Here is a 144,179-nt window from a genome sequence, read left to right on the forward strand (position 1 = left end):
TTATCAGTGACATTGAACTCACCAGATTAATTACTGCGATCTGGGAAAGCTATTACAGAAAATGGCTAAATAATACAAATGTTCACTTTCTAATACCCCTTTCACACCGAGGGCTCAACCAGCGCTGCAGGCAGCAGGCTGTCTGACTTATTTTTAGTAATGTTCCCAGATTTCAGCCTTTACTTATTATTTACCATCTCCAAAGTCATAGGAATGGACTCTTTTTTTTTTTTATTTGTTATATTTCTTTTTCTTTCTTTTTTTAAGATTATTTTTTGGCCATTTTTAGGCCTTCATTGACAGGACAGCTGAAGAAATGAAAGGGCAGAGAGAGAGGGGGGGATGACATGCAGCAAAGGGCCGCAGGTCTGAGTGGAACCCGGGCCCGCATCGAGGAGTTAACCTCTGTATATGGGTGCCCGCTCTACCAACTGAGCTATCCGGGCACCCAATTTGTTCTATTTCTTAATTATGTGTTCATTATTGTATCATGAAACAGCTTTTTTTCTGATTTACTGTTACCCTCTCAATATAGGTTAATATCAAAGTTTTATATTGATCAATGCAATGTAATTTTATAATAATAATGTTTGTTTGAAAAAAGGGCTTGAGTTGTGTCATTGCACGTCTCCACTGTGCATATTATAGATCCAAAAAGGAATAATTGTGTTTGAGCTACTTGAATATAGTTTTCTGAATATCTGACTTTGCACATTTGTGAAAACAGAAAAACTTGAATGAACATGTTTTCTTCTTAATTGCACGGCTTGAAATTAGGGTCTGTGCAAGAAAACAACTTTGGTTTATATATTTACACAACCAAAGTCAAACTGGATTGATGGATTTTTTTACGTGCTGGGATTAAACAGGGTTTTCCACTGACAGCAGTAGAAACAATAATGTTTTTTGTTTTCTTAAAGGTCCCATATTGTAAAAAGGGAGATTTCAATGTCTTTTTTTATTCATTAAAAAGCAGGCCAAGGTGCTATATAAATACTGTGACAATATCAAAACGCTCAATCAGAGAAATGCATACAGTCTGTATTCAGAAACTGTTCTTTAAACAAGCCGTTGGGACTTTCGTATGGTTGTGATGTCACAACCATCCTGTACATAGGTAGAAAGTACAGCTACAGTCAATCCCCGGCTGCAATGACGGCGCAGAGACTCTTGAGAGGCAGATGTAGAAGACCCGGAAACATTGATCAATCGGAGCAGACTGAACTTTTTCGGAGGAAACAAAGTAAAAATATTTCACTGCTGTGAATTCAGTGGTATTTGAATTTCAACATAAAGTTTCGCAATTAGGTATTCAGTTGCTTATGTATGTGTATGTGTGTGTGTATATATATATATATATATATATATATATATATATATATATATATATATATATATATACACATACATTTTTACAGTATTTTCTACTGCAAATGGAGCAATCTACAACATAAGAGGTATTTCAGGTGTTAAGGTGTTGTATAGACATTGTGCACCAGATGGAGCCAATTCTCTGTGTGATTTTTGATATCAAGTAACCAGCGGAGCATCCTCCCACTTTTAGATCACATTTAAGGCAAACTGTTAGCAAAATTTTATCTTGGAAGACAAAGGCAGAGTGATTATTTTTTTTAAGTCAGTAACAAGAAGAAAGAGAACAGATCAGGGACTTAATTAAACAAAATGCCAATAATTAGTTTATTCTAAATCTATTTAAAACCTTTGCTTTGAAATTGTACTATGAACGTATCACATACGAATGAAAATAGCCAAGATAATCATGTTATAACTAAAAGGTCATGACGTTCTTGTAGAACATGAGCAATAAAAGCACCTAATTGAAGACCCTGATACCCTATAAAATATGAATGCTCTGTGCAGGATGTACACTGGATTAATGAGATGCATGCATATTAAATTGTGGTGTCTGTTGGTCTTAGCTATAAGGTTATTTACTCAATATTAGCTTATACAAGCTGTATTGTTTAATACTTTAATGCCTCATGTTATTTTGTCTCATGTAGCAGACTAAGCTTACTACTGCTCTCGCGATCAACATAAATACTACCTTTACCTGAGTAAATGTAATTAGTTACTTTCAACCACTGAATACAATACTGCTTATTTGGGACCCTTTTGCATCTTGCAACTAAAGAGTGGTTTCTGAGCATCCCCCTCCTTCCTCCTAACATTAGGCATTGCGACAACAGCGACGGCCACATCCTGCACATGTTAACTTCCTGCAGCAAAATGCAAAACACACCTGCAAAAAAAAAGATGTAAGAGTAAAAACATACAGTCATTGGTAAAACCACATCAAGACTTTTACTTGAAGAGTAGCGATCCCTTCTAAAAAAAAAAAAAAACCTGTACCAACCTAAATGAAGATCCTAATCTTACCACAAAATATTCAAATCATACATTGAAAGCAGGACTGCAAACTACAGAGTGTGGGTCTAAAGTGGATGATGTTGCCATTACAGACATGTGGAGGAAGGTCTGGCAAAGCGAGACTATTACAGACACAAGAAATTCAAGATACACTCATACGCTGCAACAACAAATCATTTCCTGAACGGATTCTTTAGATTTCTGATCATACTATTTATTCCTCTTTGATGATCAAACTGTCACTTTAAATTTACCAGCAGTGGGTAAATTATTGCAATGTGAAATTAGAATATACAACCATAGAACTACTGAGCATAGGCACAAGAGGGTTACAAGTCACTAATTACAAGCAAGCAACACCATTGTGCACGTGGAGGGTTAGAATACAAAGGGAATCCACTGAGAGCTGATGGGGAAATCAACATGTAAAGTTGTTTTTGACCAGTAACTTCCTGTTGTCGCTGCTGTTTGCTGTCAACTAGTCCAAACCTGGTCCAAACCAAGAAATTCAGCACATAAACCCCCACTACAACAACAACAACAACAACAACAGCTTTTCACACTACAGTTTTGTAAGGATTAAACAAACAACATATAACAAGGTCATCAGTGTGCTTTAGAGGCGCTGTAGGCAGGTTTTGTGACCTTTGGACAAGGCTAAGCTAGCCATTTCCCCCCATTTCCAGTTTTGTGTGACGTTAAAGGGATAGTTTGGATCTTTTGAAGTGGGGTTGTACGAGGTACTTATCAATAGTCAGTGTATTAGCTACAGTAGATGGCGGCAGACTGGCCGAGAATATCAGTTTAAGTAAAGTAAACACTATATTTAGAATATTTTCACCAGTTCAACTTGTCGTCAGACAACTCTTTTAAACGGGCAACTGAAGCTGTTCAATCCATCTATGCTCTCTTCAAAGCCACCAGCAGGACTAAGTACCCAGGGCCCTCGTGTAAGGAGGGCCTAAAAAGATGCTAGAATGAATAGCTGTGGATGCGGGGAGGGACCCATAGAGAATGCCTTTCTACAGGGCCCAGAATTCTGTGCTATGCCTCTGCCGGTTCCCCGTCGTAAAGGGCTGTTTGAAAGCAAGGTAAAGCAGTGGAAATATTCTAAATATAGCGTACACTTAAACTGATATTGATTTGTTTAGGTGGCTAACATACGTTTTACTTTGTGCCCCCATCCACAGCAGAACATTGCTTAGCTTTTGTGCCGGGACTCCTGTCTGCTTCTCCAAACCCTGGGTGTGCTGACCACCATCTACTGTATGTACCTTATACAATCCCACTTCAAAAGATCCGAACTATCCCTTAAGTTAGCTGGGTGCTGACGGTAGCTCCATATTGAGCGTACAGACATGCCTATTTAACTCTCTGCAAGAAAGCAAATGAGCTTATATCCCATCATATTTAACTTCTCCTTTAATGAGAGTATTATATCTATACTGGCTGTTATATTGAAAATGTACAGCTAATGCTTAAAACTGTGTGGTGGCAGAACGTTAGTACAGTAGGCTGTAAAAGTCTTGCAGGGTCTCTGCAGTTGAATCAATACAGGAGCAACACTGTCTGCATCTTCATCCATCTCCTGCTCCCTTCATTTACATGCAGTTAATGGCATCTGTATCCATCGCTGAGGGGCATATTATTAATTCAAGCCCTCCCTTATATCATAACATCATGGAAATGTGCTCCACAAATATGAAAATGGCCCTTCTGAAGCAAGGAGAATATAGCAAAGACATTTTGTCCCTGCAGCTCTTTATTTTGATGCAAATGTGATTCAGCCTTGCAGGTTCGAATGAGGGGGGGAAGGGGGACCACGGGAAATGCAATTGAGGGATTTCTTTGTGAGGCCCTACGCAAATCCCAAATGTTCTCAGGGCTGAAAACAAAAACCGCATGGGTGCTGCACTGGACACATAGGCCCCTTCAATAGAAGCACCTTCTGCCACAGCACTGAGGGCTGAATATGTCTCTCCTCATGTTGCTGAGAATTTACACTGACAACAACTTCAGCCGTCATAAATCCAGTGCTGATGAAGCCACTAGTTGTATTATTAGACTTTTTGGTGACTATTTGAGGGATGAAGGGAGTCACCCTGAAGTGACGCCCTGTGAGAGCTCTCTGGCTGGCTCCTCTGTCTGTATGAAGCCAGTGTATACGGTGGCATGTGGCTGGGCTTAGGAAATTTCACTGTGGATTAAAATCTTTCTAACGCCTCCATGGCCACTCGCTAAAAGAAAGGAGTCTGAAGTTCCAGCGGAGATCCAGTGAGCACTCTGGGCCCATGGTCTCACTTAGCAGGTACGTTGAAACTAAACTTTTGAAACTCTCTTTACATAATTGAGGGTGAATGAATTATTTACATATTAGACTAGTGTCAGGAGTTTTAAGACATCTTTCAAGTACTCTTTCTCTAACAAGCCAAATGAGTGTATAGCCAAAACACACAGTGTTGTTTTTGCTTAAGGATTAAGAGGAAAGTTACTTTAACATTTTTATAACATAGAGATTGTCTACGAGTGTAAACTTTTTGTAGTTTTCTCACTGTGGTCTGTAGCAGAATATACAATAGTGGCTTTGCCAATTTTGTAAAACAAAGAACTAAAGGAATCCGATGCTAACGGTACTTCTTTACTAAGGGTTTAAGGCTTAATAACAACAACAATAGCTCAAGCAGTTTTCCTAGTTTGTCCAACACCAAAATGATGTAACAATAATGAAATATGTATGTAATGAGAAGTTAATGAGGCTGTTGATTATAATAATACTTTTGTGTAATCACAAACTGTTAGACAGCTGCTAACAAATACATCAAAATAGGTTTTAACAGGATTATTTTGGATTGGATTGTCTAGAAACATTTTATTCAAAACATAGATGTTTTTTTAAGTTTTAGTGCCATTTTTGTCAAAACAAACAAGTTTCTTGAATGTAAAGTCTGTTATGTAAGGCTTAAAGTGGACCACGTTTTTCATCATGCACAGTACAAACATGTAACATAACTACCACTTGTAGGTTTGTACTAAACAGACATACTTCCTATCTAATGATGAATAAGGGAAATTAGATGTCATTAATTCAGTGCCTGTTTATTTGCATATTATAACTGACAATGGAATGGCTGCTATTGAAGCCATGCCACCCATCAATCACTTCCATTTGCCTGAAAACAAGTCTATCAGAGACATTGATTGACATTGAGTTAACTTGTTACAGCTAAAGTTGGGTTCAGGTTAAATAATAAAGGCTGGGAATATTATAATTTTTTTTTTCATTGTAAACAAATCCCATGAAAAGACCAAAGCCAAGTTGTAGTTCTGCCATATTTAATGTTACTCAAACAGGATTTAATAGTGCATTTGTTACTATTTTCAGCGGAGGATTAATCCACATTTGGTGCTCTTGTGAGAATTTACAGCAGCATGATTGTAAATGTGTTTGGAACTCTATGGCAGGGAGGAAAAAGATATATCAGGCTTTGGATACACTCACAATACATGTTAGTAGGATCATTTAATTGTAGATAGATAGACATTTATTGATCCTTTCGGAAATTCATCTTGCACCCCACAGCTCATCTGATAGACAGACAGACAACAGACCATAGACAACAGACAGGACCGCTAAACACCCCCCCCCCCTCCTCCCAGCACAACAACAATACATATTTATGTTTATGCTGGTAGGAATAAATGATTATGATTAATTAATTAATGATTACCCTATATCTTCTGCCTGATGGCAGCACCTCATACACCTGGAATAAGGGATGTAGCCCGTCATCGCAAATTGCTTGTCCTTTCCTCACCACCCTGGATTCGCAGATCGTGGTCAGAGAATTTAACTGATGTCCAGCAATCTTGCTGACCATGGCCTGGTCTTGTTGGTTTTGTTATTCTCATTGTGTGGACAGTAAGAAAAATATAGAATATCACAGATTTATGCTTCACAGTAAGCGAAAACACAAATTGTCCACAGCTGTGGTCGTTAAAGTGTATTGAATAATCGAATATGTGGAAATATTCAACATGTTTTTTTACATAGCCTGTTTAAGGCTCAACTAGCTGTGCTGTTGGTCTCTTCCTTTTTTCCCAGTCAAAGTATTTTTTTTCTAGGGATGCACCGATCCAATACTGATATCGGATATCCGGCCATTACTGACTCTAATAGCTGGAATGGGTATCGTGGACAATCAGGCCGATCTATTCGATTCTATTATATTATATATATGTTATACTTGAAATTGAATTCCTGTTGAAGTTTTCACCAATTTGTTGCTGCCTTTAAAAAAGGTTTACACCTGAATTGCAATTCCTGTTAATTTTGACGATTGCTGGTGCACAATTTAGTATTTTAATATTAAATAACAAATCAGTAAATTTATATCCATGTATGTATTTGTTACATTTTGTTTTACAAAGTTAGGAAAGTTTAAGTCAGGCCTGATGTTGCCTTACACATAAAAAAAAGTGATCCCAGTCACTTCCACACAGTGAGGCACACAGCTTATTGATTAAACATTGGTACCGGATCGGTACTTGGTATCGTCCAGTACCAAGTACCGATCCGATGATTGTCCACGATTTTGGTATCAGGACTGAAAAAGTCGGATCGATGCATCCCTAGTTTTTCCTTATTAAACATAAACCTAAATTTACCTAAGTCTAACTTAGTTTCAGGATAATGGGTGTCGTAAGATGTACAGATGAAGCCTTTCAACATTGACCTGACTTTGACTAGTATTTGGTACGTTCCTGCTCTGAAATATGTGTATTAATCCTGCCCTCTCCAGCTCAAGGATGCTCCAGGTGCTCCAGGGTCACATCCAGCCAGCTGGACACAGAAGCTGCAAATCTCGCCTGGTCACCAAAGACGGGCACTGCAACATTGAGTTCGGCAACATTGAATACAGCAACCACTTTGCGTTCCTGGTGGACTTCTGGACCACGTTTATGGAGATCCGCTGGCGTTTCATTCTCCTTCTGTTTGTGGCCTCGTTCACAGGCAGCTGGTTCATTTTCAGCCTGCTGTGGTACTGGGTCGCAAGGAGCAACGGGGATCTGATGGGGCAGAACCGCACAGATGGACATATCCAGTGTATAGACAATGTCAATGGCCTGACAACAGCGTTCCTCTACTCCCTGGAGACCCAGACGACCATTGGGTACGGTGGCAGGGCGCTAACTGGGCACTGTGCCGGCACTGTGGCTCTAATTATCATCCAATCTCTAGTTGGCGTCTTCATCAATTGTTTCATGTGTGGCATCATCTTGGCAAAAATCTCCTTACCAAAAAAAAGGGCAAAGACTGTCACCTTCAGCGACACAGCTGTCATCTGCTTGAAGAAAGGAAGTCTGTGTCTCCTGATCAGAGTGGCAAACCTTCGAAAGACCTTATTAATCGGCAGCCAGATCTACGGAAAGCTGCTTAAAACAACAACCACATCAGAAGGAGACACCATCATTTTGGACCAGGTGGACATTGACTTTATGGTCGATGCTGGCAAGGATAACTTGTTTTTTGTTTGCCCTATGACCCTTTACCACGTGATCAACAGATCAAGCCCATTCTATGAGCTGTCAGCCGACTCTCTTCCCCACCAGGACTTTGAGTTGGTGGTCTTTTTGGACGGGACAGCCGAGTCCACCAGCTCCTCCTGTCAGGTCCGAACCTCCTACATCCCTCAGGAGATCCAGTGGGGATACAGTTTCCTGCCCATCATCTCCCGCACCACGACGGGAAAGTACCACGTGGACTTCTCAAACTTTTCCAAAAGCGTCCGGGTCACCACGCCACACTGCATCCAATGCTTTGAGACAGACGCAGACCATAAAAACCACAACGGCCACAACCAAGAAAATCACAACAACCAGCAGAAGTTGGGGATTGACAACTTGGGGTTTCAAGTGATAGACATTCACGATTCTGTAGACATCACCAAAATGTGAGCGGTTCGGAGAGGAGTTTCAGGATGTGGGTTTTAAAGTGTAAAAAGTCACTTCCTTTGATGCAAAGTTTCACTTTAAGTCAGACTTCCTTGACGAGGAGTAAACTGGTAAAGAAATATATGCTTCCTCCAGTGAAGATTTGAATTAATTGTCGACTCTTTTTTTGCCTCTAGGCTGAAACATTCAACGCGTGGATTAACACTCAGACATGAGTGCGCGTTAAGCACTTTGCTCAGCAGCTCATTACAATCAAAGCATCTTTGGGACTTGTGACTTTGTCTAGGTAATGTGTGGAAGAGGGGAACAAAGTAGGATTGAAGTTTTGACGCATGGAAAATGAAAGGGGTAAAATACTGGATGGCACAGTGGGTACTTCTAGAGGGGATTAGGGCCTGAGTCTGTTATAATGAAAAACTGTGTGCTATAACAGGCTGTGAAAGGAAATAAAAAGTAGGACAGGCCTTTTGAGTTTTCTCATTATTTCTACTAAAACACTAATTTAATTAAATAAACAAAAACTTGTATGCATTGATAATTAGGAAACTGTGGACATAGCAGCTAAATGAGTTGATTTATTTGTGAGCAGTCTACATTTTAAAAAATAATATTGTGTAACACTGAAACATCTTCTCAGGGGAAATAACAACCTTAGTAGGAATAAACCTTTTTTTCTACAATTCATTGACTTTTTGTTTATTCTTTACATTGTATATGTCAACATTTGCAACAACACCAGAATTATGATTGACAGTGGTGGAATATGAAAGTACATTTGCGCAAGTTCTGTACTTACAGTACGTGCAAATTTGAGGTACTCCTACTTTACTTGAGTACGGTATTTCCATTTTATGCTGTTCAATATTGCTACTGCACTACATTAAAATAAAAATTAGAATGTTTTCTGGTTTCCTTTAGAGTTTTATTTATATTGTAAACTGAATATTTTTGGGTCACTTTGGGCTTTAAAATATTCTGATTTCGGACATTTTATATACCAAACAAATAATTAATTAAATGAGAAAGCAATGTACAGAATAATCGATTATAAAAATGATCGTCTGTTGCCGTTTTAATGTAAAGTAGTTAAAATAAGCTCAACCTTGACCAACAACAATACAATTGTTTATAATCTAATATACAATAACCCTGACAACAGCTGCAAGTACTTTTACTTTTGATACTTTAAGTACTTTGTACGTTTCGCTGATAATTTTACTTGAGTAGGAGTTTGAATGCAGGACTTTTACTTGTAAAGGAGTCAGTATCCAGTGCCGTACTGAAGTACAACTTTCAAGTACTTGTACTTTACTAGGGTATTTTCATTTTATACTTCTACTATTTCACATTTTTGAGGCAAATATTGTACTTTTTACTCCACTACATTTGTTTGACTTTGCAGATTCAGATTATTAATCCAAAATATAAATAAACATTTTTATGATGTATTGTTATGATTAAGATACCCAGCAGTAGCCATATAAAGTGGCTGAAATTAGCTCCATATTTACCATTATCCATCTTCTATTCTTAACTGCTTGACTACTATCAAACAGTGGTTATGTGACAACTTTTTGCTTCTGAACTCAGATAAAACAGAAACACTAATTGTCGCTCCAGAAAGTAGAATCCTTCAGATAAAGCAGCATATTGGTGTCTGTCCAGTCGAGCCTCAGGAGCTTAGATGTTGTTTTTGATTCAGCCATGTCCTTGGAGCACCACTCTAAACAATTAGTCAGAAACTGTTTCTTCCAACTGAGGAATATTTCCAAATTAAGAACACTAGTGTCAAAGGGTGAGTTGGAGATGATCATTCATGCTTTCATTTCCTCTCGCTTAGATTACTCTTAACAGTCTTTTTACCTGTTTGAGTAAGAAGGAGCTTTACCGTCTCCAGGCTGTTCAGAACTCTGCTGCAAGGCTTTTAACTCACATTAACAAAAGAGCACACATCACACCTGTTTTAGCAGCACTTCACTGGTTACCAGTCCAGTATAGAATTCAATTTAAAATCCTGGTCCTTACTTTTAGAGCCCTGCATGGTCAAGTTCTTCCCTACATCTCTGACTTGATACAGCTTCACACTCCCACCCGTAGTCTGAGGTTATTAGGTCAGAGGCTATTAGTGGTTCCCCGCACTCAGTTTAAAACTAGAGGGGATCGACCATTCCAAGTAGTGGCTCCTAGGCTGTGGAATGTCTTGCCTCCCTCTCTACGTTGTGTGAATTCTGTCAAATCTTTTAAAAAGCAATTAAAGACTGCTATTCAAGCAGGCTTTTAGTTAGTCGAGGTGTTTTTATGGTTGTTTGTTTTCTATTTGTATTTAAATGTTCTTGTATTTTAATTTGTTGTATAGTATTACATTTTACTGTGAAGCACTTTGCGATTTTTATCTGTGAAAGGTGCTATACAAATAAACTTTACTTACTTACTTACTATTAGTTTGTATATTCAATGCTAATACTTATTGCTAATACTTACTTATTTTAAGATTTTAAAAGAATTTATACTTGTAACAGAGTACTTCCAGATTGTTGTATTTCTATTTTTACTTGAGTAAAAGATCTGAATACTTCTACCACCACTACTGGTTATTATTTTCAGCATTAAAGGGGATTAAAGTATACAAGGCAGTGAGGACTCATCCTGACGACTTCGCAGTATAAGATGTGTATAATGTAAACACAACATCCGTGCTTTTGTCTTATCTCTTTATGAGTAATCCGTCTTTCTTCACTATTGTATATGTTATACATACAAAAAATCTAGCAGAAACTGACAGCCAGCATTCCCACTAGAGAGCATCAGAGAGCTGCTATGATTTAGCATGATTAGCATAAAAAAAGTATTATAAACAATTAATGCTGCGATACAAATATATACAGTATATTTTTATTTTCAAACTGTCCCAGTTCTGCCAGCAGACTCTCTTTCATATGCTCAGTGATGTTTGACACAAACATTTGATGCTCACACTTTTCCCCAACGCCCTGCGGTTGTGCATCACTGATACAGTCACCTACTGCTTCATGCTGGAGTGATGGACCTTGTTATGGCAGCAGTGTGTCTCTGCAGGTGATCCAGCAGTGGAGTTTAAGACTGGCTCCGACATTTTCTGTCAGTGAGGCAGATTCTTCTGAAATAGCTTTCATCCTGCTCGGATTTACAGAGGCGAGTTAACTGGGCTTCATCTGCATAACAATGAAAAGAAAACTGGATTGGCACAGTGAGTCTGAAGCAGCTGAGAAGAAGAAGAAGAAAAAGAGGGGAAAAAGCCAGACAGAGATGAGAGGGCTGAGCGAAAACACACAGCAGTGTATTTTAATCTGACAGAGCCACTGATAGCAGTCACATTTTATACCCCTATGTGATGAGAAAGTAAGTCCTCACATCTATTAAATCAACCACTGACCTTAAATGTAGAATATGGTAATTATTAAATAACAGCAGCAACCAAGGTTTTTTTTTAAGTCATGTATTAATCCAAAATTATATTAATTATAATTACATCAACCATGTTTCATTTCTGGGATTGTTCAGGTGCCGCCTGAAATTCCGCCGCATGTCCCTCATTTGGCCGGAGGTCCATCACCTTCCACTTTCTTTGTGTTGGAATTTCAAACTCCAGCTAGACTATCTGTCCAATCTGAGTTTTCTGTTGCACGACTAAAACAACCTTTAGACGTACATGTTTCACCAAAACAAGTTCCTTCCGGAGGCTATTTGGCAGAGGCACCGTAGCTACGTCTGGCGCTTAGCGCTGCCGGTGACGATTGTGATTGGTTTAAAGAAATGCCAATAAACCAGAGCACGTTGTTCTCCCATCCCGGAATGCTGTGTGGACCTTCCTCCGCAGCGCTGTGGAGGAAGGTCTGGCAATGCGAGACTATTTTCTAAATAACTCAGTACTACTAAAACCACCATTTTTTCTGCTTGCCCATTGTAGGCAAGTAGGTAGTGAGCTAGCTAGTTAGCCGGATATGCTAACGCCAAAGCAGACAAGCACAATCTTAACTCCAGTCCTTACACTTTAGCTCTTGTATTTTTGATTCTAAGGAATAAATAAATTAATAAATAAACCACCATCCAAACTCTTAATATAAAGGTTATCGTTCTAACGGAGGAACTATATACAGTATATACCATTACGGTTGCTTGTATATATATATATATATATATATATATATATATATATATATATATATATATCTATGACGGTTATGAAAAATCGCTGTTCGGGGGCGAGGTTTAGCTAACAGTCAAATTTACGGAATCGTTTTTTTGTGAAAATTTGCTCTGAGGGAATATGTTGTTCTGTAAGACAGTTATAGGGCCACGGTTTGACTGACTTTTGATAATAAAGTCAAAATATTTGTATTATGTTTTAATTTTAAAGTCGTAATTATGATTACCGGACATTTCAGTCCAAACACTAGTCTTTTGCGAAGAAAAATACTGGGGATCAACTACTTGACTTAAGCTCATGACAAACAGGAGGAAAAAATTCAAATCAGAATGGCAAATTTATTTTATTGACAACTCCTGGATCCACATGGGAAGCAAAATGGAAATCATTTCACATGTAAACATGTTGTTTAAGGTCACTTGAATGTTTTGAATGTTGGCAGGACACACACACACACACACACACACACACACACACACACACACACACACACATACACTGCATGAAGAGATGTTATCCCACTTAAGTCTTCAATAATATGTCAACATGATCGTATAGATTGCTTATGTAAAGCTGAGCATGCAGAAGAACTTTCCCAGCAGCCTTCATTTATACACCAAAATGATTGTTAAATTATTTATTTAATTCATGAATTCATTAGAGTATATTTTTACAGTAAATTTTCCATGACATCGTTTAGATCGATCATGTTGAACACACCAGAGGCCTTGTAGATTACAGTGTTAATGTCCTAAAGAATGATACCAGATGATTTGGTATTCATACTGCTTACAGCCCATTAATGACCATTATTAAAGGACCATTAAAGACTAAATATCTATAGTTATAAAATGTTGTTTTTAATGCTGAAATGAAACGATGAATCACTAACAATTTTGATAGTTGAGTCATTTATCAAGCAACAATGCAAGACTGCAATCCAAACATGGTCTGGTTCCAGCTTCTCAAACAGGAGGGTTTGCTGCTTTCCTTGGTTTTATATCATTATACATCGAATATATTTGTTTGTTTTAGACTGTTGATCAGACAACAAACTATTTGAAGACGACAGTTATCATTAGTTGCAACCCCAGTTTTTTATATTTTATTATTTACCCTTTGTTTTTATGTAAAGTTCAAATGTTACTACAGTGTTGTTAATTAATTCAAAAGCACGTCATCCTGACAACCAAACGCAGGCATGTTGTAAAAGTTGTGTTTTCCTTTGTGGAAATACATGTTCATCAGTCATATTCTTAACTAAAATGCCAGGTTCCTGATTTGGAAGGTGCAATTTTATCTTAGTTTCCTAAGCAGCGAGTATAAAATTACATCTTCTGACTTATAATTAGATGTACAATAGCTCACAAAAAGTGATTTACACCTGCAGGCAATTTAAAATCTGTAAATCACCTTTTATTTTTGGACTGAGGGAGAAAACGTAACTTTCACTCAGAAAGGAGTGTTAATAAGGCCTGCTGGCTGTGAGATAACTGTGCTAACCACTGAGCAACTGTTCTTGCTTTTAATTAACTATTAAATGATTAATTAATTAGTGGAGCTAATGGAGCTACCTTTAATTGAGGACCTATTTCTGGTGTGTAATTACCGCTGTGCTTTCATTTTACCAACACTCACACCACCTTCAGTTCCCAATAAGACTGAAGTGGTGTCTGCCCGTTTAAAGCAGCAATTTTTTGGGGCTTTTCCACCTTTAATTTTGACAGGACAGCTAGGTGAGAAAGGACAGAGAGAGGGGGAAGACATGCAGGAAATCGCCACAGGTCGGATTCGAACCCTGGACCTCTGCGTCGAGGCATAAACCTCTCAGTACATGTGCGCCTGCTATACCCACTGAACCAATCCGGCCACGACAGCAGCAATTTCTGACTTTTTTTTTTTTAAATTTTGTACTCCAGCAAAGATGACTTCAGTTTCCCCCATGTAAATTTTAGCTGTCTGACGAAGTTTTACAGACAACTTTATAGAATATGATCCATTGTTACAGAGTAAACTACCAAAAGTATATGAAGTAGTTTAAATTAGCTCCACCTTGAGCAATGGCAACATTAAAGTACCGCTTACATATTAATACAGCAATAAGAATGATCCAAAAATATAACACTGACAGAAGCCACTCTGCATTATGAGTACCTTTAATTTTGATACTTTTAGTACATTTTGTTGGTAATACAGTACTTTTACTTAAGTCAAATTTTGAAGCAGGACAGGAGTATTTTTTATACTGTGGTATTGCTATTTTTACTTAAGTGGAAAAGATTGAAGTGAGTGATGCAGCTGTTTCTGCTTTAGTGGTTGTGAGTGAAGAAAATGTTGCACAATCTGTTTAAACTATTGTTCTAGAAATAATGTTTTCACTGAACAGATTCAATGCAAAAATGTTCAGACGGTCGACCAGCTGGTCCGCTGCTGCCAGCAAAAATATTCATCACATTTACGGATTAGAAGCTTCTTAGCCATACAGAGAAAAGCAGGACTAATGTACTTGATATAAATATTTAAGCATGATTGTGGCTCAGCTGCTTCATACTGTACATAAATACCGGTTTCAAAATGTGCCGTAGGAATAACCCAGGGCTGTATGTAATTAACGTTGACAAATTATCTTCTTAAATCATCAATCATAATTTTGTCCAAAAACTATGGTTTATTGAGCCCTATCAATTAAAAAAAATTCTGTATGAAGCACTTTAATTGTCTTTTGCCCACTTTAGAGGGCAGATGAGGTTTTCATGCTGAGCATCATCTCACAGACAGTTAATGGTCATGATTTTCTCTCCCAGCATGACCAGTTATATAAACCAGTGACCTTCCGGTCACACACCTGCTGGCATTAAGTTAAGTGCTTTTATTATTTTTCCTATCAAACATTTATTGCCTCTGTAAATCTGAACTAATACGACACTGAGTCTGCAGCTTTATAGTTTGCCTTTGTTTAAAAGGAATTAATGGTTTAAATTGATTTCTTCTTCTCCGTCATTAGTCTTCTATACGAGTGGTTCCCCTTAAAATGAAGCGATGTCTACTACACGTCTACAAAGTCTGACCAGTTTGACCAAAGACAGTTTTTCACCCCTCTATGTTTTATTTGAATCGTTTTTAACTGCTCTTTTTTGGCCACTTGGGGTGCAGCAGAAACAAGCTGTGAAGACAACACTGACATATTATCCTTATAAAGTTGATATGGTGAACATGTAAGCAAACAGTTACTTATTTAGAAATCTAGCAGACATTAAGTAACATTAGATGTCATTTGGAGATGCGTTTCTGCCACTGAGCCCAACATTCACTTTGTTTTTAGCTCTAAGAATACGTTTAATGGGTGCCTGGTTAGCTCACCTGGTAGAGCAGGCGCCCATATATAGAGGTTTACTCCTCGACGCAGCGGCCGTGGGCTCGACTCTGCCCTGTGGCCCTTTGCTGCATGTCATTTCCCCCCCTCTCTCTCTCTCCCCTTTCATGTCTTCAGCTGTCATATATAAATAAAGGCCTAAAATGCCCCAAAAAATAATCTTTAAAAAAAAAAAAAGAATACGTTTAATTTAGTTACTCACAAAGGTTACGTTTTTTTAACGACACGGTGGTGGATAGTAACTAAGTACATTTACTCAAATACTGTACTTAAGTACGATTTTGAGGTACTTGTACTTTACTTGAGAATTTCCATTTTCTGCTACTTTATACTTCTACTCCACTACATCTCAGATGAAAGTATTGTACTTTTGAACTCCACTGCATTTATTTGATAACTTTAGCTATTTTGCAAATAAAGATTTATACAAAACATAATCAACAAATAAATTATGATGTATTATTATTATTGATAAGATAAAACTTTGATTGATCCCTGGGGGTACAATAACAAACTGCCCAGCAGATAAAGTTTAGAAAGTAATAAAAAATGAGCTCCCGCTTTACCAGCTGCAACATTATGAGAGATGAACACATGACTGCATCACTAATTATAATACAAGAAAATGTTGCATTTGATTGCATTGTTAAAGCATGCTGTTATTTAGCGGATGGCTTTTCCTCTCTTTGTGTAATGAGGTCAAAGATCAGAAATTACTACAAGATGACGTTTCCTTTCCGCCAGCCACATGTGTACAATCACACATACCATACTAAGGCTGCTGAACACATGAGATGATGGAAATGACTTGGATATTATTAGTGTGTCTTCACTCACTGCAGCGCTGATCGGCTTTGACATCGCCTTAAAATCATCTGGTATGAAAGCCTGCAGCCACGGCTCCTTCATCTCAGATACTGCAGATGCAAATCATCCGAGATGTTTGAGGGTTGTTTGGCTCAGTGAGTGGTAGCACACACATTATTTTAAAATTTAAATTCTAAAGCAACATTTATTCATCCACTTCATTACTGCTTGCTTTTTTTTTCCTGAAAGAAGGCTGCTGGGATTAATCCCGAGATTAGGAAAAAGGGACACACGATATAATAAGACCAGACAAACAAGAACACAGTCGCAGAAACAAGCACTTTACATTTTGAGGATATTTCATAACACATAAGCGTCCAATCTGACATGTATCATCTGACTTGAATTCAATCCCAATGAGTTTGCTTCGACGGTGAATTCTTCAGACAACACTAAGGACTCAAGCAATAATGGTTACAACCTTCGTTCGGTCAAATCTCACTGCAACAAAGGAATGAGGTGATTTGGTGGCACCTGGTTATGGTTAGAGGGGGGCAACATGAGATCCATGGTTACGGATTCATTTTTTTCCTGAGTGGACACGGAAGTGCATGTTTGGTTGGAGCCAGTGCCCAGTTACATTAAAAGTTTATGTCCTTAAGATGTTAATTTTTCCTTACACGTATTTTTTTTCTTGCCGTTAGATGAGAAGATTGATATCGCTCTCATCCCATATCATTATTATTATTTAACTATTATAATAACATTGTAATCAAATTAAGATCTGTGAATGTGGCAACATTGCACATCACGTTCAACAGACAGGTTGTTAACAAGCCAACAGTAAAGGGACAGTTGACATGATTTTACTATTCACCTTCATTTTTTTCACCCAAATAAATTTGATTAATCTGGAGCTTTGTTTACAACCTGTCTGATGGTCTGACTGCTTTTTTTTGTTCTGGAATACAATCCCCACACACACACACACACACACACACACACACACACACACACACACACACACACACACACACACACACAATAAATAAGACAAAAAGCAAAGCAAAACAAACAAAAAACCCTCATTAACTCATCATAATGTCATATAAAAGCTGCATTTCTGTATCAGAAAGTACAGGGTTTGCTGGATGAATTTATTTTTCAGGTAATGTGTAAAGCGTTTGTTTTTTTTATATATGTTGCATCTCTTGGCACTTCCACTTCTTTTTAGCTGTGTAGCTTCATTCACAGATCTCAGCAAACAGTTTTCAGAGATTTATTAGATATGAATGATGGCCAAAACTCTACAAATATGACCCAAGTTGTAAAAAATGTATCATCAAAGCCTTGAAATGCATTTACAACTCTTGCTTATTTAATAATTGTTCCTATTAAGAACAACTCTCATTACAATGTAAATCTTAAAAGATACGTATAAGGTACTGCGACTGGGCACTGGCCTGCGAAAGGCATTTTCATGTACTTTGTCAAGCTGTAGTAATCATGCACTTATGAGTTATAAATGAGAAAAAGGTTTGTTTAAGAGCAGAACCATCAAATAACTACAATTGAAAGCTTTTCTCTTTAAATGCTGAAGGATGAATAATGAGAAAATAGGAGAGCAAAATGATAAGGAAACCTCCTAAACCTCCTTATCCTCCACTGTGTGCTTGCAGAGTGCCGAAATTCTCATAGAGATTAAATTCCCCTCACTCTGCATCTCAGTTCAGGGTGGGGGGGGGGAATAAAAACACTGGCTGCCTTGAAAGAGAGAAGCAGCTCTTCATTTAGCACGGTAAACAAGAAGCTTTGAAGTCAGCCATTTAAAATAGGATTTACATGAATAAATAAATCGTGTGAGCTCCAACACTGCTCATGAAATCACACAAGAAGGCAGACGGCTTTGGGGAATCATCTGTGATGCCAACACACATGGCACTGCAAATAATATTGACGTGTCATAGTCTGGGAATTATTAATAAATACCACAATACACCTGCTCTGTTTTTGTTTTAACTCTGCAGCAATCTAATATATGAGCATTCATGATCTTGGGAATGTTTCCAAGTATGAATGTTATTATTTGATAAGATGAAAAACAATGAGAGTTTATATTAAACACCACTTTATTGATGCCATCATTCACGTTGATGACTCTTCTCAAAGCCTCTCTCTGTCCTAAAGTTGTATGAATGAACAATGAGATTCCTTTTTTCTTTTCAGCGTTGAAGATGTGCTTCACAACCCTGTGCTTCACATCCCTATGTGTACAGTATAAAATAATAATAATAATAATAATAAAATCAAAAATCTCTAGGGATGGGGTCGATAGCATTTTATCGAGTCTGAATCCTTTTAAATCCCTTATCGCATCTCAGGTTTAGCTGTAAACATTTGCAAGTAATTAAAGGTTTAAATAAGATATGTAATCACCTTTTGTTGGCGGAGGAGGCAGAAACACTACAATATTTAATGGCAGCCTAGTTTATGTTCACAACCTTTACACATCCGGACTGTGGAGGTCGGACAGAAGCGGTACGTTAATGTTTTTTTTTTTTTTTCTTTCTCAAATCTGTGTCATAATTAATTTCAGACTGGTGGTTTGAGACTGAATAACTTGACAGAAGGGAAGCAACTGCTGACCCTGATTAAGCCGAACATCTCTGCTTCCACTCTGTGTAAATGTGTTCCACTGGTGAAGGCGCCGGTTTGTCTCAATGTTTTCCATTGTAAATGAAAAACTAAATGAGAGATAAAAGGTTTCATAAGAGATTCTTTAACGTCGGAGCTTAACAGATCTGGCTATCGGAGCCCATCCCTAGTCCTCCCTCCTGGTCCTAGTCACCTGTCGCCTACCTGACTGCTCTGGTTACATGTGTGTGTCATGGATGGAGAACAGAAATGGACGTCTGCAGTGCTGCCTGTCTCTGGATCAGTCTTTGCTTACATGATTGTGACAGCCACTGTTTGGTTCCATGTCTTGGAAGACCTCTCAAACCGGCTTTTCATCTTCCTCCTCCCTCCTGAAACTTATCGGTATGGCGGTTCGGGCTGTTGAGGGTTCGGTCTGTAAAGCTGCTGCACTCTCACCGGCCGCCCGTTTGCCGGCCAGCCACCTGGTAACTGTCCGATGACTCTGAGGCCAACTGGCTGACCGTGTACTGGAAGAGGAGTGCTGGGGCTGAGGATGTGGGTCTGTCCCAGTTGGGGTTCAGATGGGGGGATGCTACTTTGATAGCTTGGAGCTGAGGCAGGTGGAGAAACGGGGTAATGAGGGAGGAGGATGGCTGGCGTGAGGCCGTAGCGTACCTGGAACACTCTAAGGGGTCCCTGTGCTACGAAGCCGTTGGGCCGCTGAGGCTCCTGAGGCTGCTCCGAGTCCTTCTTAACCTCTTTGCTCTCCTCCGCTCTCTTGGTTTTACTCGACTGCCGCTTGGCCTGCGCGACCTCCTGCATCTTCTCCGCTTGAGCCCGGCGGATATGATATGTTTTCCTGGAGCTTTGGAAGGAGTCCAGGAACTCATCCAGGATTACGTTTCCCTCCATGAATTTCTCCAGCAGCTCCTGTGAAGCAGGGTAGATAAATAAACCGACATCAGCGGACAGGACAACACACAAAGGGAGGTCCGACCGCGGGGAAGCGTTCAAACAAACTCCTCTAAGTATAAAGAGGATTTAATTAGCTCGGGGATGTTTCCCCATGAACTTTGGCATAGTTTGGCCGCTACACAATTTCACTGTGAGTACATTTGACTCAGCTAACAAAAGGTCCATGTGTCCATGTGCTGCAACTGTTACTTTTGGCAACGCTTGAAAGTCGTGTGATCTGTCTCTGTATGTGTTCCCAGGATGTGAGAAGCTTTGTCTGGTTGAGCGGAACATTGAGGACAGAAGTTATATTTGTGAAGTAATCACTGCATAAACCACAATGATTGTTTAAAAGCCAATTGTGATTTAGTTTTACAGGCCTGGGACTAAAAAGAAGCGGGTTTATTCACATTTTCGTCATTTAATTACATTCTCAGAAAGAGTGGGACGCTTGTAGCCAAAATATAGTGCTTTATGTGAGTTTACGTGCAGTGAGGGAGTAAAGATACTGTTGGCTTTCTAAAGTAGCCTGATCATGTAAATGGAGGGATCCACAATAGAGGTAAGGGATTAGACAAACATTTCGGCTAGTGGAACCTAATTTCATTGTCATGTATAAACAACATAAACAGGTCTCAAACAGGGTTTTACAAAAACAAATTTGCATGACAAAGATTTTGTTCAGGTAAGGTATCATATATGTGAGATCAGAGTGGTGCGATGAAAGGAAACGCTCAGCTGTATTTCTGATAATTTCATGCAAAGTCAGACTAAAAGTGAAACTGACACAAAGCTCTAGAAGTCTAAATGTATCGGTTTCCAGCTTACTGTAAAAACCATACATTTATACTCTGAGGAAACACTGTATATTCATCTGAGTGTGCTTTAATCTGGTAAAGAAACCAGGTTGTTTCTAGTTTCTATTATGAGTCAAAGATCGAGTTACTGTGAATAAAGAGTTCGAGAATGAGAAACTGTGTGGAGAAGGTGAATTATAAACAAATAATTGGTAAGCAGACATTTTTTTGACATAAATTACATTTCTTTTTAATTTAAAAACATATTTATGCAATAACTAAATAAAAATGCTACTTTGGGACCAAACTATGACCAGGTTTATGAATAAAAACAAAATGACAACTTAGAAAACTGATTAACATGGTATTTTGTTCATCTGATATAGTTAGATCTAGGAGGTGCAACAAATGATTATTTTTATTAGAGATTGTTTGGTCAATAAAATGTCAGAATATTGTCAAAAAGGCCAAAAGCAGCAAATACTCAAATTTAAGAAGCTGGAACCAGCAATGTGTCCTGCCTTTTTGCTCAAATATATATAGTTTGATCTAGGGCTGCAACTTACAACTAATCTGGTGAAAATGTTCTCAATTAAATCAAATATTTGGTCCACAAATTGTCAGGGAAAATGCCCATCACAATGTCACATTTTCAGTTTATCACGCAGAAAAGCCGAAAAACCTGCATTTGAGGAGCTGGAATCATCAATTTTTTGGCATTTTTGCTTGAAAAAAATCGTTTCTCTTATTAAACCTCATGAAAAGACAAAAACCAACAATGTGTTAGTCTGTCTCTTTATACTATCCGACGTCCCTACCCTGTCTGAAGCCCATTCAGTCTACTGACGACATAAAAAAAAAAAAACTCTTTTAAAAAAGGCACAGTATTTGCTAAAACTGCCGGCCACTGTCGTTTTAAGCAAATCAAACAGTAGTAAATACTGCATTTTTTGGGTACTATTTTTAGCTGCATATTAATAAACATTTACGGCAGCAGGATGGTGTATGTGAGATGAAATCAAAGTAAACTAATGTAATGAAGGACATGTCACTAGTGCAACACTGTGGCTCATTGATGGGTTTTAAGTTTTTGAACAATGGAGCTCCTTGACATAAGTTATATCGGGCTTTGGCTATACAAACAATTAAGGAAAGATTTGTTGACAATGCAAAAAATATAGAACATCAATATTTTTATTACGTGGTACCTGCTCGCCTCTACTCTACTCTACTCTTTTGGTTTTCCATTACGAAAAAAAAGTACCTGGTACCTGCCAACAGGTACTTTTTTAGTATCACCTCCGTCGAGGTTCCAAGCGAGCTGAGGCGATACCAAAAGGTGACGTGAAAACCTGCAGACTACTGATTGGTCGGAGAGAATCGCCACTAATCACTGCGTCATCATTGCTAGCGACAGACGGGGGTGTCCTGAACAAACCAGCCATTTTTAAATTGTTTAGCCAGCGTTTTTTTTTTTTTTTTTTTGCTGTCTCCAGCTTCATTTGAAACAAAATTTGTCTTCTGGCTGTGGCCACGCTCAAGGCTCAGGCATGAGCCGGTACTAAATCTGCAATGGAAAATGGAGGACGGGGCACAGCGAGCTGAGCTAGTACTTGCAGTGGGTAAGCGCCATAAATGTTAATTCTCACGTTGTTCAATGTCCTTCCATTAACAGTCACTTGCCACTGGCCAACCCTGTCGTGTGATTGGTGGAGTTTGTGGTTTATTACATCTCCTCCCACTGTGTCATCCCCCACTGTGAAGGGGGAGTTTCTCCATCTGGTGTGGACGCCGTTAAACAACCTTAGGTCGCAGTGAACATCTGTTACAGGCAAAGCTCATTTATTTTTAATGTAATCGATTATTAAAAAATTAGTCAGAAAATGAATTGATCAATTATTAATCGTTTGAGTAATATTCTCTGATGTCAGCTTCTCAAATCTGAGTTTTTGGTGCTTTTGTTTGTCTTCTATGACAGTAAGCTGAATATTTTGAGGTTTTTCCACAATATTCAGATGTATTTTACTGACAAAACGATTCATCCACAAATTATCCTGAAGATTGATTTATCAATTAATCTAATGCGACCCTAGATACAAGTATACAGATGAACAAATACCACATTGATCAGTCGTCCAAGTTGTTTGTCTCTGATTTTTTATATTTTGTTTTGATTCATAAATAAAAAATGCCCTTAAACTTGGCCATTTGAATTAGTTATTGCAGAGAATCTTTCATTAGTTCATGCCAACAAAATATATCCTTATCAACAGCTAATTACTATTTAATTATATTTCAGCTTCTCCACACAGTTTCTCACTGTTTACAATCTCTGTATTCTCAGTAACTTGATCTTTGACACATAATAAAAACTAAAAACTTGATTTCCTTTATCAGATTAGGGAATTAAAAGAAACATGGTGGATGTATCAAGATTTCTGCTGGAGAATACTTCATTATTAAAAAGGTGCTCTAAGTGATGTTGGGTGACGTTACTTCTTGTTGACGTTCGAAGTATTGTCAAACAAAACGGAGGCTAGCTCTCCCCTCCCTCCTCCTCATCCTATCCCCTCCCCCTCCCTTCTGTGCTTCTTGAAATTAACGCGCATTGTGGAAGTAGCCTACGCGCTAACGCTGCTGCGGTGATGGCTCAACCAACTCCTTCTTGTCGGTTATTGGCTGGAACACTGTTTGTTATGTTTGGTGGTGCAGGTTGGCGGTTTGCTTTTGTTGCCGTTTGTGGAGCCTGGGCTATCTACAGAGACCGTGTTTTTTTTACAGTGTGTTCAGGGGACAGGCAGCTAGCGGATAGTGAGGAGATGTTTGCTGTATGTGACAAAAAATGTAGCCTAAAAAACGTGTGACATCGCTTAGAGCACCTTTAAGCCACAAAGGTATAGTATATTATATGAATATCATGCTAATCCAATACACTTTTTGTCAAATTCATGGAATATCTCCTCATGATCACCTAGCTCTCTATTTTCTGTGTGCACTGAAAAAAGAAATTGGTCCTACACAGCCCTGGCTGTGTAAATGCAAAACACACAGAAAGGTGCGCACGAGCCACAAAACACTATTCCAGCTGATGCGTGCAAGCAAGTGATGGGGGTGGGGGGGGGAGAGGGAAGCAGCGGCAATGGGGTTATCAACAAGAAGAGTTGGCAGAAATACATTAAAAAAAGGAAAAGGACTATAAAATACAAATTAAAAAAGAACTTGTATGACCGTAACCATAACCTCGTCTGTTTGCTATTGTTTGTGATGGCTGCTCCCAACTTGTTGGCTTTACAGCAGTAGCAACAGTTTGCTAATCCACAACCTAATGTGAGCTAATATCAACTTTGCCATATATCTTTTAGTCAGCAGAGACACTTACAGAAGTGGTCGCTATGGCAATGCACGTCCATGAATCTGGGGGTGCTGAGATTCTGAAGGGGGGGGGGGGGCTGTTGTTGTTTGGCAGCTGGGTTCAAATAAACAATCTCGGCGCAGCATTGCTTACCGCACCTTTAACCAGTTTTTTTTTTAAGGTTTTTTTTGTACCTGTGTGTGCATGACAAAAACAACAACAAAACATCACTATGGCAGCAGTGCAGTCCCTAAGAACATCAGTCCCCTCTTGGCAGCAATCTGACAGCTTTAACACATAACCATCAGATAAAATGAAGCTGTGAACTCGAGTTAAAACCCAAATCGCTCTGTGTGCCCTCACATATCTGTGAAAATAAAGGCAAAACAACCTTACTTTAAATGCTGAGGTGTGATTTAAACCACTGCAGCCCTCTTAGGAGTGACTTATACGAGCACAGAGGACAACAAGAAGTTTTGTTTCCTCCATCAGTTTTCATGTTGGTACCTGACGAGGAATCTTCCTAATAAGGAAGCTTGTTTGACTTTAGGCAACAGAAGAATAAACGGTTGGCCAGAGCCTTTAAAGGCAGGGATTTTTGTCTGACACTGAGGCCAAGGGAAAACATGCTTTTCCCGAATTTCACGTTCACAGTGGCACGGTTGTGATTACTTCCGAATAGGGATGCACCAAATCCACTGGTTAACAGAATACCGAATCCTACTCCCATCCTCAGTCCATTAACACACACATTAATGAGGTAAACAACGTCTAAACTACATTTAAATACTAAAATATTTAAATGTAACAACTTAATGTTGAATTCACACGTTCTTTTCACATCGTAGGAAAGCACATCGCTATCGCCAGATGAGTGACAATTTTGTTTGGCAAATTTTTGCTAACCAGTCTATGATGAAGGTATGTTGGGTGGGTGAAATTAGAAAGCTAACGAGCAGTAGAAAGGCTGACAGCCCATGAGAGGCACTGTCTGGTTAACACACGTTTTTAGCTGTGACTGTCCTTCCTTTGCCGTACCTGGGGTTGCTGCGTTTAGGCTGCTGTCTGTAGATTCCTTCATGTGCGGCTAATATTCTTTCAGATGTTTCATACGCAAATGTTTGAACAGCGGCGATGTTGTGTGTTGTTTGGGGTCCTTGCCACCGCAGGACAGGTCAGCATTGCGGGTTGGGCGTGTGGCTCGACTTGGGTCGCCTTCTTTTGGCTGGGGGTGCTGCTGGGCAGCGCTTTTTCTGCTAGCGAGTTCCATTTTCACTTTCTCACAGCCTACTGCAATAAACGGTCCACCTACGTAAACACCTTCCCGTAATCAACGCCGGCGCCATTACGTCGACCAGCGTAGCACGCGCAGTGCAAGCGTAGGGTTCGTTAGAAAAAAATTCTAAGGTTTCGGCAGAAACCGAACCCAGTCAAAAAGCCCAATATTCGGCCGAATCCAAACCCGAATCCTGGATTCGGTGCATTCCTACTTCCGAATTCTGAAAGAGGTTTTGGAAACCGCTGCATTTCTTGTCACGAAAATCAAGATGGTTTTTCACTGAAGGACCGACCCTCCGAGGGCTGAATCTCAAACAACTTAGATCAGAAGAGATAGTCACAGAAGAGACAAAGACACATCTATGTATTGATTCAGGTCTACTAAAACACAGAGCTAGGGTTAGATGCACATATATTTTAAACTGCTACGAGTGTATTTATCGAGATAATCGAAGGTATAAAATAATAGACCTGTACCAAACATTTACTGATACGTCCGTGTCATATACAAATGTACTGAGGCTGAGCGAGGCGGTTTGGCATGTTCTGGGTGTTGCTTAATCAATCAGTGGGACAGCCTTTCTAATGACTGAGTCATGGAGGTATTGATTGCAGCCGTGCGAGGTGGGGGAGGTGTGCTGAGCGAATCAATTCAAGCCTGGAGCAGCAGTGTGGGTTTCATCTGTGAATAACTCTTCCTCGCTGTCCTGATTGATGCCAAAAGAACATGCAAGATTTAAACAGGACCACTTGTTAATGCATCATTTGAGCAGAAGCGATTGTTATTAATTATTTTAATCCTGCAGCTCGAGCTTTTTGTATGTGATGCATAATCAGGACAGAGATCAATCATGCAGACTGTCCAAATATAATTGTTTTTATTCCAACAAGATAGTATATGCATAAGCCAACACATGATTTGATCTTGGAAGTCTAACTGGAAGCACAAAAAACATCCATTTTGCAGTCCATTTAAAATAAATCTATCATTGTTTTTTTTTATGTAACTGTATGCAATAAAAGATCTTTGGAGAAACATCAAAAATGCTCCTTTAGCCCTTTCTTTACAGGGGCACTTGCTGAAATAATGCTGCTTCATTCCCAAGATTAAATAGAATAGAAAGATATACAGTATATATATAAATCCTTAAAACTGTAAAATCTGAATACAGCATTGAACAGTATGTGCAGGGGTTTCTGCAGAGACTGCCATGGTGGGAGTGGGTTTAGTTGCTCTCAGATGTTGTACTGCTCCCTGAATGTATATGCCTCATGTCTTTAGAGATCAGATTGCACAGTGAGTGGGCTGTCAGCTAGACTGCAGGCTGTTCAAGAATCATCCACTGTTCTGCCAAAGTGATGAAATACTGTTTGATTCTCACCAAGAACAGAGAAAAAGAGATCAATTTTAGGAGCTTTTTGTTTGTTTGCTTTACCTCTGACTGCTCCTCAGCATGTGCCACCTCTTCCTGCAGGAGGTTCTGCGCCGTCTGCAGGCTGTGCTTCTGGACACGAGCCTCTGCAAAGACAAAGACACATCACTGATGCACGTGTAGAGAGGAAGATGAGGTATTACGTCACTGGAGTTGGAAGAAAAATCCAGTGACCAAGAAACCGCAGCAGAGAAAATTATTTTCCAAATCACAAAAGAGCCTTGAGGGTATGTGCTGACGAGGAGATGGTGGTGATGGGGTGGACGGCTATTGGCCTGTAAATATTACATTTTGAGCTATTTTGGGAAGCTGGTTTTAGTTTGGTTCGACCACGAGACAGAAACCCATTTTGGAGTCTCAGTTTTGCCATCTACTCATTACTTTCTCAAATACAACATTTAGATGTTTTCCTCTTCTTTTAAATCTATAAAACTTGCAATCATTTATCCAAGCTCTCTTTAACATCGTACCTTAACAAGAATGCCTGAGAGCTCAGTGTTCATGTTCACACAAACAAACACCATGTTTGAATTATTTATGTTCATGTCAATACAACAACAAAGGAATGAAAGGAGCCTTAACAAAAAGATCGAGGCAAGCAGCTCAAAAAACCACCTTAAATATAATCTGCCATAGAACATTCAAACCAGCACATATCAACATTATGTCAAGAACGAACAAGCAATGACACTATGACTGACAATATATTGTTTTGTCATTGTGATGTGCATTAGGTCAGCAAACTGTTCAGTAATGGATGCTTGCAAGAAACAACTGTACTGTTCACCTTAGTTTTCCCTTCATATAAGTTTGTCTAACCTGTGAGTGAAAATAAAACCTGTCTGATCGTCCTCAGCACTGTCACCATGTTCCCAGATTCCAGCAGTTAAAATGGCCAGTACAATGTTGTTATTACTGATAGGAATGGTGGCCAAAACTACAAAATGTGACCCACGTTGTAAAAACAAAAAAATTAAGCAAATCCCCAGAGCCTTGAAATATATTAAATTTTACTTATTTAAGGATATTTCCTACGAACATGACTAAAGTTAAATTAAAATTTGATTGTGCTGCCCTGGTGGCCGTGGGGTTAAGGTGCAAACCATAAACCACAACATTTGGTTATGTTGTTTTCCATCTCTGAATGCAGAATCTCATTTCCTGTCATCTCTTCACTGCTAATAAAGATAATAAAGCAAAGGTTTTCAAATTGTGAGGGAGAGTTGACATCAACATGGTCAACAGTTGGAGTTGCAGCAAAGGCTGTTACCCACAGTTCATAAAGGCTGTTAAGGTACTTTAAATCCATTAGTGCCCGATTGCCACAATTTGCGTTCCTGTGGCCGGGTTGGTGGAGCGGGCGCACGTGTGTAGAGGTTTATTCCTCGGCGCAGAAGGTCCGTGGTTCGAGTCCGACCTGTGACGGTTTCCTGCATGTCTCTCCCCTCTCTCTCCCCTTTCATGTCTCGGCTGTCCTGTCCATTAAAGGCAGAAATGCCCCCCAAAAAAATGTCTTTAAAAAACAAATGTGCATTCCTCTTCTAAGTCATAACTCAGTCAAATCTAACCAAACAGACATGATACACATATCTTTAGATTCTGTGTGACTTTAACTTCCCGAGGATATCATTACCTAAAATGTCCACAGAATTCACTGAAAAAAGACCCTTGTTAAAACCTAAGAACTTGCCTGACAATCATAATTTTAGTATCAAAATAATCTAGTGATAGTTGTCTTAATGGATAAAATGCAGACAGGAACTGCTAATATCTAATTTGGCATACTTTTAATGGTGCCAATTTGCCAAAATGTAAACAAATTTGCTCATCTTTAAAATTGTATAGTTTCTAATTCCACTTCTATTCTTATTTAAGTTTGATATACATCTTATTGTTTATTTTTTACTTTCTCTTTTACTTTATGTAATTTATGTCCTTGTGGTGCTGCAACAACCAAATTTCCCCTCTGGGGATCAATAATGGCTTATCTGATCTCATCTCACGTAATGTCTTAACGGGGCTCAACTTGTAGCCCAGCTTGAAATTTGCTTATTTTATCATGAAAAAACAAACACAAAACTACACTTCCACTAGTGCCACGTCTAAGTGACGACCAACACATACAGGCAGAAATGGCCACAGCCTGCTTGATAAATATGTATAAGCACAGCAAATACTCAGCATGTGTTCACCTCCTGGAGATTGTGGCCGGTCATCATTTTAAACACGCTTGACCCAGCTGACTGCCAAGTGTGTCTTGTACCTCCAAGATATGCTGTGACATCCCTGCTAACCCCCACACGTCAGACTGGGTTCAGTGGAGTCTGAGGGGCAAATAAAGGTCATAGTAATGACCTAATAACTCTAAGCCCCTGAGGCAAATCTCTACAGAAAGAGAGAAAATAGGCATTGTGTGAAGGCAGTTGTAATTTTAGTTTCACTTGAAATGTTCCCCGCTTGTCACTGAAGTAATGCAGTTTGGCAGCCAAATCATTCACAAAGATCTTTAAAAGGTGATAAATTCCCTTCGATGTCACCCCAGCATTAATAATCCATCGCTCCACGTTACATTTCAGCGTTCTGGCCGTCAATGTGTGAACATCGAGTAGTAAAAAGCAAGAATACATTAATGAATGGCCCTGTTTATGACCCCACACAGCAGATGTGGGGAGATGGGGGTGTAATGAAAGGTGACAGCCAAGCAAACAAATACACCCACAGCAGCTGTATGTGACCTACATCTGAGGAGGTGGAGAGTGAAGGGGGTGTGGAGTTGACCTAGAGGCCAGTGCAGCGCACAGCGTATAGTGCTGCACTTACAATGGTGTCGGTGATAGAGTAACACGCTTCGTCTGGGAGCAGATATGAGATGATGAAGAGTCGAGACAGTCACACTGCTGGATTGAGCACTGTGAAGGCTATAACCAAAGTTTATCTGTATAACGTTTCCCTAAAAGGCCCTTATTGACTAAGCAACTGGCTTTGGGTAAATGCTTCACACCAGACATTTAAGATAACTTGATTGGAGCTGAAACGATAAGTCGATTAAATTGATCAAATAAACAATGTATATTCATATGTTTACAATGTTCAAGTCATCTGACAACATCCGGTCGTATGAGTATGTGATACAACACAGGTTGATGTGCATCAGGGTTGGGTAATTGCTTCTATTTTCATGCGTCCAATCGTGGTTACTCAAGATCGCAGATAGACCATCCAATCGCCAGGGGGAAAGCGGAACGCCTTTTATTATGCAGAATTTAAAACCTGAATGTCATTTAAACGGGTGAGTAATAAATTTTAAAAAAAAATCACCCCTGCCCTCTCCATCTTGGGCGTGGCTCAGCATCTGATAGAGCTTTGAAACGTTTAAGCTTTCAGCAAGCAATAAAGTATACTTGAATAAACATTTATAAAAAAGTGTGAAGATAAATAAAATATTTAAACATTAAAAGAATCGATTTAATAGCAATGTCTCCTCTATATAAAGATATAAAATATCTTTGGGTTTTCGACTGTTGGTTGCATAAAACAAGCTAAGTGAGACAAGGCTAAAAGTGTAAAGTGTCAATGATATCTGCAGCTAATTCAAGCAAAAATGAAGATACCTTGCCAAGGACCAGAGTGCCTGTCAGGGATAATTTCTGACTTAATGGAGAAACTAGATAAAACCAAAACCATTCTGAATTATACTCACAGACGGCGCCAAACAGAGGGATGAACAGCGGTTGGTCAGACAGATGGACCAGCTGGCATCACCTCCCTTTGACCCCACTGTTAAAAGGGTCAGTTCACAAATCTTCAAACTACGGAAAACATATTTTCCTACTTGACCCTCTTGTAGCATCGATCCAGGCAGATACTTTTGGTTTAATATGTCCAGGTTTGAGATTTCTGCCTGTAAATGGTTTGGGTTGGAAGTACTTTCTACTGAAGAAATAGTCCTTATAATTGCTGATAATCCTCAGAACACAGTGTCAGCAAATTTTAGAACATCGACACTGTTCCTGAAAAGAGATGTTGCTGTTGAATTAGTTAATCACCCTTTGCTGTGCTGTGAGGACCTAAAATGAAACCAAATCATCTCCATTGTACCTGGACAAATATAACCCAAACTATCATGTGGTTGATAAAATAAGTGTATTTTAAACAGAATTTTTTTAAATGACAAACTGCCTCACATTGTAAGTGCAAACTTAGTGCTAAAATGAATGGTTGATGAACAGAAATTAAATTAGCAGTTTGTTAATTAGTTGATGTTATTTATTTAAGCAAAAACTTTTCAAACGTCGATATTAACTGGTATTCTTAATCTCCTGTGATTGTTTATGAATATATTTAGGTGTTGGGCTGCTGATCGGACAAAACAAGACATTTGAAGAAGCCATGGGAGCTATTTTTGGACATGTTAGATCTAAATGATTTATCAGTGAATCTAGAAAATAATTGTATAAATATAAAACTGTTTGCACAGCAAATGTGAAGTTTTGCTGTGTCTCTCAGTTTTATACCAATATAAATTAATAATCTTTGGATTTTGGTTCAATAAAACAAGTTATTTAAGGCATCAGCTTGGGCTCTGGGAAATGCCGATTGGCATTTTTCAGTTTTTCAGCATTCCAAAAGAAAATGCTTAATTAATACATTCCTCGTATGTGTAAATGTACTTGGCAAATAAAGATAATATTATAATTATACTGTCTTTCACATTGTAAATTGTTACATCATATTGTAACTGATGTGGTACAACAGCATTTGCACAATGCATTTCAAGAATAAAACACAGCCTGTTACGTACTCTGCTAATCTAATATCTTCCGCATAAACAGGCAGGATACTGAGTTATAACCAGTCTGGTGTGTGTGTGTGTGTGTGTGTGTGTGTGTGTGTAGATGTGTACTGTGTGTGGTTATTATGTAGCAGCTTGGTGTCATTTGCAAGTAATTTTAATGAAGGTAAACACAGTGGATGGTTGTGTGTAATGGTACTACACTGCGACGCTGCACTTCAAAAATCAAAAAAGGCTGCAGTCTTATTAACATGTATCTGTTCTGCAGACATTCCTGCTTTGAATCACATTAAACGTTATTTTTTTAATGCCTAATTAAACACATCTACTGGTTGACGAGTGTTTCACTTAAATAGTTTATTTACATTTTAGGCATTAATCCATTATGCAGCTCATTTAGTAAATGATGTTTTTTTGTGCAGTGTGCAAATCAATCACATCAAAGAAAGTGGAGCTGCTCATTTATCATGGAGACAATTCTTTAAAAAGCTTCTGTAACAATGTATGTAAGGTTGGTAAATGCAAATAACGGTTGGACTGATTTACTGTACTGAACGGAAATGTCAGTAAAATATCAGTGCACAATTGCTTTTCTTACAGCGTCCATCTTGCCCTTAAGCACAACAGATTTCCACGTTTCATGCCTGACCTGGCTGCCGCTAACATTGTCTCTGGTCAAAGGCTGATAGATATCAATGCAACTAACTGATGAAGCGCCAGCTGGAAACAACACAAACATGGGGACTCTACTGTAATGAATGGTTAAGAGAAATCAAGTGAAGAAATGCAGTTTAACACGCCGGGCAAGCGTTCTGCTGCTGATTATACACAAATAGGTCAGGTTATTACAGATGGGGCATTGCAGGGCATGGATGTATCCCAGGCTTGAAAATTAGCCAGCGAGTCAGCAGTGAATTATACCCCTGCAGCACTCCAGGCTCATGTTTGTCCTCTACTAACACAGCGTCAAAGCACGGCAACCTGAGAGGCTTTGTGTAACATCCTACACAAGTGTGATAACAGCTTCACAGCTTCGTGCGAAGTGTAACACTTTGCTATTTTCAAGTTAATTCATGAATCTGAGCTGAATGCTGCCACACTCTACTGAGAGAAACATTTGCAACACGCTTTATATATATATATATATATATATATATATATATATATATATATATATATATATATATATATATATATATATATATATATATATAAACGTGAGATAATTGGTAAATTTTATTTTACTATTTAGAGGTTGACTTCTCTTCTGAGAAACCAAGGGAGGATCTCAACAACAAGCAACTGCATTATTTTACCTGATTCAAATAATGTAGAATCAAGACAAAAGATGCTACGTATTTTGTTAAAACTATGTTGACCACAAATAGATGGAATAAATTGATTTAAAAAAAAAAATTAAATCACAGATATTAGATATTTTCCTCAAATCATTTAACCCTAGTGGAAACAACAGGGAGAACCCTTGACGACTTCCCACCAAACACAAACAGCCAATTATGTTGAAACGCACAACCAAGCCGAAAGTGTCTCTACTTCACCCCTGTGCTTTGTCTGACAGCTTTACCTAACTGCTACTGACTGTTGAGTAACACCCCCCAGCTAAAGAGAATCTGACCTGGCAGCAAAACACCTCATAAATCTAAAATGTCTGCAACAAGTTGAGAGACACAAAGAAACATTCAGATCTTTTACATCATTTAAACCCACAAGTGACTTGAATAATGCTTTTATTCAAATCTGAATATGGAAAGTCCCAAACAAAAAGCTTGGTTACGAGACACCATTTGCACTTTGCTCTCCAGCTACAAAACAGTCAGCGGGGTTCCCGCAGGAAGTCAGTATAAAAGCCATGTCTCACAGTTCACATTCACTTAGTTCTGCTATGATGGCAACAAACAAACCCAAAATCCCATTTTGATGACCACACCCAACATCACAAATCCAAGTAAGAAAATAAGACAAAGCGAGTACAGTCCTGCAGTAGGATGTTCAGAGGCTGACCTGTACTTGTTCTGTGTGTACTAGTGGGTGTGTGGAGGATTTACTGTGTGGTGGTCGGTGGGTAAAAGTTCAATTTGATATTATAGTTTATACATTTTTTGGTCACAAAACAAATGTAATTTCTGCACTTCCGTGGTCTTCTGATGTAAAACAAGGATTGGCACATGGATTACAGGAGATAAAAGATTTGGAAGAACGGAAAGGTGCAGTCTAGCCGTTTGTCAGTAGACTGAAGAAGTCAAACAGCTGAAACCATTCATATTAATGGCATCAAATGATCCGCCACAGTCTTCCTACAATGGATTGACTTAACTGATGCCAGCAGCCAAACAGGAGGCTGTTGTGACATGGCTTACAAATGGTGTTAAAGTTGCTACAAAGCTGTCTTAGTGGCATGGTTCGCATAGTTAAATGGTTCTTAGTCGCAACAGGGAAGAACTACGCAACAGAGATAAACACCATCCATCTGCTATCAGCCATTTCAATTTAGGATGTGCTAGGTCATGAACAAAGCTACATTTTTTTGGTTTTGGAGTGTAAAAAAATAAATAAAAGAACTCGACTGAAGCTGCTCTCAGCTGAAATATTGGTACGGTCAACTGTTTTAACAAGCATTTCTAACTGTATAAGTGCAAAACCTAGAAGCTCTTACTTTTTGATTCATACTTAGTGACACCATATCTGACACTATGTGTTGATGTTTTAAATAGCACCGCGGCTGCGCCGAAAATATCTCAAAGTGATCTGATGCTGTCAACATTCGACCTATTATCCATTAATATAAAAAAGTAGGCCCAACACATGACCTAATATTGCTTTTTATCAGTTAGTGTCTCTGAGTGATTTTTTTTCAAGTTACTTCTTAAAGAAGTCACAACATCTGCAAAAAATTCACTGACATGTCTTTTTCTCTTCTTTTCTCTCAAGGCCCGGACACACAGAGCCGATAATCGGCCGTCGGACAGTCTGGCGAGGTCAGTGACACGAGTCTGTTCGGTGTGTTCTGTGTCGTCGTCCATCCGAGGGGGCGTCGTCCTTCATTTTGGCCGATTTGACATGTATAATTGGCGGGGCAGGCACTGCCGGCAGTCTGACCCAAATGACCCATCTGATTGGTAGAGTGTTAACCCGGAAACGGGGAGCGGAATGAGCGTGACTAGAGTCTCTCAAAATCTGACGAAAATCTTTTAAACTGACCTTTGTCGATTTGAAATGAAGACAGATTCAGCAGCTTAAAATGTTTTCAGAAACACGTTTCGGTGAACTATTTTAGTACAATATAAGATCGTATTCTGAACAAGCCACCATGACAGTCTGTCTTTGAATTTCCGGAGAAACAAGACCCATGTGACGGGTTCGTCCAATCAGCTGCCGGTTTTCATTTTTGGGCGACAATACAGATTAGCGCCCCCTGCTGTTATGGAGACGTATTACGTCTCGTCTCTTCAGTGTGTTCTGAGGCATTTTTTTCGGGGAGACTGATCAGACCAACTGCCTTTTCTGCTGACGGTTTGCCGTCTGGTTGGTGTGTAAGCAGCTTTAGGGCAGGCCAACGGGAAACCCCACCAAGGCCTTTTTTTTAATGCCAAAAATAATGCCAAATATCCATTTGTGATTCCCCTATATTAATTCTGTAGCAGCGCACTGCTGTGAGTCCATGAACGAGGCAACTGTCTCGTAGTTACTTCACGTCTGTAACAGCAGGACAGCCGAGTGTGTTATCTAAACTGCAAAAGTAAAAAAAAAAAAAACGGTTACAAACAAGCTTGGTAGTGAACGACAAGCTAACGTAATGACATGCTGCGGTGGTGGATCCAATTCATGCAGATGTAAAGAGTGGTTCAATGTTGATTTCGGAAGACAACTAATAAATATGTGTTAAACTGAGAACGGAAACCCCCCAACCTAGGTGAAACACTGGTTTAGGCAAGATAAGGTTTAGGAAAATATCATGGTCTTAGTTTGATATTGAAAATGTCAACAGTTACTTAAAGCACAAGATAAGAAGTGTTTACTATACTAACTTTATCAACATTTAACCAAAACCAAGTACTTTTTGTTGCCTAAACCTAAAAGTCCTGCGCTCTGTACGCCCACCATGTGCCCTGACCATCTCCCTTGAACTCAAAAACTGGTATATTCTTGGCAGCAATTAAATTTCTTTCAGGAGCATGTAAATGTAATGATGAAATGTAAGAGACAGGGTTGCTTTAAAAGAACAGGGCCATGTGTGTCTGATCTTTATCTTTTATCTCAAAGGTTTGAAAGCCAGTGCTGGTGATTAGCAACTAGGCTAGCAGCAGAAAAAAGCAGAGGGACATAGATGCCAATAATAGTTGTGAGAAACTAGAGTAGACATTATGAAACACTCAAGGTCTCGACTCCACCTGGGGACCAAAACCATATCACACTCTTCCAGCTTTCTCTGGTCACAGATTCCCATCCACCAAACAGCAGGATGTATTAAACAATACAGCTGTCTGCCTTGATCCACTCCAGTTTGTCTCTGCTGCAATTTCTCGCCTATTCCCTGCCCATTCAGCTTTCTCTTCTTCTCCGCCCTTGTTGCAAAAAATGAGAATCAGATGTTTTGCAGAGGAAGAAAGGATCCCACCCATCCTGCTTTGCTTGGGAGGTGGGACAGCATCTGTGTAATGCACGCACACATTGACAGGAAGTTTAACATTCCACCCAACTTCCATCACTGGCCGGCAGCTGAGGCTGTAGCACAAAATCTTTTCATTACAGTAAACCAAGAACTGGGCCTGCTCCATAAAAGCTTACACTCAACAGTCATAAATAAGTAGCAGTTGAAATTACCTCTGAAAATTAATGCAGCAGGATTTATTTTATCACCTGCTCTTGGCTTGGCTCTGTACACTGTGAGGAATTGCTAAAGCTTGCCCATGAGGCTTAAAATTTAAGGCAGAGGATTAGGAAAACATCCTCTGGTGCTGCCTTATAGCTGCCCCGTCAAAAGCATGACTTGCCTAAACAAAGACAAGGCCCCTTTCACCCCACAAATTCCTTGACAACTGCTGCAAGCTTCCTGCTGGCATTTGATATGCTCCATTTCGTTCCCATGACCAAAACTCCAGTCATGCTGAGGCTTTTTCGTTGAGCAGTGGAAGGCTCGTCTCACTGACGCTCTAAAGCCTTTCTGTACTCCGATGTGAAATGTCCCTTATTCGCTGCACCAGCGAGTGTCACAGTGAGTCAAAAGTGATTGAATTGTGCTTTCTATGTCTCAAAACGTGCAGTAAAGTCTGTGTGTCTAATTGCAATTACAAGGTAAGACAATGTGGAGCCACTGTGGGATAGCATGTATAATTAGTTTTAACCTTAAGTGGTTAGGATGCACCCTTTTCTTCAGTCTTATGTGAATTCTTCTTTTGGTTTGTTTTCACTGAAGTCTAGAGAAAACCTTATGAGAGCTCTGTGGTCATTTAAGTAAATAAGAACTACAACAATAGTCAACTGTTTAAGGTCATAGAGAAAAAGAGTCCAGAAAAATGGCTTTTAGAAAGCAGCTTTTCAGCGCTACACTTTCACTTAGCAAGGCCATATTTACCTATCCAGTCCTGGAATCCGAACCAGTGACCTTGTCATCACAACCACACTCCTCTTAATTTATGTCTCGACAGTGATCGTCCACTGGCATCCTATATAAAACCAGAAACATCCCCCCCCCCCCCCCCCCAGCAACCCTCCTCCTCTTTGTGTCTTCAGTGGTGGGTCAAACTCACCACGCTGACTCTGTTTTTCCCAGCATGTGGTTGCCAGGTTGGACAGTTCCCGGTATTTTTCCGCCAGTTGGAGTTTGCCGTTATAAAGTCGGGGTTGTCTGGCGAGGCTCTCTTCAGCTAAGCTTCGATTGGTCGTCTGCAGCATCTCCCTGTCCACTTGAAGCTCCTGAAACTGTACAAAGTCAACAGATTATTCTATCATGCATGCGATACGACTGTGTAGTAGTGTGTATTTGTTGCTTTTCTCCATTTCATATAATTGTAAATGGAATATCTTTGGGTTTGGACTGTTGATCGGACAAACAAGACATCTGAAGATTTTGATCTTGAGCTCTGGGAAATTGCGATGCACACTTTTCCCTGACATTTTGTAGACCCATTCACCCTTTTCGTAGCGTTAAAGAGGCGCAGAGGGCATTTATGCAGAAAAGACCCTATAAATGTTTTATTTCTCTACAATTAAAGAAAAGTTATTTTGGTGACTTGCAATAAATTGCTGAAAGACAGTCCCACTGGTTCTTGTTTTCTATACAACATACAGAGTTAGACCCACTACAGCTGCATGAACTCATACACCCTGAATCACCCCAGAGGAAATTAGTTTTTTTGTGTATTTAAAAGCTAGGAGCTGCCTGACACAATTAACTGTTTGAATAACTCTTGTAGGCAGACTACTTGGTGAAGTGCACCTGCTGAAAGAGGGAATAGGGTCAATCAGTCCCATTCTTGGTGCACATCACCCCAAAGCCAGCCCTGGGAATTACACTGGTATCCTTTCAGTCACAGACTTGCTTCCTTAAACCACCATCAATGGGTAAACTAGACTTTAACTTTAACAGAGCCATAACAGACAAAATGATGGAGGAAATAGAAACTATGACAACTGGGCAAGTCACTGTCACAATCTCCCCATCCAACTGACAGACTACAATACTATAAGGAGGGGGGACACCCTTGTATTACTATAGTCACCTGTTAGTGACAGACAAAGATGAGACATCAATCATTAAAAACAGACACCTGTTCTCCAATCAACTGCTGCATGACATTGTATGACTTTAAAGTAGGTCACTTTTGAAAACTGTTACTATTATTTATGTCGTACAAATAGACCTTTTTAGTTAAAATCAAAGCATATTGTAATAAAAAAGCCCTTTCAGCTTTTGTGCTGTTTAACTTGAGACTGATGTTCTTTTATGGATTGGTAAGTGAGTTTTGAAAGCTACAAATTTCAAAACCAAGGCAAACAATCCTTGAGTCATTGGGATGGATTTTTGCTGTTGAGGATTGAGAGATGGTGGTCTGGGTATACTTGAGGGGGAGGGGTCACTGTCACTAGACCATAAAAAAAGCTATAAATAATTAAAATGAACGCCACTCCCTGTCTTGCCTAACAATACAGTCACTACATCGCTGTATCACGGTGTCTCAAACACTGACATAAAGCCACTTTGTGAGCTTCACACGGCAAAAATCTGAATCGTCTTTGACTAACCCATCAAGTCAAAGCATTCCTGTGATTCTGCCCAGCCGGATACTTTTCTTGCTCAATTGCTTTCTTTCAAGAGTCAGTCACTTAGAGCCTGAAGGCCATTTCATTGAGTCCAGAATTGTACGGTGCATCTGTCTCACATTTTACGGGTCATCAAAAGGATGCACGAGTCCTAAGTTCAGAGGAATTTGCAGAATGTGCCCTGTAGTCAAAAGAAGGTCTGTCTGAGTGCAGAAAGAGATACTACAGATCCAATGTCCATTCTGAAAAATGTCCCTGCAAGAATAAGATAACACAGCTCGTTTCAGACCTACGGTCCAATCATTTGTCCCGTTTTTCTTAAACAGGAGTTTAAACGGACGCTCCATTTCCTGCTTTGGCTAGTCCGCCCCATTTATCAAACAACTGCTGCAGTCTTCAGGGAGCGTTTTGTGTTTTGATGCACGGGCTGTAAAGCCGAGCTGACAGTGTTTACCATCCTTGACAAATGACACTCGGGGAGCACTTGAGTGTCGGGAGTTCTGCACCGGAGACGACGACGAAGAGGAGCAGCAGCACTGTTGTTTTCTGTGGTTCAACATGTGTGACCACATGAAATGCAGTAAATAGGTGTTTCTCTTTTATCTTAAATAGGGCTTAAGCTTAATTAGGCTTCTGCAGTCCAAAGCCATCAATTGACGTATCAAGCCGAAATTGACGGTCTGCAAAGACACTGACAGGGGGTGGCAAAAGTCTTTTCCATGAAAGAGAATTCTTGATGTAACACCAGGCCTGTACTCAACTGAGAGAAATGAAGGGCCAGCTTGATAACTCTCTCTTTGCACCATTTTGGATGAGTTGAAGGCTTAAAGCAGCTATAATCAATATTTTTATAAAAACAACTGATTAAACGACTATGTGCAATGTGAAAAGTGTCTGACAATTCTGATTAACCCGCTCTGCACTACCTGCTCGAAAAAAGTCATAGTATATTATGTCGAAAAAAGCCATAGTATAGCATGTCGAAAATTTTGAAAAAAAGTAGGGCTGTCAAACAATTACATTTTCTTAATCGCGATTAATCGTTGAATTTCTATAGTTAATCGCGATTAGTCGCATGTCAATAAAGAACAGACACTAGCTAATGAACATAGTGGAGCATTAAGCAGCTAAGGAGTCTATATTTCTATATTTCTCAGGAGTTGGTGGACAACAAAACGGAGATAAAAGATATTGAATATTGGACTTAACATTGGACACAAGTCCAGATAAATGCTAATGTTGCTGTGTGTCTGCTGGATGTGTAAATAGGAAACCGACTGCTGAAAAGTTCACCATATGTCAAAAGTTATAAGGAGATTATATTGTCAGTGTTGTGTTTACAGCTTGTCATCGCAGGTAAAAATGTTTTTTGAGGTCGCTAGTTTTGTTATCTTTGGACAGAGCCAGGCTAGCCATTTCCCCGTTTCCAAACAAAGCTAACACCCTGCTGGTTATATTTAATAGATAGGAGAGTGGAATTGATCTTCGCAACTACAGTAACGCTCTATTTCTTTAAATTATATCTAAACACAAACAGCCATACAAATTGTGGTTTTAATATGGAACTATCTGATAGAGTAAAGAATAAGTAAACAAAACTATAAATCTGACCAGACATTCAATACTAGCTTATTGTGCTTTTGATACTCAGTGCTACAGACGCATTGAGGTCCAAAATGATTACATGTTTTATGTACCCTTTTGATATGACTTTTTATACCTTAGTTTGTTAGTGCGATTCTTGTTGCACTGGAAATATGTACATGTACTGCAGCTTATTGCGTGTGCAAGCTATGAGAACATAAGGAATGCTCCTCCAGTAAGGCTGTAGCATTCATAATGATGAATCATCATGAATGATTGAACTCAGTGGTTTACATAACATTCATCATTAACATGAGATTAATGAAGCACCCTGCTTCCAAGAGCTCATATGGAGATGAGACATGTGCAGCCAGTTGGCCATGATAACCACGTGGAAAATAACTAAGTACATTTACTCTGTGCCACCTTTACCAGCTGCAACATTAAAGTAATGAAAACATTACTAGGGCTGCAACTAACAATTATTTTCATAGTCGATTAATCTGTCGATTATTTTCTCGATTAATCGATTAGTTGTTTGATCTATAAAAATGTCAAAACATGGTGAACAATGTGGATCAGTATTTCCCAAAGCCTAAGAGGACGTCCTCAAATGTCTTGTTTTTGTCCAAAACTCAAAGATATTCAGTTTACTGTCACAGAGGAGAGAAGAAACTAGAAGATATTCACATTTAACAAGCTGGATCAGAGAAATCTTATTTTTTTATAAAAAAATGACTCAAACGATTAATCGATTATCAAAATAGTTGGCGATTAATTTAATAGTTGACAACTAATCGATTTATCGATTCATCGTTGCACCTCTAAACATTACTGCATGAATAATTACAATCTATAGTAATAATATCATATATATTATTCAGAAATGGCCCATTCTGCATATTGAGTACTTTTGGAACTTAAAGTATATTTTGATGCTAATAGTTTTGTACTTTTAAGTAACATATTGAATGCAGGGCTTTTACTTGTAACAAGAGTAATTCTGTACTCCATTTCCGCTACTTTTTTTTAAGTAAAAGATCCTACTTCCTTCACCACTGAGGATAACACACAGGCCTAGTATATTACTGGGAGACAGGCTACTTACAGGACAAATGTCCTCTGCACAACTCAAGCTCTGTATTATTAGTTAATGACAGACAAATGGGAGCCTGAATGAATAGTTGCTAAAACACCCCCAAGCTCTCTGTATCGTGGCTCTGAGTCAAACTGCTCTGCTCCCAGGGGGGGAGTATTGTATGACCTCTTGGTGAGATCCAACCACTGTGGCTCCATCATCCCAATTCATTCACAGAGCTAGGTTTCAAATGTCACATCTTAGGCGCCACGGACCATGCAAATAAGTAATGACTTTCTTTGTTTTCTCAGCAAAATCACATGACATTCAGGTTTGGCCATATCAAAGCAGAAGACTGTAGTTGAAGACAGCAATGCAAATTTGGTTCTCAAAGTGGGGGATCCAGACATATCAATTATTGAATCTCCTAGTTAATTAACTCCTTGGATGTTGGTACAATAACAGTGAGAACATGTATGACAATAACACACACACACACACACACACACGTAATATTTCACTAGACACACTGTTGTTATCAGTCCACCCATAGCTGTGAAAGCCATGCAATTCTATAGCCTACTGAATCCTGACTCTTTTCTGTTTGAGCACCCCCTTCGAGGCAAACCTAAGCAAAATGGGGACCATTAAAGAGTTTGGGAACCACTGGTACACTTTGTGTGTGTGTGTGTGTGTGTGTGTGTGTGTGTGTGTGTGTGTGTGTGTGTGTGGTCATGTAGCCTCGAAACGTGCCTCTCTGACATGGGGAGTAGGCATGTGGAATTCCATTAAAAAAATCTGGCATTTTTAATTTACCATGTTAAAGCTACACCCATGAAAGAATACGTTTTAAGATGTTTTTTGATTGTAAAGAGATCAATGCTCAATTTGGCATTAATCCAATACACCAAGACCCAACTTGCTGCAGTAAAAGTACATTTTAATTTAGAACGAACTGCTCGCCGACGTATCTTTTGAGGGAAGAGGACTGAGGACGACCAGTTGTAAAAGTTGGAATTGTGTTCAAATAAGTCTTGCTATGTATGCTGAAGTAATGCCGAATTGTACAGTAGGCCTATGCAGTAAGAACTCTAATACTTTCTCAAGTCATATTCTACCTTATGTGTAAGTCCTCTAAGGGATGAAACACTTAATTGCCAGATTTTTAAAAAGGGAGTTCGGCGTAAGGACTCAAGCCACATAACGGCGCGTATGGGGTCTTCAACACCTCGATATGATGCTTCCTGCACGATAAGAACGCTCGCAAATTAAAACAATCACTTGTACAGACCGCACAAAAAACCCTCTTAGTTTTATATTCGCTTCAATAACGTTAACTAACTTACCGCAAATATTAGGAGGCTGGTTCATGGAAACGAATTGGAAATCCGACCACTCGCCACGCAGACAATCGATGAGCCATGTATAGCGGATTTGCGTTACACACCGCACATCAAATGACATAAACGTTCATTTTCAGCGAAGAAAAAACGGTGCAGAAAATGCCTGAAACCGCATCATTACCGTTAAAGGGAGATATTTAACAAAGGGTTGAAAAAGCTCAAATTCCTTAAGGCACTTTGGTTCTTTGGGGCAACAGAGGATACCTTACCTTTTCATTGAGTCGAAGGATTTGGTCCATTTTGTCGTCGTTTTGTAAAAGCTCCCTAAGCTCACTTATGCTTAAAGCTCTGTAGCCGTCAGGGCAAGTGTTTGCCTCCTTCAAGTTGGACATTTTATTCCTTTAAAATGCGGCTGAAGACGGTTTACGAAACAGAAAGTCCGCACAGCGGTTACATCTCGCTCACAGTGGAATGCGATGCGATCAGCCCGCATGCAGCAGGGTCAATACACAACCCTACTAATCGTCAACCGTTGCACTTCCTGTCAACACCTTCAAAATAAAATAAATGTCCCGCCTCAATGCTCTGAAAAGTCTCGCATTGCCAGACCTTGAAGGACAAAGAGATAAGATAAGCCTTTTTGATCCCTAGAGGGGAAATGTAGGTGTTGCAGCAGCACAAGCACAGAAACAAGTAGATAAATACAGAAAAGTAAAAAAATATATATAATTATAATAATAATAATATAGACTACTATAAAAATGAGATTAAGAATATGTATAGGCTACACACAGTACCCGCAAACAGTGTTGTACTTCAACTAATAGTGCAATACTGTCTCTAGCAAGGTAGCATTAATTGAAACATGCACTCTTTGCATATGTTCTCCCTATTCAAGGATTTGCACATTTTTATTTGTTGCTGTAAAAGTGTTAATAAAGGTCCTGTGAGGCATTTCATTATTTATATTTTCACCAAGCTGTGGCACAAATTGCCCTCAAAGGCTCATTACTCAATTTATAACACTAATGCAATCAACACAAGACAGATTTTAATCATGAAATAAAAAAATGTTATGCATCAATATTCATTTTTATTTTATACTTTCTAACTGTATTTCTAACAATTAATACTAATAATAACGTTCATGCTAATATGAGCTTCTTCTATCCAAAAAGTGACCGTCACTTTTTTTTTTGTTAGCTCTAGCTTGACTTCCGTTTTAGATTTTTCAAATTTGAAGTTCTTATGACAACATTTTTTCTTCTATAATTTAAAAGTCTGAGAGCCATTCATTGATAACAACAGTTACTCTTTATAAGAACCTCTTCATACGAAAATATAATTGTTTGTGTGTAATGTATTTGTCAATAACTATAACTGCTGCTGAGTGCTAAAAGTAGAAAGTGTTGAGTGCAAAAATAATCTTTAATTGTGGTCATATTTAAAGCTATAGTGCGTAGTTTCTGTCGCCCCCATGAGGAATTCTAAGTAATGACATCCACATGATACAAACCTTCCGTGATCATGCTTCCCCCCACCCCTCCTCCACGCAGTTGCTAGTAGCCAAGGAGGACACGGAGGATTAAAAAAATATGGATTCTTCAGAAGAGGTATTTATCTTTACTCGAGTTTCTACGCGCAAAAGTCAACAGACGACACCAATTTCTAAACACAGCCATGCTGAGAAATTCAGAGAGAGTTGTGTGGAGCTGATAGTCTTAATTAGCTTTGCATCAACTCATTTGGCAATGGCTTAATTGTAACGGACAATCATTATTACAAAACAGTTGTACTAAAGCTTTAATCACCATTTAACTTCAATGACCTTAATGTGTTCGGGCAGGCGAAGACTTTCACCTACTTTTTGTGCATTTTATTTTGTTGGCTTGCCCCGTCTCTTTGATGAGCCCTTTGTGTCATTAGTTTACTAAACCCTAAACTGAGGCATTCAAACCCACTTGTACCCGTTAAACTTCTCAGGGCCAAGTGAAGCAGTGACTAATGAATGACAGGATATTATTATGTGGTCACTGGAGGGATTATTAGACATATGTAGGTCACCAAACTATTGGCTTAGGGCACTTTTTCGTAAACAGAGTCAAAATTATTTTTTATAGATTTTTGCCCCATTTTCAATCTTATATTTGGACTTAGCATGACCAGCCTGAGGCATAAGCATATACTAGCCTATAAGCTTACTAAGAGTGGGCTAAGGGCCCTGCTGCCACCGGGGGCACCCCAAGATAACTGGTGTGACGTAAGGTTAAAAATGAACGTTAATAAACCATTTACTAGTCCTTTATGGAGAATTTATAAGCCATTATAAGAGTAACGTTTGGGATGCTGGGTTGTGGAAAAATCCTCCTCCAGCATCAAAATTGCTTTGTCGTTTTTTTGCCCTTTAATTCATCGAGCAGCTGGACCAAAATGTTTTCATTTACAACTTATTAACATTGACATTTACAAGCATTTGTTTGTAATTTCAGTTGACTAAACCTTTTGTTGGCTTTATAGAAACTGAGATCCTTACATAGACCCGTAAGAGAACTTTAGCCTATATAAAAAAGAAAGACAAGCTCCACCTCAACCAGCTGCAACAGTAAAATACTACTTACACATTGATGCATCAGTATTAACAATGAATCACAATGGGTCATATATTTACTTTTGAAACTTTATTTGGCTAATATTACGTATGTACTTTGACCGAACTGTGAGTTTGAATGCAGGACCTTTATTTGTAATGGAATATGTTTACAATGTATGCATTTTTACAACAGTTTATTTGTACTTTTACTTAATTAGGATCTGATTCTTCCACCACTGATCTCATGTCATTAGAAGTCCCCACACTTTGGCTGTAACTGCCTTTGACAACACGTTTGACTTCTGAGAAGTCAGGAAATGAACCCTTGTTTTGTTTCTTACTGTACTGTTAGCAGCATGATACCCACATCCCCACTTCTGCTGACTGTTTCTGTAATTGTTTTCAAACAGTGGTCAGATGCATAAACTCTGGTTTCAGTGGACAAGGCGCTTGTTCTTTATTGTGGATTGAGGAACTGTGTCATGGACTATAGTCAGAAGTGACGAGAAAGTAATAACTTTCTAACTAATCCAAGGTTTTTGTTTTCAAGACTAATGTCTAAAGCACCCTCCTCTCTCAGAATATGTGAATCATCATTTTAAGAGACTCTCAAGCTCTCTTTAAGTCTGGACAACGTGGTATTTTCAATCTGTGGGTATCAACCTCACGCACAGTGGTGGAATGTACGTACATTTACAAATTCAAAGTACTTGTATTTTACTTTCCTATATTATTTCGATTACAATTTTTTATACACTTTTCCTATCTCCAAATTAAGTGATTTTAAATCAGAATTGTTGAAATCCTTTGTGTTGAATGTTTTTTCCTACTTCTTGAGCTAAACAAAGTCTTTGAAAAGCCTCTGGGATCAGCTGGAAAATGCATCGTCACAAAGCTGAAAACAGGGCTGTTTTTCTGACACGATGAACACCATTGACTTTTTAATGATACGTGGTTCTCACAGGACAGCGACACTACAGACATATGATGAACTTATAGAATATGATGCATTTCTGTAGATTACACTAAACAGTAGGTTAAAGGTTAACGTATTGTCATTGTACAACACAGTGTTGCGGATTGCGCAAGGATGTGCAGTTGTAGTCCCTTTATGCTACATAAAAACTCAGTCTCAGCCTGATAGATAGATAGATACTTTATTGATCCCCAAGGGGAAATTGATGTATGATGAAATACTCTTCTGAGAAGTTTTTTTACCTTACATGTCATTTAGCTGACGCTTTTATCCAAAGCAACTTACAATTACTACATATGTCAGAGGCATCTATGGGTTAAGTGTCTTGCTCAGGGACACATTGGTTGATGTATCGCAGTGGGAATTGAACCCAGGTCTCCCACACCAAAGGCATGTGTCATATCCACTGCGCCATCACCACCCAGTTTTACTAACTAAAGGGAACAAGAGACTGAAAGAACAAGGTGAAAAGACAATGGGGCAGATTACACCAGAGGAGAGCATGCATTAGTTATTGTAAAATAAAGGATATTAAAAATATTAAAATTTTTCACAGCAGGAAAAGCACAAGTGAAGACTCAGTCCCATCACGTCATCACGTCATGACAGTGAGCCAGCATTCACAATCCAGTGTGTATGCAAATTTATTGGATTGGTTCATATCCAGGAGAGTTTTAAATTTGAAAATACATGCTAAGTTTATTGTCAATTAACAATAAATAAAAAAGAAAAGTTGCTGTCAAGAGGAAACTTGTCTCTTTGTGTGAGAGGTACAGACTCAATCATTAGGAGCAAATATACAGGAGGAGATGGCACATTATCTAAATGTAAGTAAGGCTCAATGGCATCAGGTGCAAAGTCAGACCAGACCCTCCTCCACATGCTGCGGAGGAGGGTCTGGCTACTCCACATAGCAACCTGGGATGGGAGAAAAATGTGGTCTTGTTTATTGGGATTTCTTTCAACCAATCACAATCATCATGGCCACTGCACGGAGCTGCTGCAAAATAGCCTCGTGAAGGAACTTGTTTTGGTGGAACGTGTACGTTCAAAGTTGTTTTAGTCGTGCAGCAGAAAACTCAGATTGGACAGATAGTCTAGCTAGCTGTCTGAATTTACCCTGCAGAGATCTGAGGAGCAGTTAACCATAGTCCTCATAAATCCACCGGAGTTTAAAATTCCAAAACAAAGAAAGCGTAAGGAAACGGACATCGGCGAAAAGACATGCTTATTCTATGCAAAAGCAACCTATATGCACACTTAATAATCGTTGTAATGACGAATGTATAGCATTTAACTCTGTAAGCTGACATTTCAGTGATATGCTATATTTTCCTTATTGTCAACAAATCCCATGAAAACATTTAAAACCAACAATACATAGTCCGTCATCCAGTACTTTCTGATTGCCCTACCCTGTTTGTGCCTCGCAGCCTTCATTTGTTTCTAGGCTACTGAAGATCTACATTTTAAAAAAATCATGTCACAAAAATATTACATTTCTGTAGTTTTAGCAAACTTTACTCAAACAGAGGTAAACTTCACATTTATTGGGGACTATTTTCAACTAAGGATTATTACACATGACTTAAAATAAACTACAGCATAGGGTTAATTGTAAAGAAGGAACATGTCACCCAGTGCAACAGTGTGGGTCATTAATATGTTTTTAATATTTTGGACAACAATGGAGCTCTATAGCACAGATTAATAAGCAATACCTGTTTTGTTTCTTGAATGTAAAGTCTGTTATGTAAGGCTTAAAGTGGACCACGTTTTTCATCATGCACAGTACAAACATGTAACATAACTACCACTTGTAGGTTTGTACTAAACAGACATACTTCCTATCTAATGATGAATAAGGGAAATTAGATGTCATTAATTCAGTGCCTGTTTATTTGCATATTATAACTGACAATGGAATGGCTGCTATTGAAGCCATGCCACCCATCAATCACTTCCATTTGCCTGAAAACAAGTCTATCAGAGACATTGATTGACATTGAGTTAACTTGTTACAGCTAAAGTTGGGTTCAGGTTAAATAATAAATGATATACGGATGGGATTGGAGATGAAAAGTTCAACTGACACGTTACCGCGATCAGCTTCGTGGGAAATTAAGAATCAATGCCACCGACATAACCAATCACACTATGACAGACTCTCCACTTAGCACCAACTGCAATTTTTAATTGTAAATGAATGTAGCCTACTGGCAGTCTGGCACACGTGGGTGCTCAGTATTTTCATTGGCGCCTATGAATGGTGTTGATTTTAGATTGAAAAAGTGAGAGAAAAGACTTGCATTCGTCCACTGTGAAGGTTGTAGAAGCTTTGTCAGGTGGCTTAAGAAGTTTGTTTATTGTAAAAAACTAGAGGAGCACGCAAAAGCGAAAATGATAGGAGGCAAACATCAGTAAATATTGAGAAGTGTGAGCTGCAAGGTCTGTGGTACATTCCCATTGCAAATATGTCATTAACATTGAGTAAAAGGGCCAAAACACGTCTACGTCGATTATAGCGCCCCCTAATGGCCGATCTTCGCCAAATTTGGTAGATAGCCTCCGAGTGGCATGCTGAACTAGCATCACGAGTTTCGTGTTGATTGCATTTACTGTGGCAGAGATATTGCAATTGCAAATTCCCCATTTAAATGCATTGAGTTATTGGCCAAAACAAATAAACGTTGCTTATAGCGCCCCCTAAAGGCCGATCTTTTGCCAAATTTAGTACAGAGCATCGTAGTGGGATATTGAACAACGATGTCAAGTTATGTGCTGATAACATTTAATTTGGCCGAGATATGATATGATATGTGTTTGGTAGCTAGCTAGGAAAATTTGTTTGGTCGTCAAATGCGCATACTTTAACGTAGCAACTTTAACATAACTTTTGGTCACGTCCATCTGGAGATGCTACGTACCATGTTTTGTGCTGATCCGTCGCACGGCCTAGGACGAGTTCGAAAAAGTTGGTTTTGCGCATTGCGCGAAAAAACTTTTGAGCGGAAATGGGCGTGGCCTATATCATGTGATTCAGCTTGATTCAAGGAAGACGTGGATGTAAGGATTTCGAATGTGCGATGTGTAATGTGGGAGTTAAAGGCAACAAAAACATTATAGCGCCACCTAGTGGTCCACATGTGTAATTTTTGGTAGGTGTGGTCCATGACCCATTGTCTATCTACCCTGTCAATTTTAAGTTGTTCACATTAGTGTAAGTAGTAAATTTAGACGTGGGTCCCATAGGCCACGCCCACTTTGACCCCTCATTACCCCACTCTAGGGTTGGCCTCAGGAGTTGGATTGGATTGATTGGAAATTGGATGAGCGGTTCTTGAGATATAAACTTTTTATACTTGTAGCGCCCCCTAGTGACCAATTTTCGTAAAACGTGTGGTGGACCTTCAGAGGGTCATGTCAAACAAGAATCTGAAGTTTGACGTTGATGGCATTTATTTTGGCCGAGATATAGCAAAGTTGGTGTTTTCATAGTTAGCTATACAAATTTGTTTGTGTGTAATATGCGCAATTTTTATCCTATCAAAATTATTTCATTAACTTTTTGTCAGCTCGATCTGGAGATGCTACTGTCCAAGTTTCATGAAGATCGGTCGCACGGTCTATGAGGAGATCGAAAAAGTAGGTTTTTGATAAATCGCGATTTTTCATGCATAAAAGTCTAGGCGGAAATGGGCGTGGCCTATATCACATCATTCAGTTAGATCCAGGGAACGCGTGGATATATGGTTTTTAAATGTCTGGTGTACACTGTGGGAGTTATAGGGAGTTATAGAGCCAAACACGTTTTTTTCTGCTATAGCGCCACCTGGAATTTCACAAAAAAATCCTTTTTTGTTTTTAAATATCCAGATTAAAATATTCGTTTTTAAACCAGAAACATATGTATGTTGTCAGTAATTAACAAATACTGAAACTATGCAAGAAATGTCAAATAACTGCTCGTTAGTTGTCGAGTACGACCACTTAAATAACTTTAAATGGACAGTTTGTAGCCTGTAAACAATGTTGGTTAAAGTTGAAATAATTAGCTAAAGGTTACTTGACTCAAACCTTTCTGCCCCTGTCGTCTGAATACCACTTCAGTGCTGTTCTTTGTGCTTTCAAATACACATAAAATACTTATTTTCTTTGTCATGACTAATATGAAAAAATACAACCGGTCAAAGTAACTTTGTTCTGATCTCTCTGCTCAGCAGGATCCAGATAAGAAAAGTCAAAAGTGTCTTTTTTAGAATAATCTCTGTCGTGTTCTCTTGTCGTCTTAACCCACATCGTCATAATCCTCTTCGCCCTGGTCTTCACCTACGATGTCATCGTAGTCCTCTGTGGAGGTGTTGTCTTCTGCTGGATCTGGGTCCTTGTACGGAGGAGGAAGAATCACCTCCTCATCCTCATCCTCCACCTTTACATAGTCAGACTGATCAGCAATGGCCTGCTCGTAGTCGGGCATGGCCTGCTCGTAGTCAGGCATGGCCTGCTCGTAGTCGTGCTTGTCCTGCTCGTAGTCGGGCATGGCCTGCTCGTAGTCGTGCTTGTCCTGCTCGTAGTCGGGCGTGGCCTGCACATAGTCGGGCATGGCCTGCTCGTAGTCGTGCTTGTCCTGCTCATAGTCAGGCATGTTCTGGCACTCAGGTACCTCAGCCAGGTTCTCATAGCTTTGGGCCTCTGAAACAAATTTCATTAAGGTAGAGTTCATTATTACATTTTAGAATAACAGTGTACCAATGTAGGGGTTTGTTGATAGATTGCAGCAATAATGTACAGTGTGATGGCAGTTTGATTATTTTATTGTATGAGTTGACCACAAAAAACGGAGTTCTGCTGAGATCTGTTGGACGTTCCGCATCATTTTGACGGATCTCAGCAGACCTTGGCTGGCCTGAGCTCATTGCATGCCGCCCCCGAGCGAAGCAAAACACACTGCCCACACAAAGATGACACAGAGCTGGATTAAAATTGGGCAAAGTATCCCTTTAAGTACAGAACTTGAGTTGTCCATTGTCCTAAAACTGTAAGAAACACCCTCTTATGCCAGAAATTCAACAAAAGAATTCCAGTGTCCGTAGACATTAGACAAAAACTAAAACATGTGTGCATTACATACTACAATATGTTGTCATTAGTTGTCATTTTAGCAGTTATTTGTATACTGATTTGATGATGCATTGATGAACTGTAGTTCAGAAACCCCAGCCTGGATTAAAATATGTGGTTCTGTCTTGGATCTGAGTGCAATTTCTGGGGTTTCCACTGCCCATTATGATGTCTAGTTTTACTGTCATCAAGGGTCATATTTTTGTCAAGAAAAATTCATGTGATGCCACAAATATAATAATATAATCCTCTGTTCCCCTTTATATGTTGGGCTAATGTTAAATGGCAGATGGAATGAGGTTTTGTAATCAGTTCTTGTGATAATGTGGTGAGACAGAGTGGAGGATGTGTGGAGGAAGGGGGGATTTTGAGGGGAAGAATTATGTCTTGCCTGCTGTAAGAAACTGTGTCCGAGGAGGTAAAGGTGGGGTGTCGATTTTAAAGCTTCTCTCCTGGTATTTGTTGCTCCTATGAAGTCGAGAAGAAGAAATGTATGTTTTGTAGTTTAAACTTTGGTATCAATCTTCTAACCTAACTCTCAGCAAGAAAGTAAATAAGTATATCTTGTTAAATGTGAAACTTTTCCTTTTTACAGTTCAGTAAGATCTAACTTTTAGCAATCCATGTATTGGATATTAAATGTGAGAAATACAGTGTATATTCATATTTTACTCGACAGTGAAGTCAGAAGATCTTCTTTGAAGCTGTGAGATTCTGTGTTTTCCTGTGGAAACAACAAAACAAAAAACACATGCTGTTAAATTAAGGTGACAGACAAAAATAATGGTGAATTTATTAACAGCTCAGCTGGTGTATGATGCAGGATAATGGTGTTGAAGATGAGGACAAAAATAAATACAACAGGACTTGTTAGGCCATACAATAAGCTTTAGCTTTTTTTTCTCGCCTCGCAGATTTCCTTGGATTGTGGTGCCACCTGGATCTTGGCTGATGCTGCTGCCGTGGGCCTGCTTGACGCCTTTTATTATTATTATTATTATTATTATAAATTATAAATTATTATTATACATTATTATTATAAATTATTATTATTGTATTATAATAAATCATGGTTCTATGATCTTAACAGTTACTATAATTGTCACTGTTCATCATGTCATTCCATTATACCCACTGCTATAATTATTATTATTTCTATAATTATTATAGTTAGTTATTATTGTAGTTGCTGTGCACCTCTCTCTCTCTCTCTCTCTCTCTCTCTCTCTCTCTCTCTCTCTCTCTCTCTCTCTCTCTCTCTCTCTCTCTCTCCCCGCCCACCTAAAGCTAGGTTCTATTTGAAGTTTCTGCCTGTTAAAAGGAAGTTTTTCCTTGCTGCTGTGGAACCAAATGCATGTTCTTGGGGAAATTGTTGGGTCTCTGTAAATTATAGTTATTATTGAGTGTGGTCTAGACCTACTGTAAAGTGTCCTGTATATAACTTCTGTAATTAATTGAATTATTAAATTAAATTAATCAATACAATTGAATTGAAAAATGTAACTGAAAGTAGGACACAATCATGATAAAACCTTACATTTGCACATTAAATCATGGTTATGTCTACATTCATATACATACAGTATTTATGTTTTTCTTGTATCCCCACATGCTGGATTATCAGTTATATTTTGTTCCCTTTATTTGCTCTGTGTATATTCTAAACCATCACTGAGCACCGCTCTCTGCTGCTGCAGCCCAGTCTCCCCATGGGGATCATTAAAGTTTCATCCAAGCTAATCAAATCCAGAGGGCACCACTGATTAAAGTAATTCATACAATTATAATAGTTTTCGTTCTGCTTTGCAATGAACTCCTCAGTGTAATACTTTCACAGGTACAGTATAATGCCATGTCTTTTTGGGCTTGGTTTCTCTTCCTCTTCTGGCTTTTGATTGTGGTATTAGAATATATTGTTTTAAAAAAACAAACAGGTAGTTAACGATATGAAAATGAAACTAATGTCTACTGCTTACTTCTTTTTTACTGTAAATGTAACTTATTAACATAAAGGCCTAATAAGCACAAGTGGCTGATGGTATGCCACCATTCTTCTAATGGCAAATATATTTATTCAGGTATTTTCAGTTTATGCTCCTTGATACTTCTACACTACAATTCAGAGGGAAATATTATACTTCGTAATTTTTACGTCACTACATTTTTTTTACATTTATAGATTAAGATTTTACAAATGAAATGCATAGATTAAACTATCCAATAAATAGTAAACATTTGCTCCACCTCGACCAACTTTAACAGTAAAAATGCTAATGCTAAATCTAACACTCACAGGGACCATTTATTAGTACTCTTACTTTTGATTTTGCTGATAACACTTGCATACTTTTACTTAAGTGAGATTTTCGTTGGAGTATGTATGTAAGTAATTACTTAATCTAAATTATTTTTGGCTACTGGTGTATGTCATTTCACTTCCCACCAACATATGCCATTGAGAATTACTTTATGCTGCTGGTTTGTGCATGTTATTAAAAGCTTGTCACTCTTGTCTCACTCTGAGACACCCCACTGTCTACCAGCATGTATAACGATTGTAGTGGAAAACCATTACCAGATAATCACATAATAATGATAAAAACATAATCACGCAGCTGTCACTAATGATGTCACCAGTGATGAATTCTGGTAGCTGAGCCAAGTCTAAGGGTGCTGCTGACTGTTAAATACAGTAGTGGAATATAACTGTTATGTAAGTACATCTACTGAAGTACTGTGTTTTATTTTATTGTTCACTGTTATACAACTACTTTGTCACTACATCTCAGAGGTAAATATTGTACTTTTTACTCCACTACATTTGTCTGACAGCTTTAATTACTTTTCAAATGACAGTTTTTCATCCCCTTCCTGTCCAGTGAAAAACAAATATCTTGAGTTGATTTTGAATGTTTGCGATAAACTGAAGGATGAAGAAAATTCTCCTATACTTCTTAAGCTAAATAAAGTCTTTAAAAAGCCTCTTGGATCAGCTGGACAATACATCGTCCCAAAGCTGAAAACAGGGCTGTTTTTCTGACACCGTGAAAAGTTGACTTTTTGCGCAATCAATAATTGCACTGCTAATACTTACAGTACATACTTTTACTTAAGTAAGGTTTGGAAAGCATGACTTTTATTTGTAGTGGAGTATTTTCACAGTGTGGTATTAATACTTTACTTAAGCAAAGGATCAGAATACTTCTTCCCCCACAGGATAAATGCATGTTGGAGCACTTTTTTGTCTGTTGGTCAAGATAAAATACCATATGCTAATGATGTGAGGTAATACACAACAGAAACTGTAGTGAGGTGCAGATGGCCATTATTATATTAATATTGAGGTCATGATTCCACATTTCCCATTACCACATTTTGTTTTGACATGTAAATGGTGCCACGTCCAGTAACTTTATGATAAATGTGTGTGAGCATGTTCAACCTACCTTGTCTTGATATGCATTTGTTGATGATGATGAAGATGATGCTGATCATCCCACATGCAAAAATAACTGCAATTATCACCCATAACCAGAGGTATTTGCGCAAATAATCCATGGGGATTCTGATTGATACAAAAGAGGATTAAAGAAAAAAAATTACATTAAAAACTGATTCTTCACTACAAGAACACATCTGCTTTTCAGTATACTGTGGATCGGAAAGAAGACATTCACCACTTCCCCTTTTTGTGCATTGACTAAGTCTTAAGGTTATTTTGGTGTTTGCATTAGCGTCTTGACCAACTCTAGGGACTTTTTTCTTGTGAAGAAGTCTAACAAAAGTTTGATAGCTTTGTTCAGCTATGGTATCTATGCCTGTACTTGACATAAACTTGAAATGGTAAGTGGGTGTTCAACGTAATTGTTTATGTAAGCTAGGAAGACGTATTTATGTTCCCTTATCTCTATAAACAGAATGAAACAAATACTTTTTTCTGTTTATCTAAACACCACATATCCTCTAAATGCAACAGCTTCCTGCCAACTTCCAACAAACAGACAAGTCTGACACATGCTGATTCTGAATAAAGTCTTGCTGGATGTTGGGACATTTTTTTCACTTTTATAATTGAAGTTAGGGCCAATCTTTACTTTTTGTACTAATTTATCTTGAAGTCACTAATATTGATTAATTTGTAGTTTGATGTTAAGAATTCAAAATGTTTTTTTTTACCATACATCAAATTCTTCTTTCCAAATACTCAGAATGTGCCTTACCTTTTCAGAGAACAGCTGTCTTCAAGGAAGTGTTAAAGTGGGTTGAAAGTCTCAGTGAATGGATGATAAAAGCGGCGAGATATGACAAAAGTCATCATGTGTTGTATTTGCATGACAGTTTCTAATTTTCTTAGTTAAATAAAGAAACTTGAGGCTGAGACTGCTCTTCTCCCCACCCTCTGCCCCTCTGCCATGCTCCAGTGACTACAGCATATGTGTGTGTGTGTGTGTGTGTGTGTGAATACTTAAAGTGTGATGTTTTTGTGGGAAATTATGCTCCTCACTCAGTCTCTGTGATGTTAAAAATATTTAAACCAATATTGTATGCATACATTTTCCACTGGAATTGAGGGCTTATTTCAAAGCCAGAGGAGATCCTTACACCCATTTCTCTTTATATTTTCAGTTCCTCTTAAATTAGCATTGTGTTACATTGGTTTTATTACCAATTTTATAAAAAGGTGATGTGCAGCTGCCTTTTCTAATCTGGTGCATTAACTCTTTCTGTGTCAAAAAATTGATAGACAAATTAAATTTGAATGTGGAACTTGATACTTTCTCTTTCTCAGAAAAAGAATTCTATGTAAATTGATTTTATTTTGAAAGACGACACCGGAATCATCCAAGCTAGCTACATTTAGTAAACAGGAAATGGGAAGTTTGCAATCAAAATACTAGCGCAGCGTCGTAATTTTAAGAAATAAAAACATTATTAGGACGTGGCTCTATAACGTAGGCATTGGTTCTAAAATTCGTATTATATTTTAAGTATTTGTTATGGTATTTGTTCTTGTATTCGTATTGGTTACGACTCAAACAGACGTCGTCGAGCAGTGACATATGGATTTTATTTTGAAAGGTGAAGCAAAAAGCTTACCCCCTCGCTAGCCTAACACTAGTTGTGATGTTAGCCTGTTTTCTTGGACACTCCTAGCGCTTATCCCAGAGCCCTGGTAATTTCCTCAACCCCCCTCAGGAAACCATGGCCGAGCAGGCCTCGGGACCCCCTCTGTCGTCCCAACATGACGGTAAATTTGTTGTGTCTGTTGGGTTTTGTGGTGGGACTGTTGAGGGCAGGGAGCACCGAAGCCAACGGCCCTCTCTGCATCCTTGACAACATTAGCTAGCTAGTTAGCATCATCAGGGAGACGTGTCACTGGCTGTCACTGGCATATATTGAACATTTAACACTACGCAGTTGGTGCTTTTAAGAATATCGACTTGAACTAATTTGCGGGAAGTTAAAAAGCTTTATATCGCTGAATAGGAGCTGTGATACTGCATCCTAATATCACCAAGCTAATGTTGTTTTATCTTTACCACTACAAGTTAGCTGGTTAGCTTGTAGCTTAAGCTAGTCTGACTAATTTGATCTATAAGGTCGGCACTAGCCGCTGTTAGCCTGGCCTTGTTAGTCTTTAAATATGGATCATATGGGTTACATCAGTCCAATAAAATGTGCTGTGTATGACCTGCTCACTCGGGGGTTGGACCATAATACAGGAGGTTGATCCTGCAGGAGGTTTCTTCCTCTGGTTCTCAAACAGTGGTCTGAGGACTATCCTGGGGTGCTAAGTGCTCATCTTGCAGGGTTTTATTTTGTAGTCGTACCTACCGGATAACATTTTCTGGTTAGTCATTGCTACAATTTGCACCCATGAATGTATTTGATATGAGCAGGTATGGACGTGTTGGTGGCAAATTATGCAATAAGCATAATTGTTGGATGTATAAGAAGTTATTATTTTGTGCATAGGTACAGTAGGTCAACGAAGATCTTTTCATATGCTTCATTGGGACTAAAGTAAAGTACCTCCTATTTTCCTCCTGCTGTTTCACTGCTGTGGAAACATGAGAGAACCACAAAATAATGTGACTTTCTGGTGGCTTGTTTATGACTGCTGCAAGCATTAGAAAGCAACCTCTGGCAGTCACTCATTGTTAGTGTCAGGGGTTTTCATGTCATGTACAATTCAATTGATTATTTTAAGAGCCCTCTCCAAGAGAGTGTCAGTGTGTGATTTAGTACAGACTGGTATACAAACACAAACCCATACTCTCACACCTGAAATAAAACATTTATGGATTTATGGCCATTTCCATCAATATTTGGAAATGGAGCATGTCGTAATGGTTTGCTGGGTATGAGGGTGCTTTCAGTTGTTGATCTTCAAAGTCTGATTGACTCTAAATGCTGTAAATGGCCGTTTTTTTTTAAAACAGCTGCTGGTTTTATTAAATCCTACATCCTAATAGATTTAGTTAAACCCTTTATGTAAAATTATCTGAAAGATGACTGTGACTGTTGATGCATTGTATAATTGCCGAGTTTCTATTGGTTGGACCGTGTGGGTGGATGAAATATTCTTTTGTTTTTCTCCCCCCCCCAACAGTTAGCTGACTGTATCAATATATGCTTGTGCCATTCAGTGTGAACGATGTAAAACATAAATAATAATACATAAATAATAATAATAAATGTAAAACATCATCAAGTAAAATAAAAGGTCCTTTTTTATCAGGATCAGGATTACAGTATGCAGTTTTGCACATTTCTTTTATTGCTATATATATATATATATATATATATATATATATATATATATATATATATATATATATATATATATATATTTCTTACTGTCATTTCTGTTTTTTTTTTATTTTTTTATAGGTTAAGTGAGTGTTGTACTTGAGAGAACAGATTAGCCAGAGTCAAATTCCTTGTTTGTCTATGCAAACCTGGCCAATAAAGCTGATTTTGATTTTGATCTGATAATACTACAAATGCTGAGAGGTAAAGTCAAGTCCGGATCCAAGTGTCTCCATTGACCCTATGTAATATTCTCTAATGATCCTTAAACCCTCTTTACTTTTGTTCCAGGCTACTTTTTCGGTATGTCTTCACTGTTAATTCAGCATACTGATTCTAGATGTTGCGTTACTGCTCGAAAGTGGAGTGAGATTGAGCTTTATCTACATTATTGCACTTTAGCTTAAATGATTGTTGGTTAATTACTGACTTTTTTAACACAGTTAGTCATGTGATCTTGGTGCATTCCTGAACTGAATGACTAAGTTTTTCTTACCAGTGTGAAAAACATTTGTTTGGGTAGCCATTGTTTTATAACCATAGAAGCTGACTTAAAGTGCAAAAGGGCTTAACATACTACAGTCTGCTAAAATTCACCAAAAATCCTTGTGAATATGTGTTGAGCTTATGTGGTGATGGAATTTTTGCTTTAGAGTCCGTTCAGCTATCACATGATGGTGGTGGAGTTATGCTGAACCGCTCTGCTGCTTGTGCTAGTAAATGTTTCCATTCGTCTGTCTGTGTTTGAGGGTATCGTCGTCGCTCTCTTTTCGGTCCGCTGGTTTTGAAACAGAGAGGAAATAAATAAGATGTAAAGCAACACAAGATGTATGGGGAAAAAAACCTTCAACCACTTCAAGCCAGTTTGGAAGACTTTTGTCAGTTTAGGCTTTAGAGTATTTGTCTGGGAAGACTAATAAGTTACCTGATACTGCATGATAATTACAAATGATACTGTGTGACTAGCTGGTCTTCCAGATTCATGAAGATGTAGTCACAAAGGGCTCTGTAAGTAGGGGGTTAGGAAGTAGGGAAGGGGCCATTGTCCCCCCACTTAACGCCCCTGGCCCGATTTGGCATAGCAGCTGGTGGGATCCCTTTGCAATTTGTTCTCCAGTTTTTAGTTATTGTTGGTGCTTTAGAGCAGGGGTCTTCAACGTTTTATAAGTCAAAGACCCCTTAACTGAGAGAGAGACGGATCAGGGACCCCCTACTACATACAGTATATTGTATACAATTAAGTTGCATATTAAACTGGGCGTACGACAACATTTAGGGCAGCCTTAAAGTACTGTATACATACCTTTTCAGTGCATAGAATACTAAGCTATTAAAATAATAATTGTTGGCATGTTTTAATGTTAAACATACATGTGCACACTGAATCCTTAGGATGAACTGTACCTGTGGATGACTACATTACCTATGTGCCAGTAAGCCCATAGGTAAGGTAGTCAATGTTTTTGTTTTTCACAAATAGGTTGATTTCTTTTTGCTAATAATATGTTGGCTTCATGTTAAGACATTTTAGTTTTTGAAAAGATTACCAATAATTTGGTGGCCCCCCCTGCAGTAACTTGGAGGACACCCTACGGGTCCCGGACCCCCTGTTGAAGATCTCTGCTTTAATGGGGTGTTTATGTCCAAGGAAATGTTAAAACTATCTGTAATAGTAGATGTGTTGGCCTAGCAGGTGGGGGGGTGTTATTTAACTTTGCTAGTACATTCTGATGCTGTGTTTTCCAGACCTGCTGGGAGTCCACAAGTAAGATCTCAGGGGGTGTGAGATGATTAACAGCAGAGGAAAGCAGTAAAAATGTATCCTGCCTGTGTTATAAAAAAAGAAGAAGTGTGAGATACTGAACAATTGAATGTTCTCATGCCTCTAGAAATTATTCAAACAAATCAATCCTGGAATGGAATGGATATTTTGTTTTGGAATGGATACTTTTTTTGTTTGGTTTATAAAATGTCAGAGAATAGTGAAAAATGCCCATCACGATCCCCCAGAACCCAAATTCGCATCTACAAATGTCTAGTTTTGTCCCAAAAAATCCTCTTAAACCCAAAACTATTTATTTTCCGATCATAGAAGACGAAGAACAGAAGCACATCCATCACATTTGACAAGCTTGAACCAGAGCGTTTAACTTGGAAAATTACTCAACAATTAGTTGTCTATTCTTGCTACTATTTTGTTATTGTTATTTGATTGTTTATTGGCCTTACTTATAGTACATTGCAACTGAAGTGCCGTAGTGAATAAAAGTTGAATTTGCACATTCATGTCTTTTAATTTCAAGTTCTGTTTTTGTGTTCATCCAGAGGTGCTCCAGCAGCGAGTGGCCGCTTTGGAGCAGGAGAGGGCCGAGTTCATCAAACTCAAGCAGCAGCTGGAGGCCGAGTTCAACCATAAACGAGCCAAATTCAAAGAGCTCTACCTGTCTAAGGAAGGTAATAACCATAACCATGCATGCTCACTGGAATTGTACATACTGAACTACTCATAATGTTAGCCTAGCCAGTAACATGAGTAATGTGCAGCTTTTTCTTTATCTGTCCTTCACTGTCCTGTATTTTTGGCTCTCATGTATGCCTTTCCCCCTTCTCTTGGTTCCCCTTCTTTCTCTGTTTGCACATTTGCCTCCCCCCTCCATCATTAATGTCATCTTTGATCCACCTCATCCCCGTCCCCCCCCTTCCCCAGAGGAGCTGAAGAGGCAGAACGTGGTGCTGGAGGGCGCCCAGGTCGAGCTGAGCGCCCTCCAGGCCCAGCTGTCTCAGGCCCGGACCGAGATGGAGACCATCAAAGCGGTAGCCACCGTGTCAGAAAACACCAAGCAGGAAGCCATAGACCAGGTCCGCAGCCAGTGGCAGGAGGATGTGGCCTCGCTGCAGGCCATCATGAAAGGTAAAGCTGCATGTACAGTGCAGGTAAAACCTATTATCCTAATTACATGGTATAATTTAACAAAGAGCACTTTGTTATTAAATATACCAGATATCGTAATTGTGCTGCGAAAATGGGACTTATTTACCCTGGCTTTTCAACAAGGAGGAAGAAGAGAGAGAGATTTATGATAACTCAAACATTTTATTTCATATGGCATGAGGAGAGCAGAGAAGTGGCGGAAGAGTGGGAAGAAGGTGGCAGTGACACAGCTGTTAAGTATTTGTAGAACCATCAAAAACTTTATTGTAAGTCATTTGCAAAAAGTGTCAGAGAGATGCCAACATTGTTGTATTCTTCCCTATGAGATTTGCTCCAAGTTGAATTCACTAAATTCTTGTAACTGCACAAACCTGTTGTAAAGTGCTTGTTTCAACCGGATTACTTTATTAATTAAATTTAGCAGCGCAGAAGTGTTATCAGGAGACTCAAAAAGAATTAAAAAAAAATTAAAACGCCTGTGAACGGTTAGCTGTACCATGATGGAAGTAAAGAAGGAATGCTTAGATGCATGTAGATGCATGTAAAAATATCTTAAGCAAAGAGTGACCTAAATGGGAGGCAGTCAAAGGTAATGTTACCTAGTCAGGTATGATGGATGATTTCTATGTGGACTTTCATAATGATCCTAAGGAAACTGCTTAATTGCGGTAATTTTAGCCATGCTAGTCTTCCAAAGCAAGTCTATACCTGAGTAACACAAACTCCCAACATATAACTGCTTGCATTGTCCATAGCTGATATAATGCAAGTATCCACATGCCTGTCTAAAGGGAATATTCAAGGAAAACTGCAATTGTCTTCAAATAAAAGAATTTAAAAGTAATGAGCCTAATCCTTTCACTGTAAAACTACACACAACGAAAACAAAACAGATTTCTGAGGTTTCCCTCTTGACTTAATGATTTGTTATATGTACTGTATATTATATGTTTTCTGTTTTATTGTATGCTTCCTCTCTGTCGTGCGACCAGAAACTGTGTGCGAGTACGAGGTCCAGTTCCACCAGCGTCTGGAGCAGGAGCGAGCTCAGTGGAACCAGTACCGGGAGGCAGTGGAGAGGGAACTGGGTGAGCTGAGACGCCGCCTCACTGAGGGCCAGGAGGAGGAGAACCTGGAGGACGAAATGAAAAAAGTAGGCTTTGTGTGTGTGTGTGTGTGTGTGTGTGTGTGTGTGTGTGTGTGTGTGTGTGTGTGTGTGTGTGTGTGTGTGTGTGTGTGTGTGTGTGTTTCAAACATAAATATTTGAATGTTTTACAGGAAGTGAAAAGAGTATATTGATACTTAATAATATATAAAATTATTTTTGGACATATCTGACAAAAACAACAGAACTAAAGAATTAAGACAGAAACAGGATTAGAACTTGGAGAATTTATATTTTTTGCATTCTTTGCATATAACTACACAAATTTCAATAGTTTTACATGCTTATTTTCAAATTTTTTTTTACAGCCACATAAACATGATTTAAAATTCTTACAGAAACACTTCAGTCTGAAAATATTTTTCCATCCAAACATAAGAGAATTGTACTGGTCTTATAAAAGTAAATAACATTTAACAGAACCGTAGTGATGGAGCAACAGCTAGGAAAAAGACAGAAGCTATGTCATAAAATCCTAATCAGCATCCAAGAAAGGTTTCTGATGTGGATGCTCCAGATAAATAAAAAAAACTCGCCGTCAAGAGGAAGGATTAAAGTCAAAAGAAGGAGATGCAGCGAGCTCACCTGCAGGCATACGTCTCACCTTGCTGCAGAGATTTTTTTTTCAACTTTATTTACACAAAGAAACTTACAAAAGTATTACCATTAAACAATAGTAACATGGCAATGTAATCGCTCGAGGTAGTTATAAACAAAAAACAAACAAAGCAAGATTAACAAAAATAAATAAATTGCTGCAGAGATTTACAGGTGTACTCCAGGACACCGTGACAAAGGTGAAAGAGGCTTTGAACTTAGAGGGCAGTGAAACACTACTTTTCAGCCTGGTGTTATCTCTTGATGCTTTTTGGGATAGTTTCCTTCTGATTGAATAAAACTTTTATTTAAGACCAGTACAGATTTCTTTTTATTTGGATGGAGAATGTTTACAGACTAAAATGCAGTTTCTGTAAGAATCATGCTTCTGCGTGAGAAAATTGTAATGTATTTATTCTGCTGCTGTACACATCTTTACATTTTAATGAGGGAATGTAAAAACCCTTTAAAGGCCCAGGAGGATGCGGAAAAGCTGCGTTCAGTGGTGATGCCCATGGAGCATGAGATCGCAGCCCTGAAAGCCAAGCTGACTACAGCTGAGGACAGGGTGAAGGAGCTAGAGGCCTCTAAGGTTAGTCCGCAGTAAATTGATGATTCAGGGAAATGGGAGGCGAAGATGATGTTAACTGGGCATGATATTGACCAGGCATGGCATCTGCTCTTTTCTAAGTGAATTTAATTTTAAGTGGTTCAATATATTACAAGTAGAAAGCCTTTTTACCACTTCAAAATGTAGTCCATGGTATTAAGGACATATATGACATATGTCATTGCACAGAAAGACAGAATGTAAAGATACACACACACACACACACGTATATATATATATATATATATATATATATATATATATGTATATATGTATATGTACTGCTATACTTTTTTAGTTCATTCTTAACTCTCAACCACGTGTCCACGTTATTTCTCAAAATATCCTAATGAGGTCTGTGTACCGAAACATTTATATTAAATATCTCTCTCAAAATATCAAATCAAATAAACCAGAGTTGCATGTTTCTCATTTTTCTTTTACAGGTCAAGGAGCTCAATCACGTTCTTGAGGCTGAGAAGTCGTGTCGTACGGACCTGGAGATGTATGTAGCCGTGTTGAACACTCAGAAGTCTGTCCTGCAGGAAGATGCGGAGAAACTACGGAAAGAGCTCCACGAAGGTACTTAGTTATGCTCTTTCTTGAATGTCCTTTTGTTAAATAGAAGATATGTGATGGCTGCACAGGTTAATGAGAGAGGAAGATTTCAGAGTGAGCGGATTTAGAGAGAAACGCAGCAGCACTATCCTGTTCAGATCTGAGATCCTTCATTAGTGATAAAGATCAGTAAGATAACTCATATAATCCTTATAATCATAAATCCTTTTTTTTTTTTTAAATTAAAAGTCACTCTGAAATATGACTCAGAATGTGTGTGTGTGTGTGTGTGTGTGAAAAGTTGGCCTCTTATAAACGGTAGACACATTTACATGCAGTGTTGTTACTGTTTCTAGCACACAGCCTTTCTATAACAAAGGTGAAAAGTAACCAATTACATTTACTTAAGTACTATAGTAAATTTTGTGGTACTTGTTCTTTACTCCACTACAATTCAAAATGAACTATAGTACTTTTTACTCCACTATGTATCTGTTAGCTTTTAGATTAAGATTTTACATAAAAACATAAATTTATTAAATAAAATAAAATATATTTATTTAAGATTAAACTACTGGTTCCAAGTTTCAAGACTTGTGACCCATAAAAAAACTGCAGTACATTTTATATTTATTTTTAATTATTGTTTGAGGCCCGAAGATGTAAAACTATCCAATATTTCACAACAAAAGCAAAGATAGGAGAACAGTCCAAAAACGAAAACAAATGTGTGTATCAGAACATAGTTTTTTATCTTTAGATTTATCCTATAACTCTATGGAGGAGCCCTACCCCTAAGTTGGGAACGACTGGACTAAATTGTACATAAAAGCAACAACAGTGAAATGCTGCCTATGCGTTGATGCATCAGTATTAAGGAGTAGTTTTACTTTTGATACTTTGAGTACATTTAGCTGATAATATGTCTATACTTATACTTAAGTAGGATTTTGAATGTATGACTTTCACTTGTAATAGAGTATTTTTACATTATGGTATTGGTACTTTTACTTAAGTAAGTCTGAGTACTTCTTTCACCGCTGTCTGTAAGAATACAACAACCTCAACCTCTTTCCTCTCTCTCTCACCTCACTCTGTCTCTCTCTGCTGCTCTTTGGCGTCTCAGTCTGTCACAAGCTGGAGTTGGAGCGGCAGCAGCACAACCAGCTGAAACACACATGGCAGAGAGCCAACGACCAGTTCCTCGAGTCCCAGCGCCTCCTCATGAGGGACATGCAGAGGATAGAGAGCGTGCTGTCCTCAGAACAGCTCCGCCAGGTAGAGGAGATGAAGAAGAAAGACCAGGTATACACACACAAACACAGACGACACTCCTGTTGTTATGTAAAATAGTTTTTCAGTCTTCAGCCATCAGGTTGAGGTTAAGGTCATCCCCGGTAATAACAGGAAGCTCTACAGTCTGAATCAAGACAAACTCTTTATAGCCTCCCACATTGGCAATTGTAGCGCATTACAGCTTTACTATTTCCGTTGTTACCTTTTATAATAAAAGCCCTAGAAATATACACCGCATTGAACAACTTTTTTTTCCACTTTTTAATGTAACACAATCAGAGGTGCAGATGGGATGAACATAGCGTAACACGTAAATGTGATGTTGTATACAGTGTGACGTATACAGACTAGCTGGTGCCATTGGCACCAACTTATGGGGATGATTTTAAATTTAAAAAATCACTGCTTACCACTGAGCATTTCACTAAGAGGCAACTCAACAAAATAGCTTTTTTTTTTCACCTACTTATTAATAATGCCGGGTGTTTAACTCTGCCTTTATCATAGCACTGATATTGAGGTATCTAGTTGAAAATTTGGATTCTTACGATTGTTTTCGGAAACAAATGCCGTGTGTCCTGTGTTGTTGGTAACGTTAGTCGGGGAGAACCTCATGACCTCTTACCTAGTGAATGTGCATTGTTGTCTGTGGATCCATGCGAGACAGTTGTAATGGGTGGGATGGGTGGTGATGTGGACTGATGCAGGATCTTATTCTGTATTAACTTTATGTGGAGTTTATGTGAAATATGTTATTGTGCTGTATGTGTTTTTCCAATTAATGTTAATTTCTTGTTTCTTAAGTTGTATTGTCCATTTGATTGGACACCAGCTTATATGTAAAGGATAATACACGCTACACATTCGATGCACTCCAATCTAACAGCACTGCAAACTACAACCTCATTAATAAACTTTTTTTGTATTTAAATTAATTTGATGATTTAAAAAAGAACCACATATAACACTGCACAGCAGTGATTACATAGACTGACAATAAAAAATCACTGAGGATAAAAACACAATAAAGTTCGAAGGCTTATTTACATTGGGGTCTTCTACATATAGTTAAATAAATTAACACCTCTCTGACAGCGTTGATCAAAACTGAACATTATAAATTTGTAAAAGTAGAATATGTGGCTGAGCTGTTGCATCCAATTTTACATGTTTTACCTAATAAAGTGGAGTCATTTAGTAGAGGGAACAATTCTGTGAAAAATGTATGATTGAAACCTTTTTCTCTTCGTCCAAGGAGGAGGATGAGAAAGAGCGAATGATCCAAGTGAAGGAGCTGCAAGAGGAGGATGTGGGAGATAACACCGAGCCTCTTGAGGATTTATTCCTCGGGCTGAGCGTCGAGGAGGTATGAGCATCACGGAATGCGATATGTCCCTCAGAGAGAACAGAGCAGAGCTATTATCGTCTGACGTCATATTAAATTCCCTTCTGAGTAATGTGAGCTTCAAACAGGCAACATGGCACCTTCAATTTTGTCCTTGTGTGTTGTGTTTCTAGCAGCCATGAACTGACACTGCTGTAATTGGTAGAACCAGCTCACTGTGGAAAGCAGTGATGATTTGAAATGTTTATTTTAGTGACTTTCAACTCTACCTTAAATATTTAAAGGACCAGTGTCTAGGACCAGGATTTAGGGGGATCTATTGGCAGAAATGAAATATAATATTCATAATTATGTTTTGTTAGTAGTGTATAATCACCTGAAACTAAGAATCGTTGTGTTTTCGTAGCTTAGAATGAGCCCTTCACATCTACATAGGAAGCGGGTCGTCTTCCACGGAGCTCGCTATGTTGCATTGCCATGTTTCTACAGTAGCCACCAGAATTACTCAGGACACTTACTTTCTCTTTCAGCCCCATGCCAACCACAGCAGCCATGGCTCTATGCACTCCTTAGACACTGATGTGGTGGCAGGCAGCCCCATGGACCCATACAAGGAAAACCTGCGGAGAGTTCAGTCAACAGACAGCCTCGGCTCCTCGCTGTCCGTTCAGCAGGGCCTCGGCGGCCACAACCACAAGGCCAAGTCGGCCAGCCACTTGGACGAGTCAGACTTTGGGCCCTTGGTGGGGGCTGACTGCGGGGTGACGGACAGTAGTTTTGGTGAAACTTCATCCATCAGCTCCATCAAGCTGACGGCGAGCCACTTCCTGCTCACTAAAGACCAGGAGAAAGCCATCAAGGCCATGACGCCCGAGCAGGAGGAGACGGCGTCGCTGCTGTCCAGCATCTCCCACGCACCTGACAGTGCTTACTTATCGCCGGCAGGCTACAGACTCGTCAGCGACAGCGAGTGGAACCTGCTGCAGCAAGAGGTGCATCACTGAGGCTTTTTTTTTAGAGACGTTTAACTACACTGCTGTGATTAAATATAGCCTAAACTATTTAATAGTTATAACAGGACATTAAATGTATACAGCACTAGGTAGCATTGAAGGTTTCTTGGGATTTTAAGATGATTACTTTCAGGTATTAGATTACTTTTCCCAGCATTTGCCGCCATAATCTTTTAACATCAGAGCTTTAATTTTTGTTATTGAACATGCCATATATGTGTCTTAAAAGGTGTTTCTTAAGTGTTAAAGAAGTTTCATAAACCCAAATATTCCATTATAGTAGGTTTTAGTCTTCACATTGTCAAATAGATAATATAAGTGTGGTCATGGTATTCTTGTTGGTCTGTCACCAGGTGAAAAATGCGGGCAGGAAGCTTGGCCGACGTTGTGACATGTGCTCCAACTACGAGAAGCAGCTGCAGGCCATCCAAGGACAAGAGGCCGAGACACGAGATCAGGTTTGTGTCTTTGCTGTCACTTTATTACCTTTTTATTACCACGAGAACGATTGTTGACATTAATCTACAGATGCTTTTAAAAGCATGGTGATGTGTGGACTCCGGCAAGAGATCTACATTTTGTAGGATAGTGTTTTGAAAATGTTCATTAGAAGGATTCTCCGTCACACTGTCTTCCAGGTGAAGAAACTGCAGGTGATGCTACGTCAGGCCAATGATCAGCTGGAAAGAACGATGACTGAGAAACAGAATTTGGAAGATTCGGTCAAAGTCGGCAATGAGGAAACCGCTGCAAAGGTTTGGACACAGTGAATGTATCTTTGTGTTATTTCCCTTGGATATCTGGTTTGGTGCTTAATGTCCTATGCGTATAATATGTGACTAACTGTTTGCAGGATATCTGCCTAGATCTAGTGCAGTGACAGAATGTGTTGACTTCCTGAAAATAGGCACTAGCTATATGTAGGTGTATTACCTAAAGTGCAGCTTTGCACCAGCAAATCCACAGTGAGGATTTCTTCTTATCTGGTTTAGTATTTCAATGAGTTACCACAGTGGGAGGAGAGGTGCCGTAGGAGGGAGTCTAACTGGTGATTGAGCAGCGCATTTTAATTTTGGTGACAAGATTCACTGTGTTTTTTTGCATTCCACCATGTGCCTACTTGGACCAGCTTAAATGTTTCTTCATAGGCCTCTCTAAATTCACACAGACTCCTTTTATGTATGATTTGCTTATCTAATTACTCTCTTGTACATTCTTTAACCAGTTATTACATCTAAATGCACAGTAAGAATAAAATGTGTAGAGTTGCAACTAATGATTATTTTAACTATCCGTCAATCTGCTGATTATTCATTACACAAAGATATTAAGATTATTATCATTAATGACGAAGAACAGATGCAAATCCTCACGCTTGAGATGCTAAAACCAGAGAATGTTTGATATCTTTGCTTGAAAAATTAATGAAACGAATTAATCAAATAACACATTTATTGCTGATTCATTTTCTGTCTATCGACTGACTAGTTGTATCTAAACTTATGCTGTATGAAGCCCCCCTTCAGCTGATTACCTCGCTTTACAGCCAGAGAGCCGCAGGTTTGTGTCCCCTCTGCAGTCTCTAATTTCAGTGATTAAATCATGAGCAACTAGACCCAAAATAATTAAAAAAATAACCGCACAAGCTTCAGTGCTCTTTTGCGTTTGAAACTGGCCATTTACATCTTAGTATTCAGCTGTTTTACCCTGCGTTTTTGTCTATTTTCTTCCTTCTGGCACGCTTAGTGAAGGGTGATCTCCACAGACGTCTGTTTAAGACCGGGTTGGTTTAAGGGCCTTTTTCACGCCTACAGGTCTGAACCAAGCTTAATGTTTTTGTGATATTGTATACATTTGGCTCTCAGTGTCACTAGAGGCAGACCAGCCCCCGTGTGCTACAATTAAATCAAAATATCTTCATTGTAATTATAATTTTGTTTTCCTTTTTTATTTCTTCCTTTAGTGCTACTGTTATATACTTTATATTGTATTTATAATTTTAATTGCATATTTTATTTTTTATGTTCCATTCTAATTAGAATATTTTAAATATCTTTACATCACATGTCATTTAGCTGACCCTTTTATCCAAAGCGACTTACAAATTACTACATATGTCAGAGGTCGCACGCCCCTGGAGCAACTAGGGGTTAAGTGTCTTGCTCAGGGGCACATTGGTTGCAGGGTTCAAAATTAGTGCCATTTACCAGCCAAATGCTGGTGAAAAATGCAAGTGGCTGGTAGATTTGCTTCACTCACCAGCCAAAAAACCTGATGGTAATCTATTGAGTGGCTCGTCATATTTGAACGTTCACTAGCCATTTGGCTGGTGGACGAAAAAGTTAATTTTGAAGCCTGATTGGTTGATGTGTTGCAGTGGGAATCGAACCCAGGTCTCCCACACCAAAGGCATCACCACCCTATATCTGTTTATAACTTTTATATACATTTTCTGTTGCAATTCTGTGTTAATCCCATATAATGACAATAATAAATCATTGAACAATGAGTCCAAAGGTAAAGCCGCCCTAAGTTCGCCTTCCATTGATTTCCTTTGGGGAGAGCCTGGCGTCGCGCACCGCTCGGATTTGCTGCTTTGCGCTGTGCTCAAAGTTCAAATTATTTAAACTTTGACCTAGTTGCCGCTAACCTTTCAAAAGTGCAACCAATGAGATAACAGCATGTCGTTACCTAGCAATGGGAAATAGCTTCCTTACCACCCTTGATGACGTTTACCTGCGCTGCGCTTTGCTCTGCGCCCTACCTAGCGGTGTGCAGAGAGCAAATCGCTTATCGTGTGTAGGCGGCTTGAGGATTCAAAACTTTGTGTATTCCCAACAGCTGGTTACCAGGGCAACAGCCAACTCATGACTCATCTTCTTTCTGACTGACAAAACTACAATAGTGCCTGAAGCATCACAATTCTTTTCAGTAGACCTGTGGGTGTGATGATGAGCAGGATGTGGTGGAGCAAAATCATGTAAATGTGTTTGTTGCTTCAATTTCACACTGCTGAGACCACAAACGTCTAAAAAGTATTTGTTGATGGTTAACAGGGTTATTCTGAGATATTGCTACTAAATGCAGCCGTACAACAACGTTGAGCAGAGATGACATTATTGTTACATGTAAACACAGACAGGGCTGCAGCTAACAACTGTTAACTTATTGTTTTCGCAATTGATAGATTAATCATTTGGTTTAATAAATCAGAAAATAGTGAAAAATGCATGTTACAAATTCCTAAAGCCCAAAGTGTTCAAACTGGAGGATTCATGGTTTTTTAATCTACATTATACAACACATGATTGCACAATGAAATGTAGTTGTAGCTCCCTCCACACACAGTAAATGTATAAACAATATATTTGAATTAGAACACAACAATATATAATAAAATAAAATGGGATTTCTGGGGTAATACATTTCTATAATAAAAAAAGGAATAATTCAAATACTCATTCGTCGATAACTGGCAACGATTGAAACTTTGAAGCATTCGGCTCAGCCCTACTACTTTTACCAAAGTACAAGATCTGTGTACTTCTTCCACCACTGAGTATTTCTATCCATCTTCTATCTTTTTTTTCTGTGTTGTAGGTGTCCGCTCTCATCCAAAGAGTCCAGGAGTCAGAAACGCTGCTCAGCACACTACAACAGGCCTTCAGTGAAGCCAAAAGGAACACACAGGAACAGATGGTGAGCAGCGTACTCTTCCTGTGTTGCTTGTTCTTGCCAGCTGTGCTTGGATCTTGAGTTCCTTCCTAATTTGAGAGTCTAAAGCTGGCGAGACTTTAGCCCTTTAAATAAGCATATCAGTTTTTTTGTTTTGACAGCAGTGCTGTAGCGCTGTTATCGGACAGGCAGCTAAACTGAATTGCAGCCTGTTTGTGTTTTGGATTTACTTTTCTCTGCCTCTGTTGCAGTAACGTCACTGTTCCTTCCTACCACAAATATTTGCTGAGAAGGTGGAGATGGAAAATTATGTTAAATATGTACAAATGTTGCTCATCCACTACAACAGGAAATTACAGATGTAGTCACGGTACATCTCTATATAAAAATGATAATAAATTACTGTGTTAAAGGTCCCATATTGTAAAAATTATTTGATTTTATGTCTTTTTTTTTTAATGTAAAGCAGGTCGAGGTGCTATACTGTGAAAGTATCAACATGCTCAACCACAGTGAAATGCGCACAGCCAGTATTTAGAAACTGTTTCTTTAAACAAGCCGTCAGGGCTTCTGTACAGTTGTGATGTCACAGCTATACTATATATTCAGACAGACAGTATGAGAAAAATGTGTTTTGAACATTAAAGCATGAAAACATATTCTAGTAGAAGCCCAAAATGCAAGTACAGTATAAACCTGAAAATGAGCATGATATGGGACCTTTAAGTGCTATAAAATCAAGATTTACTTGAAAAAAATTGCCATATGCATTGCAAAGTAAAGTGTAAAATGTAAGTAAGTAATACATTGTGAAAATGCCCATCACAAGCTTTGAGAATTCAAGGTGACATCTTTGATTGTCTTATTTTGTCTAACCAACATTCCCAAACCCAAAGATATTTCATTTAAAATAATAAGTTCATCCACCAATGTGTCTTCAAAGTCTTTGCAGACAAAGTTGTCTGCCAGAAAAATAAGACATTTCTGTTTCTGCATGTGGCTTTGATCTAAAGAAATATGGGTCTTAATATTGTCATGAATTCAGTCATAATGTTACACAGAGCAGAATGATGGCCCTGTAGAGAGAATCAGATGGCTGGTGAGTCACTCATCACCACATGGGGAAGTGCTGCTGGTTCCTGGTTTCCACCAAGGGAAAGAAGCTTATACGCGATTAGATCGAGTGATTTATATTGTTTATGTGTTTCAGGTGGTGCTGGTGAAGTCAAGGGAGCAGGTGGCAGATGAACTTAGCCGACTGCAGAGAGACAACGAGAGCCTGCAGGGAAAACACAGGCTGCACGTAGAACTGCAGCAACAAGAGGACTTCCAGATGCCTAACACTGTGCAAGTACGTGAAGCCCAAACTCAACGTAGGCACCAGTAGTAGGGCTGGGCTCTAAAACTGTCAAGTACCACATATTTTGGTAAAGTTGTATTTAAAATGAGACCCCTGGCTTTAATGACAGACAGTACAGAGACCACCGAGAATGGAGCACAGATATGGAGACCTGGACAGCTGACCAATCAGAGCAGACTGGGCTTTTTCAGAAGGGGGGTCTTAAAGAGACAGGTGCAAGTATGAACCTGAAAATGAGCATGATAGGTCCTCTTTAAAACTTTCACAGTGTGCGCAGTGGTGTCCCCATGCATTGTTTGTAGCTATTATGTTTGTAGGACGTTACAGGGGTTGGTCTGACAACAATCATTGTCTATTTATACACCTGTGCAACTGCATGGCGGAAGCTGGAGAGGGTGTGCGTTTGGGTTCTTGCATTTTCTGTTGACTAAATATAGCGACTTCTTTGAAACCTCCATATGCCGCTGAGAGTCTGAGTCAGGGAACAACACCTGTGTGACGCGCCGTTTGAATGATCCAGTTCCACTCCATGATATGTGTTTGAAGATTTATTGTCCATTTGAAGACAAGAAAAAACTAAAACGAAAAAAATCCTGTAGCATGAAAAATACTGTGTGTGAAGGTGAACGTGCCTTTGCCTTTGCGTTTGCCGTGAAACTTGCAGTCAACCAAAAATGCAGGAACCCAAACTCACCCCCTCTCTAGCCACTGCTCATTTTGAACTTTCTGACAAAGTGAGAATATCACTTTTTATTTTTTATTTTTACAACTGTGTGCTCTCAAAGACACACGTCATCCTCCCACACTGTTACTCTTAGCCTCTTGCTAAATGATGTTCTAGCGGTATATCTGGCAGAGTGGGCTTGTGCTTTAGTGGAGGTGGAGTAACACTGATGATCCGTGACATTTTCAACTTGTTGGTGGTTAAAACAAGCTGCTCACATAACATTTAAATGAATACAGGGCAGTGTAACTTTTCAACATTCATATATTAGTTTTTTTTAAACTACTAGAATTTGAATACTATCTGGATTGTGTTGCACCAGATATTCTTATATCCATTACTACATTTGTGTGTAAAATATTTCCTAATGTCTTCATTAGTGATTTACTAAATGGTGTTGCATCATTAAAACTTAATTAACAACTTAGCTGCAACATATCTTACAAATATTAACAGATTAAGACGCCAAGTGATATATTATATATTATATAACTGTCAATCCTTCATATGTTTTATTTATTCATGCATGGAGAAATATGTGTTTTAGAATTATTAGTATTCAACATTTAATTTGCTCAAAATTTACAACTCATTGTGTCAGGGCTGGCCTTATTCAAATGAATCTGAGGGCTGCATTTTTTTATGCTGGGGTAAAGTTGGTCTAAATGCGACCGTAGTCTCAATTTAGTAAACAAGTTATAATTAATAAAATATATATATATATATATATATATATATATATATATATATATATATATATATATATATATATATATATATATATATATATATATATATACATACACACACACACACACACACACACACACACACACACACACACACACACAACCGGTCAAAAGTTTGGGGTCACTTAGAAATTTCCATTCCACTCCATTGTAGACAGAATACCAGCTGAGATCAGTTGCATTGTTTTTTTAACTAGGGCAGCAGTTTTCAGATTACATTATGTGCTTACATAATTGCAAAAGGGTTCTCCAATGTTTTCTCAGTTAGCCTTTTAAAATGATATCAGATTAGTAAACAGAATGTGCCTTTGGAACATTGGATGAATGGTTGCTGATAATGGGCAATGTAGATATTGCATTAAAGATCAGCCACTTCTTTCTACAACAGTCAGAACCCTTTTTCAATATATATATATATATATATATATATATATATATATATATATATATATATATTATTAATAATATAATAGTGTAAATAAATGTAAACAAGTAGTGCAATAAACAACAGTTATCTTAGTTTAGAAGTTTTCATATAAATATACAGACATTTTCCAGCTTCATCTTCACCAGATATTTAGATAAGAGAAGATACAACTGTATGTATCCAGAGGGAAATTGTTGTGCAGCTGCAACAGTTGTAGTACAAAGTAGGAAAGAGTGCAAATAAAAACAAAATAGAAACAATTAAAGATGATCAAACAGGTGCAAAAACCAAATGTAAGAAACTCACAGCTTTGTCTGCAAGTTCTTCCTTATTAATTTCCTTTTGTCTTAACAAATGGTGCTATATGATGATGATTCCCCCACATTGATGCCTGTAATGTAGCTTCATTCTTCTTCAGGAGCTTCATGGCCTTGTGCTGCTGTTACGTGAGGACCTGGTGGCGTTACGGACGTCCGCCGATCACATGGAAGAGAAGCTGAAAGCTGAGATTCTGTTTCTGAAGGAGCAGAACCAGGCGGAGCAGTGTCTGAAGGAGAACCTGGAGGAAACTCTGCAGCTGGAGATTGAGGGCTGTAAGGAGGAGATAGGTAAGACTCACATGGTCAAGTGTCCAGTTAGATCATGGATTAACCTTTGATCAGCTATATGGTAGATAACTAAACATTCATTTTTAGTAAACAATCTTTTCAACACTCAACAAATGAATACATTGTTCATCCAAAAGTACTCACCTCCCTAGGCTATCTATGGTCCCAGAAAAGGTTTTCTAACAAATGGCGTTAAAGGGATAGTTCAGATCTTTTGAAGTGGGGTTGTATAAGGGTACTTTTCCATAGTCAGTTTATTACCTACAGTAGATGGCGGTCGGCACATTCCCAGTTTGGAGAAGCAGGAAGGAGACACGAAAGTCACACAATAACACAAGAAAATGGCTGAAAAACATTTTGAAAATTTCTGTGCAGCATAATCCAAGTGTCTTGTATCCATTTGTGGGCTCATGGAAATTCAATTATTCAAACAACTATTTTTGATAAACTATTGCTAAACAAAGCTTAGCTTTTCCTGTGAAAGAATTTGTTGTGTACATGCGGACAATCCGAAAATGCTTTGTTAAGCAATGGTTTAGCGAAAATTGTTGTGTTTGGATTTCCACGAGCCTAAGGAGGTGAGTACTAAATACAGTTTATATTGTTTTTGGATGACCTATTCCTTTCACTTCTGTGGGGATGTTTCCAGCATATTTTTTTTCTTTTTCTGGGCATTTTTTACAATCTCTTCTGTTTGTGCTTTTGTTTCTTCTCCATTGATACCATCATTTAGACATCTTGGAAGGTATGACAAACACTTTGAACAAGCTCATTTTATCTGTGTGTGTGTGTGTGTGTGTGTGTGTGTGTGTGTGTGTGTGTGTGTGTGTGTGTGTGTGTGTGTGTGTGTGTGTGTGTGTGTGTGTTAGGGCATAGCTGTCAGACTAATAAATAACTGTAGCGAGTCTACAACATTAGAAATGTTTTGAAATGTCTTGGAATGGCTAAAATGTGCATTAATAGATAATTCACCTCATTGAATGTTGTCCTGCCCCACAGATTGTTCATAACATGTTTCACTGTAGTTATATCAAGTATGTTTGCGTGTTCTGTTGATAAGTAACACTCTTGTTCTTAGTAAAATGTGTACACTTACCCAATGTGTGATGAAAGATTTGGCGTCCAAATCATCTGTTTTTGGTTAATAGTTTTGTCTCGTGTAACATTAACACAATGTTTAAACTAACATTACGTAACAGTCTTACACTTATTTATTTTTTTATGATCAATTTTTTATTATTTTTATATTTTTGAACATACAGAACAAACAACTACAATCAAACAAGAACCAAAACCCTCTCCCGGCCCCCACCCTCTGCAGTCTCGGGGAAAACAAAACAAACCAATATACAAGAAAACAAAACAAAAACAGGAATCCCACCTTGCCTAGTCCCTCTCCTCTAATTCTTGTGGTGTTGAGGTCATTAGGACTGATATTTGTGCTGCTGCGTTTTTCCATAGGTCTATAGTCGATGACTTGGCTTTGTTAATCCTTGCTGTAGAGAGCTCCAGCATAATTATGTCTAGGAAGTACGCCGACCACTGTTTCATACAAAGCGAGTGGGGGGGGCAAACCAGCGCTGAGCTATCATTTTCTTGGTTGCGGTTGAGCCGGCTAGCCAAATTTTCTTCTGTCTCCCAAGCAGATGTAATTTAGAGTCGTCATTAAGTAACAAAACAATCGGGTCAGTAGGAATTCGACTATCACATCAGATATTATTGATGTTGTTTTATTCCAAAACTCATGCACCTGTCCACACTCCCAGACCATATGCAAGAAAGTTCCAGTTTGTTCAGGTTCGCAGAACGTGCAATAGGGAATGAGAATGACTTTAGAGCCGTATCTCTTCTGAGGAGTCCAATATGTCCTATGGCATATGTTGAAGTGGATCTGCTGGTGATTTGGGTTCTTGGAACAGTGGGAAATGTTGTCCCAAACTGTCTCCCAATTAATTACGTTCCCCTCAGGGCTCAGCTCTCGCTCCCATTTCTTTGCTATTGGGAGTTGCCGCTTACAATTATTGTTATTATCAATAAAGCCATGATTATTTTTCCAATTTATTTAAATCAGTTAAGCCTGTCAATTTCTATGGTTAAAACAAATGTGAAAAAGCCCATCACAATTTCTGCGAGCACAAAGTAACATCTTCAAGAATATCTACAGGTCTTGAAAAGACTAAATTTAATTTACAAAAATCTTAAATATTTTTACTTGCCTGCTACAAACACTGTCACTACTGCCAGCTACAGCAGCTACCAAGCATATCGTCTCATAATGGGGTAATGGGGAGTAATGCACACAGCTCTTCGGCTGCAATGACGGTGCAGAGACTCCGAGACACATTAATGTTAGAGTATATAACATGTTCTAGTAGAAAACCATAATACAAGTATGCAACTGAAAATGAGCATGTTATGGGACCTTTAATAACCTTGAATGAATTAATTATTTTTAATTGGTTAATCCATCCATCCATTTTATGCCACTAATCTGGGTTTAGGTTGCATTAATTACATTTTTTCATTCAAAACTATTACATACTGCAGTGATGTACTGAAAAATATGATATTATAATAATAGATAATTCTACTACTGGCTTTCCATCATACTTTCATACTTTAACTGCTATGACTGTAAAACAGGTATTAAATTAAATTCTATGTGGTGTTAAAAACGTCTAAAAAAAGTCTTGAATTTTACTTGGTGAACCCCGTAGAAGCCTTGTCTTGGACCTCTGTATATAGTAATATTATCATTTAAATTATATATAATATAAAATACGGAAAATCAGAAAAGTTTCACGTTTTAGAAGCCGGGTCCAGAGAATTTGCAATTTTTATATAACGTGTTGCTTATCAAAATTGTTAAAATTGTTTCAGCTCTAGTTTAATCCTAGAAAACTCGTCACTGGTTCAAGTCCCCATACGGACCAAAGTATGGTGGTGGACTGGTAGCTGGAGAGGTGCCAGTTGTGTCCAACCCTGGCTTGAAGGCTCAGCCAGTCTATTAGCTTTTAAGGTTTATCGTGTAGATCTCTTACTCTGTGTTTCACACAAGCCAAACACTCTTTCAGCAAGGCTCTTTGCCTTCACTAAAGGTGCAGCTTTATTGCATTATTCATGTAATGCCAAATCATTGTCAAGAGACTATGTAATGATTCAAGAGAGAATATCGTTTGAGATTCAGATGAGTTCTGTACAGTATGATCCTCTAATGATGTCTCCCTCCCACAGCATCTTTCTCCAGTCTGAAGACGGAGCTGGAGCGAATAAAGGTGGAGAAGGAACAGGTACTTACTCTATGTTACGACGTATTACGTAAAAATGAGTCCCTTACTGAGCTTTCTCTAATGTACATGCCTGTGAAAAGACAAAAAGACCTTGTGGGTTTTTTATATTTTTATATTAACAATGGATCAAATGATTACATGTAGTGGGAAAGGGGGTTGCTTGTAGTGAGCGATCACCCAACTGCAGTTTTCCCTCTAAGCTCTACTAAACATTTTATCTTTTTTTAGCTTGTCGTTTTGGTTTTATGGCTCCCAAACTTCACTGTTTCGGTTGAGTCTCAGTGCTCTCATCATCAGTGCTGTTTCCAGACGCAGGAGGCAGCTGTTTTTAGTGAAAAAGCTCTATAATATATAATAAACAAACAAAGGTGCAGTGGCACGCACAACTGTAATTTACACATCTATAAAATGCAACTCATTGTGGGATTGTTTTTATATTGTACAGGCTGTGGATTTATTTTTTTCAATCGTTGTGGGGAACTTTTGAGAGCACTAATATAGAGCATGCATTCCAGACACTTAAATAAAATGGAGTGGTGGAATGATGTTGGACACTGCTGAAAATATTGGAGCATTTAGCAGCTAAAGAGCCAGATATTTCTCTCAGGAGTTAATGGAAACCAAACATGTAGCCAAGAGAAGATTGTATATTTCACTCAGGTGGACAGAAACACAACTCGAGATGAATGCTAATGAAGCGCCGTGCCTGCTAGATGTGTGAAGTGACAACTGTTTGCTAACACGTTCAATAGCTTTATAAGGTGATACATTAAAGCTATAGTGTGTGGTTTCTGTCGCCCCCATGAGGAATTCTAAGTAATGACAACAAAACTGTCGGTGCGTCCACATGATGCAAGCCTTCCGTGATCGCGCACCGCGGGAAACCAAGTTTCTGCGCGGGAAAGTCACCGGACGCCACAAACTTCTGAACATAGTCATACTGAGAAATACAGAGATAGTTGTTTGGAGCTGATAGTCTTAATTAGCTTTGTAGCAACTTATTTTGAAAAAAAATCTCCTCTGATCCCTCTCCATCACTTCAGTTGTAGACTCTGTGAAAATGTATTATCTGCAGTACTTCTATGTACTATTAATATATATTACCTACATATCTGTTGTTTATGTAGTTGCAGAGCAGTCTGGCAGAGAAGACTGAGACACTGGAAAGTATCCAGGGCCTGAGGATCCGCCTGGAGCATCAGCTCAGAGAGCTCACCACTGCAAAGGTCAGTCTCGTTTACAGACATATTCCTGTAAACCTCCCACACCAAACTCTACCAAAAATGTGACCAATAACATCAGAGCATGGCAGATCTTTCATAAATCTTAGCCCTGATATATATCTAAAGACAGCATGTTGCGGCTGTAAGCAGTCCAACATAGTGCTGCCGCGAGGGACTAAACACTGAGAGATGCATAAACACGCTGTGACGTGCTCAAGATTGTTTTGCAATGATTTATTTCTCCACACGTTAAATACAACTAGTACTGCATTTACCAAATGTAAAGTTACTTTAGTGAGTCAAAATAAGTGTGTTCTTCTACTTCTGCTCAAGCCGCGATGAACACACCCACAACCTACAAATAAGTGCACAATATAATAATCAATAAATAATATAAATGAGACCATAACCATACAGTATTTGGCTCCTACACAGCAGTTTTAATGGATGTCGGATGTCCTTATTGAAATTGAAGACGTTAGATGAAGTTGAGCATGATTATATACAGTATTTAAATATTTTAAAAACTGCTCTGTGATGACACTGAAGCATTAATTCAGCCACTAAAGCTACATCATTTTAAATTATTCAGGAAATGTCAGTGACAGATACAGTGAAATGTGTGTCAGTTAAATATTTATCTCACTTCTTATGTAATGTTGAATATTTTTTTATCGCAATTTATTGGCTCCATTTAGCCTGTCTAATCTAATCCTGTGTGTGTGTGTGTGTGTGTGTGTGTGTGTGTGTGTGTGTGCGTGTGCGTGCGTGCGTGTGGTAACTGCAGAGTGCACTAGAGAATCAGGTGTTTGATGAGAAAGACAAAGCTCAGCGGCTGCAAACAGAGCTGGATGTCAGTGAGCAGGTGCAGAAGGACTTTGTCAAACTTTCTCAGACCCTTCAGGTAAGGAGGAGTTGTCTATTTATGGGACAGTATCATGTAAAACTATTTAAAGGCTGATATTTTCTATATTGTCAACAAATCCCATTAAAACTACCCACTAACATGTTTTGTGTAATATATCTTCTTCCTCTGTAGATCTCCATTGTTGTCCAAAAACTATGAAAAGCACATCAATGAGCTACACTAGCCCTGTTTCCATTTACTTATTTTTATGCACATTTTGAAATATCGCATTGGAAAAGCTGGATGGAAACTGCAAAATTCAATACAACTTTTACATTCCCTTGAGTTTTTTTTTGTGTGCCTTTTGTCAAAAAAGAGTTGAATCGCTAAATAGAATATGGAAATGACTTTGCCGAATAAGTTCTGACGTAGCGAACATTTAACTCACAGCTGTTTCCTGACGGCGTCTTCCTGGATATTCCCATAGCGTGTCTTTGTCTCCGGACAGCATGAAATGTGGCCATTACTAGCTGACATGAAAGAAAAATTAAAAGTTGCTCAATTGAACCAAATTCCTGTAGACCTGTCTCCATTTGACTTGTAGGTGGGTACGACCCTGCACCCCTGACTTTATAATATATACATATTTACTACAAAAGATCACTTATGATCAGTTCTAATGTCTTCTTTTGGAGACTTTAACTGTACATAAAAATACAGATTAAATGTTTTTGTACTTTTTTATACCGACATGTTTTTGAGTAAACAAAACTGAAACTGTAGAAGTAGCTGAGACAGAAACAGATTTTGATTGTTTTTGTGTTTGAATCAATCAATCAATCAATCAATCGTCCGTGTCTGCAGGTACAGCTGGAGCGAATACGACAGGCGGACTCCTTGGATCGAATCAAAGTCATCCTCAATGACACCAACTTGACTGACATCAACCAGCTTCCAGATACATGATGCCACTGAATGAAAACTGCCTTCAGTTGCATTCCCCCTTCTTTCTCTTATCACTGGCCCCATTAACATTATTGATCCAACCCTCCCCCCTCCCCCATAACCACCACAGACGAAGAGTTTGGAGGGACTGACATGGCATGAGGAGCCTCTTTGTGTACCATTAAGAGTCTTGGAACACATGGATAGAATAATGAAGAAGAACACTACTAAAAAAAATGTAAATAACTAAATGTGTGACTATGAACAGAGGGAGTCCATCTTCCTGTGGGTCTGTCTGTGTCTTGTTTCTACTGTAGATATATGACTGTCTGTATTAGCTCAACCAAAAAAAAGGTTTGTCGTCTTCTAAAAGCACTTTTCATCTGCAACTTCTCTTTCCAGGTAAATATAGAAAACAGGATGCATAACTTTTCTCCTTCTTGTTCTCAAAGCGGTTGATAATCGCTTCCTTGTTCCACTTACTTGTTCCACCCCCCCTCCCCACCCCATCCACACCTTTTTGGCTATTTTTCTGTGACATTTTCCACCTCGTTCTTGTCATTTAACCCTGTGACAAAGACATGAAGGAGATTCATGGAAAATACTTGCACGTAACTTAACCGAGATGAAAAAAGCAACACCATTTGAGCAATACCCTCCATTTCTGAAGCATCCTCGACTGTATCTTGCTTCGTTCTTGTTCTTAACGTCTCACAGAAGTCTTTTTCTTCTTGTTATTTAAAGCTGCTGAAATACAGTGAAGAAACATTCATGTCTTGTATCAAAGTTTTATTTTTCACACTTGTTTCTTGCTGTTAAGGACACAGTTCACAGTGAAGAAATGGTTTGGTGAGGAAGTGAAAATGGAAAATAATGAATTTTAATACACACTTTGCTCCTTTTTATTAATTTATTTTTTGAGTTTCTTGATGTAATTCTGAAGCTCTTAAATTACAGCGAGCAGCTTTTTGCTTACAATGGAAGCGCTCGCTATCACAACACTGGCACATGGTGTTTCTCTTCTGTCGTAGCAGTAAGAGGCAGTCAGCTGGTAGGGGGAAGCCATTTAAGGACACTTTCAGATGGTGGGAGAAAAACTAACCTCTATCAAGCCGCCCTGCTACTTCCTGACCGATTCAGTGGATAACATACCAACTAACGGACAGCTGTACTTTATAGTCTGTCTATGAGGTTCATTTATCACTACGAGAAATTGTTATCTTTGAGGCTACTAAGGGATTTATTTAAAGTAATAATCTTGAAAATGTTCATTTAAATGTCAGTTAAGTCACTATCTAACTCAATGGAACATCCTGAAGACTAAAGCTGCAAGTATGCTTCATCGGAGCTGCTTGTCAGATAGTCGGATAGCTTCAGAAAACCTCCTCCCCCTCACACCTTTCTGTTTCTGACCATTTCTGTAACTTTTTGACAATCCAACATTCAACCTAGTACTGTCACTTTTAAAGCAACACTAGAGAACTTGTCCCGCTACCTACAGGTTGTCTCATTGGAACTACAGCTCGCGCTACCCGATCTGGCAAACTTGCATAATGTAATGTAATGGACAATTCCACTTCCAACCTGTAGGGGGCCCGAAGCAGAAAACGTTCTCTAGTGCTGCTTTAATGTCAACAACTGAATAAAAAACACCATGAATGCTTTCCAGGAAAAAAAACAACATGTACGAAACGGTTCTTTTCTACTATAACCAGAAGTTTATTTTAACGCCAAGTATGCTAAAAGCAAACTAAGTTATACGACGTCATCCGACCACACCTAAAAGGCAAAAGTGTTTACACTTTACACGAATAGCTACATTGAAAAGAACTGCTTGAATCTTTGTACTCTCAACCACAATGTATCTTACAAATGGATATAGTGAGGATTTTCAGATGGTTGGTTGACCCTATTCATGGTGTTTCACTTGGTTGTTCACATGAAAAGGTAGTTGTGTGAAGAAGGGAGCTTGATAGAAACCATGGCTTCCTTTACACCTTCACACACCTGGCCAATGGCTGCGTTAAGAGGCTGTGATTGTACTCTGGAAATCTAGAGTTCTCGCAAGAGCACAATTTGAATTTGCTCAGCAAGTTACTCTGGCATCAAGTAATGACGCTCATTAACTATACCCTTGTAGCGAGCTGCACCAATCACATCTGTGTATCTGATATAGGCGGGCCAGAGGCGAGCTAAACAGATGACGACAGTTTAATCTACCAGTTAGCTCCGCTAGTAGCTAAGCGTATGGTTCTCTGGATACGTCATCCCGTGTATTGTTGTGATTGGTCGTAGTTTTATCCAATTGCGTGCAGTGAGATTTTCAAATGCATGCTTGGAGCCGCCCCTCGAATTGGGCCATTTTCATCACTTGATGCCAGACCCTTAAATCTTTCAAATTTGGATCTGGATTTCCAGGCTACCGTGATTGTCTATTTTTCGGAAAGTTGCTGAAATTGTCTGATACAGATTGAAAAGTGGGTATGAGACGCTCTTGGACGATCGCTTCGTTTGAAGCATACTGAAGCCTTCACCCATACTGAAAATGAACAATTGTGCTTTTTAATAATTCAAATTTAATGCAGTTGTTTATTAAGAGAAGGATTTTGACCACAGCCAGGCCGGGACAGGCAGAATTACACAAGTGGCCTTCTTTAGGCAGAAGGGATGCTCATTCCCTCCAAAACCTTTATTTTCTGATGGAATAAATAAATGCAAGATGAATAATAGGACGTTAAATGGGGTGGCATGTTTTTTAATTGGTCTAAGTAGGTGGCTTCATGTGCTGTGTCAGGTTTTATTACATATTTGATCAATTTAATACTTAAAAATGTTAAACAGCATTCACTAAACTACTTTCTAATGTGCAGACGGAACAAATATCTGATTTTGACAAACTCAATTAATACATTTTAATTAGGAATTGGCAGTCATGCTCTCCTTTGAATAAAGGTTGCGACTCAATGTTCTGCAGTCACTTTAAATGGTTAATACTGCAAATATGGATTTTATGGAAAATATGATGTGATATGTTAAAATAAATATTCCAGAAATGGAGGGAAGTATTTGCGATTAAAACAATATATACATAATCATGCACACAGCAGCTTTGTATGGTGTAAGGACATGTTGATCGCTCTTTTGTTTTGTTTTGTCTTGCATGTATTGCATTTCCTTTTGTCGCATATGTCTATAATGTAGATATCTTGAGTTGATATTTATAATAGATTCATGCAATGTGTTATGAGATCTTGTGGATGAGTGGGCAAGCCAGCCTGAAGTTGCACTGACAGAAAACGGTATGTCTTTTTGGATTGTATGATTGTGGGCTGAAAACTGAGAACTGGTGAAGTTAAAAGTAGAAATTTTACAGTGTGTGACCTGGATATTATTTTTCTCTTAAAGGCCTTATTGCATTGCGGCTTGGTGTGTTTTTAATTTTATTTGTGACATTTAATGTCCCTCTAGTTTAATGTATGTCTATTACATTTACAAATTGTACTCATGGCCCATATGGCATTAACAGGAAGATTCTCGTTTTAATAATCATTTCTGATTTTTTTTTTTTCAAAAAATGTAAATTGAATCCCAAAAATGATTGGATTGGATTGGATGTTAAAAGTAAGATGGGTGTTTAAATTTGTGTTCAGGGTGGAAGTCTGAAGGTCTGAAAGCTCACACTGCTACTTAGTTTTTAGTGTAAATAAAAGGTCACGACAAATAAAGCACACTCACAGCCTAAATATGAATGATTTGTTTTTAAGGCTGTGACTTGTGGGAAAATCAGCTTTTTGTAGTTTCCCTAACCCATGTTCACTCAACAGTTTCACTACAGTAAACTTGTTACATTTAAACTGAAATTTCACAACCTCAAAATATATTTTAAGCTGTAACATACAGCCATAAGCAGTCTTGTTTCCAATAAATGACAATATTAAACATTCAACCAACAAAGAGCAACATGTGGATTTGTCCTTTTTTAAAGATACATTTTTTGCACTTTACTGGTAATTAACACTTTTTTGTTACCACTTAATACTGGCTCAAGAGTGCACAGTTTGAGCTTTCAGGTGCAGCTTTTATCATTCCATTTAAAGCATTGTTAATATATACGTGTTTTACATTGTAAGATCTGTTTGAGGGTTAGACCGACATTCTCGTTTGCTGACAAATGACATGGCACCCGGTTTAAAATAAAACACTCCAGATTTCTTCATTCTCCATTCGTCCCTTTATGTTTACAAGTTACAAAAACATTGCCACATTGCATGTGGCAATGTTTTAATCAAACTACTGCTGTTGCATGTGCAGGCACTCTGTCTCACCTCCAAAAATATAAAACATTTGTTACGATGATTAAAATAAACTCATAACTTGGTCACACATGCTCTCTTTTGGTTGGTTTTCGGCATGTGGGAATGCTAAGGGATCACTAAAATTGTTACAATGAATTTTTGTTTAAAATGTCATGGAAATCAGTCCCAACAGTTGTCAAGACACTGTCGACCTGATGGTGGCTCTAGAGGGAAAGTTAAGGGATCACCAAAATCATTAGGACACATCCTTTGGCAACCACAAATGTCTCCACAAAAAATGTGCCGATCCTCCATCCATCCATCTTCTTCCGCTTATCCGGTAACGGGTCGCGGGGGTAGCAGCTCCAGCAGGGGACCCCAAACTTCCCTTTCCCGAGCCACATTAACCAGCTCCGACTGGGGGATCCCGAGGCGTTCCCAGGCCAGGTTGGAGATATAATCCCTCCACCTAGTCCTGGGTCTTCCCCGAGGCCTCCTCCCAGCTGGACGTGCCTGGAACACCTCCCTAGGGAGGCGCCCAGGGGGCATCCTTACCAGATGCCCGAACCACCTCAACTGGCTCCTTTTGACGCGAAGGAGCAGCGGCTCTACTCCGAGCTCCTCACGGATGACTGAGCTTCTCACCCTATCTCTAAGGGAGACGCCAGCCACCCTCCTGAGGAAACCCATTTCGGCCGCTTGTACCCTGGATCTCGTTCTTTCGGTCATGACCCAGCCTTCATGACCATAGGTGAGGGTAGGAACGAAAACTGACCGGTAGATTGAGAGCTTTGCCTTCTGGCTCAGCTCTCTTTTCGTCACAACGGTGCGATAGATTGAGTGTAATACCGCACCCGCTGCGCCGATTCTCCGACCAATCTCCCGCTCCATTGTCCCCTCACTCGCAAACAATACCCCAAGGTACTTGAACTCCTTCACTTGGGGTAAAGACTCATTCCCTACCTGGAGAAGGCACTCCATCGGTTTCCTGCTGAGAACCATGGCCTCAGATTTAGAGGTGCTGATCCTCATCCCAGCCGCTTCACACTCGGCTGCGAACCGATCCAGTGAGTGCTGAAGGTCACAGGCCGACGATGCCATCAGGACCACATCATCCGCAAAAAGCAGCGATGAGATCCCCAGCTCACCAAACTGCAACCCCTCTCCACCCCGACTACGCCTCGATATCCTGTACATAAATACTACAAACAGGATTGGTGACAAAGCGCAGCCCTGGCGGAGGCCAACTCTCACCTGAAACGAGTCCGACTTACTGCCGAGAACCCGGACACAGCTCTCGCTTTGGTCGTACAGAGATTGGATGGCCCTGAGAAGGGACCCCCTCACCCCATACTCCCGCAGCACCTCCCACAGTATCTCCCGGGGGACCCGGTCATACGCCTTCTCCAGATCCACAAAGCACATGTAGACCGGTTGGGCATACTCCCAGGCTCCCTCCAGGATCCTTGCGAGAGTAAAGATCTGGTCCGTTGTTCCACGACCAGGACGGAATCCGCATTGTTCCTCTTCAACCTGAGGTTCGACTATCGACCGAACCCTCCTTTCCAGCACCTTGGAGTAGACTTTACCGGGGAGGCTGAGAAGTGTGATACCCCTGTAATTGGCACACACCCTCTGGTCCCCCTTTTTGAAAAGGGGAACCACCACCCCGGTCTGCCACTCCTTAGGCACCGTCCCCGACTTCCACACAATGTTGAAGAGGCGTGTCAACCAAGACAACCCCTCTACACCCAGAGCTTTAAGCATTTCTGGACGGATCTCATCAATCCCTGGGGCTTTGCCACTGTGGAGTTGTTTAACTACCTCAGCAACTTCCACCAGGGAAATTGACGACAATCCCCCATCATCCTCCAGCTCTGCCTCTACCATAGAGGGCGTATTAGTCGGATTTAGGAGTTCCTCAAAGTGCTCCTTCCACCGCCCTATTACCTCCTCAGTTGAGGTCAACAGCGTCCCATCCTTACTGTACACAGCTTGGATGGTTCCCCGCTTCCCCCTCCTGAGGTGGCGAACGGTTTTCCAGAAGCACCTTGGTGCCGACCGAAAGTCCTTCTCCATGTCTTCTCCGAACTTTTCCCACACCCGCTGCTTTGCCTCTTTCACGGCAGAGGCTGCAGCCCTTCGGGCCCTTCGGTACCTTGCAACTGCCTCCGGAGTCCTCTGGGATAACATATCCCGGAAAGACTCCTTCTTCAGTCGGACGGCTTCCCTGACCACCGGTGTCCACCACGGTGTTCGTGGGTTACCGCCCCTTGAGGCACCTAAGACCCTAAGACCACAGCTCCCCGCCGCAGCTTCAGCAATAGAAACTTTGAACATTGTCCACTCAGGTTCAATGCCCCCAGCCTCCACAGGGATGCACGAAAAGCTCCGCCGGAGGTGTGAGTTGAAAGTCTGTCGGACAGGGGCCTCCTCCAGACGTTCCCAATTTACCCGCACTACCCGTTTGGGCTTACCAGGTCTGTCCAGAGTCTTCCCACACCCTCTGACCCAACTCACCACCAGATGGTGATCAGTTGACAGTTCTGCCCCTCTCTTCACCCGAGTGTCCAAAACATACGGCCTCAGATCAGATGAAACAATTATAAAATCGATCATTGACCTTTGGCCTAGGGTGCTCTGGTACCAAGTACACTTATGAGCATCCCTATGTTCGAACATGGTGTTCGTTATAGACAATCCATGACTAGCACAGAAGTCCAACAACAAACAACCACTCTGGTTTAGATCAGGGAGGCCGTTCCTCCCAATCACGCCTCTCCATGTGTCTCCATCATTTCCCACGTGCGCGTTGAAGTCCCCCAGCAGAACTATGGAGTCCCCCACTGGAGCCCCATACAGGACTCCATTCAAGGTCTCCAAGAAGGCCGAATACTCCGAGCTCTTGTTTGGTGCATACGCACAAACAACAGTCAGAGTTTTCCCCCCCACAACCCGCAGGCGTAGGGAGGCGACCCTCTCGTCCACCGGGGTAAACTCCAACGTAGCTGCGCTCAGCCGGGGGCTTGTGAGTATCCCCACACCCGCCCGGCGCCTCACACCCTGGGCAACTCCGGAGAAGAAAAGAGTCCAACCCCTATCCAGGAGTATGGTTCCAGAACCGAGACTGTGCGTAGAGGTAAGCCCCACCAGATCCAACTGGTAGCGCTCCACCTCCCGCACAAGTTCCAGCTCCCTCCCCCACAGAGAGGTGACATTCCACGTCCCCAGAGCCAGCGTCTGCTGCCCGGGTCTGGTCCGTCGAGGCCCCTGACCTTCACTGCCACCCATGTGGCAGCGCACCCGACCCCAGCGGTTCCTCCCACAGGTGGTGGGCCCATGGGTTGGAGAGAGAGGTGCCACGTAGCTTTTTCGGGCTGTGCCCGGCCGGGCTCTGTGGCAAACCCGGCCACCAGGCGCTCGCTGACGGGCCCTCCATCTGGGCCTGGCTCCAGACGGGGGCCCCGGGCTTCCTCCGGGCAGGGTCACTCCATCTCTACCTCGTTTTTTCATAGGGTTTTTGAACCATTCTTTGTCTGGCCCCTCCCCTGAGACCACTTTGCCTTGGGAGACCCTACCAGGAGCACAAAGCTCCAGACAACACAGCCCTCAGGTTCATAGGGACACACAAACCTCTCCACCACGATAAGGTGATGGTTCCAGGAGAGGGAGTGTGCCGATCCATCCTAGAGAATAAGTCAAAACTTTGATTGGCTAGTGGTGCTACAGGAAAAGTCAGGGATCACTACAGTCAGTAGGATTCATCCTCTGGGGACCACGAATATTTGCTAAAATATTGTATAGCAATCTATCCAATAATTGTTGAGATATTTCAGTATTGCCATCCCTAGAGCCATAGCTAAAAGTGTTGACAGGTTGCCTTTGCATCAAGGTAAACTGGTCAGCTTTCATTGCTTCAACTTGGCCTGGCTGCTTTGGCACCAAACAAGACAACATGGAACTGACCCTGAACGTCCCACCAATCATAGAATAGAATAAAAAGCCTTTAATGTCATTGTACAGAATACAATGAAATTAGGAGCACTACTCCTGATCAGTGCAATAAAAGACACAGGAAAAACATCACAAAGACAAAAACAACTTAAACATCCAAAGCCAACAACACAGGTTCAAACATACTAGTGTAACGCTAGTTATTGTTAGCGTTAACTATTAACTCGTCATTATTAAATATAAGTACTTTCGGGCCATGGGTAGAGTAAGAGCACGGAGACCGCTTCGACTGTGTAACTTGGTTCACTTTAATGACACTCTTCAAGCGTAGGACAACTCAAGACTCAACAAAACGTGCTTCATCATCTCAACATCATATCCCTCCGCCAACATAACTGTTACTGAATTACAGGCAGGATAACATGTTAGATAGCTCCCTTGTTAACTCAAGGAACAGAATACACTACGAAGCTACAATTAATGGAAATATGTGACTTATTTCAGTAACCCTAAAAAGGTCTGTTAACTAAATAGTCACAAAATAAATCTCATCTTACATTCTTCCCTTTCTTCAGATGAAATGTCCCCATTTCAATAAATCTCATCTCACACTAGGTAAAATAAATAAATCCAATGTTATTTTGCACTAGAATAAGAGTTTTTATTGCACTATGATAGCGTAACCGGAGGGTTGCCGGTTCAAGTCCCAGTACGGACCAAAGTACGTAAGTAATTGGTAGCTGGAGAGATGCCAGTTCACCTCCTGGGCACTGCCAGGTGCCCTTGAGCAAGACACCCTACCCCCCCAACCGCTCAGGGCGCTGGTCCAGCACTGGCAGCTCACTCACTCTGACATCTCTCCATTTGTGCATGAATAGGTCTTGAGCATGTGTGTGTATTTGTACTTTGTGTACCTGTGTGTAGTGATTTCTAACAAACAGAGTGTAAATTGTAATTTCCCCACTGGGGATCAATAAACAGTTAAATTCTTCTTAAATTCTTATATTGAAAGACAGTTATCATAAGGCTAAAATAAATACATGAATAGCTGATATATGTATTTATTTACAGTCTGTTTGTTTCTTTATACTGTATTGATTTGCAGCACTATTTGTAGAAAATATCTGAAGATATAGTGTAGAATGCAGGTGGCAGCTGCAAGCCGTCATAGCACTAGTAGACCTGTAGGGGGAAGCAGTCGCACTCAGAACTTTGTACCCGCCGCTGCAACTCACGAAGAAGAAACGCCTTATACGATAGAGGGTGGAAAAAAAATCAGAGGAACCTCTCCTGTTTACAACAACATAATGGAGCCAAAATGGTCAAATATCATCTGCAAGCGTGTTTTATTGACTGGATTTACGCTATGTATTGTATTAGGTGAGTGTTGTAGCCCAACTTGGGTTCAATTTCAATTTGGAAATGTTTGATTTTGAGCTCATTATTTAAGGTGGGACATCAGGTTAGCAAGCTAGCGTTGTTATAACGTAACTCATGTAACTCTCATGTACGGGAGTGTATCATTCACAATCCTGCTAATTAATGTGTCGTTACCTTTGTTCACGCCTCGTAGCTAGAGACGAGATTTAAAACTACCAAAAAAAATTATCTTGGGAGTGTAAGCTAGACCCATCCTTGTACACACATCGACATAACGTTACAGATAATTTATTAAGGAAGAGTTAAATTCACTAAAAACTGAATATGATTTGGTACAGAGTGGTGGCTACCGCCCTTGGTGTCTACAAAGGTGATGGTGGGACCAAAGCGTTAATAGGGAGGCTAACCAGTTTGTACGCGGTAATGTTGATCTGAAATAAGGGTCGCTGAGTGTGTTTAATATATGCCGATTTAAAGAGTGACTTCAAGTAATACAGTTAACGTTTAAAAATGTATGATATCATGGAGGTGTTTTGGGCGACACACAAAGCCACATTAAAGTGCCAGATTTGTGAATAACGCAGTCGTTAGGCGTGGGTCTCTACGGTAACTAGCTACGTGTCGCCCGGGGAATAGTCCAGACTCAAAACACACTTTTATTCGCTAGCGTTTGAATCCTCCTCGTGGATATATATATACAAATCCTCGTGATGTGACTGATCTCTGTTTTGGTGTGCCTATGAGCTGTGTGCCATGTTTTTTGTGGATTGTTTAGCTACCTGCTCTGGTTTGTACAGCACATTGGTCAACGTGGGTTGTTTTTAAATGTGCTTTATAAATACATTTGACCTTAACGTTACTTGTTGGTTTTATAGGCTAACCAGCACACTATTTACAGCAAACCATATATTTATCCTCAGCACTGACTAACAGTTATAATCGAAACACAGTTCTTTTTCTTTATTTTATAAAATTGGTATTGAAAAAAGTATCGAACGGTATCGAAGTATTGAAAACTTTTGAACGATACCCAGCCCTAGTCAGCCGGGGGATAGTGTTCTAATAAACTAACCAGCACACCATTTACAGTAATTTACTGCATAATATATCTTTATCATTAGCATTAACAAAGTTATTATTAACACACAGTGCTAACGCATTAGCTCTGTAGGTTACCTGACTCTTTGCTTGACTAGCTTAGCGTCCAAAAACCTAAGATAGCATCTAATTTCCTTGTTGGCTAACCTCTTCCTGACCCAGATAGTAAAGCTACAATCATATATAAAGTAAGATACATGTTATATATACATGTATGCAGTTATACAAGTAGCAACACAACTGCAGGTGAGAAGGATTTGATGAGTAATTTGATTTGTAATTAGATTTCCTATCTAATACTGGAGAGCTAGATTGCGACATCCTGAAGTTTGGAGAAGTGCACTGGTGGCTTTGAATCACAGACTAATAACATCTGACTGGAAGAAATGGATGACTGCTTCCGTTTCAAATTGTGAAATTATCTTAAAGCTATTGCTGACAGAACAGTTTCTTCTGTTTTTAACACACAGTATTTCCTGCTGGAGTCTGGATCTCTGTCGCTGTGCGTTAGACAGAATTTGGTGTAATTGCTGTGCAAAGTGCAGAAGACAGGAGCAATCTATGCTTCTGTTTTATGTAGGCTACATCAAGTCTATTAGAACCTCTCATTGTGGGAGCAAAAGTGAAAGTCATATGTCTGTGTTTGCCAAGATTGTGACTTGGGTTTTCAAAGATGTTTACAATTGTACACATCTCTGTTGAAGGGACATTAAGGTGACTGTACTGTCAAACATTCCCCCTAATAGAGTTGTCCTGTTCAAGTTATTAATCATTTAGTTTATATCCTTGAAGTTCAACTTCCGGGATTGCTCCGGTGTCGCCGGAAAGTCCGATGGATTTCACTCATTTAGGCCGGATATCCGTTGCCTTGGGCTTCCTTTGTGTTGGCATTTTAAACTCCGGTCGATTTAGGAGGACTATGGTTAACCTTTTCTTAGCGTAATTCCAGACAGCTAGCTGGACTATCTGTCCAAACTGAGTTTTCTGTTGCACGACTAAAACAACTTTTAAATGTACACATGTTCCACCAAAACCAGTTCCTTCCGAGCCTATTTTGCTTTTCTCCGGTGCTTAGCACCGCCCAAGACGATTGTGATTGGTTTAAAGAAATGCCAGTAAACCAGAGCACCTTTTCCTCCCATCCAAGAATGCTATGTGGAGTAGCCAGACTCTCCTCCAGCGCACTTTGGAGCAGGGTCTGGCAAAGCAAGCTATACAGTCAGTATTTAACTTTCATAAACCCAGTTCTGAAAGATTAAGTTGTTTCTTTTCTTTCTGTCAATTGTAATTAATCCTGTTGTAGTCATTTCTAACAAACTTGTCAAGAATATGATGTTGATTTGTCCTTCAAGATTGTACAATGCTCCCATGTTTTTCTTCCCTTTTTTGTTTTTAAGAATTCTGGTGCACAAATTAGTTAGGCCTTTCCATACCCTTGAATTAATAATTTGTACATACAAAACTAACCGAAACAGATCAGTTATATTAAAACAGTTTAAGGGATGTTAAAGATAACACATTCTTGTGTTTATCATCCAAATCATTAAAAAATATATTCATGTATCTTAGTCTGAAATCAAACTAAAGCTGTATTAAATCCAATCAGCTCATTTAGATTGTTCATGATCTGACCTCCACTGTATATTTCGCACTGCACTACACGGTGATTTGTAGGCCTGTATAGCACACAGCCGATCAGCAAAGAGTAAACAAGAAGTACTGAAACAACATGAACTATAAGAAAGTTTAGAAGGCACAGGGACAAATGGAGTGAATGCAATACATTAAACATCATTCATTTGTGGGGAAATAATTTAGTAAACGGCAGGCACCTCTGCACTAAAACACAGCGCTGAGCCACAACAACCTGTAACCTCAGTTTTGACTGCTACAGTAACAATGCTTTTTATTTGATGGAATTGATTAAGTAATTCAATAAATAAGTTGAGGGTAGACACTTAGTGAATCAATGGCACATGATAATAATTCAATGATGTGAATTATTTATTTATTTAACCAGGAATGGCCAGCTTGAGATTAAAATCTCTTTTTCGAGGGAGACCTTGGCCAAGATAGCAACACCATTACAAGGTTACAAAAATCATAAAGTAGAGCATGTCCCATATAGTCTTTTCACTTACAGCTTGGTCGACATAAAGCCCCCAAAAAGTAACTAAGCCATCGAAGTAAAAAGCGACAAAAAAGGTTGGAAAAAGCAGAGAAAACAAACTTCAGAAAACGTGCCAAAAAACAACTTTAAAAGTGGCAAAAACATAAAAAAAACAACTAGGGGGGCCAAAATTGATCATGAACCTTAATTAATATGCGGGGCCGGATCAAAACCTGCAAGGGGCCGGATTTTGGCCCGCGGGCCTTGAGTTTGACACATGTGCTTTAAAGTCTTTAATCGGTTTTCAACTGGACTTCCTGGACTGTGTTTCATTGTTTCACTGGTAGCTGAAACAACACAGCACATCCCCTCTGATATGTTGAGGCTGCGCTTGTAGTCATGTTGTACTGCATTCTGTTATACAGTAATATGCAGTTTTTACCATCCCACTACACCATGATGCATTCAACAGTCTGTCTAATTTCAGGAAACATTTTATCTTTTTATTTCCTTAACTATTAACAGTCACAAAACCTTCATCTGCAATCGACATACACGCCGACCCTGAAGTGATGATGCAGAACGGCACCACAGGAATCCTTCGATGCACCTTTAGGTCCAATGAAGTGGTCAGCAGGGAAACCTCGGTAACTTGGAGCTTTCAGTCGAGTCAGCCCGGCAATCAGTTCTCCAAAGCTCCATACGTGGTGAGTCCTTGTCGGTCGTATCCGCTGTGGGGAAGATTCCCCGCGGCTCCAGGATGTTTTCCTGCGATTGTTTTATCTGCACCGACACATGAAGAGCTGCGCCTCGGTGTAAATACTCACTGGGACGGCATGGTTTCGATATACAGCAGGTTACAATTTCATTGTAGATACAATCTCAGTGCCGGGCATTTACTTATACTGTATCTTTTATTTGTTTTGTTTTTACTCCTACTCCTGCTTCCACCGTGTGTCACTGTAGCTCTGTAATCTCTGTTTGTTTTCTGTTTGCTTTCATCGATTTATCTTGCGACTCAATCTTGTTTGAGCACCATAATTTCACCTCATGGTGTGATTTTTAGTACTCTTGTTTAGTCTGTATTCTTGTAACACAAAGCTCTTTTGTAAACACTGCGGCAGTATTGTTTCCACAGGATTATTACAGCAAGTCAATTGATTTGTTTCTGGCAAAATGATTCATAAAGCTGTTGATTACCACAGCTGTCATGTTCAAACGATCCAGATTTACTGTCAAGTGCTAAAACTGTCTTTGTCCGCTGGTGGTACTAAAAAAAAGTACCTGTTAGCAGTAGGGTTGGGCATCGTTTGGATTTTAACAATTCTGATTTCAATTCTGATTCTTCCTTTTGATTCCTGTTCTTATCGATTCTTGATTCCGATTCTTTGAGGGGTGGAGTTGAAACGGGTCACATGCTTATTTTCACAAATAAGAGGAAGGTTTTATTTTGATTCAATGGTTGTTTGCGGTTTTACCGGGCTTTTTCAATGTAAAATAAAGCCAGACTAGAGCGCCGCTTACTGTGCTCCACGGCTGTAACACAATAGGCACCTGGCCGCTACGGAAACCAAAACTTGCGCATTTTAAATTTGGAAGCGATGATCAGATTTGAAACCAAATCCTCCAAACTATTCCAATAAAGAAACGACTCTACTGGAATCGTAATTTTTGAAACGATTCCAAGTAGGAATCGGTTCTCGATGCCCAATCCTAGTTAGCAGGTACCAGGTTCGTAATGGAAAACCAAAAAAGGCAAGTAGAGTCAAGCAGGTACCGTGTAATGGAAAAGCGTCATAAGACGATTAGTCGACTAATTGGTCATTTTGGGCTTAGTCGACTAAGATATCTTTAGTAGATTAGTCATTTCTTTATGCTTTTTTCATGTTGAATAACTTATTTTCAAGAAATTATAAGCACATCTCTGGTAACACAAGATTTAAAGCGATGCTTTTGCGTGATTCTCTGCAGTGATTCTCAGTTTTCCTGATCTGTCGATTAAATCAACTAATCGATTAGTCAACAACATTTTATGAATGTTAGTCAACTAAGAATGTCTTTAATCGAGGACAGTCCTAATATGATTGTGATTCTGTTAGTGTGTACTAATCGGAGACATTTAAGCGCCTGAAAAAAATCTAAACAGTTGATCCTAGAAAGCAAAGTCTGCTGTATTGAATCAAAGGAGTCTGTGGGGCGGGGAGGATTGCGGATCACGTCTCCGTCCACAATACCTACTCCTTTTTGTTTACAGATCAGTCAGGCTAGGCGGGAGCCTCCTACCTGTCTGCTGTGAGCTCCTGCAAACATAATGACATAGCTGTAAGGTTTTTAAATTGCAGAGAAGTCATGCCAGAACAGATACATGCAGTCAAAACTGGGAGTCTGTCCACACTAAGTCGGTTAAATGCATCTCTTTCTCTCTGTCCAGACAAAAACAACATTTTTCTTCCCCCCCCCAAACAGAGTGTATAAATCTTAAAACACCACCTTGGTATTTTGGTTTGTACAGGGACTCTACAACCCTCTCTGTGATCGATCATTCGGAATATCAATTTAGCTGCAGCATTGACCTGGCGATTTTAAAATAATTATTTTATCACCGCAGCGCAGCTTGAATATCAAAATAGTTGTTGATTCATTTTATGTCCATCGACTCACTGTTGCAGCTCTAATAATATATGTAAGAAATGACTATGACATAGTACATTAAAGTCATTTTTATTTGTGAACTATTGTTCTAACCCAAAAAATCCTGTTGCAAAGGCATCAAGGAAAGTTTAAAATAGAAAGACATTTCTATTCATATATATATATGTCATTTACTAGCCCTACCATTCTGTTCTCTTATTAATACTACTGCATGCAATACTGTATCTGCTAGAGTCTACCGATGTGTCTACCGAATAATATGTGTGAAGTTTAATCTCAATTTCCTTCTCTTTTGGTAGATTTTCTACTTTTCCAATGGGAAAGAATCCCCAGGACCAGTTGAGTTCAAAGACAGAGTGCAGTTTATTGGAGACATAAACAAGAGGGACGTCTCGATACAGCTGAGTCCGGCTCAGTTTAGTGACAACGGGACCTTCTTCTGTGACGTGAAGAACCCGCCAGACGTAACAGGAACACCGGCTCGAACAGCGCTCAGGATCGTTCTGAAAGGTGAATGTCCTCACTTCTTTTCAAATTGAAATCAAAATGATTATTATTGTAAAGGATTTCTTTCAAAGACGAAAATCTGTTTCAGCTCTAAGGCAGGAATATCTAAAGATCGTACCTGCATCTTGTTATGGTTTGAGCAGGAGTGCGGCCTTCACCCATTCACTGACTCACGCTAATTGGGTCGGTGTGTGTGAAAATGCTGTCTGAGCCTGCAGTGTGCCTCATTGTGCTGAATCTGTCTTGTTTCCAGGAAAAGAGGGGGACTTTTCCCCTGTCAATTTGGCTTTTTACTCTCAAGAAGGGTGCCATTTTGGACACAGCGGGTGGGTTCCACCACCTAGAATTAATTAAAACCTTGTGTAAATAACGGTTTATCTTAAAATGCTGCTGCACCAAGCTTTAAATCTAGTTTTAAATCAAATAGGATTGCCTTTTGAATCTTTAAACCTAAATCATCAGGCGTGTAAAAACAAAAACAAATGTTAAATGTGAAAGTCTGCAGTATAGAAAAAAAGAAACACTAGATCTTCTGTGTTTGGCCATAAACAATGCACACACAGCATGAGTGACTTTCCAACAAGATGGGAAAAGGTCTTGTTTACTTTGGTTACCGTGATGTTGGAGGTGTGCTTCTAAAACCGGTTACCTACGCCCAACTCTTCATCTAATTGGCATTTTTTGGCTGTTTCTTCTTGTACCGTCAGTGTTTCCCGCAGATTAGAGAACAATTTGTGGGGGGGGGGGTGTCGCCCCGTGTCAGCCAGGGGGAGACGGAGACGGAGACGGACAGACTTATTTTTGTAACAACACGCTGTTGGATGCTGTCCTCCTCTCCTACTTCAATGCCTAACAGATATATCTCTTTCTCTCCCTGACCCTGTCTTTCACTGGTTGAAGCCTGAAAATATTGTAAACAAATTAATAACATAATTAATTCCACTGGTCGTACTGTTCAGCTCTGTTTCAGACTGATACCTCTGGTTCAGCCTGGTCCTCATCCTTAACACGTGCCTTTTTCAGTCGCGGAAAATACTTTTCAATACTCATCTCGATTGAAGCAGCAAACATTCAGTGTAAGAGTTAAAAAAATGACATAACAATATTTATAATAAGTTTATTTGATTCACATCTGCCACATATAGTGTTTTGACCTCGACAACCCAACTGCATTTTACCGCAAACTTGCGACTAGTTAACTTTCTAAAGCAGGCGCAATCGCTTGTTTGCTAAGAGTCGGGTTGGGACTCAACATTGTATTCAGAATATAAAATATTTTTATAGCACTTTTTAATGTGTGATTGTGTAAAGGTGTTCACGAGATAGATACCAACCTTTCGTGAACTTGTGAATTTCGCCAGCCGTCTTCTCTCCTTTACGGAGACAGACGCTGTGTGCGCGGTGGGAGGAGCTGTGTGTATGTGAGCGAGACGCAAGTGACAGAGACGGAGGAGAGCAGGGAAAGGAAATGCAGCTGAACGTGTTTTTAGCGTTCATAAAAAAATGAATAACGAAATGCAATGCGTGGCGGCGGTGTTGATAGTGCGGCGCACCGCCACACATTAGTCTGTGTGGGAAACACTGACCGTTTGTGCCTACAGTAAGTAAAACTGGTTCACTGCAACAACGGAGGAAATGCTATGAAAAGTGCTTGTTGTTTACATAAAATAAGATAAGATAGAAGTTATCATCCCAAAGGAAATTGTTGTGCAGGAAGAATCAATCTAAAATATCAATAAGGTGCAAATCCAAAATGTACACAATGCCAAAAAAAGACCCATGAAGCTTTAGTGATAAATAGCAACAAGCCAACCCATTGCATTTCCTGCAGCTGGTTTACAATAAAAGCATCCGTCTGATTGTCTGAATGTGGTCATAGAAAGCTTTTTAATGTGAAACAAGAGCCGCAGGAAGGGATGGTATTCTTTACAGTATCAGGAGAGCAGAGCTTAATTTCATTTTAAAGATTAGTTTTTCTGTTCAAGGTGCCACCAGACAAAGAGAATTTTGACCGTCTCGTTGTGGTATTGTAGTCAGGGTTGTGTGCTGTCTTTCCTCCTACAGCCAGGAGTTGATTTGGATGTCCAGATTCATCCAAACACATTTGAAATTAAATTTGCATTGTTCTCATTTTGGGTACACAGGTAAATACAGTGTTTCCCACAGATTCAAAAGCAATTTGTGGCGGGGTGTAAGAGTAAAAAATGACATCGGCAGCCGTCTTCTCTCCTTTACGGAGACAGACGCTGTGTGCACGGAGGGCTCGATGGTGTTTTAACCCTCCAACATCGCCTTCCAGGCAGCTAGGCTAACCCTCACCTTTACCCTAAACATAACCATTGCCGCGCTGCCTGGAAGGCGTCATTGGGTGCTAAAAATACCAAACACCGCTGTGTGTGTGTGTGTGTGTGTGTGTGTGTGTGTGTGTGTGTGTGGGGGAGGGGGGGGGGTGGCGAGACACAAGTGACAGAGAGACGGAGGAGAGCAGGGAAAGGAAATGCAGAAGAACGTGTTTTAAATAGAGTAGGTGGCGGCCGGTGTTGATAGTGAGGCGCACCGCCATACATTAGTCTATGTGTGGGAAACACTGTAATACTTATACTACAAGATCTTTAGCTCAGCCTAAATGTTGCATTCATTTAGAACTGCAAACAAACACCTGTGTCATAGCTGTCTGGTTATTAAAAGTTATATTATGATTTCTAGTGGCCATAGTATGACTAGGATACTATTAGCCTGGTTGACAACAGACCCTTCTCAGTTGTAACTGAGAGTGGATCTGGGCAAGCTTCATTCGCAGCCCATTTCCAAAGGGGCATCACCAACAGACGTCGCTCAAATGCCTCTGGGCGCAATTGGATAGTCCTTCAACCAATCATTATTTTTTGGGGCTTTTCCCTTTATTGTGTAGAGACAGTGGATAGTCATGAAAGGGGGGAGAGAGATGGGGGATGATACGCAGCAAAGGGGAGCAGGTCAGATTCAAACCCGCGCCACTGCAGGACTCAGCCAACATGGGGCAAACGCTCTTACTGAGTGAGCTAGAGGCCGCCCCGTCCACGACAAATTTCCTTTGGGACAATAAAGTCTATGTTATCAATCTTAAATGAATGATTGTTGCTGCAGCTCTCTTCATAGAAGTCTGCAGTCAAATCAGCAGGTGCATTCTTGTTACTTGTTTTTCAGTTACATGAAGCCCACATGTGCATGTGGTGGCTTGTTATCCTATAGCTCAGTAGTGGTTGCCCCACCCTCCAGGTGGGAGATTGTTCTGCATCTAGCATTTGTATCTAGGAAGCAATGCGGAGCCTAAATAGAAGACATTTGTGTGTTTATCAAAACATGTTTGACTAAGATTTTTTAGCTCTTACAAAGAGTTGCCATAGTATTTTTCCTAAACACACCGATGCTTTGTTACTGCTGGATTACCAGGTACACTCCCAGTTTTGAACCTGACCTTTTATGTACACTAACACAACTTTATTTATACACAACCCGACACAACCCGAGAAAAACAATTGCTGAGGTTCGGCTTTCACACAGTATGTCATCAATATCTATGAACCACGAAAATGCGTTTTTAAAAGACATTTTAAAAACTTGTTTTAATATTTAATTATGTTTAACAGTAATTTACATTGGCAGACTTTCAATGAAAAAGGCAGTCGCCCCGTATAACCGTACGGTATACTTTCAATACTCATCTGGATTGAAGCAGCAAACATTCAGTGTAAGAGTAAAAAAAATGACATAACATTATTTATAATACGTTTATTTGATTCACAGCTGCTACATATAGTGTTTTGACATCGACAACCCAACTGCATTTTACTGCAAACTTGCGAGTAGTTAACTTTCTAAAGCAGGCGCAATCGCTTGTTTGCTAAGAGTCGGGTCGGGACTCCAACATTAACACACTGACAACATTGTATTCAGAATATAAAATATTTTTATAGCACTTTTTAATGTGTGATTGTGTAAAGGTGTTCACGAGATAGATACCTACCAACCTTTTGTGAACTTGTGAATTTCGCCAGCCGTCTTCTCTCCTTTACGGAGACAGACGCTGTGTGCACGGAGGGCCCGATGGTGTTTTAAGCCTACAACAAGCTAGGCTAACCCTCACCTTTACCCTAAACATAACCATTGCCACGCTGCCTGGAAGGCGACATTGGGGGCTAAAAACACCAAACACTGCACGGTGGGAGGAGCTGTGTGCGTGTATGTGAGCGAGACACAAGTGACAGAGAGACGGAGGAGAGCAGGGAAAGGAAACGCGACAGTGGAGCGTTTTTAAGATTTCCACTCTGGAGGGTGGTTTCACGTTTTTGCGTTTTTAAGCCCCAAAAACGCCGTCGCTGTCTAAAAGAAAGGCACATCTGATAAAATATTTTTTACGTTTTCACCAGCGAGCGTTCTCGTGTAAACAGGGCCTTAGTTGCCTAGTTATCTTTTTGTGTGCATTAATTAATGAAAATACTGGTATATATTTTTTTGAAAATCTTTAACTTTTCTAATAATATTTTGGGTGATTATCACTTAAGATTTGTACATTTTTATAAGCTCCTGTGTCATTTCCCTTGCATTTTTGGTTTCTGGAAGCTTTATTTTTTCTTAAATTGACAAAATGCCAGACTTACAGTATAGCTGAGTTTAAAAAACAATAAACCATGCATCTGTGGTAAGGACTGTTTAAAAGGTGATAAACAAAGACATTCACCCAAACATATGCTAAGGACATAGACAGAGGTTTTTGACAGAGGTTTTTATGTTTATATTTTAACCAACTATGTGTTGTCATTGTTGTGTTTGTCCAGAATCTCTTCCTCCGAGCAACACTACCATTATAGTCGGAGCAGTTTGTGGTGCTTTGCTTCTGCTCGTCCTCATCGCTGTAGCTGCCTGCGTTGTCATGAGGGTGCTTCACAACCGCCATGAATATGAAGGGTAAGTGTGCAGTCTTACATAAACTGTATTACAGGTAGAAGGACTGTCGCTGATTGATCACATTAACACCGCTGCAGAAACACAACACAAAACCTACTTTCCAAAATAACAAAAGGGATTTAGAAAGTAAGTTGACGTCCGCGAGAACATTCGTAACGGCATTTATTAGCAGTGTATAAACATTTCATAAATGCTTTGTCTCACACACGTTAATGGTTATTAATGTATTTGTCAACAACTAAAACTCCTAGCACCCATAAATGGAGGCTGCTGTATACACAGATAATGTATGATAATATAGTAAAAGTTAATATAAATTATTTTAAAATGTCTTCAAAGGAGAATTAAACTAAAATAATATAAGCATTTATTGATCCCCAGAGGGGAAATTCACAATATGCGAGACACAAGTGACAGAGACGCACAATAAGAGGAATAAGTACAGGTAAATAGAGAAGGTAAAACATAAATAACAAGAGGTGTGTGTGTATATATATATATATATATATATATAACTAAAATAAGAATAGAAGTAGAAATAGAAACTATACAAGAGCAATTAAAGAGAAAACATAAGTAATGATACGTGTTTGTCTGTATTAATATAGAAATATAGTATAGTATATAATGTAATTAAACAGTATAACATATTAACATCATATAGTATAATATAGTATGGGATGTAATGTAGTAATATAGTACAACATAATATATAGTATACACTGAAAAGCCCTTTATATCTGCATACAACTACATTATAGTATGTGTTGAACCATTTATTAAATATTTAAATACTGCTTATAAATGCTAAATAGGGATTATTTATGTACATTCTAAGGTTTTTTTATTGTCAGTTCCTTTTTGTAATATTTGTTACAATTAATTAGTTAATTTAATTAATTATTTCATTTAATATTTGTTCCACTGTTAACTTGGCATTCTGTATAGAGAAGATGTTTTACCTTGCCACTCGGAAAATGCCAATTGGTGTTGTATTAAAAATTATAACAATACACCGGTACTGTATTTATAGCTAGCAGAGTGGTCAAACTGATTATAATACAATATGTGTGACATTAATCCTCACGCGTCTAATCAGTGGAATTAAATGTTATTTTACCTTTTCAACAAGTAGATGGAACCAAGCCAATCATGAATAAGTGTTCTCAGTGTTTTGTTGTTGTTGAAATGTCAGGTAAGTTTCTCAGATGGACTTTATGCCGCATGTGTTTTTTGAGCTGGTTTCTTGAATCATTTTTATTTCCAGTAATATTTGACTCCTTCAGAGATTTAATCATCACACTTCGCTAACTCTTTCTGCATGGGAGCAGGGTTCACTCTCTCTTTGTGGAGAATAAAAATGTTTGTTTGGGTCTTTTGTCTTTTGGGTGATCGGATGTTGTTACTAATTATAACATGTTTGTTTAAAGGCATGGCCAAAAGCTAGACGTAGTTTCCTTTGTGTGCTTGAGGCTATGTCTAGCTCGCATGCTGCAGCCACACTTGCTCTGTTCATCTCAATGAGATAACCACGCATTGACCCATTATTATGAGAAATTAGCATTGTTATCAAATTAGCAACTATTTTAAAGCGCTGCCAGCTGCTATTTGGCTGTTGGATGGTTTGAGCCCAAGTAGCCGCGATCTTTGGGGTTTCTGTTGTCACTGGTGCCAGTCACTTTGCTCCATTACTGTTTGTTAACTAACTTCACAGCAACACTTTCTATTAACATCATTGATCAACTTGTTGTCAGCTTATCAGCATGTTGTCGAGTCATTGTTCATCATCTTTTGCCGCTAACACTTCAAACTAACCACCATCTTCTTCATGTGTGTCCCTCTTATCACCAGCTTTTTTGTAAATGGAACATGTTTGGTCAACAAAAATGTTTTGAGGTTGAGTTCAGTCATTGTGAACAGCTGATTATAAAGCTTACGTAGCTGACGTTAAACTGCCTCTCTTTCTGTACAAATTGTTATACATTGTCTTTACTAGAGGTGCACCGATAACCTGTGTGATTCTTATTAATTTTATTGATCTAAGTACAAATCAATAAATGGCAGAGCTGCAACCAGGAGGAGGAAGTGTTCCGATCATTTCCTTAATTAATACCACACTCTGAAAATACTCAACTACAAGTGAAAGTCCTGCATTCAAAACCTTTCCTAAGGCAAAGTATCTAAGTATTATCAGAAAAATGTACTTAAAGTACTTAAAGTAAAAGTATTCATTGTGCAGTAAAATGGTCCCTGTCATTGTTTTACTATTATGTTTCTGGATTAATATTACTGCCTAGAATTTATATTAAATACAGTACTTGAGTAAATGTACTACCACTGGCTGCCAGTAACGATTATTCAATGAATCAGCTGATTATTCTCTCCGTTCATCGATTTCTGGCTTGGTCTGTAAAACACATTAAAATAGAGAAAATTAATATTAAAATTCCCAGGAGCCCAAAGTGATGTCTGAAGATATTCAGTTTACTATAATGCAAGACTTTGGGATATCCCGATTAAGTTTTTATTTTTTAGTCCCAACCCTGATCCAAGTTCATTCATATTGTTCGATCTTGATAGTTTTATTTACTTGGATACATATTTAAGGCTGCAGTGGGTAGAATGCAAAAAAACGGCAGAAATTGATGTGGAGTGAGACCTCTTCCTGCAGCTCTCCCCTCTTTGTCGCACGGGCAATGCATGTTCAGAACAGCCAATAGGAACGTTTTATCTCTTTAAAATGACCTGTGATTGACCAAAGTCTCACGTGACGGCTAGATTTTCTGAAGCCTGAATACAAAGCAAAGAGGAGGTGCAGAAGTCTAGTTTTCTCTCAGTCCACTTGGGTTACAATATGCTGAAAAATTATTATGGATTTTTTTCCCGACGACGCCAAAAATAAAGTGCCTACCACAGCTTTAAATCAAGAATTAGACACATTGAAATAACAGCTTTAAGTCTACTAAATCTGACATTACTTATTGTTTATGAGCTATTTGATTCCAATACTGGAGTCCTGGTTAATAAATATTTAGTTTATAAATTTAAATTACTGAAATGATGTAAATGGAAGTGTAACTGGAAGAATGCGACCCCTGAAATTGACGTGAGGCGGATCGCTAGAGAGAGGACGCATCATTCTGTTGGAGTTGTTGGGAACTACAAAAACACCGTAGAGTGGTGCTACAGAATGATGCTTCTTTATTGTCATCAACAATCTTTGACGGAATACAGAGAGCACACAAACCCGACGACATCCAAACTTAATTTTGGCCTGCCATCAACTTTTTTTTTTAAAGCTACATTGTATAAGAATTTCTCCCATCTAGCGGTGAAATTGTATATGACAACCAACTGAATATTACTTTCTAGCCCCTCTCATTCCGATCGCGTTTTAACTCCTACGGTGGCTGTATTATTACAAGAAGTACGACTTCGTCCGTTAGTGTTCCTTACTAGTGTAGTAATAGTTTTATGTTTTCGTTATTTTGGTACCATTTCATTGCTAACATCAGCTATCAGGTTCCCAAACGAGTGCAAGCTAATGTTAGTAAAGTATCAGCGTGATCCTCCATCTTCAACAGGCTTTCAAATCTGCCGGCAGATGGAGTAATCTCCCCCTGGCATTCGTCACGGTGCCACTGAGCGCAAAAAGGCGGAGGTATGTCCCTCTTTGGCTAATGTATTTTAAAGATGGAGGCGCAACATGGCTGCCGCCATTCGAGCGACTCGCTCGTATATATTCTGAATGATTCTGAATGGCAGATTCTACGCTTACGAGAATGCTTTGATTAGTTGGTGGAAGTGGAAGGGTTTTTGCTAAGAATAACTCAAAACATTACACAATGGAGCTTTAAATAATACCAGTCCATGTGAACACATAAGTTTAGTAGTCAGACAAGAAGGGGAGTCTTTGAAAATAAAAGAACCCAAATTATAATAAACCGTAGTTTTCAGGCCTATTTAACCTGTGAAACCAATGCGTACAGCTATACTGTTAACACCAGGAAATTGTTGCCCTTCCTCCAGATTTTTTTTTTAATATTGTGCAAAATGTTTCATAAAGGTATTTATCAAATTAGAGTACTTAAAAGCTGCGTCAGCACCAGTCTGATATCACTTCAAATCGGTGCACCTCTAGTCTCCTAACTGCTTTCAGTATCTCTGCCAAACCACTGGGAGCCGCCATGCACTTGTTTGCAGCTAGTGTTTCTTGTGCTGCTCATCTCTCAATGTTTTATTTTTGTCTTGTGTCCCATTATTTGTGTTTGTCTCCATTTGACTGTGCACCAATGATTGCTCGACACCACGGCAAAATCGTAAACCCTAAAATAGATGTACATCCTTGGAAAGCGTGAGCTCTCAGGCTCCAAAACCACGAAAGAAGGTGGAGTCCAGCCTGGAGGGCTCCAGGTGTACCAGTCCCTCGGGTCCACTACAGGTAGGAGCTGGGGGACAGACACATCCACTGGCTGCCACCATTTCACTGGGAAAATGTTGCATTCATGTTGTTTATCCAAACCGATCTGGACTGAGTCTTTATCCCCGTCCACTGATTCAGTGCAATATTCAGTATGTGCTTCAGTTCCGTCACAAAAAACCTAAACATGAATCCAACACTAACTATAATAAAGTTTATTTACAACTGCAAAAGTAGAATTGAAGATCGTGCGACAAGAGTGTCAGAAATACGTTTTTAAAACAAACTGTAAAATAAAAATGCACAACTTAAAGGAAAAGTTCGACATTTTGGGATATAAACTTATTTGCTTTCTTGCAGATGGAGTTAAATGAGCAGATTGATGCCACTCATGTCTGTACGCTAAATATCAAGCTATTGCTAGCAGCTGATTAGCTTAGCTTAGCGCAAATACTGTAAACAGGGGGAAACAGCTAGCATTGCTCTATTCAATGGAAAATCTGCCTACCAGTACCTCCAAGTCTCACCTATTAGCTTTTATTATATACATTTTACATTTGATGTCCAAGGACAATTGAATAAAAGAAAATGCTGCTATCACAGGTTTTTTTTTTGGTTGTTTTTTTTCAGTAAAAGTGCTGTAAATATATTAACCCTTGAACATCCTTCTTAAAAAAAATTGCTCGGATGTCTACTGAAAAATGTCTGCATCAAAAAAATCAGACATAAAATAAAATGTTGATAATATTTTCCACTTTCACTGAGTTAAATCTTTTAACCAACCTCATCACTATTCAATATTTATTCATTTTCAGTTTGTTTACACAATGCCACTGTTGTTTTTCTGTATACTAAAAATGCATGTATTTGCCTCACAGGGCAAACATGAGAAAATGGCTCAATCTGGTGGAAAAAATTACAATTTTGAAGCCAGGGCTCTAGATTGAACGCCTAATATAAAAGAATGCATGATTTTATTCTGTAATAATAAATAAAATATAGTGGTTTTATGGGGATATTTATTTCCTTAGGGGTCTGAGTGTCTGCATTTTGGCTACAGAGTTTATTATAGACTTATTATAGGAGCTGAGGTTGAACTTTCAACATTTAAAAAAAAAAAAAGAACCTCACATCCTTGCCCAAATGTATGCCATATGCATTAACATAGCCATTTATTGTAGGTATAGTATTAGTCAAAAATAAACCTACAAAAAACAGCCCAGTCAATGTGCACAACTATTGTCGTGATGTTATGGATTTACATGCACAAATATTGTATAATAAGCCAATATAATATGCATCCATCCCTTCACTAATGACTTACTGCTTGTAATAATAACTTGGGCTGCATTAAAACGACTGAAATACATTATTTAAATAGTTTACCATTAATTTTCTGTAGATTGACTAATTGATTAATCAGCTGTGTGCATGAGAAGGCGTTTTTGCCTTTTCCAACCTTGTGGCTAATCACTAATGGAGCCAGTCAGCGTCAAACTGTAAAAGAAACTCCTCTTCCATTACGTAGAATTGAAATAATCTGCCATTCACAAGTTCTACTGGAAAAATACCAAAATACACTTATTATGGGCTCTTGATAGACAATTAATGAAACATTTAACCACCTCCTGAGTTTAAAAATGATGCAGTAGGAAAAAACAAAAGGGCTTCTGCATATATCAAGGTTCCTCTCTGTGCTTTGATTGATCTGGATATATTGGTGTCTTTCACTGACTTGTTTTTCTGCCCCTTGTTATTTCCCAGGGCCCGGTGATATACGCCCAGTTGGATCACTCGGGCAGCAAAAACTCATTCCACAAGATGGAGCCAGTGGTCTACGCTGACATTCGTAAAAACTGAAGAGGAACTGGGGACCAAAAACATAAATAAAAACACAGTAAAGTATCAGACCTCTCTATCAGCTGCTCTTGGGAAGGGTGAGAATGTTAATACAGGGACAAAAGTTGGTGCAGTTTTTCTCTTTATTTTTTTTTTTTCCTTCTCGTCCTCTGAAAGCATGATGCTGTTTTATGATAAAGTAATGTCTCCATGTGCTTTTTATTGTAAAGACCAAAAAAAAGCAAAGAAACACTAATGGACATACATCACTCCTTCAAATTTTTGTAAGTAAAAAAAAAAAAGAATGCCTTCATAGATATCATTCCACATGTTAAGATATTTTTATTGTTATCATTGCGCCTACAAAAGGTTCTGCAGGCTGTTGCACCAGCTGAACATAAGTTTGATTGTGAGTGTATAACAACTGCTACATTGTGAACTTTGTTCCACACTAAACCATCCCTACCTAAACTACTAATCAAAACATTGATGCCGAAATGTACGTTACTAACTAGTGAAGGAAAGTGAGAGATTAAAAAAAGATACAGTTTATCCTATTGCATGTGAACTAGCTGACATGTTACAACACGTGTTTGTTCGACTAACAGCACCTCGTCATTTATCTAACACTTCTCTGGTGTGAACATAAACTATACTTATAACAACATCAATAAAAGTCTAAGAGATTCTGCCAAAGTCAAAACCTCAACTGTTAGAAATTTCCATTAGGAACAACAAACTATAAGTTGTGGGAAACGGCAAATTCCCAGCTCTCCTGAATGTCCCACTTGCGCATGTCATAATCACGATAAATATAAAGGGATCTTTCACAACCAATGAGCTACCCAATTTAAATATCAAAGAAAAATGTTCATCATTAGTCTGTCTTGACAACAGTTAATCAGGGATGACAAAAGCTGGGCAGACACTGTATGATTCATTGGTCTTGTATGTTGTGTTAACTCACCTTTCACGTTTTAATTGGCCTTTCTGCACGGCCAAAAAACAAATGACTTCTACGCTACACACTGTGTGGTTCAATACATTCATGACTTGGGTGCTCACACATTTTTGTTTTTTTCAAACAAGGTGGCTGTGTCCTCAACGATGTTGATTAAAAGAAAAACTTTGTGCAATTCTACTTAAGTAAAAAAAAAAAAAAATGGACCAGCAAACGGATGGGAAGATAGGGAAGCTGTTTCTATCACAACACAGTCTTAAGTCAAGACTACAGTCATCCACAACATGTAAAATACCACTCCGAATAATGTTTAAACCAGCTCTCTACACTAAATAATGGACCTTTTGACAACAGCCATGAGGGACATCGAACCCCTGAGCTGCTCAGACTTTAAGACAGCCGTCCAAAATTTCAAACGAGCCAGAAATCGTCCGACAGCCAGATGGTTTAAGTAATTTTTCATTCATTCATTCATTCATTGATAACTTCTTGCTGGTGGAAATCCGTCCTTAGTCGTTAGTCGGAGGACACCAAAGTCTGACATCAAAGTCTGTTTCCAGGTGTTGGGGAGTAGTACTACATATGTGAAAGAAAATGTGTATTAAGCCTTTAGTGTAAGGAAGCTATGTGAAGTCTGATAAATTACCTCAAGTGATGTCACTTGAGTCAGCATCGGTTGGGGCTGAAGACTACAAGTTTGAAAATAAAATCGGTAGATGTGGAGTTAGAAAGAAGGGCGCTTACCAGAATTCTGTGGCCCACTGCTCATCTCTGCTGCAGGCTAAAAGGCTCCGGGCTATGTTAGCCACTAATAGCATAACACACCTGGATCTCAGACCGAACAAGTTGATGGCCCAGTTGCATTGTGGGTATTGTAAGCGCCAGGTTTTGACAAGGAAGAAGAATGCATGGAATACAAAATACTACTCTTAATCTGTACGGTGTCTGTCCAGCCTAACTGTTGTAACTAACTTGTATAGTGAAGCCTGTTTCTATAAGATGACTCTTAAATGACATTCCAGCTAAGCTACGTTTGTATTTACACAAAGATGGTGCAACAGGCTGCTGAAGCCACAGTTCATTTCCACCGTTTGGCAGTTCCATAGTGATCTTGTTTTGTCGGGGTCGGATAATGTAGAGTTAGATTTTGCATTGCCTTCAGTAACATTGCATGCCGTTATAATGACATCTACAGACTAAATTTGGTACTCCTCAGATAGAAGAAGCCGTCTGACGTATTACTGTGAATGCTTCAGTTTTCTGTAAAGTCCTGGCATGCTTTTGTGGTACCTTTTTTTAAAAAGACTCTGCCTCCCGTTTTGATTTTCACCTCAGTAGAACTCTTAGAGCTCTTTAACCAGTATTAGTTTCCTTGGTTGCTCCGGGTGTCTGCATTTGTTTTCTTTTCTTTCTTTTAATGTGCATATGAACAAAACAGCCAATGCAATTCAAGTAGAGTTTTGTGTTCTGCATCCACACTTCAAGAGTTTTTTCTGCCAGTGTGTCGGTGTGATTTGAAAGAATAAAAGAAAAGTGGTATTTCCCTGGGCTTTTTTCCAGCTTTGTTTTGAGTAATTTAGAAATACGCATGTTAAAACAAAATGTTCAACTGAGGTGAAATCTCCTTCTATGAAAACTGGGAGCTCTCATTTGTTGGACAAAATGAATGCTAAATACACTTTTGCATGCAATTTACTAACATAATCATTATTATCAAACTATCCATCCTTTTTTTCCATCTATGTATTGTGTTAAGCTCTTTATTTTTTTCAAACTAATGGGCCAAATATCTAATATCAACAGTAATATTAGGGGAGTTGTTTTCAGATGCTTTTAAGCTGTAAAATGCATTCCAAATCTGTATGATTGTCATTTAGTTTGAAGCATTTAAAAGCCAAAATTATGTTAAAATTGTGTTACCGGTGTGGTTACCTATGAGAATGATATTTGTGTTGTAACCAGTCTAAATGCCTTCAGCTTCAGCTTGTGATTCCGCAAATGTCAATGTTGACCAGTATTTGTATATATTTCTTGCTCATGTAAGATATAGTGCTGTTTACTGTAACTCAATCCCGTGTGGTGTGGCTGTGGATGTCTTTCTAGAGAAGGAAAGTAGTTTGCTGTAGAGGTCTAGAAAGTTGGCGGCATGCTTAATGTTCTCCCTTTTTTGTCTTAATTATTTGTCAGCAAACACTCCCAGTGTATACAGTGCCTGCAGGGATTGTTGAGCCTGTCAATTCAAAATGGCTTTAATAAAACTGTCTTCAGTCAACAGTGTGCACAAAAAAAAACACAAAATGGATGTGACGTGTCTTGAGCTTGAAGGTCGTATTGGTTTTAGTGCCTCATCTATATTCAATTCAAAAGATCCATAACCTTTTTAAGTTGATATGGTGATATGTTAACGAACCGTTTATTTACACATCCAGAGCCACAATATAATTCTTTTTGGGAGTCGTGTTTCTGGCCACCTGATGGATTTAGGTCTAACATTCACTCTATTTTAGTTTAGTTTGTTTTTGGTCTCTACCAACTCCTGAGGGGAAACATCTGGCTCTATAGCTGCTAAATGCACCACTGTGTTCACCAGCTAGTGTCTAACTGTGTCTGTCTGTTGACTGTGGTGTGGAGCACAGTGGGTTTTTACTCTGTCAGCTTTTTCTCTGAAAACAGCTGCGCGGTGAGAGTGAACCAAAACAGGGAAGTTGCAGCCAGACAACTAAACAAACTTAAATAAACAACTTCATAAAGCTTAACTTTATACATTTGTAATATAAAAAAAATATTGATTATTGCCACCTTAAACACATCCAAGTTAGAGAATATTATGTTGGCTGAGTTAATTTTAACATTGATTCATCCTCTCATCCTTAAGAGACCATGAATGTTTGTACCAAATATCATGACAATTAATCCAGAATGTTGGGGAACCTTTCAGTTTGTTATAACTCTGGCCAATACCAACCTGGACTGTGTGATTCTACACAGAAATAAAATAAGTTGCTTCTCCAGAGTTTTTTTTTCTGCCAGAGTTAAGCTTTAACTTATTTCAAACTGTCTCTGTTTTGGGGGTTAAATACTTATTTACATGCACAACTACCTTCTGGCTGAAGAAACTCTTAATTCGCTCCATTTTGACTGGACTCTGGCTGTGACACCACTCAATGCAGGCACTGTAGTCTTCCAGTGTTTTATCTTTTAATGTTTTCTGTTCTGTTTCCTGTTTGTTTGTTTTTCTTTTACCAGTTAGCATGTATTTCAATGTATTCACCAAATCAAAAACAACCTGTATGATACCGACTAACCATTACTGCTGGTCGCTTTACTCCTAATTGTGACTTGTTGCAGGGTTTAGTGCTGTTGTAGAAATTGTGATGTAAACTATAAATTATGAAAGGTTTCTGATCCAACCGTGCTCACAAGCAACGTTTGGTGTGTTGGTGTCTTAAGGAGATGAATGCAAGTTTGTAATGTACACTCCACTCTTGACGAGTCTTAAAAGTGCGTGCTTAGTGTTCTTCGATGGTAAATAGTTGTGTGTTACTTGAGAATTGTTTGGTATGTTATGTTGTAAAATCTGCACTATGTCTTGCAAATCAAAGACAACAAATTCCCTGTGATTTTTGTTTTTATTTTTTCATTCATCTCGGAATGACCTTGGCCTCTGTTTAACGTCTTTAAAACTGGAATGTTGTACATTTAGTGCCTTTTACATTTCATCAGCTAACTTGAACATCTGCTCAAACTAGAAAGATTCATTTATTTTTCCTTTTACTGTATGTATTTTTTTATACACATAATATCACCTCTGTATCCACTGTTCAAATTTTATATAAAACCTATTCCTGGCCAATTAAATGTGTTTTGTTCTGATTATTATATTCTCACCAAACTGAGAACTTTCTATTTAATTGAGTTTTCCTCTGAATAAGATGAAGAAACAAATATCTAACTATTAAATCATAATTTAAAGTAAAGAAAGATGTGTACATTCAGTTATGTATATAGTCTGTTGAGTATGTATGTTTTCAAAGGTAAATCTTTGGTTTAGGGATAACTAATTGTTGTTTATCCACATACTACGTGGGAAATATAATGTATTATAGTCAGATATAGTTATACTATCCTGTACCACATACCACAAGTGAAAACAGAAAGATGCATGGAAATTAAACAATTTCTGGGATTTTATTTGATCCCTCATTTGCATGCCATTACACCAGAGGGGGATGACTTTAAAAAAAAAAAAAAAAAAAAAAGGTCTCAAACCGGGGATGTTGTGATTATATTGTATAAGCACCCTATAGTCCACTAAAGCCTAAAGTCACCCAGACTGTTTTTATTGTACAGCACATATGTGTGTTTATGTGAGAAGAACTGCGCTCAGCAAACTGTCACTTCCTATGTGCTGTCTTTTAAATTTTACAGGAGTGGTTTCCAGCCTTTTTTTGTCATACCCCCACATCCCTGTCAAATGAACTCCACTTACTCCGACTCCACCCGTTATGTTACAAATGTGTTCATTTGAATTCATTTAAGCTAAATTAAATGCTGATTATTTAAAGTATATTGTAAAAATGGGCGGCAGGGTTTGCATATTCTTCTCATGTCAGCGTGGGTTTTTCTCGGGGTTCTCCGGCTACCTCCCACAGTACAAACACTTTCTATTCAAATTTTCAATTCAATTTGATTTATAGTGTCAAATTATAACAAAGGTCATCTCAAACACTTTACAGATAGAGGAGTATAATTTACCAAGACCGAACACAATTCTCCAACATTGATGTAAACTTCGTACAAAAAAGTAAGGAAATTTGTGTTTGGTAGATTATTTCTCTATGGTAACAATACTTTTTGGCAATACATCTTATACCGCCTGTTTAGTTCCCTTTCAAATGGTGCCCGATTTGTAAGGAACATGCATTTGTGGGATGAGCAGCAGCGCTGAGTATGTGGGTTACGCCCATGAAAAATTTGCCAAATCTTCTCTGCCAATGCCAAACAGCTTATTCTGCCATTGACTCGTTTGGTGTTTGGTGGATTGGATGATTGAAGTTTGAAGAAACAAGACATATTGGCAATTGAACAATTTATTCATTTAACAAACAGGAGCCTCAGTAGCGTGTGGAAGAACCATACACAGCCTGGCACCTCCTCCTCATGCTGGTCACCAGCCTGGTCACACACTGCTGTGGGATGGCATCCCATTCTTCAACCAGCATTTGTCGCAAGTCAGCCAACGTGGTTGTGTTGGTCACTCTGGCACGAAGAGCACGCCCAAGCTGATCCCACAAGTTTTCAATGGGGTTGAGGTCAGGACTGCTGGTTAAATTAATAAATTGTTCAATTGCCAATATGTCTTGTTTCTTCAAACTTCAATCATACAATCCACCAAACACCAAACAAGTCAATGGCAGAATAAGCTTGGCATTGGCAGAGAAGATTTGGCAATTTTTTCATGGGCGCAACCGACATACTCAGCGCTGCTGCTCATCCCACAAATGCATGTTCCTTTCAAATGGACCACCATTTGAAAGGGAACTAAACAGGCTTTCACCGGTATAAGATTTATTGCCAAAAAGCATTGTTACCACAGATTAAATAATCTATCAAACACAAATATCATTACTTTCTGTGCTAAGTTTTATGTTCCCCTAGAGCAATTGCACTTAGTTTTTTTTAATATACATCCATGGTGCAGCAGCTGTGAGCAAAAGCTTCCTTTAAACAGGCAGAAACCACATGCAGGTTAATTGTTGACTCTAAATTGCCCGAATGTGTAAATGTGAGTGTGAATGGTTGTCTTTTGTACTTTTAAGTAAAACATTTTAATGCATGATTTTTACTTAACTTTATGTAACAGAGTATTTCTACACTGTAGTACTGCTACTTTTACAAGTCCCCCTCCAGGCACGTTTTAAAGTATGTCAAATACTGATTAATATCAGTAATACTGATTATGATGATTAATATTAACACTGATTAATATGATCAATATTTTGTTTAACATAGTTTTACCACATTTAAAGTGCTCATATTATGCTCATTTTCAGGTTCATAATTGTATTTAGAGGTTATATCAGAATAGGTTTAGATGGTTTAATTTTCAAAAAACACCATATTTTTGTTGTACTGCACATTGCTGCAGCTCCTCTTTTCACCCTGTGTGTTGAGCTCTCTGTTTTAGCTACAGAGTGAGGCATCACACTTCTGTTCCATCTTTGTTGGGAGTCGCACATGCGCAGTAGCTAGGTAAGGACTACTAGCCAGTCAGAAGCAGAGTATGAGGGCGTGCCATGCTAACAGCTAGGCGAGCATTATAACGTGTGTTACAAAGTGACCACGTTTGTCTCTGAAGTAAAGGCTGGACTACAACAGAGCTGTTTGGAGCAGTTTGTGAACAGTGTTTTCTGTTGGAGATGGTAAGTCCCTTTGGGGTGGACTTTGGGCTTTTTTCACTTTGTAAACTGATTACATGCACAACAAATATATATAACACAATAAAGGTAAGGGAAAATGCCAAAAAGCATAATATGAGCACTTTAAAGTGAAAAAAAGGGTCTGGAGGCACAATTCTGCCACAGCCCCAGATGAGGAGTCTGTTTTGCACCTAGACTAGCAGACATATCAGAATGGTAAGTGTAGTTAGCACATTTGTTTATGTTGTTTGTTTGTTAGCTAGTTAGCTAGCTTGTATCTGGCAGTGGCTGACGCAGCTACAGTCTGCTCCGTGCTGGAGGTTTAAGGTTTCCTTCTCTTCTAGCTGTTGCCTGTTAGACAGCGATTGGCTTTTGAATCTGTGACGTACCAAATCTAGTTTGGCCTTTGTATGTTTGAATCTCAGATGTTAGGGACATCTAAAATGCCTACAGACATCTCCCCCTTCAGTAGAGCAGACTCCACCACTGAGTAAAACATAATTAGCATCAACATAGATCCAAAGGTAAAAGTGGTCATTGTGCAGAATGGCCCATTTCAGATATAGATAATATAATAATGTATTATAATTATTGATGCAACAATGTGTTCATCACTTTAATGTTGCAGCTGGTAAAGTTGTAGCTAATTTTAATTACTTTATATTACTATATACTGCAAGCAAAGCATTAAGAGGCAACACTTCATTGGGTTGCCTCTAATTATTTTTTATATATTTTTATTATAACTTCTTTGCTGCTAGCATGTGAATTTTGCCCCTTATCTTAACCAATATTAGTTGATTTATATGTTGTATTAATAATATGAATCTGCAAAATAACTACAGTTGTCAGATACATGTAGTGGAGTAGCAAAATAAAATAACATAAGATGGAAGTACTCAAGTAAAGTACAAGTACCTCAAAATTGCACTTAAGTACAGTACTTGAGTAAATGTATTCAGTTACATTCCACCCTTGCATTTGAGTACACAATTACCACAGCAGGCACAACTGCATTGTCTGACTGTGAACAGCAGGAGGCAGAGTTGATCTTACTAAGCACTCAACAGGGTGAAAACTGCACATCAGTCATACTATATGTATCAACACACTTCGGCCGCCTCTCTTGTTGCATTTCTGATTAATATCCTGGAATAACATATCACTGATCTCACTGCTTCCCTCCAGGAAACAAATATCTGGATAGAAAAAAAAACCTCCACACACCCATCAGTGATGGTGACGCCGAGCTGCATGCAAAGGGAAACAAAGTCTGGGAATCCCGGTAAATAAAAAGGGGAGAATCCCCCAAGGAAGGTCTGCATCATGGGGTGTGCTGTATTTGTAATCTGATGCGGTGACGAGGTGTGTGTGTGTGTGTGTGTGTGTGTGTGTGTGTGTGTGTGTGTGTGTGTGTGTGTGTGTGTGTGTTTTCACATGACACCACTAAAAAAACATAATGAAGGATGAAAGGATAGTGAATGTGAAACCACACCTGCTACGAATATACAAGACACTGCAGAAGAAGAGACCAGGTAAGACTTCTTCTTCAACACTTATCCACGATCAGTTGTATTCTTTGTCTCCTGTTTTTATCAGCAGTGGTCGAATGTAACTAAGTACATTTACCCTTTACAGCGAGATACTACAGGCTAAAACATCAGGGGTTTTTTCTTCAATTTTGAGCTATTTGTCAGATATGTCTTCTTTCAGCCTAGTGGAAAGAAAACATCAAAATTACACATTTAGGTATTTATTTTACAACACATTGTCTATTTGCATCTGTAGATTTCTCCTAAATTCACCTAAGTTATCATTAGATAATGCCTCATTTGCATATCTAAACATACTTGCTTTATTCAGTGTTCAGATTTCTGTTCTGAAAACCAATGCAAATTAGCACATATTTAATAAGATAATGCCTTATTTGCATATTTTAACAAAATATAGAAAACTTGCAATACAAAAATAATTTTCTTTGCTTGAAATACTCACAACCTATTTCAAAATGACACAGTACAGTCTACCACCGATGAAATCAGAGAGTTGCAGTGCCTTGCTCACGAGCACTTGGACAGTTATTACTAAAGGAGGAGAAGGTGTTACTCATTCACTTTCCCAGCTGGTTCGAGACATTCAGAGACAGTTGTACAGTCATTTACAGCAAATTGTCTGTATGTGCAAACTGGTCTTTACTCATTATAATTACAGTGTTGTTTGTTTACAGTATGGCGAACCATAGGAAAGCCACATGACAAACCAGACTTACTCCCACAGTCTTAAAGAGGATGTGTGATTTTTCAACACACCCACACGTGTCCAATGGGCGGACAAATTTTTATGATTATCCATCATTAACTGCTGCTAACATTTTGTTCTCTCAGGATGGAGATACATTCTCTCTGTTCAAACATTTATCCATAAAAGGTTGCTCTAAAATAACATAATAAACATTTGGAGAACTTGTAGCTTTTAAAATACCCCAAATTCCAAAAGGAGACCAGTGTGTGAGAACAACCAAACTATTTCTAAATAAACCTTAGGATTAATAGAGGGTATTTTTTGAGATGGGGCAGGGGGGGTTGTGTGTGTCTCCTTGAAGTGAATAAAACTGGACTTCCCAACCCCCTTATAAGGCATTTCCCTGAGAACAGTGGGAGGGGGGAAGAGGGCCCAGCGATGCAGGATATTCTCACAGGATGTGATGGCTGGACAGCAGCCTGAGCTGTGCGATGTGGAGGGAAGAGTCAGCTGAGAGGAGCTTTTTTGGCTTGTAGTGTTTGCTTGGTTACTATCGATCATCTGTGAGTGGGTGTGCGCACTGAGGATGTGAAATCAACATGGTCAGGAGGCACTGTGAAGACTAGTAATCAGCTGAAAGTGAGGTAAATGTTCAGCTCTCAAAAAAAGGTCTTCAAGCATGTTGTTGCATGGTTTGGTTGTTGGAAGCCTTGGACTTGACTGTGGGAGCAGATGTGTGCATGGTTACAAATTGCAGTGGTGGAAGATCTTTTACTTAAGTAAATGTACCAGTACAGTAATGTAAGAATACTCAAGTCAAGTCCTGCATTTAAACCCTGAGTTACAGAAGTACAGAAGTCTTATCAGTTACTAGTTCACGGGGAAATTTTACATTAAAAAACATGATGTAAGTACATATTTCAGATAAAATCTCTGTATTTTTACATTGTGTTACTACTACTTTTACTGAAGGATCTAAATTCAAATTCAAGAAATATATAATTGAACAAGATGGAAAATCAGCAGTTAAGAGTAAAGTGAAAAGCTCATTCTTAATGTGAAATGCCGTGTGTAAACAAGATTTCGAAGATATTTTACTTTGTAAATAGTCTGTAGATCGTGATACAGCCGAAATAAACGGGTGGGTCATCTTTGCTTGAAATACTTGCAGTATTTCTGGTCCCCTTGCTTTAAATTTACAGCTTCACTGAGGAAAAAAAGTAAAGAGTGTAAGTACACAAGTATTATTAGCAAAAGAAAGTATCAAAAGTAAAAGTACTCGTTCTGCAAAAAAAACTTCCCCTGTCACTTCTATATTATCATAAATTACATTTTCAGACTTGCATTACTGCGTAAACACAATTTTACTGTTGGAGCTGCTCGAGGTGCACAGTTCTTTAGTCCAGTGGTACCCAACCTAGGGGCCGGAATCCCTTTAAAGGGATCTCAAGATAAATCTGAAGGGTCATACAATGATTAACGGGAGAGGAAAGCCATTTTGTTCCTCAGAAATGTAGTGGAGAGGAAGAATACAGTGGCATAATGTGGAAATACTCAAGTAAACCTCAAATGTATACTTAAGTACAGTACCTGGAAGTCCATTTCTTGTTTGAGATAGAGAGAAACAGTGCTTCTGGCCGCTGATCAATGACCACAATGTTTTATCAGATTGTAAATGTTTAAAAGTGTTCTGCAAGTCACGCAGCTCTCTGTTCTGTCTTAAGTAGCATTTTATTTATTTTGTACAAACACTCACAAACATCACATGAGAGCAATGTGATGAATATCTTTATTGAATTTGCTCTTGTAGAGATTCTCAGAGCAAATCTGTGGTTATGTGAAGGTCTTACATGGGAGTTTATGGAACTATTCACATGAGCTAAACTTAACTTTTGTCATTTTAACACTGAGATTAACAGTAGGTAGGTTTTTAGAGCAACAGCTGCTAGCATTTTCTGATTGAAAACCCCGACTGGGTGCCTTTATTCACTATCTGCAAACCTTTATGGTTGACCTACAGTACCTCTTTTGTTTCACCTAATTCTCCACGTCCTTATCAACCCCATGGGTACTTACCATTACTGTGATACTAATTACTCCCACATTGTCTGGCCTGCAAGCTTACTGTACGTGTTGTTTTTTGTTTTGTTCAGGGGAACCTATCAGGAAATATTTTAGCAGGTTTCCGCAAACTAATGAGGCACAGATCTTAAAAGATGAGTCATCAAAGCCCGACAAAAACAATATCTGTTTTTTCTGTTTCAAAACAATAAACCTACAGTACAGAATTGATTGCATGTACTCACGGAAACTCTTTAGCTTTGTTCGCTTAGTCATTATGTTCTACCAGTTCTGCAGCTAAAAACAGTATGTAATACAGTATAAAAGAGAAACGTCACAGCATACAACAAAAAGCCCCTTTTGTATCTCAGGCCATAAATAGCACTGTCATAGGTCGTCATGTCACACTGTAGGTATAGGGCTACTTCCCTCTTCCTTCCCTTTTAGAGTAAAATCACCTACAGCATGCTTCCTGCATTCATGTGTTTCTAACTCTTTGTGATCTGGACTCTCCCTGTGCTGCAGCACCATGGCCGCCTTCCAGCTGCTCTTCCCGCTCTTGGTCAGCTGCGTGGCGGCATCCGCACATCCTCCCCACCACCTCCCTGTATGCCAAGTTGTAAGTAAAACCTGAGACACACACACACACACACACACACACACACATACACACGTCTGTCTAGCAGAGGTTCAACAGTCACACTTTGACATTTTAAGTTACGTTTTTTAAGTAAAGTTAAGTTTTATGGCATCTTCTAATGTAGGCACATTCCTCACATCTCCAGTAAAATAAATATACTGAATATGTGTTCATCTGTTTATAGTTTATTTCTATAGGTTGCCCACGGCAACTGAGATGAGGCACCTATAATCCATCAGGTGCTTGGGGTATTTTCAGATTATCTACAGGCCCATGGTTTATTTGAAAGCGTTTGACCTCAGCAGATCTGGTTTATTAGTTTTAGCTCTTGAACTGTGCTGCCGTCAGACCTTCAGGCTTCATTATTTGGACAGAGACACATTATTTGGCTTCACTGGAAGAAAAACTGGGAAGTGTTTTTGTGTTACACACTGCAGAGGGCACTTTTCAGTCAAGTGTGTAGACTGTGACATCTTTTCCTTGGAATTTCTGGCAAATCATGTTTGAGTTTTTGGTTATCATACTGACTACTAGCAGAACTTGTTCTAATTATGAAATGAACTGGAAATGTTATGCACATCACTTCCTGTGTGATGAATTTCCTTCTTTTTTTTTGAGGAAAGACCAGCAAATACGTAGAAGAGCTTACTATATGTAAACCTTTTAGATGATGTCAGGTGTTACTGAAACTGTTTACAGACTTGGCTGTAGCCATGCTGTGGTCTGTGGGTAGGTAGCATGTCATTTAAGATCTGTCATTTCTGAACTGATACTACCTAATAAAGGCTAGACATAATAATAATAATAATAATAATAATAATAATAATAATAAGAAGAAGAAGAAGAAGAAGAAGAAGAAGAAGAAGAAGAAGAAACACACAAAAAACCAAAGGTTCCGGACCAGACTCAAACCGGGGACGTTGCGGTTCACGGTTGGCTCCTTAAACCCGCCTGGGCCACTGGTTCCCAACCTGGGTACCACTGCACCCTGGGGACCTCAAAGACCAAGGTCAAGGGTGCCACAAGATTTATTTCAATTTGAACTAGCTGTCAAATGAAAAAAAAGGACAATATTTCCCTCCAAAAATTAAGGGGAGGAGGGAATGCATTTTTCTTACGTAAGAAAACAACAATGAACAACACTTCCATTTTATTGCTTATTTCCACTGTGTCAAAATGGAAGCACTAACAATTAAAACTCCTAGTTAAATGTGCAATTGATGTGGCAGCTATGACTGGTGATGACAGTTCATTGAGTCAGGACAAGGTGATGGACAGATTTGACATTAAAAAATGAAACCACCAGGTCACCTGACTTGTTTGAAGTATAACATTCTCTCTTTGTGTTACTTTTTCACAGCAAGAAAAACGCTGTCTGGTGAGAAAGCCACTTTGTCAGGATAACTTGGAGGATAACTAATTGATTTGTCTAACTCAGACTCATATTACCTTCGATGTAATCATTTCTGAACAAAACTCATTTAGAAGTCTCCCAGCTAATCCTGCCTTGTAACTGACCGAAGTTGTAGAAACAGCCTTTCTTTTACTGTCTATGGAGCTAGCTAGCTGACATGATCTACATCTGAGCTACTGGGCATGTGCAAGTGCAATCAAAGATAGTACAGAAGAAGAAGAAGAAGAAAAGAGGTCTCACTCTGTAGCTAAAACAGAGACCAGCTGAAAAGAGGATCTGCAGCAGTGAGAGAGAGTAAATCAATGTGTTTGTTTATGGGCCAGCTTGTCAGCAACGAGGAATGCCACTTTCAGGATACCACAAAATATGCCAAGAAGCTACATGCACTCTGCCGCAGAGAGAAAACTGAGGAGACAGTGTTATGAGCTGTTTTTGGGACAGAAGGGGTCTGTGGCCATATGGTTTCAATTATTAACTACACTTAATAACTGAAATATTTGAATCTATTAGGGGAAAAGGGAGAGACGATGACGAAACCTGTGAGGTGTGGGGTGTATTGTCTTTAAACTGAAAAATCAGTTTTTTTTATGTTGGTTGAAGAACTTGAGATTGAGTCATTAAATAGCAGTGAATTTTATTTAAAGGGAAATAGCCGTAAAAAGTTATTGTTTTCATTAGAACAACTTGCCATCATAAACCTCAGAGGACTGGGTTGCTGCCAAGAACATGCCGTAGATACACTAACTCATAAATCGACCCTCCACGTACGCTTGAAACATTTGGTCTGTATTGTGTCATGGTCAGGCAATCTGGCAGTGTGCCGACATAATCAGACTTGTGTGTTTGTCTTTTGTTCGTAGGTCCAGATGGATGTGTTTTGCAGTGATCTGAGCCTCAGAAGTGCCCCAGTCAACCTTCCTCCTGGCGTCCAAATGCTGGACCTCTCTTGTAACCAGGTGCAGAATCTCACCCAGGAAACTCTAGCGTACCACACCGGCTTCCATCATCTGAATCTTCACTCTAACAAGATCCACTTCATCCAGCCGGGGCTCTTCAAAGACATGACTGATCTAAGAGTCCTGGATCTGTCCAGGAATCAGCTGAATGTTTTTGCTTTCTCCAAAATCAACATTGGGCCTCTTACAGCTGTAGAGTCACTTGATCTTTCAAGCAACGGGCTGTACACGGGGATGTCAGACTATTTCCTGGCTGATTCTCCATCGCTAGCAAACCTTTCTCTGAACAGCAACAGCATCACCAAAATAGCACAAAATACCTTCAGTGGATCCTCATCATTGAGGAAAATCAACCTCCACAATAATGTCATCATGGAGATTGAAGATGGAGCTTTTGACTCCTTGGATAGTCTGACTGAACTCGATTTGTCCAAGAACTCGATCACGTGCATCACAAACTTCAATCTCTGTAACCTAAAAGTGCTTAATCTCAGTAAGAACAGCATGGAGCTTTTCCAAAGCACAACATCAACAGATTGTTATAAACTCCTCTCTCTTGATCTAAGTGAAAACAAAATGCCTTACTTCCCCCTTCTCCCTAGAAACAACATGCTTGAATACCTGGACGTTTCACGAAACCAACTTCAAAGCATCAATGTCACAGGAAGTCCTGAAAAAAAGGCAAAAGTTTATTTTTATCACCTGAAATATTTGGACATGAGTTACAACCAACTCAAAAGCCTACCAGAGTCCTTTTTTGACTGTATGGGATTACTCGAGGTCCTGAATGTGAGTAATAACTGTATCAGCTCGTTCTCTATCACCAGCCAAAGCCTTCTACAGACAGTGAAGATTATCAATCTCAGTTTTAATTCGCTACAGAGTCTGACATTTGGGGAAAACACTCTGCAATCGCTGGAAAAGCTCTTTTTACATGGAAATGACCTCACCACCCTGGACAATCAAATATTTCAAAGACTTCCAAGCATCAAACACCTGCAGCTCCAGCAGAATAACCTGATAATCTGTTCCCTGGACCAAAACCACCAGGAACCTCCAGGTTGTGTCTCATTTTCTTCAATACCAAACTTGCAGTTCCTGTACCTGTCTGAAAACAATCTGAGGAGTCTGCCTGCGAACGTGTTTGCCAACAGCCCTCTGAAGTTGCTGGACTTGTCCCTGAACCCGGGCTTAGACATGGACAAAGACTCCCTCTCTGGTCTGGAGCATTCCCTGGTCCACCTCCTCTTGAGGGAAAACAATATTTCCAGTCTAAACACAGACCTGTCGTCGCTGAGGAGTCTCAAACACATAGACCTGTCCACCAACCAGTTGACCGCTCTACCTATGTGGAACAAAGACTCCTCCATAGAGTCACTAAACCTGCAGCACAACAACCTTGTCACCCTGGAGTACAGCACCATGCTCGCTCTGGAGCACTCACTAAAAACCCTCTACATGGGCTCCAACCCTCTGAGCTGCTGCAGCAACCTTGACTTCCTCCACATGGTCCAGCACTCGGCCGTGGTCGTTCCCGACATCGAGACCGTGACCTGCATTCACGAGGAGTATTCAGAACCGGTCAACATCGAGAAGGTGACCCAGGAAATGTGTCATAGATCAGGTGGCCAGAACTATATTATTGCAATTGTAGTGATAGTGTTAGTTGTGATGATTGTGCTGGGGCTGCTGGTTAAATGTTGCCACTTGAGGAAACGAAAGCACAGCCGAAGCTTTAGCGCTTAATGTAAAGCCATGAAGGAATTTATGTTTGAGACTTGGTTGGTGGTTCTAACCAGAAACAGTAGAAAAACATGAATGTAGTGTCTGTGATGTCACCCAAAGTCTTTTGAAGGAACAATTTAAAGCCTTGAGTTGGGTTTACTACTATCATCTTTGCCACTAGTGTGAATAAATGTAAATTTGAGATGGGACACGCAAGAAGCAACCACAATGGCTGGCTGAGTGAGCTGTCAATAAAAAAAATACATGCCATAATATTTCCTAAATGAAGACAATACAATAGACAACCTGTTGAAACCAGAAGTTCCTGTGGAAAATATTTCAAAAGAAAAGTTTGGACTTTTTAGACAGTCCCTCCAGAAAAACGTGATTATGCGATCGCATAATTCAATGCATAATCAGCCAAAGTCCGCATATTTATGCGGGGGCCGCATTTTTTCAAATAGGGCGCACTTTCGCCGCATAAATTGCAGATTTCTGCGCAAAATATGCGGGGCTTGCATGATTTCATAATCCCCGCATTTTCGTTGCAAAAAAGTCATATATATCTTAGCAGAAAGTTGAAAAATGTTGCGTTTACTTCACACAAGAGCAGCCATTTCCCCCTGTTGCCATGGGAACGTTATGAAGTGATGTAATTACGCGACGTGAACATCATCAAAAAGCTGCAAACCCCGCGATGAAGCCATGATGAAACCGCAGTTTTCCCGCAATTTAATCACATAAAATTGCATAAATATCCCACATATTCCATCGCATTTTTTAAGAAAACGTGCCGCATAATCAAGGATTTTTGCCCGCAACAATCACAAAAAAACTCCGCATTTTTCTGGAAGGACTGTTTAGAAGAACATTCCAAACGTTTCTTGCAGTTAGCATCTAGTGGTCATTTCAGGAACTGCATTTTTATGTCTAAAGCAGGAGTGTTTCCTGTTTGTTTGGTTTATTGAATGTAAAAGGATAAATCCACACTAAAACACTTCAACACTGTAGACCATGCCGTAAAAAAACTAAAGCAATAGTTTTGCTTCCTTTCAGAGAGTTAGATGAGAAGATTGATATAACTCTCATGTCTGTACACTGAATTTGAAGGCAGACTGCAGCTGGTTAGCTTAGCTTAGCAATAAACTTTGAAAACAGGGGGGAACAGTTAGCTTAGTTCAGTCTAAAGGTAACAAAATATGCCTACCAACACCTCTAAGCTCACTACTTAACAAGTTATATCTTCTTTGTTTAATTTGTACGCAGTAACTGCAGGAAGTACTGTGGTCTTGCACATATAACCCCTCTGTAAAACCCCACTGTGTTGTTTTTGCATTAAATGAATGAGATATAACGTGTTAATAAGTGAGTTTGAGAGGTTTTGTTACGCGGAGCTAAGCTAGCCCTTTTCCCTGTTTCCAGTCTTTATGCTAAGCTAAGCTAACTGACTGCTGGCTATAGCTTCATATTTAGCGGACCATCAAACTTTCAGCATGAAAGCATATTTCCCAAAATGTTGAACTATTCCTTCAAGGGTTGAATGAGACAGAGAAAGATAAATCCGATTTATGGAGAGTGTCGACACTGGAACAAAGTCAGATGTCTTTATTCAGTGACGTTCAGTGTAATAGTATCTGAGAGTGGAATTTGCCTTTAAGCTAAAAATAAACACTACAAAAGGTCATGAAACAAAATGTTCTATTCATGGTAGATGAAGTATGATTATGAAGTATATATAGGTTGTACAAAAGCAACCCAAGCTGTCCCTTTACCCTTTATGTAGTTTGCACTTTAAATGTCGATTGGTTTGTGTGATTGTAACTTGTTCTGTGAATGTTAACACTAAGAATAACTTTGTTACTATGAAAACAAAGCTGGACATTTTAAACAGTATGTTTTCTGTATTGATCCCAGGCCTGTGGTGCTCCCCCTGGACACAATATCTATTACATGACATGAAAATACCTTTAAGGGATGAAGATAAAAGCTGGACTAAGCACTGAAATTATTGACTGTGATACTCTGGTATAGAAGTATAATATAAATGTTGTATATTTTTAGATAAATAAATGAATATGAAATCCAGCGCTGTATTGTGGGCTACACTGGGATCCACAGTTTCATACAATTTTAATGTGCTTGATTCTAAAATTATTATTATTACTGACTATAATATATAAGTCAAACTGATTTGTAACATTTCTTATCCTGTGATGTTATTTTGTAACGTAATGTAAGCAATATTTTGTACCAAATGAAGGCCATTTTCTACACTTAAACGCTGTGTGAAACATTATTTGTGTAATAAAAACATGTAAACCTCTGAACGTAGTATTCACACCAGCCCATTTTAAGTTTATTTTCTCCTCATTATTCAGCTAACACCATAAAATGATATTTCCCTCTGTACATATTTATAATTGTCTGGTTTCCTGTAGTTTAGACACACAACATTTCACTTAATGTGAAGCTGGTACCGCTGAGATTTCTTGCAGAGAGTTAGACAAGAAGATTGATACCACTCTTTTCTAAACATGAGAGTGGCGTCAATCTTCTCAACTAACTCTCTGTTAGAAAGACAATAAACATATTTCCCAAAATGTTGCACATTGTGAGTGCATGATGATTATTATCACAATATAATAAAAACAGTGTGCAAAGCAAAGGGCTTAAGGTTTATGAGGAAACAGCACTTAATGATATGAGATTAAATTGAATGTCATTTTCTAATATTTTCCCCTTGTTTATTGAACAAAATTTTTATTTGCCTCGAACTGTCTAATATTCATATTGAACTTATTATTTAATTCTGTATTCTTTGTTATATGATGTAAGAGCAGATACAGGCTATATTTCTCATTTTTCTTTTTAATAATTTAGTGATGGCTTTTATAATATAAAACATTAAGGCATGACAAGTCAGAAACAAGAAAATAAAGGGGAAAAAATCCTATGAGAAATCAAGAAAGTTGATTTGAAAAAAAAACCTGATCAATTTCAATAGTAGAAGCTACTTCAGAGAACCCTCTCTCAAAGCCTGGAGTTTTGTTTTAGCTGTGTGCCACTCACTTGTTAAAAGCTCAAACGAACAGTCAATTAATTGATTAGATGCTATTTTAATAATGATTGTTTTGTAAAGCAAAAATGATCTGGTTCCAGCTGTACAAAGTTTACATTTTTTTAAATATTATTAGTTTATTGACAAATAACATGATAAACATAAAACATACAAAACAGAAAATGCCAGTGGATCAGGACATAGACAGAAATCAAATTAGTTAATAAAAATGTTATAGGGTAACGTTACATAGATTAAGGGTTTTAAATAGCATTCTTGTTTTTAGATTATAGGATTGATGTAATGTACAGTTTGATTTCACTTTCACTTTAAAAAGGATGGTTTATGATTGGAAAACTTACATTTAAAGGTGAGTATTTTCTGTTTTATTTTAATAATGTATGATAGTAAACTCATTTACAAGCCCAACCAATCATAAAAGGGTATCTTTTAACGATTGAGAATATGATTTGTTTTCTGGAGATGTCACTCGTAATTTCTGGCCAATTAAAAGTATAGAATATTAGTGTGGGCGGGGCTGACCTTCGACAGTCGCATGTGATTGCTGTTTTGTCAAGTGCTTGAAGGAGTCAGTTCCGGTAATTTTGGACCGACTTTACGTGAAAGTAAAACAAAATGCAGCTGCTAAGCTATATAATTACTTAGTGATAATTTATAAACATGTGAAAGCAAATATCCTTAGCAAGATATTTAAAGAAACCACTGTTGGAGGAGGAAGACGTAACGTTACACGAAACAAGTGAGCTAGCAAGTCGCTAGTTTAACTGAAGCTAACAGTAGGAGAAGGAACGCCAGCAACAACTCAGGCAAGCTCGGCTTTACCGCCGCCAGTATATCGGTGTCAGATGCCGATTCTCTGTTAACGCTACCTATTCTTCCATCATGGATTATGTACTTTACGGTTGCCCCCACGTTAAATTTTGCGAATATAAATTCACCAGGCCAGCACTGTCTGCACAATTTGGCTTCACAGGCTCAGATTCATTGGTTCCCACGCCTGCACTTTGATGTAAGCTGGCAGCGTCTCCCCCACAAGACACCCCACGGTAGGATAAACGCTACTTTTATGCCCGCCATGGCTGTTAAATGACAATAATGATGAAGGCACTGACAAATAATATCCACTTAAATGCATGGATGGTTATAATGTAAATGTGTTTTCAAACAAACTGGTGGAAAGTAACTAAATACATTTAAATTTGAGGTACTTTTACTTTACTTGAGTATTTCCATTTTATGCTACTTCATACTTCTACTCCACTGCAATTCAGAGGCAAATGTTGTCCTTTTTTGTTTTTAATTTACAAGCTAGCAGTTAAGTAGTATTTACCATCTGCAACATTAAAGTGATGAATAATAATTATAATCTAATATTATAATACCTTATCCTGAAATGGTCCATGCTGCATAATAAGTAATTATCCTTTTGACACTTTTATACCTTTGTACTTTTGAATTTTGAATGCAAGACCTTTTACCCATAAAGTATTTCTACACTGTGGTAAAAGTACTTCTTCCACCACTGCAACAAACACTACAGCACAAACAATCAAAGTCACACTTTAATGTAGCTACAATTTCGGATGGCTTGTTTTGAACTTACCTTTGAACTTACTTGAATTATGATGCGGCCAATGAGGGTGCACTCCAGCCTGGAGATTGTTGTATTTTTTGTCACTATATGTTTGCTTTGCATTTAGAGCGGTAAAGTTAATCTGCTTGTACAAGGACCTGTGAGTAGACTGCTTCATTTGTTTAGGTCTGGTTGGTTTTCTTTTGGCTTTTGTTGTTTAGGGGTGTATATTCTAGTCATTTTTTACAGTTAAAATGTGCTTGCCAAGTGCATGTTAGCCTGTGCTCGTGATCTAGTAGTAATATTGATAAATAAAATAATAATAATAAAGTTTATTTTTTTTTGGATGATTGTGGAAAATGTAGACTTTGAAGAAAAAAAAATAATAACCCAAATGTTTTTTTCGGCCAACACCACTCATCCAATTGAACGTAATATTCAGACTATTCTGGAACTATTTTTAGTTTTATGTAAAGCCGCCAAAACATGATAAATGATTTGCTCTCTGCACACTGCTAGGTAGGGCGCAGAGTAGGCCATATCCTTCGCGTTCCACTTCCGGGATTGCTCCGGTGCTGCAGGAAATTCCGCCGGATGCATGTCATTTTCTTTGTGTTGGAATTTTATAAACATTTTTTTAAATACATTTTCTATTGTTGACTGCTCCTCATGTCTCTGCAGGGTAAATTGAGACAGTAGCTAGACTATCTGTCCAATCTGAGTTTTCCCATGCACAACTATTTTGCAGCGGCTCCGTGCGGAGTCTAGCACCACCCATGACGATTCTGATTGGTTTAAAGAAATGCCAATGAACCAGAGCACATTTTCCTCCCATTTCTGAATGCTATGGGGAGTAGCCAGACCCTCCTTCAGCACGCTTTGGAGGAGGGTCTGGCAAAGCGAGACTAGGCGCAGAGCAAAGCGTAGAGAGCAAGGCGCGGCGCAGGTATTCGTTATCAAGGGTGGCATGGAAGTTATTTCCCATTGCTAGGTAACGACATGCTGTTATCTCATTGGTTGCACTTTCGAAAGGTCAGCGGCAACTAGGTCAAAGTTGAAATAATTTAAACTTTGATCGCAACGCAAAGCGGCAAAGCCGAGCGGTGCGCGACACCAGGTGTCGCGCAGCGCATAGTTGGGCAGCACCGCTCTCCCCAAAGGAAATCAATGGAACGGCCGGCGCAAAGCGTTTTTTAGGGAATTAATAATAATCACATTTTGAGCTGAAATGAACTATATTTGAGATTTAATTCCACATAATTCTGACATGTAGGCCTAACCCAGCAAACTGTTAAAATATTTTAACGTTGAGCATGTTAGTGGCTGTTGAAACTGGGAACTTGATTACCCAGAAATTCTGTAACACAATATCAATAAACTTCACTCTGATGTTCATATAACAAATGGATAACAGAGAGGAGTTTCACTTTTGTAACAGTGCATTTGGGTGGCCCCTGTGAAATTGGAATTTTTTAAGCTTACCACCATGAAGATGCTCTCAAACAGTGAAGTGTTTTATGATACCCAAGTTTATGAGTTGTGATGTTTCACTCCAACACATGATAAAGGTGTCTATCTACCAGGTTAGTTATATAGTATCTATTCTAGGTAATAATCAATATAACTTCCCCTACTGTGCCATAATGTGTGTAAATGAGTCTTATAAGTAGGGCTACTCATCCAGGCGAACATCAATTATTGGAATTTTACAGTGGCTGTGGCATTATAGGTAGAGATGGTGCGATACCATTTTTTGCTTGCCGATACTGATTCCGATACCTGAACTTGCGTATCGGCCGATACCGAGTACCGATCCGATACCAGTGTGTCATATATTTTATTATGTTTTAACAACTGTATACTAATATCTCTGTATGGATGTGATATTATTTCTATCTTTGCTGTCGGTCTAGCTCAGGTTAAACTCTTTGTGAAACATGAACAAACACAAACAATGAACGCCCCAGAACTTTCTTTTATTCTGCAGTTTGACTGTCAGTTATAACGGAAAAAGAACATAAATAAACTACTTTAACGTAGATTTTCTTTAGGGCTTTATTACGTGGTATCGGATCGGTGCATAAACTCCAGTACTTCCCGATACCGATACCAGCGTTTTAGGCAGTATTGGAACATCTCTAATTATAGGCCTACTGTAACACTTCATTTAATATAATTATCACTGACAATGACCATCCACATGCAAACAGCTGGTAAATACAAAGTACTCATGGTTTAATAATGCAGCAGAATTTGGGCGAAAGAGATGGGATGGTTTTATTAAGTCCAAGTTTAAAGGAAAAGTTAGACATTTTAGGAAATAAGAGTTACATGAGAAAATCAATACTACTTTCATGTCTCTGGGATAAATACGTATGAAGCTACAGCCAGCAGCTGGTTAGCTTAGCTTAGCACAAAGACTAGAAACGGTTAGCCAGGCTCTGTCCCAAAGTAGCAAAATCTGCCTACCAGCACCTCTAAAGCTGACTAATTGACACATTATATCTTGTTTGTTTAATTCGTACACTTTGGTTTTGTATGAATTCATTACTAATCATTATTTCAATATTATAAATACAATAAAGGCCCTGAAAACAACTTAAACTATATATTTTTTAGGACTTTCTCTCGATGTGGTCCTGCATTATTACACAGTTATTTAAGTTGGAACAGTTTGGGTCATGAACTTGAGATATTTCTATGTTACTGTATTATTCATCATTATTAGTCTTATTTAGTCATGAATATTTAATGTGATTGAGAAATAAAAAATTACAAAAGAGTTGAATCCAAGTTTTAACAAAACAAGGAGCTTAACAAAACTGCTCACAACAAGGTCTGCTGATTAGACAGATATTATGTATGGTATTTTGGGTGAACTGAACATTTAAATTAATAAGTCAATTAAACTTTGTATGGTACCTTTTTGTACAGGTTAGTGCAATTCAAAATGTTTTACTCACAAGCTGACAATAAGACAATTTGAGACTAATGCACACAAGAAATATAATAAAAATGGTAAATCTAAATTAGATTAAAAAAAAAATAATATTAATAATAAAACAGACAAGAGGTTCCCTTTCATTGTTTTTGAACAGGCTCTTTCACCCAGAGCAAAGCTTTTAATTTGATAATTTTGACCTTTCTCCAGCCTTTCTACCTCAGCTCCTGTGTTTACGCTTGGATTAAGGGAGAAGATTGAGGAAGTGCTGTTCAGCATAAGAAGCTAAACACTTTAATGAAGGCCTTTTACTTTCTGTGACTCAGATCCTCCATCCTCTCCTCCCCCTAGGAGGGAGAAACACACTTACTGAAGCCAATTTACGGTCCAGGGTGGTACAGGAAGTTGTCCACGGGCCGTCGGCTGGTTTACGTCAAAGGGGAAAAAGCCTCTTTATCACTTTCGAAACAGACATGAGAATCTCACGGATGCTTGGTAAAGGTTTCCAGTTAAAACCAGCCTTTTGATTTGAAGCATTGCGTTGGTTTACACTTTATTTTCTACTGTGGCGCTGGCACTAAATCTAAAACTAACTAAATCACTAAATCTAAAACTAAAATCAACATGTCCCTGGGTGTTTGTGTTAGAAGTGCACCGTGAAGCTGTTTAAACACCGTAAAGTGTTTAAAGGAGATGCTGTTTAACTTGAACTTTGAAGAAGATCCTCTATCCTGTCAAGCATGTATTTGCTGAAATAATAAATATAGGTTTGGCTATATATTTCTGTTAAGTTTACGCAGAAGGGAAGAAAACAATACTTTGAAGCATGAAAAAGGTTTTTCCAGTAATACACTGATTCATTAAAAGACATGTGGCCCCAGCTCCTGTTTTGGTAGATCAACTATAATCTTTCTGGTTGGATTTATAATTGAGAATTTGCTTATTTAACTATTGCTCTGTAGTCAGCGACAGGAAACCCCAGAAGTAATCAACATAATTTTTGTCTCGTATCTGGACTCGGATCTGTCTAGACTGTGTTTATGTGGGTGAGAGTTATGTTTGCTCACTGCCCTAATTAACAAGTGCAGCCCTTCTGCTTCCAAGTTACAACATAACTGATGACTTAAAGTGAAGTGTACTTTGTGTCCCACAATTTAATCCGTTTTATAAGAGGCCTTCCATGAAAGAAGTAGTATTTTAATTTAAATTTAATTTTTTTGATCGTTAAATACTAATGTTAATGTCTGTTTGTGAGATTTTAATGTTAGCAGTCTTATCAATTAAAGGAATGGTGATAGTTAATAGTTATCAGAATTTCGGTATAGTTGGCCCTCCAGTTGAGGCTTGTGCATTGACAGTCTGCCTATTCTTCATATTTAATTCATTCTTACTATGTTGGTCTATTCTGTACAGACAACATATAGGCCTATTGCATGTCTGTCTGTCCTGGGAGAGGCATCCGTCCTCAGTTGCTCTTCTTAAGGTTTCTTCCACCCCCCCCCACACCCTTTAAAGTTTTTTTGGGGGGAGTTTTTCCTTATCCGAATCAAGGGTCTAAGGACAAAGGGCGTTGTATGCTGTAAAGCCCCTTGAGGCAAATTTGTGATTTTGAAAATTGAAATGAATTGAAAATTCAGCACAAAAGTATTCACTTAAAATAAATCCCACCTGACTGTATTAGTGAAACACTCCAAAACAATCCTACCTTACTTTTCATGGTTCCAGGAAAATCTACTGGGAGATCAAATTAGACTACTTCACTCAACTTTTTTTTTTTTTTCCTGCATGGCATCACCTCTCCAGGGCAAAGTAAAAAAAATAGACAGTAGTGAATGCTTTTCTTCCTAAGGGAGATGTCCGTTTACTCTCTGACGGAAAACTGTGTTCCTCCCAGACAGTTCATATCTATGAAGCAACATGCAAACCGTTTAGCGTAGCTTTACCCTTTAACAACCCAGAGACAAAACAAAGTGGACTCCTACCTACCAGCCCCTCACAGCTGTCCCACCCCGCCGAAAGGCATCATTTCCTTTTAAAGACTTTTCCTTAATTCCACCATGTTTGTTTTTTCTTGTTTATGGGATGAACAGAGATAGAATCAGAGGAGGCCTACGGGAGGTATTTGTGTTTCCTTAATTGGAAGCAGACCTCAGTCACTTTTCCTCTTTTCTGTGACTGGGCATTGAGTCATAAATGAATCTTATTAACCTGTATTTATCATACTTTAGTCATACTGAGATCAAAAAACTCTTTTATAAGGGGAGGCTTGACCAAAGCAGGAGCACTAGTCACCATAATTTGAAAGTGAGAAGAAAGAGAAAACAAGATTTGTCATTTTTGTTGTTTGAACACCTGCTGTAAACAAACAAATGTGAATATTTTAGTACAAAGTCATTAGTATACATCATCTGGGAACCACCACAATTACATGGCAATCCATCTAATACTAGCAGAAATATTTTAGTATGGACCAAAGTGGTGCACTGCTATCACTAGATGCTAGCATGCTAGCACGCTAGCCAACTACAAGAAGAAAATGTTCCAGGAGTAAGACAGAAAACAAGCTTTTGTAATTTGGGGGGGCTGTCCCTAAATATCAGTAAACATTCAGATTGTTGGAGTGCAGTGCAAACTTTTGTTATCCACTCGCCTTAAGGGTAATCATAGCCTCACATGCATCAATAAACTTTTCAGCATAGCATGGACAATAAAATAGGAAATTTGGCATGATATTGTGTTTATCTTACAGCCATATGCCCACAATCTTGTCCTGCTCATAAAACAAACGGCCTGACTCAAAAACTCTAAACTGAATCAACCTGGGCTCTCAAAAACAATGTTCTTGGAAAAATATCAAAGCAAGTCAAGTAAATATGCGCTTCATTTTTTTTTGCAGCATATGCAGAATGTAAAATACCGTTGTCCTTAGTGTGTGTCCTGTTTGCATTTTGTCTGCTGCCCTCCTCAGAGTTACAACACAGACTTAAAGCGCAACAGCTGGTTAGCTTCACTTTAGTTACAACAACAACAGATGTTTAATGTAGAATACACACATCAAATTCATGTACAGGGGAATAAACACGAGTAGGTCACCTCTGACCTTTCCCATGGTCCTCCGCGATAAATCGGGATAGTGAGCGCTGTGTGGGAGCACTAGGATTACTGTGGATGAATAATAGGATCCTCTCAGTTTGCCAGTCAGTGATCCTGGAGATCACGGAGCAAGGCACAGCCAATCAGGCCAACATGCACATCCTTCTTCAGTGAGATACTCCCAAAGACGGGTTCTGTTCTTGACATGAAACAGATGGAAATAGGACTGAATCATCATCATCACACATTTACATTTACATATGACTTATGAATGCTGAACTGATCCTCTCAGTTCCAGCAGAACAAATGTAAGAGATGGTAATCTGAAGGCAGCAGTGCCCTTTTATGGCAACATTGGTTTGTCGGCCCAGACTGAATATCTCAACAACTATTTTCTGGATTGTCTTGAACTTTTGTACAGACATTCTTGTTCCCCTTTGGAGGGTGCCCCTTCACTTCTACAACATCTAGCCACATCATGAGGTCATATTTCATTCTAATAATACATTTTATAATTTTTTGTTCAATACTTCAGCCTCAGCTCCACTTCAATGTTTATTTACCACATGTTAGCATGCTAAATGCTAGCAACTTGAACATGGTAAAAATGTCACCTGCTTACCATCAGTGTGTTAGCATAGTCATTGTGAACATGCTTAGTCTTGTTTTAAAGGAAAAGTTGAGCTCTGGCCATCGGTTCCAATGGTTATAATAACATTGTACTCATTGTACACTGTACTATATTGAATTACCATTGTCACTGAATGAATCAGCTTTTAGCAGTGGAGCTCCTCTTTGGTGACTGAGAGCGCTGTTGTCTGCTCAGCTGTTATTCACAGTATATTACTTCCTCATTAAAAGTCTGATAACTCGGTCGTAAATAAAGCTATTAACCTCCTGTACCTCCTCCTTGTAAAGGCTAGTCCAGAACTGAACGTACCAGCTTGGACTAACAACAGACTGAATGTATTACTGAGCTGAAGACCGTCAGAATCAGTGCTAAGATGAGTTCACTTACTGTTGTATGTATTGAAGTACATTTGAACAGTGATGCGACCGCTTATCTTAGGGGAAAAAAGTGAACAAACTACATGGTGACAATGAATGCAGGTTTAAAAGATAACTGACTGAGGCACCTGAACTCAAGTTGCTAATGTTCAACAAAGAAGCTTTTTTCAACTGATACATATACATTTCATCAAAGTTTAAGGTTGTGGGGGGGGCGCCTGGGTAGCTCACCTGGTGGGAGCGTGCACCCATATACAGAGGCCCAGTCCTCGACGTAGCAGCCGCGCTTTTGGTTCCGACCTGCGGCCCTTTGCTGCATGTGATTCACCCTCTCTCTCCCCTTTCAAGTCTAAGCTGTCCTGTCAAAAATAAAGGCCTAAATAAATGCCCCCAAAACATTTTGAGGTTGTGGCTCTACACTAAACCACAATGACTCACAGAAGTCTCATGTTTCTTATGAACTGATAGATTACAACGAAAAACCATTATGGCTCTTAAAAACCCTGTGAAGCATCATTCATGAGTATGTGGTAGTAAGTGTAATGAACCTCCTGAGTATAGACAACTCTTCAGCCAATACGTTCTAGACAAGAGTAACTAGTGTCTGTAGTGAGTTTTCCATGTAGGACTGAAGGACTAAGCCTGGACTCACCCTGACTAAAGGGCAAAAAGAAGAGAAATCAAGTAAACTCAAGCTGAAGGAATGCTGCTCTGGCCTCCATGATTAATGACAGACATGTTGGAGGAAACTTCTACCCCGGCCTTTTACACCCATAATCTTTACCAAGGTTTAACAGACTTTAATTGTTAACACCAATACAAACTGACCACCAAAATAGTCTCTTGGTTTATTTCAATGAAGAGTCTTAGTCATCTATTGAATGTCTACTCTCTAAGTAAAAAGCAGCTGGACTTGTTTGGTTTTGAGGATGTTTCATGGCTAATCAAAAAGGTTTCATCGGCTCTACAGAATTTAGCCCGTTTCCCCCATATTAATTTATTTGTGGCCGCCCACCACAATATCAACATTTGTCCCCATATATTGATTATCTATTCTTGGAGCATGCGCCGCCCTACTCTCGCTCTCTTTCTCTCTCACAAACACATTGGGTGCCTTTTGTAAATAGTCATTTCAAGCGGCAGAGCGCACTCACTCTGAGGAGATGGAGCAGCTGACTGCCAAGCGCAGTGAAAGTGAAACTAAACCGTTCGTTAATTGTCTATCGTTTTTCCAACCTACTTTAGATGAAACCGGCTGCGTTCCCATGGAAACCGCGCAGTCCCAATTTTTAAGACTCCACACCCCTCACTAAATGATGGACATGTTCAGGGGTAGACTGGCTGAATAGGTACGCCTGTAAACCTCTGTAATGACCGGACCCTTCACTGAGAGACCACAGGGACAGTCAAATGGCCTTAATCCCTTGTTTTGTGTTTGTTAGCCATAAACGCAACAACTCTTCCTCAGCATTAAGGAGCTGTATAGCAGAGCTTGCAGCTATGTTTGGTCTATGCTGTTGTTCCGGTAACACTCGTTAGCTTCTTGCTTCTTCACAGGATCTTTTGTTTGTACGGTGTATCAGAGAATACTTGCGTTGAGCAGTTCCTCTGTGCACGCTCATAGTTTTTGGTAAGTTACAAACATTGTTGGACGTAGTCCCTCCAATTAGGACATCTGGGGGTTGTTTATGCGGTTTGATTTGACTTCCTCTGAAGCATACTGACGCCTTTATCTTAGCATGAATCTCCACATATAGATATGGCTGTTAACTTGCCATTAACTAAGTGCTGGCAAATTTTGACCTATGTTTGGTGGCACTACATAAAACATCAGAGGGTATTAGGATTCTACATTTGCAATCCTGGGAATATTTGAGATATTTCTACTGACTGAAAACAAGTATTGAATCTAGTTTTTCTTCCTAAAAAACAGTGGTGATACTTGTTCTTTGTAGTTGCTTCTCAGTCAGGTGTGTCAGCAGAGCAGGGTAAACTGTGTTATCCTGTGGGACTTTGGCAACATTATCCAAGCAGGGTTGCAGGGTGGAATGATGGTAACTCAGCATGCTCCTAAACAGAGCCACATGTCTTCAGGTTGAGGCCAACCAATCAGACTCTGCTGGCTGGATATGAGCCCCCAGGAGTCCAGTGGATCACTTTCAACATGAGGAGTAAAAGCACCAGTGTGGAGCTGGACTCCAGTTCTTACCAGGGAGTGTGCATTATGGCTTTTACAAGTGTGCAGAGCCAACAGAAAAGCTTCTAACACCACCGCACAGCGTCCAATAAACATTAAACTTGGCTCCGATAGATATTATAATGCAATAAATATGTTTTTATGTTTGCCAGTAAGAGCCACTATAAATTCCAGAAACGTTTTTTTTGGCTGCCTGAGCCAATTTCTGGCCAAGTGTAAGTAGATATATAATGGTTGTACATGGCCAAAAATGCCTCATAGCACTTTATAAGACCTGAAATCTGAACTTGTTGTAGTTCAAAAGTTGGGCAGCAATGTAACCTGTAAAGTGGAAAAATCACAGGTTTGATCCCAACATCAGCAAAGAGTGTCAAATTGACACTCAGTTTGTGATATCGTTAAACATTAAAATCCATGTCACATAGAGCTGAGGGACTTAAATACTAATTTGTACATTTTTTAAAGTCTTAATAGTCTATTTTCTTATACATCTACGCTAGGATTCAAAAAGGAATGAAGGATTCATACCGCCATCTGCACACTTTACGATCTTTAACCTCAAACACAACTATCTCGCCCATCCACACCATGAACCTAAGAGGTGGGCTCAACTTGTCAACATCTGAGCACTCTTACACAACCTTCTCCATTAGAGGAAGCTCCTAAAATTTCAATGTCAAAGTACTTCTTTGTATTTTAGGAAGTCCCTCTTGAAAGGAATTTCAGAAGATTTTTTTTTTTTTTATACTATAACCTCCTTTAGGATTCTCTTGAGGAGCCCCGAGCATGTGCACCTTAAAAATACAGTGGTGCTCATAAGTTTATGAACCCATGCTTAAGTTGACTAAAAAGAGGAATAAAAAAATCATCTTTTGGAAATTGATCTTAATGCCTTAATTAAAAAAATAGGAAAAATCCAATCTTTAAGGACACCAATTTTCTTTGTGAATGAATAATGTATCGTAAATAAATAAGTTATTCCTTTAAATACAGGGGGCATAAGTATACACACCCCTATGTTAAATTCCCATAGAGGCAGGCAGATCTTTATTTTTAAAGGCCAGTTATTTCATGGATCCAGGATACTATATATCCTGATAAAGTTCCCTTGGCCTTTGGAATTAAAATAGCCCCACATCATCACATACCCTTCACCATACCTAGAGATTGGCATGGTTTTATTTCAGTTAGCCTAATAGCTGATTTGATTTGCATTGAGAGATGATCTTATGGAAAGTACCCCATGCCAATCTCTAGGTATGGTGAAGGGTTGTGATGATGTGGGGCTATTTTAATTCCATGGTGTCCTTTAAAGGTTGGATTTTTCCTAATTTTTTAAATTAAGGCATTAAGATCAATTTCCAAAAGAAGATTTTTTTTTTATTCCTCTTTTTAGTCAACTTTAGCATGGGTTCATAAACTTATGAGCACCACTGTAAATAAATCAAAGCAAAAATAAACTTAAGTCCTCCTCCACACAAAAATGTGCTTTGCATATTGTTACTTTACTTGGATGTTTGGCAGAATTATGTATGTGCAGAGTTTGACACTAGAATAGGGAAAGTTTCTCGGTGCTCACCTTAAATCTGACTTTAAGACGTGTATGTAACGAGCAAAATTTGGTGAAATCACAACTAGATTAGAAGCTAATCTTGGTCCAATATGCAACTTACTTGAAACAACTCCCTCATTTTGTCTTAAAATAAAAACTTAATAAACTGACATGTTCTACTCAGCGGATTTATTGTGCAGGTTAAATGATTTTTCTCAACTAGTCATCTAGTTTGAAAAGGTATAAAATAAATGTGTAACTTAAACACACTATGCATAAGCAAATGCATACTTAGTTAAAGTCTCACAGCAACTTTTTGAGCTCCAGAATAAATCAAAAAACGGTACATAGTTTTTTTAAAGCATAATATCAGTTACAATGAACAGTAACACATATGTTATCCTTCCTCCAGGGCTCTTCTGGTTTATGTTCATGTGCAGCAATTTCAATCTGCTACAGCTTTGTTCTCTCTTCTGAAAACTTCGATCCCATAAGCGTTTAAGAGATTTTACTGTTACAAAGCTGCACCTCAGTCAAGAGAAAATACTGTTCATGTGGTGGTAAAACCTTCAGATCATCAAAAGAAGATGTCCAATAACAGAAAAGTCACTTTGTACAAAACATTGGGGAACATATATTTGAAATATTCTGGACATTTAACATAAATGCAGGCCTGCAGTGGTTTGATCCGGCTGTATGTACAGTGGCACAAGGCACTGCCAAAAACTCCAAATAATCAATTTCATGAATGTGTAACTGTCCTAGAAAGTTTGTTTGGAGAGGCTGCTTTCCAACTGTCTGGGGCTGCACTAAAACTAATCCTTTCACCTCGTTCCTACATTTCACATCCAGCGCTCCTCACTGGCAATAAAAACCATATGTGCCACTAGTTGTGGGGAGGGAAAAGAATACTTATTATGAACAAACTAATATTTTACAAAAAAGAGAAAGCATTTATGCTCTTGCACAAAAGAAAACGGCCACAAAGTCTTTGTCCACTTGGTTTGAGGCCACAAACCATCTGTGACCTCCAGCTTGGCGTGGCTATGGTTGGTTGGGGGGACTGGCTGCTGTGGCCTCATCGTTGCTGCTGTCCACCTCCTGCTCCATGGGGCTATCCTCCTCCAGCTGCTGGCTGGTGTAATTGGTGATCTCCAGGAAGCCGCTGGGCTCCACCACCACGTTGGATTGGCTGGAGTCTGGCAGGATGGAGTACTGAGGAATCACCTGCATGCGTTAGTCACATTTGGGTTTCAGTCAACTTCCAGTAAGATAACAAAATGTATCCTGTCCCATTAAAAATAATACATTTTATTGTAAACATAACCATCTTTTGCCCTCTATATGATCATTGCAGCTTGATATATCTGCAAGCTACCATCATATTCAAAGTGCACAATGACAGACTAAATCATTTTAAAGTTTATATGTGACAGACATACTGACAAACCTGTCCGTACCTCAAACTCTGTGATTTATCACATACATTATTTTGTAATAAATATCTCACCTCAATGATCTCTAGGTCTTCTTTGCCCCTCTGTGCTGTGAGGCCTTGCATGCAGCTGAACTGCTGGGGTTTTGTGAGGGGATGATGCATGGAAGCTCCAGAGCTGCTGATGAACTGGCCCGAGTCCAGTGTGCCTGACACGGCCTGGACCTCCATGGCTTTCCCCAGAGGGCCGCAGTCGCTGGAGGAATCCACCACCATGGGCTCTGTGCTTGGATCGATCTCCGCTTCCATCATGGAAATCTTCAGGATGTCTGACACCGAGGGCTTGTCTCCCGAGGGCCTGGAGCTGGACTCGGGAATCAGTTTGGCGGTGGCCTCACCGCTGCTAAAGACTGGCGATGAATGGTGGGAGCTGCCAAAGGTGATCTTGGTGACGGTGGCGCTCTGTGTGATGATTGGCTGCTGTGGTGAAGATAAACACAGGAAGTTAAGTAAACTGACAACGGTCATCCCTTTTGAAGTCACAAATAATGTCAGTGTTTTGTTTTTTTTAATCATTTACTGTTAAAGAAAGGAAAAAAAGGTTTTTGGGGAAATATCAGCGGATGCACGGCACGTCTGTGTTTGACTGACAGCAGCTGGCTGGCTGAGCTCCTGAACACAAGCAGGCAAAAGTGAGCAAACTTTCTCTGTAGCTTACAAGCCATGGGCTGACAGTGTGTTGTTAGTCTGTATCCACAACATTCCACTTCCGGGATTGCTCTGTTGCTGCGGGAAATTCCGCCAGATGTCACTCTTTTCGGCCAGATGTCCGTTACCTTCTGCTTTCTTTGTGTTGGAATTTTAAACTCTGGTAGATTTATGAGGACTATGGTTAACTGCTGCTCAGATCTCTGCAGGGAAAATCCAGACAGCTGTTAGACTATCTGTCCATTCTGAGTTTTCTGTTGCACGACTAAAACAACTTTTAAAAGGTACACATGTTCCACCAAAACAAGTTCCTTCCCGAGGCTATTTTGGAGCGGCACCGTAGCTCTGTCCGGTGCTTCTTTAAACCAATCACGATTGTCATGGGCGCTAAGCCCCGCACGGAGCAGCTGCCAAATAGCCTCGGGAAGGAACTTGTTTTGGTGAACCATGTACGTTCAAAAGTTGTTCTAGTTGTGCGTGAGAAAAGTCAGATTGGACAGATAGTCTAGCTAGCTGTCTCAATTTACCCTGCAGAGATCTGAGAAGCTGTTAACCATAGTTTAAAATTCCAACACAAAGAAAGCGGAAGGTAACGGACATCGGCGAAAAGACATGCATCCAGCGGACTTTCCTGCGGCACCGGCGCAATCCCGGAAGTGGAACATCGTGGATATAGACTAGGCAAAGCGAGACTAGTGTGTTGTTAGCAGTGGTATTAAAAGAGTAAAGCCGCGTTCAGACCAACCCTGCGTAAAAATGCAGTTCTCTCATTCATTTGATTGGATTCACTCTGTCAACACAGCAGGGGCACCATCATGAAACCAAAAATAATGATATTTTTCCAAAGGAAAACACAGGACATGCGATACAAT

The 144,179-nt window shown here is 39.1% G+C and overlaps 7 protein-coding genes across 16 annotated transcripts in view; 4 read left to right on the forward strand and 3 right to left on the reverse strand.

Annotated features, from left to right (window-relative positions):
* The first annotated feature begins 4,306 nt into the window (after positions 1–4,306).
* On the forward strand, positions 4,307–9,023 carry kcnj1b (potassium inwardly rectifying channel subfamily J member 1b). Its single transcript, XM_031308137.2, has 2 exons — positions 4,307–4,699; positions 7,191–9,023. Exons 1-2 carry the CDS (start codon positions 4,683–4,685, stop codon positions 8,344–8,346), a joined length of 1,173 nt encoding a protein of 390 aa, XP_031163997.2. The 5' UTR covers positions 4,307–4,682; the 3' UTR covers positions 8,347–9,023.
* Positions 9,024–17,921: 8,898 nt separating this feature from the next.
* vps37d (VPS37D subunit of ESCRT-I) lies at positions 17,922–43,781 on the reverse strand. The gene is made up of 4 exons (XM_031308226.2): positions 43,508–43,781; positions 37,721–37,892; positions 27,164–27,246; positions 17,922–20,276 (listed from the first exon to the last, which is right to left on the reverse strand). Exons 1-4 carry the CDS (start codon positions 43,628–43,630, stop codon positions 19,743–19,745), a joined length of 912 nt encoding a protein of 303 aa, XP_031164086.1. The 5' UTR covers positions 43,631–43,781; the 3' UTR covers positions 17,922–19,742.
* A 6,862-nt stretch (positions 43,782–50,643) lies between these two features.
* LOC116056118 lies at positions 50,644–56,357 on the reverse strand. 4 transcript variants are annotated; one of them, XM_036008888.1, is made up of 6 exons: positions 56,146–56,357; positions 55,372–55,490; positions 52,598–52,649; positions 52,317–52,393; positions 51,411–51,496; positions 50,644–51,305 (listed from the first exon to the last, which is right to left on the reverse strand). In XM_036008888.1, the coding sequence occupies exons 2-6, from the start codon at positions 55,481–55,483 to the stop codon at positions 51,093–51,095; spliced, it is 540 nt and encodes a 179-aa protein (XP_035864781.1). In that variant the 5' UTR covers positions 55,484–55,490; positions 56,146–56,357; the 3' UTR covers positions 50,644–51,092. The 4 variants fall into 4 exon arrangements, with proteins under 4 accessions (XP_035864781.1, XP_031164112.1, XP_031164110.1 ...); XM_031308252.2 differs by having other exon boundaries at positions 50,644–51,347; XM_031308250.2 differs by having other exon boundaries at positions 50,644–51,496.
* A 556-nt stretch (positions 56,358–56,913) lies between these two features.
* rabep1 (rabaptin, RAB GTPase binding effector protein 1) lies at positions 56,914–82,872 on the forward strand. 2 transcript variants are annotated; one of them, XM_031308247.2, is made up of 19 exons: positions 56,914–57,173; positions 61,064–61,192; positions 61,446–61,649; positions 62,663–62,823; positions 63,905–64,024; positions 64,489–64,624; positions 65,727–65,905; positions 67,152–67,262; positions 67,772–68,233; positions 68,608–68,712; positions 68,893–69,009; positions 71,855–71,953; positions 73,140–73,280; positions 75,608–75,797; positions 76,531–76,542; positions 79,032–79,087; positions 80,215–80,313; positions 81,098–81,214; positions 82,022–82,872. In XM_031308247.2, exons 1-19 carry the CDS (start codon positions 57,128–57,130, stop codon positions 82,121–82,123), a joined length of 2,586 nt encoding a protein of 861 aa, XP_031164107.1. In that variant the 5' UTR covers positions 56,914–57,127; the 3' UTR covers positions 82,124–82,872. The 2 variants fall into 2 exon arrangements, with proteins under 2 accessions (XP_031164107.1, XP_031164108.1); XM_031308248.2 differs by lacking the exon at positions 76,531–76,542 and having other exon boundaries at positions 56,918–57,173.
* Positions 82,873–91,584: 8,712 nt separating this feature from the next.
* mpzl1l (myelin protein zero-like 1 like) lies at positions 91,585–114,123 on the forward strand. Its single transcript, XM_031308249.2, has 6 exons — positions 91,585–91,731; positions 95,465–95,646; positions 97,891–98,101; positions 102,916–103,045; positions 107,381–107,486; positions 109,230–114,123. Exons 1-6 carry the CDS (start codon positions 91,659–91,661, stop codon positions 109,323–109,325), a joined length of 798 nt encoding a protein of 265 aa, XP_031164109.1. The 5' UTR covers positions 91,585–91,658; the 3' UTR covers positions 109,326–114,123.
* A 4,020-nt stretch (positions 114,124–118,143) lies between these two features.
* On the forward strand, positions 118,144–128,386 carry lrrc32 (leucine rich repeat containing 32). Its single transcript, XM_031308201.2, is given in 5 exon segments — positions 118,144–118,167; positions 118,170–118,219; positions 121,512–121,605; positions 123,901–126,089; positions 126,589–128,386. Coding segments are annotated over 4 exon segments (2,010 nt in total). The 3' UTR covers positions 125,743–126,089; positions 126,589–128,386.
* A 12,950-nt stretch (positions 128,387–141,336) lies between these two features.
* Positions 141,337–144,179, reverse strand: part of emsy (EMSY transcriptional repressor, BRCA2 interacting) — a 19,239-nt gene continuing 16,396 nt past the window's right edge. For 3 of the 6 annotated variants that reach the window (XM_036008645.1, XM_036008644.1, XM_036008641.1), the window contains 2 exons: positions 142,675–143,079; positions 142,128–142,391 (listed from right to left, as the gene is read on the reverse strand). In XM_036008645.1, the coding sequence (XP_035864538.1) occupies positions 142,209–142,391; positions 142,675–143,079 (588 nt within the window). In that variant the 3' untranslated portion in view covers positions 142,128–142,208. Of the gene's footprint in view, positions 142,392–142,674; positions 143,080–144,179 lie in introns of all 6 variants that reach the window. The other 3 variants (XM_031307950.2, XM_036008643.1, XM_036008642.1) reach the window with 3 other exon arrangements.

The sequence above is a fragment of the Sander lucioperca genome, chromosome 13 (assembly GCF_008315115.2).
Source record: "Sander lucioperca isolate FBNREF2018 chromosome 13, SLUC_FBN_1.2, whole genome shotgun sequence".
Taxonomy (NCBI): Eukaryota; Metazoa; Chordata; class Actinopteri; order Perciformes; family Percidae; genus Sander; species Sander lucioperca.

Bases quoted from the DNA above. Each gene is read 5' to 3' on its own strand.
- vps37d (XM_031308226.2), bottom strand. From the start codon at position 43,630: ATGTCCAACTTGAAGGAGGCAAACACTTGCCCTGACGGCTACAGAGCT. The intron at 37,893-43,507 runs GTAAGGTATCCT...GACTTTGTACAG, and splicing joins TCCTTCGACTCAATGAAAAG to TTTCAGGAGCTTCAAGTGGA. The intron at 27,247-37,720 runs GTGAGTTTGACC...TTGTCTTTGCAG, and splicing joins GGAAAAACAGAGTCAGCGTG to AGGCTCGTGTCCAGAAGCAC.
- LOC116056118 (XM_031308250.2), bottom strand. From the start codon at position 55,483: ATGGATTATTTGCGCAAATACCTCTGGTTATGGGTGATAATTGCAGTT. The intron at 52,650-55,371 runs GTAGGTTGAACA...TTGTTTCCACAG, and splicing joins CAAATGCATATCAAGACAAG to GAAAACACAGAATCTCACAG. The intron at 51,497-52,316 runs GCAAGACATAAT...AATTTGTTTCAG, and splicing joins GACACAGTTTCTTACAGCAG to AGGCCCAAAGCTATGAGAAC.
- rabep1 (XM_031308247.2), top strand. From the start codon at position 57,128: ATGGCCGAGCAGGCCTCGGGACCCCCTCTGTCGTCCCAACATGACG. The intron at 64,625-65,726 runs GTACTTAGTTAT...TTGGCGTCTCAG, and splicing joins ACGGAAAGAGCTCCACGAAG to TCTGTCACAAGCTGGAGTTG. The intron at 71,954-73,139 runs GTGAGCAGCGTA...TATGTGTTTCAG, and splicing joins GGAACACACAGGAACAGATG to GTGGTGCTGGTGAAGTCAAG.
- mpzl1l (XM_031308249.2), top strand. From the start codon at position 91,659: ATGGAGCCAAAATGGTCAAATATCATCTGCAAGCGTGTTTTATTGACT. The intron at 95,647-97,890 runs GTGAGTCCTTGT...CTCTTTTGGTAG, and splicing joins TCTCCAAAGCTCCATACGTG to ATTTTCTACTTTTCCAATGG. The intron at 103,046-107,380 runs GTAAGTGTGCAG...ACCCTAAAATAG, and splicing joins AACCGCCATGAATATGAAGG to ATGTACATCCTTGGAAAGCG.